Raw genomic sequence first — 143889 nt, forward strand, 5'->3', positions numbered from 1 at the left:
CGGCCCAGTGGTTAAGACTCTGTGCTCCCAATGCAGGGGTCGCGGGTTCGATCCCTGGTCTGTGAACTAAGATCCTGCAAGCCACGTGACATGCCAAAAAAAAAAAAAAAAAAAAAAAACAAAGAAGAAGAAAATCAGTCACTTGTAATCCACCTCCCAGAACAAACACGTGATTTTTCATATCTGTAGCTTAGCAGTCAACTGAGAACCAGAACTGGTGTGAGAACGCACTGGTGTAAAGGCTGAAGTGCCACACAGCTAATGCTGGTGTGCCCCATTCTATCCGCTAAGACGGTCTTGATGCTCACCCAGCGCCCAGATCTGGGCGCTCCAAATGTCATTCTCCACTGAAAGGAACCAGAGCTCCACAGAGAAATGGCCAGTTTCACGGTTCAGGTAGGAAAGATACAAGATGTGCCCCAAACATATTATTCTGCCAGACAGTGAGGAAGTGCTCAAAGAGTCATCGGAACATATCAAAGGGACAAAAGATACTTAGCTTGAGCAGGCTCCCACTGGACAAACCTAAGATGATGATATTATTGAATTATAACTACTCTTACTTTATTCTATTATAATCATAGCCTAAAGTAAGAATCCACAAGTGCTTACGGATATAATTATGTAAATTAAAAAAATAAATACATAGGGAGAAGGGAAGGCTCTTCCTTATAGATAGAATATCGACTAATGAATGTAGAAGGGATAATGGAATTAGAAAGTACCATTTGGAGCCACCATAGTAATAATCGTGTCAGGGAGAATCATCAATGGATGCTAAAACAGTGGGTGAAAGTTTAATGAGACGCAGGATTTGTATATGGTCTCAAGCTCTTTCCCCACAGGATACTACAAAAGGGAAAACAGTAACTTCACAGTGGAGAAACCTGGCCACCATCTTAACCGAGTGATCAAAGTTAATGTGACCGCTAATGGACAAATTGACAACAGGTGGCTCTGATATGATGCAACACAAGGGCACAACACGCCCAAAATGCATAACCTGAATTTCACTGTGAGGAAATATCAAACAAATCAAATCGAGAGACGTTTTACAAAACAACTGGCCTGCACCCTACAAAAATGTCCACATCATGAACAACAAAGAAAGACTAAGGCATTGTTCCTTATTAAAGGGGACTAAAGAGGCATGACAACTGAATGCAATATGGACTCTGGATTGGATCCCGCCCAGGAAGAAACATTTTTTCCTTATAAAGGACATTAGTCATGCTACGGCATGGATTAACCTTGAGGACATTATGCTTAGTGAAATAATCCAGTCAAAAAAAGACAAATATTGTGGGATTCCACTTTTATGAAGTACTTAGAGTGGTCAAATTCATAGAGACAGAACAGATAGTGGTTACCAGGGGCTGGGTGGCAGGGCGGATGGGGAGTTATTGTTCAATAAGTACAGAGTGTCAGTTTGGGATGATGAGCAAGTACTAGAAATGGATAGTGGTTGCTATAGACTGTTGTGTCCCCCCAGATTCACATATTAAAGCCTAATCCCCAATTTGATGGTATTGGGAGATGGGGCCTTTGAGAAGTGATTAGGTTATGAGAGGGATTAGTGTTCTTATAAAAGGGACCCCAGAGAGCTCCCTTGCCTCTTCTGTCCTGTGAGGACACGGTGAGAAGATGGCGGTCTGTGAAACAGGAAGCAGGTTCTCACCAGACACCCAATCTGCCAGCTCCCTGATCATGGACTTCCAGCCTCTAGATCTGTGAGAAGTAATTTCTGTTTCTAGCCACCCAACCAGCCTATGGTATTTTTATTGTAGCATCCCAAACAGGCTAAGACAGTGTGATGGTTGCATAACGTTGTGAATGTACTTAATGCCGCAAATTTAATGTTATATATATTTTACCACAATAAAAATAATTTAAAAAAACGGCAACTTAAAAAAAAGAACATTTGTAAATGATTGGCAAAATGTGCGTAAGGTCTGTACATTATATAACAATGGTGTGCCAATGTTAATTTTCTCATTTTGATGAATGTTCTGTGGTTATGTACGAAAGTGTCCCTTTTTCCAAAAAAAAGAAATATATGGTGAAGTATTTAGGGGCAAAGAGGCAACATGTTTACAATCTACTCTCAAACAGTTTAGAAACATTAATATATACAAATTACCCATGTCTGGATAGAGAGAATGGCAAAGCAAATGTTAACATTTGGGGAATGTGGGTGTAATGTGTATGAGAATTTGTACTATTATTGCAACTTTTCTGTAAGTCTAAAATTATTTCAGAATACGCAGTTTTTAAAATTAGAAGAGGAAATTAATGGGAAAGAAGTGAAATACTGTCTGGGGGAAACAGAATTCTAATGCCTGAGGCGGAGATGCAGTGACTGTCTGAGCCTCCCCGCTCTGGGATGCCCTAACTCTCAGGCTTAGGATCAAGGGATGCAGCGTTTCGGTGGCACTGACTGGTGGAGAAGAAATAAGGCAGATGGAGAAAGACAAATACTGTATGATTTCATTCATATGTGGAATCTTAAAAAAAACACAACCAAACAAACGAAACAAAAACAAGCCCATAGATACAGAATCAGATTAGTGGTAGCCAGAGCGGAAGTGGGTTGGGGGTGGGAGAAATGGGTGACAGGGGTCAACTGTATGGTGATGGATGGTAACTAGACTCGTAGTGGTGACCACCTCGTAGTGTATACAAGTTATAAAATGTCGAATTGAAATGCCGTGCACCTGAAACATAGAAGAAGAAGAAGAAGAAAAGGAGGAGAAGGGGAAGAAGAAGACAACAGGCAGAACAAATCGATGGTGATGGCAATCACACCCAGGTACGGGGGAGTGGGTCTTGATTATCGGGAGCGCAGGAGGGAATTCTGTGCGGTCCTGAAAATATTCTATGTCTTGATCTGAGTGCTAGTTACAAGTTTCCAAGACGTGCACTTAAGCTCTGTGCCCTTTTTGCTGTATGTGTTAATCCTCCACTTGAAAAGGGTTAGACCGTCTCCACCCCCAGGTTGACGCTGCGCACTGAGATTGCGTCCATGCAAACGAGGCGTTCACTGAGACTTGAGGGAGACTCGATTTACGTTGTTTGTTCTTTCGTTGCTAAGCAACACAGGCTAAGCGGCACAACCAAGGGACGCCAACCTTTAACAGCCAACCCAGGGGATGTGCTAAGCCAAGGCTCCAAGAAGGATCCACACGGACAGTCCCCACTCCCAGCCCTTTTGTGTTCGGGGGTGGGGGCGGGGAGGAGGTGAGAATGGGAGTTGAGCAGCTCAGACGCCGCGGAAGGCCTGGCCCCTCCCGGCGTGGGCTGGCTGCAGTGAGCCACTCTCCCGCCCGCCCGCTGCATCTATCGCTATGGCAACTGCTTCCTCAGGTCTGGGGCTAAAATGAGGCTCTGTGGGTGTCAATCCGTGCTTGAGGTCTCACCTGCCATGGAAATCGTGTGGCCCGATGAGGAAATTGATGAGTCACTGCAGGAAAAGCCTGACGCTTGTTAGACTGGTTCATTCTTGCAGAAATGGGGCAGGTTCGAGACTGGGGGACAGGCCTGAGAGAGAGAGAGGGGTGAAGGTTATCTGAAGGGCAGAGGTGGTCAGGGCATCAAGAGAAAGAGGTAAGGGCCAGTTAAAACTAAAGAGAGGTGGAAATAAGCAAAGATCACCCACATGAAGAAAAACAAAGGCTGTTTACGCAGAGCTTGCTGTTCAAAGAGTCAGCAGCCCTCCTGCGTTTGGCAGAGACTCAAAGACCGGGGAGGCGTGGGAAAGCTGCTAACAGAAAAAGGGAAGGCTGCAGGTGTGCACTGATCCGAGGCTGTTGTCCTGGGGAAGCTGGAGGCGGGCGGGAGGCGGGGTCGTCCTGTGTGATTGGCGAGGGTGGCTTATTTGGCTTTCTCTGATTGGTCCTGAATTGGAAGCAGGGCCAAAAATTAGGGAAGCTGACAGTTATTGATGTGCTGACCGTTCTGGGTTGCTTGCTGCAGTGGTTGTGGTTTGGCTTCCTGGGCTGGTTGCAGCAGATTGTGGGTCAGAGTTCTATTGTCATATATGGCCTGGCTGTTGTCCGTTCGTATATTCAGTCTCTCAATGAATACCCAGAAGTTAAGACAGTCAAGAGAGTAGTCCTCATGGTCCTATTAGCTACTAAGTGAGGCACTGAGCGGTGTAGAGAGGCAGCTGTGAGGACCACCCCAGGGGAGGTGGGCCGTGGAGCATCACAGGGAGGAAAGTGAGGGAGGTGGGTGAGGTTAAACACCCATCTGATCTCAGAAATACAGGGTGCAGGGGCACCTCTGATGGAGACTCTCAGAGTCCCTTGTGAGTTGGGGATGTGTTCCTGGCACAGGCCCTAGACGCGGAGTGAGGCCCCTTCGGAGGTGTGGGATGTGGGCAACTCACTGAACCTGAGTGCTCCCTTCAGCTCCGGCCTCATCAAACTGCTGAGAATTATTGAGTTAATGTGCGTCAAGTTCACTGGACTGTGCCCAGCACTTGGCAAGTGCTCAATGTTAGATATTATTTTGCTTCAGAATAATTGGTCAGAAACTGAAATTAAATATATTGTTAGGATTGATGTCAAATTGTGTTAATGTAACTGTCAGCTGAAGTGTCGGAAACCTGGCCTCAGAGTAGGGTAGAGAAGGGTGGTGAGTGGATTGAAGGGGCCAGTAGGAGAAACACATCATTCGTGGGCACCAAGAGGGTATATGTTTGGTCCAGCCTAGACTGCATGCCCTTCCCAGGGATGGAGGAGCAAGAGAGGCAGAGGCCAGTGGAAAGCCTGGCAGGTCCCCTAAAATTCTGTGTTTGGAGGGAGGGAGGATCCATTCTCTGAAAGAGAGGCAGATCTTGTTGCCAAGAGAAGGGGGGATGGAGAGATTTACAAACAGAAATAACATGTATGTGTAGTCATATGCTTAAAGTTTGTGCAAAAAGAAGACTTCAACCTAAGAAATCTAGAAATTCTAGTTAGGCTCCAGAGTTACACCTAAACAGTCAGAATGCTAATCATTACATGGGTTCTCCAAGTGAGGTTGTAAAAATGATTCTTTCCCAATAAAACTAGATAGTCATCCCTAATTCAGTGGTAACCTTTGAAGACAGGAATCAGGTCTTAGACATACCTGACCTGCTTATCTTTGGGGTCTAACAGCATATTCCACAAAATAAGTGCTCAGTAACTGTTTAAAGATAATGAAGGCATACAAGAAGGTAACAAAAGAAATTCAGCTTCAGAGCTTAATGGTTTCCATAGGTACAGGAGTGAGGGTGCCAGATAATCCCTAAAGGTTCCTCTGGGTTCCACAAGATAAAATTTCTAGGAAGAACTTCGCTTAAGGGCAACTACACAATTTCAGGTTAGAATCCGAAATATCGGATGAAAATGTTTATCTCAACAGACTCATTGGTTAAAGAGATCCTCCCTTGGGGCCCCGGGAGCTGCCTCTGGACACTGCATGTAACCATGTGTGGCAGAGGGGGTTGACACTTGCTGGCTCTACAGCCTCTGGAGCCAGCAAGTCAATATTGAGGTTCAGATTGGTGGGGAAGCATGAGTATTAGTTTGACTGCTGTAACAAATTGCCACAGACTGGGTGGCTTAAAACAACAGAAATTTCTCTCTCACAGTTCTGGAGTCGAGAAGTCTGAAATCAATGTGTTAGCAGGGCAACATTTCCTACAGAGGCTCTGAGGAGAATACATTCCTTGCTTCTTTCAACTTCTGGTGGTTGCTGGCGTTCCTTGACCTGTGACTGCATCACTCCAATCATTGCTTTCACCTTCACATGGTCTTCTCCTCTGTGTGTCTCAAATCTCCCTCTGCCTCACTCTTATAAGGACACCTGTCATTGGATTTATGGTCCACCTGGATAATCCAAGATGACCTCATCACAAAATCCTTAATTACATCTGTAAGGACTGTTTTTCTAAATAAGGTAACATCCACAGGTTCCAGGGATTAGGGCGTGGATGTGTTTTGGAGGGCCACCATCTGGCCCATGACACTGATCTCCCAAGGCAAGAACATTAAAAAGTTCATAGTTCACTCCTGAAAATGCTTGTTGATGGCCACGGAGCTCCCAAGACGTTCTGGAGCTGAGCCAATGAGCTCACGTGGGACAGCCCATCATCCATCCACCCTTGGAGACGTCATTTATTACCAGCCTGCAGCAATCTGACATAGCTGGGATAGCCAACAGAGCTTAAAGAAATTCCTGGGCTAAAGGATCCTCTGCATGTGGAAGTTTTCATGGCCAACGTAGATACTTTTCTAATCGCAAGGGTGGACCTCTTGGTCCATTTATCCTTGGGGTCCTTGGGGCTTGTATAGTTTAGCATTTTTCAGAGTGCGTGCCCAGGCACTCCAGCTGTGTGAGATGGCCTCTGAGAAAAGAGTTCAGTGACCAAGGACATGCGAACAACACTGGGGACCATATTCCCTCTTGTGGATGCTCAACACATTTTAATAGATTAAAGGCACCCAGAAATCCTATGGTAGAGAAGCCCAGTATTTCCCAACTTGCCTGCAACTCTTTACAACTCATAAATCATACTTGGCTTTGGAAGGGAAATCTATTGGAAAGTAAATGTATGAGCGTGTGTTTGCACTGTGTCTTCTATGTTGGCAGAATGAGGGAATGTCAGATTATGCCTCCTTTCTGACCTTATTTGCAATCTCAGAGCTTGTGCCAACCACTGACTCTAATGGGCTCTGGTCTCTGCTCAGCACCAGCTCCCCTGCTGACACGTTGCTTCATCCCAGGATTCAGCTGTGTTTGCCCAGGACTTACTGACTTGCTTGATGTTACAGCAGAGAGCACAGAACTCTCTGTTATGCCAAGTCCTCTGAGGCCCTCCTCACATTCTGCTCCTTTACCATAGTTGAGGGACATGTGAGTGAGCTTTGTGTACATGGCACCGAATAAAGCATCTTCTTTATCTGCTTCATTGAGTAATAAGTTCAGATGTGGCAACTCCATCTAAATTTGTGTGGCTTAAGCCCAACTTCTCTTTTTCTTCCTTTGGTCTCTTCAGAAGGAACTCTCAAGGCCCAGTTATATCACATGGACAGACAGTCAGAACGCTGTCACTTGGGAAGAAACAGCAGGCATCAACCGTGATTTGCCTTTCTCTTTCTCCTTTCTTTCCTTCCTTCCTTCCTCCCTCTCTCCCTCCCTCTTCTTTCCTTCCCTCCCTCCTTTCTTCCTTCCTTTCTCTTCTTTCCTTCTCTTTCTCTTTTCTTTTCTCTCTTTTCTTTCTTTCCTTCCTTCCTCCCTCTCTCCCTCCCTCTTCTTTCCTTCCCTCCCTTCCTTCCTTCCTTCCTTCCTTTCCCCTTCCTTCCTTCCTTTCTTCTTTTTCTTTCCTCTCTTTCTTTCTTTCCAAGAATTAGGAAATTGACACAAACAGAACAAGGTTTTATTTCATTGGAAAAATTACAGGAGACTTTTCCTTTTCTTAATGGCCATACCACACGGCATGTGGGATCTTAGTTCCCTGACCAGGGATCAAACCTGCACCCCCTGCATTGGAAGCGTGGAGTCTTAACCACTGGACTGCCAGGAAAGTCCAAAAATTACAGAAGTTTTTAATAAAGAGCTTAGAAGGTTTTGTAAAATACACTTGTCATTACGAATATCAACAAGAATGTTTTTAATGATAGCATGCACTTTCAAATTTAAGAATAATTTAAAATTTTGGCTGTCCTACTTTGTGAAAAAGATATAAATGAAAGAATATGAAGGACTGTGGCTTTCATGTTTTACTCCACAGATTTTTTTTTTTTTTTTACTTAAAAAAAAGGTTTTTTTTGGCCATGCCACAGGAATCTTAGTTCCCTGACCAGAGATCAGACCCAGGTCCCCTGCAATGGAAGCATGGAGTCTTAACCACTGGACCACCAGGAAAGTCTCTACTCCATGTGTGATTAATGAATGGTGAGACTCAGTAGCCAACACTTTAACCAAGTGATCAAACTCGGCATCAGTAATCATGGTCCAACCTGACATTTTGGCCTCCTGATTTGCTACCATATGAAAAACACATCATCTATGAAATATTCTTGCTAAAAAATGTTTAATTTGAGTCATATCAAGCCTCTAGGCTAACTTCCAGTTTATAGGAAATATAGGGGTTAAAGGAACAGTTAAATGACTCCAGGACAAATCAATCAGACAAATCTAGAATGAAGGACATTGTATAAAACAACTGTCCTGTGATTTTCCAACAGGGATAGTCATTGAAAAATGAAACGTACAAGGACTGTTTTAGATTAAGGGAGACTATGTAGGCTTAAACCAGTGGCAATGCATGAAGGTCAATTGGAACGCTTGTTCAAAAAAAATTCAAAACAAAACTATAAAAGAGGGGCTTCCCTGGTGGCGCAGTGGTTGAGAATCTGCCTGCCAATGCAGGGGACGCGGGTTCGAGCCCTGGTCTGGGAAGATCCCACATGCCGCGGAGCAACTCGGCCCGTGAGCCACAATTACTGAGCCTGCGCATCTGGAGCCTGTGCTCGGCAACGAGAGACCGCGATAGTGAGAGGCCCACGCACCGCGATGAAGAGTGGCCCCCGCTTGCCACAACTAGAGAAAGCCCTCGCACAGAAACGAAGACCCAGGATGAGTATAATTTTTGTGACTTTCTGTCTGAATTAAAAAAAAAAAAAAAATCCCACAAGGACTCAGAGGAAAAGAATATACAAATCAATTTTCACTGCAAAGTAAAGGAGCTGTTACAGTGGAGGATTACTGGACTGAATGTCAATGTTATGACATAGTATAAGTGTGTTTCATGTTTGGTAATTGCAATCATTGTTGCTTTTGTTGTGGTCATCCATGTACAATGCTTGGTGTCAGTCTATCTATCTCTTGTAAAAATAAAATACAGTGTGTGTGTGTGGAAAAAAAAAAAAAAAAAGAAACGAAGACCCAACACAGCCATACATACATACATACATACATAAAAAGAATGTAAGCAGACAAGAATAGCATTAAAAAAGTAAATAAAAAATTAAAAAAAAAAAAACTATAAAAGACATTCTTGGGACAATTATAGAAACTTTAGATTCTAGATATTGTTATGGTGTGGCAATGGGTTTAAAGGACATTATTCTAACTGTAGGAGATACATGCTAAAATGCTTAGAGGGAAAGTTGTTCAGACACGTACTTCCAAATGACACAGAAAAAAAACTATAGTTAAAATACATATGGCTAAATCTTAATATGTCGAATGTAGGTTGAGGGCATATAGGTGTTCATTGTACTATTCCTTCAACTTTTCTGTATATTTGAAAATGTTCATAATAAAATGTGCAGAAAAAAACTGGTCTTGAAGGCCTTCATCTCAGTAACATTTTGGCTTAAATTGCAAGTAATTTTTGTTTGAATATTGTATCTGAATATGTTAGGGATAAGAAACACTTGGTACTTTGTTTTGATGATTTGATTTGATTCAATGTAGCTCCTTGTTGAGACTATCTGCCTGAAGCATTGAAATTGAATTCATTATAACTGAGAAGTGCAGATGTAGAAGTACAGACACACCAAACCTTATATATCACTGTTGCTCAATTGATATTTCAGCTACCTTATGAATGTGTCTCTTGCTAAGAAAGGCATTCATACACATGTTGCTATTTCAGCAACAAAAAGTATCTCCTGGAAAATTTTGCTTTGTTTATTCAGCCAATATTTATTGACTTACTACTACATGTCCAGGCCTGTGTTGGCCTAAGGGAAACATCAGTAAATGAAAGGGGGCCACGGCCGTTGAAGATCCACAGTCACTGACTTCCAAGTGCACAAGGACAGATGTAGCCTCATTCATGCTAATGCAGAATTCTCTAAAGATTTTGCTTGTGTACACCCTAAAAAATTATTACCTTCATTTCTTTTTTTTTTTTTTATATTTCACTGCCTGCAGTGTTGGTTTTTGTTTTTTGTTTTTTTTTTTAAATTTATTTATTTAAATTTTATTCATTTATTTATTTATGGCTGTGTTGGGTCTTCGTTTCTGTGCGAGGGCTTTCTCCAGTTGCGGCGATCGGGGGCCACTCTTCATTGCGGTGCACGGGCCTCTCACTGTCGCGGCCTCTCTTGTTGCGGGGCACAGGCTCCAGACGCGCAGGCTCAGCAACTGTGGCTCACGGGCCCAGTCGCTCCGCAGCATGTGGGATCTTCCCAGACCAGAGCTCGAACCCATGTCCCCTGCATTGGCAGGCAGACTCTCAACCACTGCGCCACCAGGGAAGCCCTACCTTCATTTCTTGATAAAAATTTTTCATTGTATGTTTAAATGGCAGCAGTAACTCTGGCATAAAATTGATATTTTAAAATTGTTTCATCACTTTTTTTAAAAAAAGGTCCTAGTAAGTATAATTTCTTTATAATCTTTGTCTGGTAATCCCATATATGAAGTCTTTGTAGGATGGTTTCTGTTATCTGTTGTCTGTAAGTTCTTGTTTATATACATATATATATATATATCCCAGATATGGGATTACCATATTGTATCTGCCAGGTACTTAGGGGTCCCAGTAGTTCAGGATCATTCTGAACTAAATTTATTGCTTGAGATTATTTGGTTACTGGAGTGTCATGAGTTTGAGGTGCAATCCATGCCAGGGTTGGTTCCTGGGTAAAATTTAATAAGGCTCAGCAAAACCAAATTTTCCTAAAAGTTTCAGAGAGGGGTCTACTTTTGGTTCACATTTGGTTCACTATTCCTCCCGAGATCGCAGTTCTGGAGGCCCTGGGGGAGAATCCTGGTAGAAGGTCTCTTAATAGATGTTTCACCGTGGGCAGGCTCGCAGGCTCTGGGCTTTGATAGTTATTATTCTTGCCCCTGGAAGCCGTCAAAATTCAGGTTCAAAGTTTGCCTGTAATCAGCAGAGCAAAAGCAACTGCCATGTTCCATTTATATCCCGTCCTTAGATTCTGGCCTGCTAGTTGCTTTACTATTTTTGTCAACTCTTCAGTGGTTTTACAAATATGTTTTTAATATTTTATCACGTATTTTCAACTGTTGGTCTAAATAACCTAGCCTGCTATATTCTTGGAAAGGGAAGTAAACATCATCATTTTTCTCAATACTTTAAATGAGAAGCTCTTTTAACCTGAGGTTTCTGCCTGGACTTGAAGGCAACCATGAACTCCTGGAAATTGTATGCAACATTTTGTGTTTATGCAGTTTTTCTAGGAAAAAAGCCCACAGATTTTATCAGATAGTCAAAGGTGCTAATGACTGAGACTCCCCAGATCTGAGAACCACTGCTTTATAGTTCCATTAGCACGCAGCAATTTTAATTTTAAAAAATGATTTCAGAATAATTTCAGACTCACAGAAGAGTTGCAAGTACAGTCCAAAAAAACTCCGATATTGCCTTCACCCAGATTCACCAACTTTTAACTTCTCTCTCTCACTCTCTCACACACACACACACTTAGTCTTTTTCTGAACCATTTCACTACAAGCTTCCGACCTGATTCTACATCACCTCTAAATACTCTAATGTGCATTTCCCTAAACAAGGACCTCCCAAGAAGTCAGGAAATCAACACCGATACAACACTACCATTCAAAGAACCTATTCAAATTTTAATTTTGCCAACTGTCGCACAAATGTCTTAGTTTTCAGGTCTAGGATTCCTTCATACATTGCATTTAGTTGTCACGTCTCTTTGGCCTCCTCCAATCTGGAACAGTTCCTCAGTCATTCTGTCTATCATGTCCTTGAGAGTTTAAGAGAATACAGCCCTTATATTCTGTAGGCTGACACTCAACTTGATTCCACTGGATGTTTCCTCATGCCCAGACTCAGGCATGCATTCCTGACAGACTTCAATTTTCTCGTTATGTCAATCTGTCCCATCACTGGTGATGTTGACCTTGATTATCTACTCATGTTGATGTCTTCACTGTAAAACTACTATTTTTCTTTTTAACTGTTGGAAAATGTTCCAATAATATGCTAAAATCCTGTTCCTCATTGAAACTTCACCCATTCTTAGCCTCCATTGACAACTCCAGTCTGAACCACTGTCAGGTTGGTAAGTGATTTTCTGTTTATATCATTCCTTTTACATTTATTGGTTGGAATTATACTGCAAAGTGATTTTCTGTTTTTATCATTCCTTTTACATTTATCAGTTGGCATTATACTGCAAAGGAAGAGCTTTTTTCTCTCCCTACTGATTTATATCATGGTGAGCTCATGAATTCCTATTTTACTTAATAGGTTATAATCTGTTACTGTAATATTTATTTTCATGCTCAAATTGTCCTCAGCATGGCCAACGGGAGCCTCTTTGAGCCAGTTTCTTTATCCTTTTAGCATGGCCCTATCAGTTTTTGAGCCTTTCCTTAATTTCTGCACAAGATGTTCTAGACTTATCTTGTAGTTTTCCTGCTCCAGCCCTAAAATCTGACATTTCTTCAGAGAGTCTTGGTTCCTCTTTTTTTCCCAGATAAATATTTTTTGAAAATTTTGAACTTTATTTTGTTTTAGAGCAGTTTAAGGTTCACAGCAAAAGTGAGAGGGAGGTACAGAGATTTCCATATACCCCTACCTAGGCTCCCCCATTATTAACATCCCCCATGGTATATTTGCTACAATTGATAGAATTGACACATCATGATCACCCAAAGTCCATAGTTTGCATTACAGTTCACTCTTGGTCTTGCACATTCTATGGGTTTGGACAAATGTCTGATGACATGTGTCTATCATTATGGATCATACAGTCTTGGTTCCTTTTAGTGGAGCATGGTATTAGAAACCAAAATCTGTATACTCAGTGTGCTCATAGCTACTGAGATATCACTGCATGTCCATCCTCTCAGAGGACAGAACTAGGAAATGTATATAACGTACACATAATATTAAATAATATGTATTTCCTAGCGTATATATTTAATATCTGATATATATTATATATGATATCTACAGACATACATATATAGTTGAGCCTTGAACAACACTGGTTTGAACTGCATGGGTCCACTTATACTCAGATATTTTTTCAATAAATACGTACTACAGTACTACACCTTCTGAGGTTGGTTCAATCCAAGGATGTGGGACCACAGATATGACGGCTGACTATAATGTTATACTCAGCTTTTCAACTGAGCAGTGGGTCAGTGCCTCTAATCCCCACATTTTCCAAGGGTCAACTATATATATTTCAATATTTGTTTACATTTTTAAAAATGAGTTCCTAATGATACCTATATTTCCAATCCAACACCTCAGGGTTTTTTCTAGCCTTCCCCTTTTCCATGTTAGTATTTTCTCCAACAGTGGGAAATCTGGTCATCATTATTCAACATAATCAATTGTCCAACCACACCAGTCTTCTCTCTCTGCCACCTGCATGTCTCTCCCTTCAGCATCCATGTTCTTGCCCACATTACTGTTGTGTCTCATAGCAGGAAGGGAGGAGAAATGGAATAGAAAAATGGAAGGGAAGGGAAGATGAGATGAGAGGGAAAGGAAGATAGGAAGGAAGGAAAGAGTTTAATGTTAAGATAATGCCATAAACTGCCTTCAATAATTTATAGACGTTAACGTTAAGCTTATAGTAAGGCACTTTACTTAATTATCATATGTATACTTGGTAAGCAGCAATTCTGTTCAACTTCTGTGCAACTGTTGTAAACTCTTGGGCTTCTATCTAAACATGGGCTCATGGTAAAAAGTTGAGAGTTTAGTGGCAGTGTTAAGAGTGTGGCTGCTGAGGCTTCCCTGGTAGCACAGTGGTTGGGAGTCTGCCTGCCAATGCAGGGGACACGGGTTCGAGCCCTGGTCTTGGAAGATCCCACATGCCGCGGAGCAACTGGGCCCGTGAGCCACAATTACTGAGCCTGCGCGTCTGGAGCCTGTGCTCCGCAACAAGAGAGGCCGCGACAGTGAGAGGCCCGCGCACCGCGATGAAGAGTGGTCTCTGCTTGCCGCAACTGGAGAAAGCCCTCGCACAGGAACAAAGACCCAACACAGCCAAAAATAAATAAATAAATTAATTAATTAAAAAAAAAAAAGAGAATAAGGGTAGGAATTAAAAAAAAAAAAAAAAGAGGGTGGCTGCAAATGGTAAACAGGTGAGGTTTAAAAATTAGAGGTCTGGAGTCAGATGGACCTTTGCTTTAATTTTGGTTCCTCTTCTACATATGGCCAAAAGCAAGTTACTTATCAGCTGTCTCAGATTCCTCATCTGTGAAATGGCTACAATATTTGCTTTGCAAGATTGCTATTAACATTCATTGAACATAATAGGGAGTTAGGTTAATTATTGTTGTTAGTTTGTTACAGCTGGTGCTCAAAAAATTATACTGTTGTCTTCCCACACATCCCCTGTTGCTCCTTTGATTGCTATATGGAAACCCAGAATTACTAAGCTATAGTACCCTCGTGGCACAGTGCGCGCGCACACACACACACACACACACACACACAGAGGCTGGAACCACGTGTATGCTATACCTTTAAGTGTCTCTTTTGATCAAAATAACTTTTTCTCAGGTTGAAATTCTGTATGAATTCTAACTGGTTTCCTTGGATAAGTTCGGCAAATAAAAATATTTCTATACAATCTTGGTGTCCTTGTTTGAAAACAATGAGAATTCTAATTATAATGCATATCTATTGTTTTGTCCTCCCTTTTCTTGTGGGACATGTTCTTTCTGCACTTCAGTAATGTAGTTCAATGGCGGTGTACATGTTATGTTCTTACAGACCTTCATCATTTGGTTCAGGGATGGGCACCTAGCTGGACCAATGAACTGTCCTTCCCTAGGAATTGTTGACTTGAGACCAGAGATCGTCACCCTTGGCCTGTCTGATGGTGAGGCTGAAGATATGACCTTGAGAGCTATCAGGGGCCTTGTCCCCAGCCATGTGGAGGAAACTGGTGTGACAACAAGAAGCTGATGTGCAGAGAGAAGCAGAGCAGAGGGATGGGGCCAGAGAGGGGACTCTGGTTCCAGTAATTCCTGAGGCCCACTGGACCACTACCCTTGTCACAGTTTGTTCATGTCGACAGTCCATTCCTCCCTTTTGTCTACTAGCTTAGTTGGTAACCAAGAGAGGTCTGACTGCCTTATGTATCTCAAAGGGTTTGTTGTGAGGACCAATGCCTGGCACATAGTAGGGACTCAACAAATATTGGTTGATTACTCTTAGGTTTAACCTCCAAAGGCTGAATGAAAAAAGGTTGGGGCAATTCTCAACTCTAGAAGTAACCTTCCTTTGAGCATCACAAAGGAAGACACAGAAAGACAAAAGGAGGGAGCCCTCCACCCACACCGCATACACCCACATCCCTCCAATCCTAACCCAGGTCTACCGCCTGGAGGTTCACATACCTGCCCGGAAAAACCACTGGCACTTCCTTCAGTAAATCTCGAAGTCTACCTCTCAGAATCCTTCCCGCTTTTGCTGTACAACCCGAGGCTGGGTCTGGTGGTCCTGAACTGTGACCCTGGTCTGAGTTGAGTGCTCTGCCACAGGCCTTACAGGGGATGTGAGTGCTTGTCCGGTTGGGCGGGAGGGGTGGGGACAGGGGTATGAGCCTCCTTCAGATTCCATTTCTTGGGAGATAATATAGTCTAAACATATTTAAGAAAAAGCTTAAATATGCTCAGTTCTCAAGGTCAGCCCTTGAAATCAGCGGGCCTCCATTATCGTGTCAAGACTTTGAATTCTCTCCTACCTTGGGTAACATGAGTGACACTGGTCAAATCGGTGACATTAGTCTTCAAGGGCTGCTCTCTCTACAGAGGATTCCACTTCATTATTTTTTTTTCTTTTTTTTTCATTTTAACAGTTTTTAATGAAAGTTGTATACAAGATTACTTCATTCCTGCATCTTCTCAATTGTTTCTTCCTTATATTTGCCCTTTTCCTTTCCTACTTGGCGAGATTTGGCTTTACGTTCGAGGATCTTTTTGTGGTCTTTGTCCAGTTTTAGTCTGGTGATAACCACCTTGCTGGGGTGAATGCCCACATGGACAGTCGTGCCATTAGCCTTCTCCTGCTGCACTCGTTCAATGTAGACGACATACTTCTTCCTGTAAACCTGGACTACTTTGCCAATTTGCTGCCCTTTGTAGTGCCCTCGTACAACCTGAACTTCATCGTCCATCCGGATGGGCATGGATCGGACATTGTACTTCTGTCTCAGCTCTTTAGAAAGAGGGGAAGACATAATCTTCCTGCGAATGTAGGAAGGCGCATTGAAATGCCTTTTCGGGTTCTTGCTTCGGTCAGAAGTCACAAAGGGATTGAACTTCATTTCGGCCGCTGGCGCTTCAGCGACGGCCACAAAAGGGAAAAGGGCCCACTTCGTTATTTTTATTCTAAGTCTCATTCTGATTGATGAGGCTTGGGGGAGGGCGTCTTCCCAACTCCTTCACTCACACAGATGGAAAAGAGATTGCTAGCATTCCTGAATGTATCATATATCTAATCTATATGCAAGTCATTTGCATATTCTTTAAAATAGATTTCCTTCGGATTAGAGACACCTTTAGTTCTACTCAGGCGATTCTAAAAGTGGTGACCTTTCTAACTTGTTATTTTCTACATAGTTCTTCTTTGAGACAACAAGCCAGGGATTACGGTGAGGAAAGGTGCTGTACTGATGGAAGCAGAGCTCAGTCCGAAGCAATTTAGCTCCGGCCAGGTAAGCGTCCGACACGCAGTGTTATCAAGCCCTGTCCGTATCTGAACCGATTTCCCTTACAGGAGGGTGTTGCAGCCTCCAGCCTAAGCAGGTTATTGAAGCAGTCCTTCCAGGCAAATGAAGTTTCCCTGGGAGGGATTGTGGTAGAGTTAGAGCTTGCCTTTTTAATTTAAGTGACATTTCAGTACTTCCTCAAAACGTGCATCAGAAGTGCCCGCGTGCGGAACAAAAATGCATATCCCTGGGCCGACTCCAAACACGCGCACCAGAATCTCGGCGCGGGAGGGAGGGGGGCGCCGAACTTGTGTTTTCACAGGCGCCCAGGTAACTCTTCAGCTCTGAGACCCGCCTTAGTCTGCACAGCGCCCGGGCCGGCGCTGGGCTCGCCACCTCGCCGTCAGGCGCTCGCTCCCGCTGCTCTCCTCCCTCAGCTCCGCGCCTTCTTTGTCGCCTCCCTCGGGGTCATTAGAACTCAGCTCCTTCTAAGGTTTCAGCCCCATTGCCCCGCGCAGCCCTGGGGACCAACCCCGTGTGGTCCGCCGCCCCACGAGAGTAACCACCCGATGTCCGCGAAGGGCGCCGCAACGCCCCCGCGCCCGCCGCCGGAAGTGACGGCACTTGTCGTTGACGCGCCCCGCCCCTTCCGCCTCCGCGCCCCGCCCAGGCCTCTCCCCTCCGCTTTCCCCGCCCCTCCCCCTCCCCTCTCTCGCCCGTTTTATGTTAGCCTTTCTCCCTCTCCCTGTCCCCCCTCTCTCCTTCCTCTAGCTTCCTCTTTCGCACCTGAGCAACGCACCTGCCCGGGCCCGGCTCCGCTCCCTCCTCCCCTTCCCTTCCCTCCGCCCCGGCCGGAAGGCTCCGGCCTCCGCCGCGGGAGCTTGGCGGCTGCGTCACCGCCGCCCCCCCGCCCCAGACAAGATGGACACCGCCGAGGAAGGTAAGTCGGCGGCGCCCGCGTCCTTGCTCTGGCGCCCGGGTGCGGGCCGGGCCCGCGCCCGGTCCGCGGCGCTCGGGGCGGGCGGCGAGGCCCGGGCGGAGCGGCGGGGGCGCCTCGGCTCGGGGCGGGGGCGCGCGGTGACGGCGGCGGGACCCGGCGGGCGGGATCGCGGCTGGGCCGGCGCCGGGGCCGTTTGCCCGCCGAGCGGCGGGCTCGAGGGGCGGCAGGGAGCAGGAGGTGACCCCTCGGCGCCCCCCGCTGTTTCCCGCGCGCCCGCGGAGGGCAGGACCCCTGCCCGGGCCGGGGGCGTCGGGCTGCGGCGGCCGCGGCCGGCGTGGCTCCCCGCCCCCTCTGTCCCACCAGTCCTGGGTTGGGGGTGACGGCGCCGTGGTCGCTGCACGAAGTTTGGGGGCGTTTTCCACGCCCTTCCCCCACTCGGTTTTGTCTTTCTTTATGTCGCTTTGCCCCTCGCTCTCCGGGCCCGACCCTTTCACGATAAAACTTCTTTGTTGACTGAAACTTCGCGAAAAATACCCCGCCAGGTGACGGCCTGGTGGAGTGAACTGACCTCGTATTTAAAAACCTTGCCCTCTGCTTGCGTGGCCCCTAGTAGTTTGTTTACTAAGCGAGGCAGAGGCAGGGCCACCGAGGTTATTCGAAGCAGGAAGGCTCTTTGTTTCGGTGTAGTTTATTTTGTGCTTAGTCTCTGGCACCAATAAGCAGAGTTTTGTGTGTGTGTTTTGCTTTGTGAGTGCGTGTGTTTTGGATGTGGCTGTTCTGGAACAAGCTGACTCTTGTGAACTGAATACAGAAGTGAAGACATGACTGAACATCTGTGACTAGTGAAACGCATTTGCTAATCCGTAGAAGGTAGTTAGGTTGTTTTTAAGCAGTTTTATCTTTTTAGAGTTTATCGAATAATTTCGTGAGTCTGTAGAGGAAATTCCTAATCGCTTTCCTGTTGTTGCGGTTATCGGTGAAGATACATTTATGCTTTGGGTTTATTATGTGGGGATATAAGCGTCTTGCAACCTTACGGGTTGCGATTTTGATGATTTTAAATGAAGATCGTTAGGGACTGTCGTGGTGTGCAGTAATGGGTGATGAAAAGTTTGATGTTGTCTGTATATGTGATGCGTGGAGGGGATCAATTTATCATTTTTTTTAAAGAAGTCTTTCGATAGGAAAACCTCAACTGTAATGATATTTGCATGTTATACTTGACAGTTTACAAAGCATAGTTACATGCCTTCACATTTGATCTAAGATCCCTATGGAGTAGGTAGGTATTATTATCTTTTATAGGTGTGGAAGTTAGTTATTTTAATAGCTTGTCCAAGTTTCACACCCTAGTAAGAGAAAGATTTGAACCTAGGTATCCTGATTACACAGTTTTCCTTTCATTATGCCTGAGTTGTTTTTATTATATGCCGTGAGTGAAAGGTAATCACCACAGGAGACTCCTTTGGAAAAAATAGTAAAGTGAAACTGCTGAGGAGGTTAGGAATTACTTTCTTTTGACAGGTGGTCCTAGTGTGTAAATTTCCATCTACATCCATACATCCTTTTGGATTCAGATTTTAATGACTCACTCTAGTAATGAATGTGTTTATTGATTTATCAATTGATATATACTGGCATGTTTTATTAAATTCCCATTCTTTGAGCTTAAGCACTTAGTACTTGCATACACTTACCGTATGATAGTGGTGATTCAGGAATTGCAGAATCGCAAAGGTGGAATCATGAAAGAAATATTTTCCGAGTGCTTCTAATGCACTGCCCACCCCCCTCAGTCGGGGTGAAGTACAAATGATATTTATCTACTGACTTGAACACTGTTCTCTATTGAAATAACTGACATTTACTGAGGACTTGATGGATGGCATGTACTTCACTAAGCATTTTATACACATCTCATTTAACGCTCTTAAGACTTTTAGGTAGGCACCATTCCCTTTTTACAGATGAGGAAACTGAGGGTTAGTATGATTAAGTAACTTGCCCAAGGTCATACAGGTAACAGATGTCAGAGGCAAGATTCCAACTCAGGTCTGACAGACTCCGTGGTTAAATTTATAAGTGTATACCCAGTGTCCAGTGTTGAGATGACTGTATTTTTGTCACTCCCTTTATAAGATGAATTATCTACATAATTTGACAAAGCTTTACTTTGCATTTGTTTTATGACACTGTTAGTCATGAAATGAAAGTGAATCTTAATACTGCTCATGCCTAATTTTGCATAATTCCAAATTGGAAGTCTTCTGAAATTTTCAAAGTTAGTGTAAATTTAACTTGAAAAAATGCTGGAAGGAAAAGGAGGATTACCGAAGATTTCAGGATAAAAATGACAAAGTGAAGACACCGAAAAGCTTGGAGACAACTTCTGTTTGCTGAATGAGTTATTACAGGTTATTTCTTAAATTAAAAAAATGCAATTGGGTTTTTATTTGATTATAAAAGAAACTTTTTTTTTCTTGGTAGGAGACTTGGAAAATATGGCTAAACATAAAGAAAATAAAAATTTTTTAAATCTTTAAATTTTATCACTCGTTAAAAACACTGTTGATGTTCTTCACTTATCTATTTTTTAATATGTTAATCTGAGCAAACAGAAATCTGAAATACCAACCTGCAAAGAGATTGTTAAGCTCTTCCATCTCTTTTAAAAGTTGCATGTTGCTTTCCTTCTCATGGTACCATATATGATGTTATAATGCTCAGAATGTTTCATATTTGTAGTAAACAAGACTGAATTCTATTAGAAAAAGGGTTGTTTGCCAGATGGATTTTGACCCTTCATATTATGTGTTTGCTAGGTATTAAAGATCTCTAAAGTGTTCAGTGTATTAAGTTTTATTTTTGTAAAATCAACAGTTTTATAATCCATTCTCATAATACAGCCATGCCTTGTTTTATTGTGTTCACTTTATTGAGCTTTGCAGATATTAATTTTTTTTACAAATTGAGAGTTTGTGGCAACCCTGCATTAAGTCTATAGGTGCCATTTTTCCTGAAGCATTTGCCCACTTCATGTCTCTGTGTCACATCTTAGTAATTCTGTCAAATATTTCAAATTTTTTCATTATTATTATATTTGTTATGGTGATCTATGATTTACTGTTGTAATTGTTTTGGGACACCATGAACTGTGCCCACAAAGACAGTGAACTTAATAGGTAAATGTGTGTATTCTCACTGCTCCACCAACTGCTGTTCCCGTTTCTTTTTTTCTCCTTGGGGCCTCCCTATTCCCTGAGGCCCAACAATATTGAAATTAGGCCATTTAATAACTCTGTAATGATCTCTAAGTATTCAAGTGAAAGGAAGAGTGCATGTCTCTCACTTTAAATCAAAAGTTAGAGATAGGTAAGATTAGTGAGGAAAGCATGTTGAAATCCGAGATAGGCTGAAAGCTAGGCCTCTTGTACCAGTTAGCCAAGTTGTGAATGTAAAGGAAAAGTTCTTGAAGAAAGTTAAAAGTGTTCCTGCAGTGAACACATGGATGATAAGAAACATCCATATTGCTTATGTAGAGAAAGTTTTAGTTGTCTGGAGAGAAGATCAAACCAGCTACAACAGTCCCTAAAGCCAAAGCCTAATCTAGAGCAAGGCTCTAACTCTCTTCAATTCTGTGAAGGCTGAGAAAGTTGAGGAAGCTGCAGAAGAAAAGTTTAAAGCTAGCAGAGTTTGGTTCATGAGGTTTAAGGAAAGAAGTTGTCTCCATAACACCAAAGTGCAAAGTGAAGCAGCAAGTACTGACGTAGAAGCTGCAGCAAGTTATCCAGAAGATCCAGCTGAGATAATTCTTGAAGGTGGTCACACTGAAAAACAGATTTTCAGTGTAGATGAAACAACCTTATATTTGAAGCAGATGCCACCTAGGACTTTCATAGCTAGAGGGGAGACGTCAATGCCTGGCTTCAGAGCTTCAAAGGACAGGCTGATTCTTGCTGGGGCTAATGTAGCTGGTGACTTGAAGCTGAAGCCATTGCTCATTTACCATTCCAAAAATCCTAGGGCGCTTAAGAATTATGCTTAATCTACTCTGCCTGTGTTCTGTAGATGGAACAACAAAGGCTAGATGACAGCACATCTGTTTACAACATGGTTTACTGAATATCTTAAACCCACTGTTGAGACCTACTGCTCAGAAAAAAAGAAGGTTCCTTTCAAAATATCGCTTATTGACAATGTACCTGGTCACCCAAGAGCTCTGATGGAGATGTACAACAATATGAGTGTTGTTTTCATGCCTGCAAACACAACACCCATTCTGTAGCCCATGGATCAGGAAGTAATTTCAACTCTCAAGTCTTATTATTTAGGAAATACATTTCATAAGGCTATAGCTGCCATAGATAATGATTCCTCTGATGGATCTGGACAAAGTAAATTGAAAACATTCTGGAAAGGATTCACTATGCTAGATGCCATTAAGAACATTTGTGGGGGCTTCCCTGGTGGCGTAGTGGTTGAGAATCTGCCTGCCAATGCAGGGGACACGGGTTCGAGCCCTGGTCTGGGAAGATCCCGTATGCCGCGGATCACCTAGGCCCGTGAGCCACAATTACTGAGCCTGCGCGTCCGGAGCCTGTGCTCCGCAACAAGAGAGGCCGCGATAGAGAGAGGCCCGCGCACTGCGATGAAGAGTGGCCCCCGCTCGCCGCAACTAGAGAAAGCCCTCACACAGAAACGAAGACCCAACACAGCCAAAAATAAATAAATAAATAAATAAAAAAGTTAAAGAATATCAGTTTCTTAAAAAAAAAAAAACATTTGTGATTCTAACACAACATTGTAAATCAACTATACTTCAATAAAAAAAAAAATTTAAAAAAAGAACATTTGTGATTCATGGGAAGAGGCAAAAATATCAACACTAATAGGGGTTTGGAAGAAGTTGATTCCAACCCTCATGGATGATTTTGAGGGGTTCAGGACTTCAGTGGAGGAAGTAACTGCAGATGTGGTACAAATAGCAAGAAAAATAGAATTAGAAGTGGAGTCTGAAGATGTGACTGAATTCTGTAATCTCATGATAAAATTTTAACAGATGAGGAGTTGCTTTTTATGGTTGAGCAAAGAAAGTGGTTTCTTGAGACAGAATCTACTAGTGAAGGTGAAATGAAAAGTTGTTGAAATGACAACAAAGCATTTAGAATATTATGTAAACTTAGTTGGTAAGGCAGGGGCAGGGTGTAAGAGGATTGACTCCTATTTTGAAAGAAGTTCTGTTAGGTAAACTGCTCTCTATCATCAAATATTTGAACTTCAGAGCTTGAGGAGATCTTAGATCTACCTCATTTTATCGATTAGGAGTCTGATCCTGCAAAGCACTGATATTTTTCAGTTTCAAAAAAAAAATCTGTTCTTTGCTCAAGGATATACATATTTTAAAAGTAAAAGCACTGCAACATTGGAATAAATGTTGCAAGTATTGATGTATGAAACTCATTAAGATATTAAACGTTTTGCCATAGTAGTGTGCTCTCAGTTCAGCCCAGTGATATATAGAGCTGACGTTTTTCTTTTTCATTTTTCTAAGTTACTGCTCACACTAGCAGAATGTAATATAAAATCTCATCAGCCTATTTTTATGGACTGCCAAAACAATTGTTTTTTATGCTTTATGAATTATATTCATTGGGAAGGGATGAAGCTGAACTTTATCATAATTGATCATGTTCTGTATCTATTATGGTAAAACCTTGAGGTGACTTAGATTTGGAAGTAATGGGTTAAAAGGATAGGAAGTTGTCAGAACCAGACAGCTAGTTACTGTCTTTCTAGAACCACATGGTCTTTCACCTCTGCTTCCAGTAATGCCTGCTTCATTCTTCTTGCCACAGATCAGCTTTCACTGCTTTGGCATGCTTATGGGCAAGCATACATGCACTTATTTGACAAGTGTTTATTGAGCACCTGTTACGAGCCAGGCACTATTTTATGCACTTGGGCTAGGCTGGTAACAAAATAGACAAAATCCCTTCTTTCATAGAGCCTATGTTCTTGTTTTTGGCTTGGTAGAGGAGCAGGGGAGGACAGAAAATAAACATGTAATAAATTATATGGCATGACTAGATGGTTATACGTGCTGCGGAGAACAGTTAGTTGGGAGGGAACAAGATGGGTGAGAGAAGGATGAGATGAAGCTGGATTACAAAGGAGCATGAGTTAATTTTGGTGGTGATGAATATGTTCATTATCTTCATTGTGGTGACAGTTTTACCAGTGTCAAGCATTGTCAAGTGATATCCTCTAAGTAAGCGTATTTTATTGGCTGTCTGTTATTCCTCAGTAAAACTTTTTAAAAATCCATTGTTTTTTACTCATGCATGGCTTTGTAACCTCATGTATTGATCATTTGGTAGCTGTTGGATCAAGTTATGCAAATCTTCCAAAGCTTGACACATTTTCCTGTGTAACATAAAAGTCACATTCATTAACGTCACCACTTATCTCAGAAGGGCTTTAGGTATTGGAGAAGCTGTCGTTCTTATTGTGGTGGATATAGGTTTTCTAAAATCCTAATATTTGCTTGGAAGTTTTATTTTTGTCATTGGCAGCAAATATTGTCAGTGTTTTCCTCGGTTCTTAGGCTCCCTTCATTCTTTTGTGACACAATGCCTGCCGAATACCCAAATCTGTCTGAATAATTGTCATTTTGTTGTTGTTGTTTTGTTTTGTTTTTTTAATAGTAAAAATGGTGTTTCGTGGGAGGTGGAGGTGGGGAAGCAGTTCAGCTGGTAACTCCAAAGAATAATACAAGTGCTTTTTCTTGAGACAACCACTGCTGTTGAGCCTGAGTCCAGGAGTGAGTTCACACTCTCTGTATTTTTCACTTCTAAAATTTCCACTTGGTTCTTCTTTAAATCTTCTTTTTCCTTTGCACTTTGGATCCAGTGAGGAGGCAGAAAACACAGTAACTTAACTAGAGAAAGTTGAAAGAATTATTAACCTATGATAAGAGAATAATTATAAAGATGTAAGGACTACGGTAAAAGGTACCCTGGGCCTGAGGGAAAATGTCCAAGTAGGGACAGACTGGGGAGGGGTGAGGGCCCCTCCTCACAGCTGTGGTTCAGACCTCATTGGAGGAGTATGGAGTTGTCCAAGCCAGAGCTAGTCCACAGTTTCTGGGTGAGCAGGAAACAACCCTCCAGGGTGCATGCAGGAGACTCAAGGTTGATGGGGAGGCATGCAGACAGAGTTAGGGTACCACTGTGGGCGCAAGGCCTGGAGTGTGTTGAGCTGATATCAGTAGGGCTGTGAGAAGTTGGTTACTAAAGCAAACCTGACAGTGCAGCGGGAGCAAGGAGTGCTCCAGTCCTCCTGTGTTGTTCCTCCAGCACCCTCTACCGACAAATTTATTTTTAAAAACTGTTTAAAAGAGTCCAGTTTCTTATCACTGAACAGGTGGTACTGAAGGATAAATTTGGAGCTGAGAGGAAATATTCAATACATTGATACTTGGCACACTCCTGCTAAAACTTGGGAGTTATTGCCTGTGCTGCTGAATTTGCATTTGTCCACTGCTGGCAAAATCCTTACCACGAACTCTGTAACTACTGCAGGAGTCCACAGTACCTGCAGTTAGCTGCCACTGCTGTTTTTAGAGCCAGAAGTAGGAAATGGCTTTACTCCTTCCCTCCATCTTATGGTCCCACAGAAGAGCTTCTCATTGACAGCATGTAACTCAAGCCTAGTCAGCAAGGCAGATGTAGTTTTCAGGCTTCCAGGAGCAATAGTATAGGTGAATGTTAGTTTTGTAATGATCAGTAATCTGGAGAGATAAGAAATAACTAAGCTTTGGGATATATGGAGAATTGGAATTTAAATGTATGCTTTCAAAGCCTAATTACCAAATCCACATTTAAAAAAAATAGGTATACTTTCACAGTCAGAAAGGAAGTGTTTTTCACAGAATTTTAGCAGTTAAAAATTTCTTTTTCTTATAATTGTAGAAGTAGCAATGAAACAGTAGAAACCGGGAAAATGGGAAGAAAATCACCCGTGTTCTCATCTAACCAATATAATGGCTATCATTTTTTTGTATTTTCTCTTTTAGGCTGTTTTGGGTTTTTTCCCTAGTTGTAAGAACAGTGTGTATTCATTTTTTTATTCCTGCTTTGTTTACTTAACATTATGCATACTTCCATATTGTCATATAACTGCTAATTTAAGGGGCTATAGACATTCGTGTAGTGAATGTACCACAATTTATATAGTCACACTTCTGGTTTTAGCTATATAGGTTATCCACAGATATTTTGAATACTGTTTTTTAATGTATTTTTAATATTTGTTTACTGTAATCATAGCTACTAATTATAAAATTTTTGTTGATAATTAGCTATTAAAAATCCTTTGTTACTACAACCAGGTGAATCAAGGTCAACATTAACAGTCATAAAAATCATGTTGATAATGTACCGTTCATATTCTGTGATGAGATGGCACTTTGCCTATGTGATTTTCCTCCCCAGAACCCACAGCCCCACTCTAATCATGAGCAAAAACATCAGACCAATTCTGGGGACTTCCCTGATGGTGCAGTTGTTAAGAATCTGCCTGCCAGTGCAGGGGACAGGGGTTCGAGCCCTGGTCTGGAAGGATCCCACATGCCGCGGAGCAACTAAGCCTGTGCGCCACAACTACTGAGCCCGCGTGCCACAACTACTGAAGCCTGCGCCCCTAGAGCCCGTGCTCTGCAACAAAGATAAACCACCGCAATGAGAAGCCTGCACACCGCAACAAAGAGTAACCCGTGCTCACCGCAACTAGAGAAAGCCCGCGTGCAGCAACGAAGATGCAATGCACACAAAAAATAAATTAATTAGTTTAAAAAAAATCGAAGTCATCAAAAACAAGGGAAGTGTGAGAAACTGCCAGAGCCAAGAGACGCCTAAGGAGACATGACAATTAAATGTAATGTGGATTCTGGGATAGAAAATGACGTTAGGTAAAGATCAAGGAAATCTGAATAAACTGTTGACTTTAGTTAATGATAATGTGTCAATATGGGTTCATTAAGTGTAATAGAACTACCATCCTAATGTAGGATGCTAATAAGAGGGGATACTGGGTACTGTGTACGGGGGAGCATTGTCCTGTCTCCTTATATTTTATGTAAATGTAATCTGTTCTAAAAAAGTGTATTAAACCCTTTGTTTATTAAATTATCACTAGTTTATCACCAGAAGGAAAGTGGAAACATTTTGAAATCTTATGTGAAAGAACTTTCAGGGTAGAGAATGGCTTAAGAGTTAAGATGTACCCAAAACTTTAAGAGTTGTTCTGCATTTTTTCTCATAGTAGATACTTAGAATATGTTTGGATTGTTGGCTAAAAAAACTAATGGGATGGGCTAGCCTTGAATGGGTGTTGACTTCCACAGCTGCCACCAACTTGATAACCTCGCACACTATTGGGTGTTCCCCCTCCCTTTCATCTCATGGGCTGTCTCCATATTCAGTCACTATGGACTTGAAGGTTTTGTTCAAAAAAAACTTTACTGAGCTAGGTTCTGTGCTAGGAACTTCTAAAAGGTATGCTTTGTGAAGATATTAAGTATTCAAATAAAGCAACAAAAGTTGCCATAGGATTTAACAGAAGAAATTTGCTCTTTAAAACCAGGAAGAGCTTTGTTTTATTGTTCTAGGTAAGTTTGCATTCATAACCAGCAGAGTGCATTGATTTTACTTTGGCCTGAGCAAGATTTGTAATTTTACTGCATGTTAACTTGGTGGAGCCTTACTCCACCACAGAACATTATTTCATTTTTAGTGAAGGGCCTCAGGCTGCACCTTTTGTAGACTGCACTCTCCTTTTGTACCCTTGGCCTTGTTATTCTCTCGAGGTTTTGGGTGGTAGGATTGATCCTAGTAAACAAAACAGATAATTTTTTCTTTGACTCCTCCCCCCCCCTTTATTTGCACATTGTTACATACTCCTAGGAAAAAAATTCCAGGATTTCTCTCCTATGTGTTTTTGTCTTGTTTCTTCATGGTCCTCATGCCAGCTGAGGTTGTCAGTACAGTGAAACCAAGCTAGCAGAATGGAAGTAGGTTATTTTGACATTTTTCTAGATTTTTGAGTTGCACTTCAAATCTGGGCCTGATCACTCCATGCTTGTTTAACTTGCCTGTGAGGTTCACAATAATTTTCCCAGCTCTGTGATCATCTGTGATTTGAAATTTGCCAATGTAAGCATGCTTCATCATTACAGTTAGAAACCAGATGATTTTGGAGCATGGCCTGACAAGAACCTGGCATTTGTCTCTCTTTTCAGCATTGTTAATGCTCTTGAGAGCATCAGCCAGGTCATTCATGCACACCATTGCGGTAGCACGGAAAGATGGTGAAAAGAGTTTTCTTTGACTTTCTGTGTTGGTGGTGGTTGTGCTTGTTTTAGTTTTAGTTTTATGAAGCAGCTAAGATCCTTTATAAAACAGGATGGACTGATTTATGTCTTAGTCACAAACTTCCCCCAAACCTGAGCAACAGAGGGTTGCGTTAAGTTTCTCACTGACATCACGTCCAGTGTGGCTGGGGAGAGATTCTCCTGCTAATAATGCTGGTCACTTGGAGATCTAGATTGGAGACCATGGCTTAGCACATGATTCCACAGTCGTTGAGGCAAGAAAATGCAGTGTGATGGATTGTGTTCATTGGTGCCCAAAGACTTCTATGCAGAAGTGATGCACATCACTATAACTCACATTTCATTGACTAAAGCAAGTCACATGTTCAGGTATAATTTCAGAGGTGACAGGGAAGTGCAGTACTGCCACATACCCAGAAAGTAGAATGCCAGAAATATTTGATGACCAATGCTGATGATTTCCACAGCCCCTAGCAACATTAATTCCTACCTGGTCGGATGAAATAAATGTGCTCATTGGGATACATTTCAATCTACAACTTCATTAGAACACGTTTTAGAGAGGGAACTAATTTTTTTTCATGTCGTTACCTTTTCTCATTTGCTCTTTTTTCCTGCATCCGTTTAGACACCAGTACTGTAGAAAACTTTTTGATTTTATTAAAATTAAAGTGTATTTAAAGTTTTCGTTACTTAATGTCTGTGAGTTTTTGACAAATGCAGATAGTCATGTAGCCACCACAATCAAGATATAGTTCTGTCACTCCCTAGAATAACTTCGTGTCTTTTTATGGTCAGCTCCACCCCCAGACCCTGGCAACCACTGATCTGTTTTTGTCTGTATAGTTTTGTCTTTTCCAGAACGTCATAAGTGGAATTAAACAGTATGTAGCTGTTTGAGTCTGGCTTCTTTCAGCTTAACATAGTGCATTTAAGATGTAGTCACATTGTCGCCTGTATCAGCAGTTTGCCCCTTTTTATTGCTGAGTAGTATTCTGTTGTAGGGATGGGCCACAGTTACCCATTCCCCAGTTGTGGAGTGCTTGGGTTGGTCGTTTCCAGTCTGGGAGAATTATGAATGAAATTCACATAGGTTTTTGTGCAAACATAAGTTTTCATTTTACTAGGTTAAATACCTAGGAATAGGATTGCTGGATGTATGGTAAGAGTATATATGTTTTTATTTTTATTTTAATAGGTATGTAGTGGTAATCTTACTGTGGTTTAAACTTCATTGTTAATGTAAAAAATACATAACAAAATTTACTATTCTAACCATCTTTAAGTGTCTAATTCAGTGGCATTAAATATAAGCACATTGTACAGTCATTAGCATCTTAACTGTGTTTTTAATTTGTATTCCTTAATGAGTCAGCATTGTTTTCATTTGTAGACCTTCTTTGCTGAAGTATCTGTTCAAATCCTTTGCTGAATTTTTTTGGACTCTTCTTATTGTTAAGACCCTAATTAGTAAGCTGGACGAAGAATTTGAATAGATAGTTCACAAAGAGAACGTGGCAAAATGTGGAAATATCCAGCTTCACTAGTAATAAAACTACTTCTTAAAATTAGCTGTTGTACTAGTTATTTTTACCCTTATATTTCAGTAATGTGTTTCATTAGAGGGAGCAAATCTACTGTTCAAAAGGAAGAAAATTATAAATTTGGAGCGGTAGATATATGTAGGATATTGACATTAAATTATGAAAAAATAAAACATTCAAGAAAACTTGATCACATAACCAGGGTGTGTATGATAAAGTCAAAAAGTTGTCTTTTGGAATTGGGGGTTAGGTTTTAAATCCTCATTTCCTCATTAACTTGCTTGATAATATAGTTGGGCTAGGATTAGAAATAGAGTTTGCTAATCTTAAATCTACTCCCCACTTGTTCTTGACTGTCAGAGGTGGTGGTAGGGTCGAATTTTTTTCTTGTACTGTTTGGCTGGGGTACAGCAGCAGTTACTGTCTATAAAGTTTTCTGTCTTGCTGAGTTGCCCTTTCCTGGTCCTTTGGCTAGAGAGAGCAAGCTTTGGGGGGAATTTTTTTGTCTGTTCTCATTGGTGTTTCTAGCTTGCCAGCTTCTCCACCTCAGGCTCCAGTCCAGGATACTTGAGGCAGAACACAAATCCAGAGAACTCACTGCCTTGTGGTTCCTTGGCATCCCAGCTTCTTTTGCTGATCTGCCTTCTCTTCACCTTTTCGAGTTTTCTTATGTTTGTTTTGTATATAATATCCTGGGTTTTTAGCTGTCCTTGGCAGGAGGAGTAGGCAGAAAACTACTATTTCATCTTGATCTAAAATCTTCATTCGTTTTCTAGTCTTTATTGCTGCCTTTCTCTAGAGCGAACCTTTATCCTTATTTTCTAGATGATATGTGTTTTACATGTTTTTGAATTTTTTTTACATGTGGAATTGTATAGGAGTAGGTACTCTTTGTGTCTGGGGTTCTTTATCACTCAACATCATTTTGTGAGATAAATCCAAATTGTGGTTTGTGGTTTTGGTTGGTTTATTCTTTTTGCCATGAAGTATTATATTAAATTATATGAATATACCAAAATTTATCCAAATTTATTTGCCAAATTTAGGCAATTTGGGTAGTTTCCATTTTGGAGGCATTATTACGAATAGAGCTGCTATGAACATTCTTGTACATGCTTTTGGACATAAGTATATAGGGAACTATTAATTTTAAGTAAGATACTAGCAAAATACTACACAAATATATACAGTTGATACTTGAACAACACTGGTTTGAGCTACTTGGGTCCACTTATATGCGGATTTTTTCCAGTACTTATATAGTGTTGGCCCCTGCCCCATTCGTGGGTGTCACATCTGTAAATTCAACCAACTGCAGATCAGAATTTTCATCTGAATTTGCTTGAATCCGTGGATGTGGACAGAACCTGCAGATGTGGAGGGCCAACTATGGGACTTGAGTGCCCTGGAGTTTTGGGATACATGGGGGCTCTTGGAAGCAATCCATCCATGGATGCCGAGGTACACCTGCACTATAGGCAACATACACTTATAAAATAAGGAAAGAACTTATTTCCCCCAACCCTGATCCCCCCAAAGTAGCAACTGTTAATAGTTTCTTACGTATTCTTCCAGAATGAATGTTTAACTATGACCTTTATATACCTGTGCCTTGTGTCAGATTTTTCTCCTGGAATATAGATTAGCAGGGAAGAACCTTTCATTGCTTCTACTCCATGCACACGGACTAGCTAAGGAAATTGAGTTGAGGATATAGAGCAATGGCAGCTGCAGCCTATCTCTTAGGTAGCTTTTCCTGGCCTCCATTTCCCTGATAAGGGGTGGGTAAGCCACTGCGAATCAGGTGTGGCTCGGGGCCTGCTAAACAGCTAAGTGTTTGCCTTGAAGAGTTTTATAGCTGAGGCTTATTGCCATTCTGGTTGATGTATAGCAACAATCTTTGTCTTTCCATTTAGGGAAATATTTATTCATAAAGTACTCTTGAGCAAAACTCAGTCACAACTTCATCATGTGGGGAAAAACAAGAGTCAGTACTGCAAAAGAGATTTGTGATGTTGTTTCTTGGACCAAATTCTGTATTAGAGTCATTTAGATGATATGGTTTTAAGTTAGAAATGGGTTGTTGGTTGCATAGTAGTAGGCTTTTAGGAATGTTGAGACAGATTATTTAGATTTTATTTTGCCTTCTTTCCCTGATGAAGATAATAGCCAGTGAAAGTTTTAATTACCACATTTTAAAAAACATGGTCAGTGAAATAGGAAAATTGCTAACATGAGTTTTCACATTTGTGTGTGTATGTTAAATAAACCACATGCAAAGACCTCCTGCTAAAGAACTTCACTGATAAAATTGGACTTGGTGGGCTTCCCTGGTGGCGCAGTGGTTAAGAATCCGCCTGCCAGTGCAGGGGACACAGGTTCGAGCCCTGGTCTGGGAAGATCCCACATGCCGCTGAGCAACTAAGCCCGTGCGCCACAACTACTGAGGCTGCGCTCTAGAGCCCGTGCTCCACAGCAAGAGAAGCCACCGCAGTGAGAAGTCCGTGCACTGCAACGAAGAGTAGCCCCCACTCGCCGCAGCTAGAGAAAGACGGCGTGCAGCAACGAAGACCCAGCGCAGCCATAAATAAATAAATAGATAGATAGATAGACAGATAGGACTTGGTAGTGTTAGTAAAGTTCAGCTATTATATTTACAAATTGCATGTTAACCTTTGATTGTTTTTTTTAAAGTTTCATTATACAAAATTTCAAACTCACAAATAGATTAATGTAATAAACTTCCGTATAACCAGCATCTAGATTCAACAGATACAAGCATATGGTTGATAATTCTTTTATCTCAACCCTTTCCCTCTTGCCTCCCCACACTTCTGCTGGATTGTTTTAAAGGAAATCCCAGATACGATATCTCTTCATCCATGAATACTTACGTATTCTAAGAGATAATTTTTTTAAAACAAATAACCGCAGTACCAGTATCATACTTACTGTCTTTATTCTCCAAGTTTTAAAGTAACTATCAATGTTATTACTATTAACATGATGATTATTGAATTCTCTTTAGGATTTCTTTATAGTTCCTTCTGTCTTTGGATATAGGCTACTTGGGGATATATGATCATGTTTTAAAGTCTAAAGTAATTATTTTCTGTGATTAAGCTTGATATACACAGGTTTATTTGTTTGATTTGTTTTTGGTTTATTTTGCACTTGGATTATTATATGATTTCCACTTTTATTATTATGTAAAAGATTTCTGTGGTTCTAAAACAAAGTGATTCAGAAGTCTAATGTTCCCTTCCCTTTCCTTGTTCTTATATAATCAGTGGAGCTTGTGAAGTCCCTGATACAATAATGATAATTTTATGCATATGTGTATTTTGAGAGAGCCATAGTTATTCTCTGATTTTTTTCAGATGTTCCATGAGCAAAATCTATGTCTATCTATCTATCAGCATACCTAAACATACCACTACGATAGAGCAGTGGTTCTCAAACTTTTTTGGTCTCAGGATCCCTGTAAATTCTTCTAAAAGGTTCAGAAGAGCTTTTATTTGCCGTATAAGAGAATAAAAAAATTTAGAAATATTTATTCGTTTAACACACCCATTATGTGTTAATATAAAATTTTTTTAATGAAAATAACTATATATTCCAAATCCAAAATACTGGTGAGAAGAGTGGATTTGTTTTATATTTACGTACCTTTTAAATGTCTGGTTTAATGGGAGGCAGTTGCATTCAAACAGGTGTCTCATGTAGCCTCTGGAAAACTCCACTGTACAATGGCAAGACAATGAGAGTAAAACACTCTTAGTGTTACGGCAAAAATAGTTTTGACCTTGCAGGGCAAGATGAGTCCAGTCCTGTACTTTAGACTGTCGAGCAGAGCTCCGGGCCTTGATTTAGATTTGTTATGTTTGCTTAGTTTTCTGTTTATTGGTTCATCCTTCAGAAGGATGGAGTCTACTGAAGATCGGTGTCTGGTCGTATTCACGTGTTTCTCTGTCCTGCTAGTGGAGGTGCTGTCTCTCCAGTCCCACCCCACTCAACCCCACCCGCCCCTCGCGGTCGTGCTGTGGGCGTGTGGGGAGACATGGTGCCTCCTGCGGGTGGGCACACCCCTCGGTCTCCTGCTGTGACGTCCTTGCCGCGGCTCCCTGCGCCACACAGGTCGCCTTGTGGGGCTGGTCCCTGTCTAGGAGGCGCCCGGCTGGCGATCAGCCGTTCACACCCGTGTTGATACTGTTTCCGGTGTTTGTCCCTGCGTCCCGCTAGCCGAGGTGTGCCCACAAAGGCTGTCCCTGCCCCACCCCAGTCCATCCCCGTATAACTGGTGGCTGACCAGCCGCCATGTTGGTGGAGGGTGACGTGGCGACCCTCGTTCGTGTCAGCCCAGCGGCGTCTCTTGCTGCTTCCCTCTGCGCCGTGTCTTGCTTACGGGACACCCCTTGCCGCGCTCTGGCTACCGCGCCCTACTCTCGACTCTCGCAGCTGCCTGAGAGCTGGCCGGGGAGGCAGGGTGAGGTGGGACCACTTTGCCCCGTGACTGCACCTGTCTCCTCACACTCGCACTCAAACCCACCCTGAGTGGTTGATCCTGCAGTAGCCCTTGCCCGTCACTAAGGTTAATTCACGGGCGTCTAAGCGCCTCTGGCTTCGATACCCTGATGTTGAGAATGACTTTGAGTGCTTGTTTGGCTCCTACCTACAGAACTGTGGTAATTCTAGAACTAATCCATGCTCATGGGCATCAGCGGCTCTGCTCTGATGATTCTAGATGACCAGGATTGCACGTTCTATGGCCCTATTAAGGAGTCGTTTTGCGTACCATGGCAACCACCGTGACTGGGAATTCGGGTGATGGGAAATCCGGATTCGATTCCATAGAGTAGCCTGGTAATCTGCTACTCCAGCCTAGGAAGGTAGCAGATTTGCCACTCACGACCCGAGGGTGGGGAGGCAGTGATGAAAAACAACACTGGATACTTTCGAGGTCCAGTAATTGGAATGAGTCCACTTAAAATCCTTTAAGGCAGATTCATTGTGTGGCAAATCTGGTACCGGCAGCTGAGGTAATCCCCAGCTTCAGTGGCAGGGTATTGAATTCGGTGCAGTTAAAATGCTGTATGATCTGCCGCGCGGGTTTGTGGATGGGGAGCCTCCGTCCCTATCCCTACCCCCTGCTTCTCGGCACCCTCCTGGCTCCTAGTCGAGTTTCTGTGGGCTGAAGTGTGCACTTGAAGAAACTGAAGTACTCAAAGCAGGCGCGAGCTGCCTGCACACTGCTGCTGGAAATCCTGGAATGGGAGCGTGGTTCTATTTTGTTTGTGTTGGAGGTTGATTGTGGAGGCCGATTAGACGGGATGGCTGGGAAGCTCGTACTGCACCGCTAGAGCTCAGTCTTAGATTGATGCAAGACCGACCAAAGTGAAAGCTTTTGCCGTGGATGTTTTCATTACTTAAGGAAGAAGGTGAAAATGGGAGGTTTGAAGAGATTCTGATTCCATGTTGTTCTGACCATAAACAATGCCGACTGCCCTCGTTATTTCCGGTAATGTGCCGGTAGCTTATTGCTGGCAGCTTATGGGAAACCAAAGTCCTTCGGATGGTGGTAGCTGGAGTGTCTGGTTCCATAGCTGAAATTTGAAGGCACAGTGGTGTGATCTGTGCTTAATTTGACTCAACCTGGACAACCCTACGCGACTCCATCACAGACAGGATTGGCACTTTGATAGCTCTTACGTGGGTGGTGGTGCGCGGCCTTTCTGTGTTGCTGGAGCGATTTGTCTGGCTTATTGATAACTGGGGAGACTAGTGTGCTCACCACTTAGGTTACCCCCAGTGCTTGATATCCCTAACTTCGACAAATATTGCTTAGCCACCCAGGATTGAGCATTCACAAGTCTGTGATGCTCTTAAGGGGCCGTAACTGCGCCACACGTCTCAACATGTGCGTATCCCAGTCTGACGGGTGCTGGGGATTCATTATTAAATCCATTAGTGCTGGGCTCTGGGTTGCAATTATTCCTCATTAATAAGGAATTCCCTGTAAGAGAGTAGATCAGAAGCTTGCATTAAGTCCCTGCCCGTTGTTCATACTGCCCATTGCCCCTCAGATTGCCCACTTGGGGTTGGCATTTGGTCTTGGTGGATCACCGAGAAGATGGTCTAAATGAAAATCACAACCAGGTTTCGGTAGGTGGTCCTGCGGAAAGACCGCGTTAAGGACCGAGCAAGCGAGCTTGAGGGATAGCTTTCGGCCATCTGTATGTCACCCGCCACCCCAGGCAAGACTGACAGCAGTGCCATGAGAATCACTTGGGGCGGGGGCGGAGGGAGTGAAGGAAGAGCTGCTGCCCTTTGGTGGCCGACCTGTAGCCCTGAGCTTCCGTAGTTTCTGCTTAAGGTGGCCTCTGGCTCGCCTTTCTCTGGCCTTCGTGGTCTTGGGACGCCCCCTCCACACTCTATTGTGTGTGTGTCTGTTCCTGTCTGTCTCTCCCTTTAGGGCCGCCCTGCTGTTTCGATGTGTTTTTGTGAAGTTTAAACTTAGGACCGGACTTAGGACTTTAGACTTTAAACTGTTAGGACAGGAATGGTGAAGTGATTTTGCATATTTCTATCTATAATCTGTTAGTTATGAGGAAGTACAGTTTCAAAGAAAACCACGGTTTCTGTTATTTTCAATTTTGATTTATTTACAGAGCTCTCATACAAAGGAACAATTGACCTTTTTACATAAAAGAAAATTTTAAAGTTTCAGATATACTAGATTATCATCCTGATCACACTTTTTAGTTCTCCATGATGTTGATTAATGTTTTACCTAGTGATAGAGTCTTGCTTTAACATGCAATATTTTAGTTTTTGGTGGCCTGTTATTTTTTTAAAAGTTATAACCAAAGATAATTCAATTTTTTTTCATTAATAGATATATGTAGAGTGTGTCGGTCAGAAGGAACACCTGAGAAACCTCTCTATCATCCTTGTGTGTGTACTGGCAGTATTAAGTTTATCCATCAAGAATGGTGAGTCATCCTTTTAGAAAACTTTTATGTCTGAGCTTTACTGTCATCTGTATAATGAGGGAGACTGTTTCAATGAACTTTCTCTGTAACTAGTTATTTCTTTAAAATTTTTATTGTGAAAATTTGGAAATTACCCATATTTCTTATTACCATGCCGTGTCATTTTGGTATATTGTCTTTCAGATGCACGTGAGTACCCATTTGTTTATTTCTACCATGGAGAGCTAATGTTCATGGGAAGTGTTATGGTGTTCTAGTTTTGCTTGGCATGATTATAGTTTACATTTAGGAAATGCTTTGTGTAAGGTAGTAACTCATTGCTTGTATACATTTTAACTCATTTAATCCTTAAAACTGCAAGGTGGAGTATAATTATGATTTTATGATTATTCAGATGAGGGAACTGAAGCATTGAAAGGTTAAGTAACTTGTTCTAGGTCACACAGCCAGCCAATTAGTGATAGATCTAGCCACCAGGTAGCAGTATCATTAGACCAATATTAGAACTGATGTTGATGCTTGGAGATTCTTCTATATTCAGTTCTCTTTGAGGAGGTTACAATTTACTTTGATTAGTTAATTGTTCAGTTAATTGAAACTGAAACTGCTTTTTAATAGAGGAAACACATGTCGTTTTTATCTTTATCTGTTATAATTCTGTACTCAGAGGGCATCAATGATAAAAAGTTAATTGTAAAAGTTCTGTGATTTGTAAAATTTTAGTAAAGCAATATTAGTTTTCAATGAAACCTTAAAAGTTTTTTTTGTTATAAACACTATACTTACGAATGTATTTGTAATTGCAGCTTAGTTCAGTGGCTGAAACACAGTCGAAAAGAATACTGTGAATTATGCAAGCACAGATTTGCTTTCACACCAAGTAAGTTCTTTCGAAGTTTTCACTGCATTTCTAGGTTATAACTGGCCACACAGAGGTGTTTAAACAGTTTTAAAGCAACTGTGTTCAGCTTAATTTGTTTTTATGGTAATAGAAAGTATTGCTATAACATTTTGGAAAATATTTTTAAAAACTACACGTCAGGGCTTCCCTGGTGGCGCAGTGGTTGAGAATCTGCCTGCTAATGCAGGGGACACGGGTTCGAGCCCTGGTCTGGGAAGATCCCACATGCCATGGAGCAGCTGGGCCCGTGAGCCACAACTACTGAGCCTGCGCGTCTGGAGCCTGTGCCCTGCAACGGGAGGGGCCGCGATAGTGAAAGGCCCGCGCACCGCGATGAAGAGTGGTCCCCGCACCGCGATGAAGAGTGGCCCCCACTTGCCGTAGCTGGAGAAAGCCCTCGCACGAACCGAAGACCCAACACAGCCAAAAATAAATAAATAAATAAATAAAGTAGCTATTAAAAAAAAAAAAAACAAAAACTACACGTCAGGGCTTCCCTGGTGGCGCAGTGGTTGAGAATCTGCCTGCCAATGCAGGGGACACGGGTTCGAGCCCTGGTCTGGGAAGATCCCACATGCCGCGGAACAGCTGGGCCCGTGAGCCACAATTACTGAGCCTGCGCGTCTGGAGCCTGTGCTCCGCAACAAGAGAGGCCACGATAGTGAGAGGCCCGCACACCATGATGAAGAGTGGCCTCCGCTTGCCACAACTAGAGAAAGCCCTTGCACAGAAACGAAGACCCAACACAGCCATAAATAAATAAATTAATTAATTAATTAAAAAAAATACATCAATGTAATTTAAAAGTAAGTACATTTAAAAAAAAAAAAACTACACGTCAGCTTTTAACACACCACACGTCAGCTTTTAACACACCACACACACGTGATTTAATTTGTGGGATATTTTTTCTTCTGGACAAGTTCAAACGTGTGCAAAGTTATAATGAGCCTGTATGTATCCATCACTCAGTTTCATCCATTTTCAACTCATAGCCTTTACATGTCATTCCCTTTGCTCTTGTTCGCACCTCTCCATCCTTATTAAAGCAAATCCCATCATTTATGATTTCCTGTACATATTTTAGCATGTATCTCTAAAGAGTAATGATTTTTTAAAAAAAAAATATAGCTATAATACCATTATTTTATTTTATTTTTTTTAAATGATTATTCTATGTTTATTTTATTTATGGCTGTGTTGGGTCTTCGTTTCTGTGCGAGGGCTTTCTCTGGTTGTGGCAAGTGGGGTCACTCCTCATCACGGTGCGCGGGCCTCTCAACTATCGCGGCGGCCTCTCTTGTAGCGGAGCACAGGCTCCAGACGCGCAGGCTCAGTAATTGTGGCTCATGGGCCCAGCCGCCCCGCGGCATGTGGGATCTTCCCAGACCAGGGCTCGAACCCGTGTCCCCTGCATTGGCAGGTAGATTCTCAACCACTGCGCCACCAGGGAAGCCCCTATAGTACCATTATTTACCCAGAAAAATGATTGATGCCTTGAATTTGTCGAATATCCCATCCCTGTTCAAATTTGGGATATCTTTTGAGTTTAAATTATGTTGGTTGGAATAATAATAAAGACAAATACTTAATTCACTTTTTTAGCTCAGTATTTTGTAGGCTTATGGTAAATATTTTGCAGATCTTTAAAATTCTAATTATAACTCCTTTATCTATTGATTGATATTTAATATTGTTCATCTTAAATAAGTAGAGGTTTATACTGGCAAGTTATCAAGAATTTGAAGCACATTTTCATTCTGGGATCCTAGTATATTGCTCTCCCCTTCCCCCAAAGATTTTTTTATGCTTCAGTTTTTGTTTGTTTTAAGCATCTTGAGCTGCTGAGTGTAAATTCTATAAATTAGTGTTAGTTTTACTTTGTCTTTATGTGATGAGTGTATATAATTAAAATCATTACAGTTTCACTTTTGAAGCTTTGTATTCATTGTGCTCAAAAAATATCAATTCTGTTATTTTGTAGTCTTTATTTTCTGTAGGGCATAAAAACTGTACAGCTTAAGGTTTATTGCAAACTGCAAGACTAAGTAATTGAATATCATCATGAAGTTTGATTGATAAGAAATGCTCATGTGAGCTTCTTTATTCTGAGGCCAGTAAAAGCTTGTGTTTGTACCTTTTAGTTTTCATTTGACAGTCATGTGCTCTGTTTATCTTTTTCAAAAACTCTGTTTACTGGTTTAATGACTTGCTCCTGTGTATCAAATATCCTCTTAAAGTACCGATCTTTGTAGGTGTGTTGTAAAAAGTTGCTGTTTGTTACTTGTTCGTTCACTCCTTTGTGTCTATAGCTGTGAACAGTTTTGTAATAGTGCTCTCATAAATTTCAGATCACTGATTTTAAAACTTTATTTATCATAGCTCTTTGTTTTGGCCTTACTGGAGAAAGAGGCCTTTGTTCCTTCTGTATGTTCTTTCTGAGAAACCTGTGGTAGAGCAGTGGTTTTCACTGGAACCATTTACAAAGGAAATCTTTCTAAAACGTGTGTACATAGGTTCTGGTACCAATTCCAACATGTGTGTGGGGTGGTTTTCCCTACACCGTAAGCAGTTCTGCAGGACACCAGCTGGGTGTCCTACAATTTAACTCAATTCTGATACTGTCTACTCCAAGGTAACATTCGATTCCACAGGTTGAGGGCTCAGTCCTTAAAGGACTGGGGTCCCTCAACCCCCTGCATATGCTAGTCGCAAACCCAGGCTGTTAGTTTTGCTTTTGACTTTCTGACCAACTGACTTAAAATCAGGGGTTCCCAATGACCCCTTCCTTGATTTGATTAATTTGCTAGAGTGGCTCATAGAACTCAGAGAAACATTTTACTTATTAGATCATCAGTTTATTATAAAAGGATATAATTCAGGAACAGCCAGATTGAAGAGATGCATAAAGTAGGGTATGTGGGAAGGGAAACTGCACCATTTTCCCCAGATCTACTTGTTTTCACCAGCTGGGAAGCTTTCCGAACCTGAGGCCTTTCGGGTTTTTATGAAGGCCTCATTATATAGGCGTGATTGATTAAATCATTGATTGTTGGCGATTGGTTCTACCTTCAGTCCCTCGCTCCTCCCCAGAGGTCTGAAGGGTGGAGCTGAAAGTTCCAACCCTCTAATTACTTGGTTGGCTCCCTTGGAAAACCCGTGCCATACTCTTTCTCCCCACCCCCGCCCCCGCCCCAGACAGGTTCAAAAGTCATCTCATTAACATAACAAAAGACACCTTTATGGCTTACGTTGCTTAGAAAATTCCTAGGGTTTCGGGAGCTGTGAGCCAGGAACTGTGGACGAAGACCAAATGTATATGAGAAATATATTTTGGTCATCTGAACGACCAGATATGTATTTTTTATAAATCACAGTATATTACCTGTGGCAGAACCTCTTTTTCTGAGTATTGAACCACACTTTGCAGAGAGGTGGGAAGACCTTAATTTACCATTTGGAATATTGATTATTGTGCTAAAATGGGGTGGGGAGTGGCTAACAGACGTCAGTGGGCTGTTTGCTCTTACAGCAAGTGGCTCTGCTGCAGATTGTTGTGCATTTTGAGTGCTATTTCTGAGGCTGGCATGGGGGGAGGGTTCTTTCTTGATGACATCTGTCAGCTTCACCTTTTGCTCCTGTTTGCTTTATGTGATCTTTTATAATTTGAGAAACCAGATAATTATATTGTTTGAATGCTGAAATATGTGTAAATTAGCCTTACATAAAGTTCCTGGCTATGAGTGAGGGATGTGTACTTCTCTTGAATCTTTTTTCCTGCTCAGGGGCCTGTTTCGTTGGCTTCTACATTTCTTATGTGATTTGCTCTCATAAATGACTTTTGGGTAAATGTAGTATTTTATTGTGATTATTTGATTCATTTTTCTTATAGGAAAAAATATTTAAGTACAGTTGCAAATGTTGAAAGTTAAGATAGTGCTACCTGCCTAGAAAATAACCTGTTTGAATCTTCATGAAATTATGTGAACTTTTTCCCCCTTATAGTTTATTCCCCAGATATGCCTTCGCGGCTTCCAATCCAAGACATATTTGCTGGACTGGTTACAAGTATTGGCACTGCAATACGATATTGGTTTCATTATACACTTGTGGCCTTTGCATGGTTGGGAGTTGTTCCTCTTACAGCATGTGAGTATTCATTCTTCTGTGGCTGGAGTTATTTAAACATTGCGCAACTATTTAATATTATAAAGTAATATGGCATCATAGTTTTGTTCGAATGATATTTAATTATTTGATATTATAATGTCATGTATTAGGAAAACTTCATTTAGGAAACATTATTCACCTGAATTAAAAACCATTTTTTAACAGGTCACTTTCTTGAATGAATATGGGAAAGAAAAACACAGCATACAGAGGCTAATAATGAAAGTTCATGAAAGAATTGAAAAAGCAAAATCAAACCATAATTAGAAGGAAATTATATTTTATTCCTTGAAGTTTATTAGAGCTCTCAAGGATGACAAAAGATGGGTTCTTTTGAGTTTTGTTTTTTTAAACCCCTTTTAAAAAACACATATCTAATGGTGCTGAATAATTGGGAAGCATGTCTTTCAAATATAGGAGGCTCTTTGGGAGATTGGTATACTAACTCTTAGTTGATTCTCTTTAGGTTCTTTGTGTTCTTAAAGACATGGAGAGGGGTCGATAGTATATGGTGCCAGAGTATATAGATAGGATTCTTTAGAGTTAACCGCAAACAAGATTTTTAAATAAGTATAATAATATCCTCATGTCTCCTTAAAATAAAGTAAAATAAACTTGATCAGTTATAAAAATGAAAATATTATGGAAGCAGAATAGGTACTATTCACTTGAAGAGTGAATTAGTGAGCTAGAAGATTGAGCAACGAGTTCTCCAGGATGTAACTCAGAGACAAGAAGTTGCAAGTATGAGGGAAAAAATTTGAGAGATGGAGGCTACATCCGATTGTTTCAGTATCTGTCTAGTAAGTAGTTCCAGAGGGTAAGAGATTGAAAGAGAGAGAGCTGACTGTGATAAAGGAAAAAGACAATCCTAGACACATTCTGAAGTTTTCCAGTGCTGAATAGGGTGGTGTATAGATGTTATGCTTTCAGATTATCCTACAAAATCATGAAAATCAGACTGGCATCAGACTTAAAATCAGCAACATTGAATGTTAGAAGACAGCAGAATAGTCAACATGTGGCAAAATTTTTGAACCCAAAATCTTATTATTCTCAGATAGAAGGACAAAATACAGACATTTCAATAGATGCAAGGACGTGGAAAGCTTACTACCTTAAATTATTTATGAAAAAAGTGTTTGAGAATATATTTTACTGAAACGAGCAAGGAAACAAAGACAGGGAAAGGTGTGAGCTCCAGAGAAAAAGGAACAAGTGCTTCTTATAGCTAAGTCATAATTGTTGTTAGTCTACAATAATTAATAATTTTTTAGGTATCAACTGGAAACTAAAATTCTAGATGATCTTAACGAGAGAAATTGTGAGGGGAGTATAGAATTGAGAGCTTTTTAGGTTGTCTTATTTGTGGTGAAATTTTAGATGCTTTAGATAAAACAGGAAAATACAGTGTAATTATGCATTAAAAATACAGGAGTAACCAAGTAGAGTCCAGAACTAGCAAAGGTGATTAACAGCAAAGGTGCCACTGCTGTTCAGGGGAGGAAAGATGGTCTTTTCAATAAATGGTACAGCATCACCTGGACGGGCATGTGGAGCTAATGACCCACACCATTACCTCCCACCTGACACAAGTTAATTTTAGACGGTCATAAACCTGAATGTGAACGTTAAAACCAAAACACTTCTAAAATAAAGTATAGGAGAACAACCATAAAAGAAAATACTGAGAAATTTGACTTAATTAAAATTAAGAACTTTAATTCATGCTCAGATACCTTTGAGAGAGAAAGGCAGGCTACAGAGTGGGAGACAGTATTTGCAATACACATATCCAGCAAAGGACTTGTATCCAGGATATATAAAGAACTATATAAATCAGTAAGAAAAAGGAAGACAAGCCAATTAAAAAGTGAACAGCAGATTTGAACAGGTGTTTCTGGAAAGAAGATTAAATAGCCAATAAACATGTGAAAAGGTGCTCAGTATCATTAGTCATCAGGGAAATGCACAAGAAGATGCTGCTCCGTACTCAGAAGAATGGCTGAAATTAAAAGAAAAGACAGTGCCAAATCCTTCTTAGGATGTGGAGCATCTGCAACATGCATGCATTGATAGTAAGAGTATATAAAGTATAGCCACTTTGGAAAGCTGTTTGATGTTATCTATCAGTGGTAAATATTATAAATACCTTATGATCCAGTAGTTCTGTCTCTGGGAATGTTGCTAACAGGTGTAAGAGCCTTGTGTCCACTAAAAGACGTGTGTAAGAGTGTCGTCACTGCAGCTTTGATAATAGTAGTCTAAAACTGGAACCAACCAAACAACTATCAACAGTAGAATGGTTACAGTGTGGCTTATCCCTATAATGGAATACTACATAGTGGTGAAAAAGGAGCTGGCTGACGCGACATAGAATAACATGGATAAACTTCACTTCTTTGAGAAAAGGAAGCCAGGCACAAAAGAGTATGGACTGTAGGATTGCATTTATGTGAAATTTTAAAATAGGCCAAATTGGTCTATGGTGATAGAGATCAGAATAGTGGTTACCTTTTGCTGGAGATATTGACTGAAAAGGGGCTTTGAAGGAGCCTTCTGGGGAGCTAGAAATGTTGAGACTCTTATCTGGGTGGCAGTTACTTGGATATATACTAATATAAAAACTCACCCAGACACACTTAATATTTATATAAATTTTATCTTAATAAAAAAGTAACAAAACTTAAATTTAAGTAACTGTTAGGAGAATAGAAATAGGATGATGAGTTTTCATCCTAGGGAGCGGGAATAGGAAACAGTAAAATTTGTAAAGTCTGACAAAAGACAGGAAAGACAAGAAGGGAGGGCTGAGGAAGGGGAGTAAAAGAGAAGAAAAGATAAGATTGCAATATCTGTGATCATAGGGTTTAGATAGAGCCTCATAATTGTGTATGTATGAAAGTGTTCCACTACAAGAGATAAGTACGAAACAGCCCAGGTTAATGCTAGAGGGATTTGTTAACAAAGGCTGACAAAACGCAGGAACAGTATTCACCAGCCAGATATTATTCAAGATGAAACACTTTAAATGAGGAGCAGCATTTTATTTCATATTAATAAAAGGCATAGTCCACTAAGAAAACTTAAGAATTTCTATGCACCAGCAAACAGGACTTAGAAATATGTAAAACATTCATAGTTGTAGTGGAAGACTAACACTTCTCTGAAATCAGTAGATCAAGTAGTCAAAAATTAAGTAAGGACTTTGAGGATTTAAGTAACAGGTAACAAGCTTGATTTCTGTTCTGACTTGTATACACACACTCACACACAATTAAAATCTAAATTATGTCACACATTACACATTCTGTAACTTCTTCCTTTAAGTTAGCAATGTACCCATGGCTGTCTTTTCCTGTAGGAATGTGTTGAGCTACCTTATTTTTAAGCACGCTAGTAAGGAGGCCTTTAATTAATGAGTCTGTTTTCTTATCTACAGACAATTGGCTCTTTGTCACTTTTACTTGTTACAAGCATACTTGCTTTGAATGTTTTATACATATATGTAAGTAATTTCTGTTACAGAAAATCTTTTCCTGTCTTTCCATTTTGACTTGGCATTTGAAAACAGCCATTGAAGTCACTAAATTTTTGGTACAAGGCTATAGGAAATGCTTAAACTGATACACAAGTACTGGTTTGAAAGGAAACCTCAGCTTTTGGGCCTCATTTCCAAATCTGTTTCTGCCTTTTCTGACTAAGAGGATAAGGGGATGGCTGTGTATTTGCCCTTACTTCATCTTTTCCCTTCATGGCCAGATTTAAGATTTTGTCCTTTTGAGGACCCTTGGATCTGTTTGTCAAAAATTGGTTGTTAGTTTGCTATTCATAGCATTGAAGCATGTACTCTACTGAAAAGTCCTCTTAATGTCAAAAATGTGTACCCCCAAAACTATTTTCATGAGCAGACTCAATGAATTTTAGAATTCTAGGTTCAAGAAAATACTCTGTATTATCATTTTGGAGATCTTTTCTTGAGATTGGTTCCCTCCCCGCCTTCAAACATCTAAGCTCATTTAATAAAAACAAGTAAATCTAGAGAGAATCAAAACTTTAAACATTATTGTGTAACATTTATTCTTTACTGTCACTATTTTTAATGCTTGACATTTTTTTTCTTAACTTTAGTATTATGAGGCTCAACCTTGCAAAGACTAAATGTTTATTTCAGTGGCATTCGCAGTGTTCCACTTTACCTCTGTTTAGTTGAGCGACTGTATGAGTTATGATGAGAGTTGTGACTATATGCCATCATGCCCTTTCTTGGTAGGCCGCATCTACAAGTGCTTGTTTACTGGCTCTGTGAGCTCCCTACTGACACTGCCACTAGACATGCTGTCCACGTAAGTATTGAACCTCGTGGTGGTAGAAGGCTGCACATTGTGAATGGTGCTCATTTTTTCTTCTGCATACTTGTGTTTGTTGTAATTTGAAAAGTCCTCCTATTCCAAGGACAAATAATACCTTATGTTACCTATTCTAACGTTACAGCTACAGTGGAAATAGCTGACATATATAAATGTTTTAAAACATACCCATCTTAAAGGACTGTTTGGTAACGGTGGGACAGCTAGTTAAATAACTGTCATGTAGTGCAAGAAATGTACTGTTCCATATAGTGATATGCTGGGGGTTCATTTAAACATGTGTTTTTAACAACACAGACATTTGAAGTCAAATTTCTTTTTAAATGTTTTTTGTGATTGTTAGGAGGTGGACTGTAAAAACTTGTTCACTGTGGTGGTTTTACTGTATTTTAATTTGACATAAAGCTTTGTAATTGCAGTTTCTTGGGAAAGACATATATGTGTTTTCAAAATTATTTATGTTAGAAATGCTGTAAATCATTAACTGTATCAAGATCATTAGAATATTAAGTTTGCAAAAGATTGCACCTCTGTTTGCTAAAATCTTCTTTTGTACCCAGTTGACCTTAGGTTTCTGATCCCTATGTCAGTAAAGGCAAAGAACAATATAAGACTGTCTTTTAGAACAGAAGCATGCGGAATATATTATAAAAATAAGCCAAATGGCAATAGAAGAGAGCAGGAGAGCATGTTACATTTCTGATAGAAAAGAAATCGAGGAGGTCTTTTAAGTCGCTTGTGTCTGCATCATTGTTTTGAATCGTGGCTGAAAATACTTAGAAATATTAGATGTGTTTGCAACTTGGTTTTCCTACTTGCTAGTTTTACCTTTTTTGGATAGAACAGGCAAGTTATTTAATTTATGTGTTTCTTTGGCAGTATAGGGAATAGATAAGATAAAAGGCTTTGAACTTGAACTTCCTTTACATTACAACAGCCTTCGAAGTAATGTTTATAAGTAGACAAGGATCTTGAAAATAGGGCACTAATAGCTGTGGCCCTCATAAAAAGGAGAAGCAGTAATTTGACGCACTTGAGAATTTAGAAATAGTATAATAAGGTAACCCTTTGTATGAAAATATTGACCTTCTGTGAAGTGATTCAGTGAAACAAATAGGACAGCGTTACTATTTCTGGACATCAGATTTTTATATCAGCCATCCAGAACACAGTCTTAGTATAGAGACAAGAAAAATCAGTCTTGGCTGAAGTGTCATTCATATGTCTCCACGTGTATGATGTAGCTCACCTCCGGCTTTCATTTAGGAATCGTATACAAAATAAAGGCACATATTAGAAGTAGCGAGGGAGGTCAGAAAAAAGCAAGGGGTGACTGCTAAGAGTGATGGAAGTTATATTTTAATATCTATGAACTAATAAAAGAACCGTCTCAAACAGGGCAGTCTTGTTCCATTTAGCGTGAGGCTAGAGTTGTATTTATCATTGTAATTTTTGAGAGAACAGTGTAGCGGCCAGTCATATCTCAGTTGTTTAGAAGAGGTGACTTGAGGTCCCATCTGTGCTGTTCAGTAAAGTGGGGGTGTGTTACTTCTTTAATGGTTTCTGTTTTATGTGGCTAAATATGTTAATATTTACCAAAGCTTAAATTGGTAGGCTTTGGCTTTGTGAAAAACAGGTGTTTATGGAAGCCGTGTCAGTGAAAATTTAGTATTTTAGTCTCAAATAAGGCAGTATTTTACTTGCCTGCCACCTTTACTTCTTGTTGGCGGAACCATTAAACATCTGGTTGTTTGGCAAGTGTGATCACTTAGGTGATGCAAAGATGTAGCTGGTTGTAACAGAAGGAACCCTGACATTGGAATTAAAACGTTGCCGCATCTGCAACTTTTTGGTGACCTTGGGCAAATCATTGGACAGTTCTGAGCCCCTGTTTCCTCATCTGTAAAATGAGGAAGATCATGCCTCAGGGATTTGGGTGGGCTATTCAAAGATTAAATTCACAAACACATGTAAAAACTGTATGTGAATTTTGAGCACTGTGTTAATACATAGCAAAATTATCACCCAAACTCAGAGCTGTTGCTTGCCTTCTGTTGGCAGGCTCTCCTTTTCTCTGTGACCTGATTGGTTAGTGGGCCACACCTGAGTTGCCTTCCATGAGCTTCCTCATTGACATGGGAAGAATGCTGAAAGCTTGGTGGGGATAGTGGAAAGAAATTGTAAGCGTGGTTTGCTTTTATAATCTCATGCTGCCTTTTAGATTTGAAGAATTGAGCCAGTTTTTCTGAAAGCACTTTATAAGTAAATCACTTATTTTTTCTGAGTAATGTTTCATTTTTCTCTATAGAATCCATTTTCTGAAATTTTACTTAAAATTTCTTAATATCTTAGCAGCTGCTACATATTCTGTAGCTCAGTTCCTCAGCTTCTCTAGGCGCAGCCTATCAGTTAACTATTGCTGCAAAACATGCTGTCCCTAAAACTTAGTGGCTTAAAACAACAAACATTTTATTTGCTCATAATTCTGGGGGGTTAGCAGTTTGGGCTGGGCTCAGCTGATCCGTTTATCTGTTGGGCTTGCCTCCGTTACGCATGTGTGTCACTGGGGTGGGGTGGTCTCAGATGGGGTACCTTGGTTCTTCCATATGGCCTCTCGTCTTCAGAAGGCTAGTGGGGCTTCTTTACACGGTGGTCTCAGGGCAGCATTCTAAGGGGGTGAGAGTGGAAGCCCGAAAGCTCTCTTCTAGGCTTCAGAACTCAGGACATTGGCTTCCGGTTCAGACAGTTCACAAATCAGCTCAGGTTCAAGGTGCAAGGGAAAAGAAAAGGGTTCTGCAAAGAGTTTGTCACCATTTAAAAATCTACAATAAAATCTGCAATGAGAAGTTGCTGTTCTTATTGCTGATGACAAGGAAGGAGTAGAAAAGGGGGTATTTTAGTCCCAACCTATCAAAATTTTAATGGTCTGGAGGGGTCCTTAGCAAGGGGGTGATCAGTATTCCTCTTTTGATTAAGGTATATTCCAGATAACATCTGAGGGCCACATTAGTTCAGTTTGGAGCTACCAGGCCGAGGTCTCCCAAATTGACCCTTCCTTAAGTTCTCCATGGAGGGAAAAACGTCCATTATGGTAGTGAATTTTCCAAAGGCTACCAAGATTCTTGAGTTACCTTTGAATTACTCTGAAATCAGACATAGACCAGGGAAGGATATGCTCCTTCAGAGAGGAAAAGAACAAAGAGGTGTTCAGTATTATTATACTCTATGTATTTTCACGTGAACCATACTTGATCTGTCTGGATTTGTTGAGAAACGAATATACTTTTGGTATATTTGCAGTTGGCGTCAAAATTTAATCTGCGTTCTAAATGAGGCATTTGTAAAGTGTACCACAGGCTTCTTTGCCTCACGCATTGTGTACTGTGTATCTCTCAGCCTTCCTTTATGTTGTCTTTAGGCCTTTCTAGAGGCCCTTCTCCGCCTTGCTCATTTGCTGATTCTGTTCATTTTCATGGGTTTTTAAGTATCAGCTAAGTTGGTTAAACTTGTGTATAAAATAAGGATAAGGATATTCTTAGTAAGGGTTGGACAGAGTCATGTATCCTTAGGAAATTACATATATTTAATATTTGACCTTTGTCAAGTATTTGGCTACTTTCGGTTTTTTGCTTGCTGCCTTCCTTTTTCTCAGCTATGTTCAAAGAGAGGCTGGATAGCCGACTTATGTAGTTGTGATGTTATTCTTTGCTTTCTAAAATATAAACACATAGTAATACAAATATATAAATAAACATATTTGGCCAGCTTGTAAGATAGATAAATTGCCACCATCCTCAGAAATAATTTTTTTGAGAGACTGATTTTTCACCAGAAAGTTATGACTGACTTTTCTTGTTCTTTTTGAGATTTTTATGTAAAGTGAATGTCGTTACCTTTGGTTTCTTAATTTTAAGTGTTGTTTGGAGTAATTCTGTGTACTTTTTTTTTTTTTCTAATAGGGACAATTTGTTGGCGGATTGTTTGCAGGGTTGTTTTGTGGTGACGTGCACCTTGTGTGCGTTCATCAGCCTGGTGTGGCTGCGAGAGCAGATAGTCCACGGGGGCGCCCCGATCTGGCTGGAGCACGCTGCTCCGCCCTTCAACGCTGCTGGGCACCACCAAAATGAGGTAACGCCCTCTGTCCCCAAATTCATCGTATTTGGGTAGGACATAAGAACTATTGTCACTCTCTAAGACCCAAACCCTTGACTCCCATGTCCCTCGTTGCAAAGCAGGACAGTGACAACATTTGGGGGAAGATGGAAGGAGATCTGAGAAATCAGGAGAGTGCTGTTGTTACCCGGGAACAACACTGGGGGTATACTTCATGCGCTTTCATTCCCTTGGCCTGGGTTAACAGGTTCCCGCCGGCCTGGTGGTTAATATACAGACTTCCCGCATGGGCTTCTGACGTGCTGCATAACATTAAGGAAGCCCCCTTAGGCTCTTTGTTCATTAGTTTCTTCATGTGTAAAATGCCTCACCTTTGTTGCTTTTAGTAGAAACATTACCAAAAGTAGAAAAATTGGAGTACTGTTGATAACAGTCTTGTACACTTTTACTTTTTATTTATGAGATGACATGCTTAGATACAAGAGCGTCTGCTAGAGGCATTAAGAAGAGGAAGATATGATAAATGATTTTTAGTATCTTGTTTACTGAGAAATTATAGGGCTGAAAATGTAAAAAAAAAAACTGGCTACTTACAATACAAAAACAATTTGCCCTTTGTAAAATTTTATAATGAAAAAATTGACTATAAAATTAACTCAAAGTAATACTTAACGATACTTAACGACTTAATTTTTCATTTAAGGCCCTTTGGCTTTTTTTAGTGTGAAGATTGATTTCATCAAATTCTGCCATACCCTTTTTTCTACAGAATTAAGAGTACAACTTCTCCTTTGAAAACCACACGTATGAAAAATGGGACTATTAAGCAAGGGCGCTGTTTTTAACCTAGTGTTAATACTTTCATCATCGTACCTCATATTTTGAAGCATTTTAATACAGTTCTTTTAGAATCTTCATTAACTCCATAGGAGTTCAGTGTTTTAATTAACTACAACTAGATCTTTGCATTTGGTGGGTAGCAGAATTCAGGAACAGCCAGAGAAGCGTGCTTGTGGAAACTGATAAAGTTCATATGGACAGGCTTACCCTCCTCAGCAGAAATGAGAAACCTTTCCTCAAGTGTGAACTGATAACTGAGAATTAAGTTATATATCAGTATGTGTGTAAACAGATACATAAATATATTTTCATCCCTGAAGTGGTCAGTAAAGATAAGAGATGCCTTATAAAGAAGGATTATGGAATGATATATTCAAGATTGCCAGATTTATTAACCTGTTTTCTGTAATGCTTTGTGAAATGTTAATCTCTAAATTATATTGAATGAATATATACACTTAAATGAGTTTATGTTCTTATATACCAAGTTGATCCAAATTCAGATACATTTAGAAGAAATGCCCTTGAGAGGTGGGTTGTTTTTGGAATTTTAATGGAGTTTGTGTCTGTTTTCTGGTTTTGTTTTTTTTAGAAGGGAGGGTGCTATTTGAAAATAGAGCAAAACTGAGACAAGTTAGCCAAATTTCTGGTCTCCTCTGTCATTTTAGGCTCCAGCAGGAGGAAATGGTGCTGAAAATGTTGCCCCCGACCAGCCTGCTAACCCACCAGCTGAGAACGCAGTGGTGGGGGAAAACCCTGCAGCCCAGGATGACCAGGCAGAAGAGGAGGAGGAGGAGAATGAGGAGGAAGATGACGCGGGCGGGGAAGATGCAGCTGATGCCAACAATGGGGCGCAGGGTAATGGCCGCCGGCCTGTGCTCACCCTTCCTCCGTGACCATGAGTCCACTCCCAGCTCACCTTGGGGAGGACGGGGGTTTTCAAAATTTAATGGGTTTGAAGTTCTATTTCTAACCTGCTTTTACTTTATTTTGGCAGACTTACATTTATGGATATACATATGCATACTTTTTTTTTCTATGAAGCAGGGCACATTTTGTGTTTTACAGTTGTACTTTAGGGACTTCCCTGGCTGTCCAGTGGTTAAGACTCCGAGCTTCCACTGCAGGGGGCACGGGTTCAATCCCTGTTTGGGGAACTGAGATCCCACAGTGCCACGCGGTGCGGCCATAAAATAAAATAAGATTAGATGAGATAAAAGTAAAATAAAATTCTGCTTTACACAGGACTTTTTATAGGATGGATAGGAAGAAATTATGTGTAAGTTAGAATAGATCATGTTTTTTTAAAATGGAACTTGATACAGTTTTATCTTATTCCTTTGCCATTTTTATTGAGTCAGTGCAACTTTTATTATCAAAGAAGAATTGTTGAAGTGTACTCTGCAGGCCAGATAGCACCCAAAGAAACCAGTTTCTCATTTTCTGGCGGTATAACTCCAGAGGGGTAAAGAACTTCTGAGACCAGCCTGCCAGTCAGCTGTCAGTAGGTCACCACCTTCTTTTCTTTCCTCTGGCCCCAGAGTTTTCCTGTCAAGCGCTGCGCTGTCTCTGGGTCCACTTACCACTGCTGATACCTGAGTGTTTCTTGTGTGCCAGGCACTCAAACACCAGGTCCCTGCCTTCATGGAGTTTCTGGTCTAGTGACGAAGCAGAAATATCCAAGTGAACAAGTTTGTTATGACACATTGTGGTACATGTGCACGTTGCTCTGAGGGTGCTACTGAGGAGAGACCTATATTAAATAAGGTTCCCCAGGTAGCTCAGATTCAGTGATACTCGAGCTGAGACGTGAAGGATGAGGAGAAGCCAGTTGTGTAATGGGAGCAAGGGGCCTTTGCAGGGAGAGGTGGGTATATGTTCAAAGGCTCTGAGAACGCGGCTCCTGTACCCTAGTGCTGGCCCTTGTTTCCTTCTGTTTGTCTAATGCAGTAGGTCCTGCCTGGTCTTCCTTCTTCCATTCTTGCTCCACTGTATTAGTGTTTGTACTGCTCTCTGCCCTTCAGATCTGTCAGTGATTTCCCCATTGTGTTAAAGAACAAAATAAAATTCGGCTTCACATTCCTCTTGTATGATCTGACCCCTGTCTGTCTGTCATACTGCATCTTCTGCCACCCTCCTCCTCACCCAGAGAATTCTGGTCCCCTGGCTTCTTCGCTTTTCTCAAATCCACCGTATTCATTCTTGATTCAGAGCTGTGGAATTCCTCTGTTTCACGTAACCCTGCTTATTTCCTTTCTAGCACTTACCACAATCTAGAATCATCTTATTTTGTATGTTGTATTTATTTATGTTTTTTAAAAATTGCCTAATAAGCAAATACTCAGTTTGGAAAACTTATAAGTGGTTTACCTTCTCAACAACAGTTATAAAACACCAAATTAAAAGAGTATATTTATTATTTATAATTAAGTTCTATCAGTAATCTTTAAACTACAATTATATTTCCAGACGACATGAACTGGAATGCTTTAGAGTGGGACCGAGCTGCAGAAGAGCTTACATGGGAAAGAGTGAGTAAGACTTCTTTCTATCAAGTATCCTAGTGTTTTAATCCTAACATATCTTAAAGTTGGCCATATTTAGATGTATACACTAATTTTCCAGTTACATTTAGTGAAAACAATTACCAGAACTTTAATTTCTAGGGAAAATTAAGTAATGTATAATTTGTGATGAAAATATTAAAAATATTATGATAAAAGGGAAAATTAAGTAATGTATAATTTGTGATGAAAATATTAAAAATATTATGATAAAGGTCTGTTGATACCTTTTTCTATCTTCTGGCCTTTAATACAAACCTTGCTCCACTTACAAAATCTTTAACTTGAAATTGTGGACTTTTGAAAATGAAGTAACAATTTAAATTTAAGTATTATTCTGATGCTTCAGTTGACAAAGTAATACTGTTGTATCGTGAAATCTTGACTGGCTCCATATCTAATGAGTTGAAACCCAAGATGGAAAATTTTACCTTTATAATCATGATTTGGATTAAAAGAAGATCCAAAATATAAAACTCCCATGAACAGAAGTTTTTCCTTCTCTGAAAATGATAGGCTGTATTGGAAAGTAGTGGGTAAATATTATGTTTAAAAATACTGAAAGGAAAATGACCTTTTTTCATAAATAGAATAAAAAATCCTGTTGCATCTTGAATTAATGCATATTATTTATTTTAGATGCTAGGACTTGATGGATCACTCGTTTTTCTAGTAAGTAAAGCTAATTTTTTTTTAATATATTTTTTATTTATTTTTGGCTGCGTTGGATCTTCATTGCTGTGCGTGGGCTTTCTCTAGTTGCAACGAGCAGGGGCTGCTCTTCGTTGCAGTGTGTGGGCTGCTCACTGCGGTGGCTTCTCTGGTTGCGGAGCATGGGGTCTAGGCATGAGGGCTTCAGTAGTTGTGGCACGCGGGCTCTAGAGCGCAGGCTCAGTAGCAGTGCACGGGCTTAGTCGCTCTGCGGCATGTGGGATCTTCCCGGACCAGGGCTCAAACCTGTGTCCCCTGCATTGGCAGGCAGATTCTTAACCACTGCGCCACCAGGGAAGTCCAAGCTAATCTTTTTTAATAACAGAATTGCGACTTAATTATTTGTCTTAGTGATTCAGTGATTTCAGATTTACAATATGTTCTGGCTTTTTATATTAAAGGTCAAAATGCCCTGTGATTTTTGATGACTTGATATGTTGAAGAAAGTCTGTTTTGTGCATTAAAAATAACTGGCAAAGCATAAAAGTAATATTATTTACAAAGGAAATTATTAAACATATTTGATTTTTAGAAAATGAAATTCATAGTTGATGGTAGTTAAGAATACTTGGCCTTCTTTTGAAGTCCCACCTTGTGGGACTTCCCTGGTGGCACCGTGGTTAAGAATCCACCTGCCATTGCAGGGGACACAGGTTCAATCCCTGGTCCGGGAAGATCTCACATGCCGTGGAGCAGCTAAGCCCGTGTGCCACAACTACTGAGCCTGCATTCTAGAGTCCATGAGCCACAACTACTGAGCCCGTGTGCCACAACTACTGAAGCCTGCACGCCTAGAGCCCATGCTCTGCAACAAGAGAAGCCTACACACCGCAACGAAGAGTAGCCCCCGCTTGCCACAACTAGAGAAAGCCCTCACACAGCAAAGAAGACCCAATGCAGCCAAAAATAAATAAATAAAATAAATAATAAAAAATTTTAAAAAATGATTTAAAAAAAAGTCCCACCTTGCAGTGTTTAATGCCTGAACTGGTGACAGGTAGCCAAACCCCAGCCGACCAAACCAATAACACAGGAGGAAGTCCAGAGGAAGGATGGGCTTCAGGTGTGCTTGATCCAGGGGCTCAGCAATGTCATTGAAGAGTCAGATAATTTCCATCTGTCTCCTCTGCTGTCCACAGTGTTGGCTTCCTCTTCAAGGCCAGAATAGGAAGTTGAGGTTAGTAGTGTGAGGATTTTGAGGAATGTATCTGATGATAATTCACAGATTAGTAAGAAGGTGATATTAGTGAGCTCCTATTCAAGGCTTGAGTATGGTCAGTATAGAAGGTATTATGTGGCTATATACTCATTTCTGTCCTTTACTTTATCAGTCCCTCATAGATGAGTGATAGAAGTCGTTGAGGCAGTGGTGTTAACTCAAGTCCATTCTAATTTTTAGAAAAAAACCAGAGGACGACTTCATGCATTTGTTGAAAATTATTTAATATGTACCATGTGCCAGCTGTGATAGTTATTGGATGATTCAGAAATGAATGAAATAGGGTACCTGTTCTCAGACTCTTTATAGTTTAGTAGAGAGAAATGAACATGTAAACAAGGAACTTTAGGTAAAGACTCTGACAAATGGTGTGTATAGGACACGAGAGGCATAGAAGAGGGCTTAGTCAGGCCTTCTTAGCAGAGGGGAGTTGTCAGCCGGGAGTTCTTATAGAAGATAACTAGAGGTTGAGGCACAAAAGATGTTGAGGATAAGGACAGTTTGGGAGCCCTGAAGGCAGAGAAGCTGAAACATTCAAGTGATATGAGCCCACATGCTAAGTAGGAATGTACAGTAGTAGTCCTCTCTTAAACAAACTTATCGTCCTCTTGCCACTTGGATTTGTGGCAAGTTGGGAACTGATTAGAATCATCTTTCTAAAAAGAAAATCTTACCATGTTAAGATTCGTGAAAATCTCTCCATGGCCCCCTTGGAAGGATCATTTAACTTGATGGTGGGGGGACGTAGTGGGCCTGGGCAAACGGGCTTGGGTGTCCCGATCGTCAGCGTGGTGCGTGACTGAGCACACGCGGCGGAATGGGTGGGCCTCATCTTGGACACGGTTAGTACATAAGCGTGGAGTGTGTCAGTGGCCAGGTGAGAGCGCATATTCTGAGACTTGAACAAAGAAAGCCATGGGGACAGAAGGGACCAGGGAAGATCAAGTGACCTTAAAGAAGGCAGGAGAACACACTGGACACTGAAAGAAGTGCTGTGCAGTTTACATTGATACGTTGTTCAGAAATAATGTGGTTTTCAAATTTTTCTTTATTTAGAATTTTTTAGTGTCATATGACTTAAATGAAACCTGGCGATTATTTATGAGAATCTGTGTAGTTTGTGGTAGATTATTAATTTCTGAAGAGGAAATGTTTATGGATTGATTTCTTTGATTTTTTTTTCATGTAGACATTATGAACTTTAAGTTTCATTAGGTTTAGTTTTATGAGCTATCTAATGAAAAATGAAAAGTTACACATAATTTCTGAACAAAATCTCAAAATTATAGTAAAAATTTCAGTCTTCTGACTAAATAAATGGATTAAACATAAATCAAAAAGGATATGAATATGTTTTATTAATGCTCTTTTCCTTTAGGAACATGTCTTCTGGGTGGTGTCTTTAAACACACTGTTCATTCTTGTTTTTGGTAAGTGGCGTTTATGCTTTTATTTATGGTATTATGGTAGGAGTTTAATTTTCTAGGAGTCTTGTTACAAGTTTTGTTTTGTTTTTAAACTTAGGAATATATGAAACAGTTTTAGACAGTCATCTGGTATAGGAAGACCCCAGGTATACAGTTACTTTCTTTCCTAAGCAACATTGACTACAGTTATTTACCAGCTTTGCTTCTGTTGGGCACTTCTGTCTCTCTTTGTAGAAGCCAGTTTTAGACTGACTTGAGGATTTATAATATTCCACATCTGGAATTAATTTTGTGCTGATTATCTGTGTGTTCTTCCCTATGGCAGAAGATCTTGTTTTCATCTGTTAAAATCCTGACCAAGGCCTTACCAGAAAGAAACCTTGGCTCGGGATCTGTCGCAGAGATGGATATAGGCTTGAGGAAAGTGTAATTCCCTTCAGAACCAGATTCCAGCAAAGTTTACTTCCAAACACTTTTAACAACTGTAGCTATGCGGATTCTGTGACAACACTAAGAGTCCCTCCCATTGGGAGTCATGAGAGTAAGGAAGGCAGGGTTGAGATATAGCTGACAGGTTTTTCTGCTTTGGGGAAAGGTAAGGGAAACAGTTGAGTAAACCAAGGTTTTAGAATTCAGTTCCTCAAGGTGGAGTCTGATAGAATTGGGTTATTGTTAGACTGTACTATTGGTGTCTCATAGGGAGACCTCAGGCTGCAGATCTCTGTATAGGGAATATCTTTGAGAAATTCCTTCCTTAGTGCATATGAGTTACTCCTAAGAAGGAGGAATATTTTCCAAGTTTCTTCCACTAAATTCCAAGTTATTTGCTCTGTGTTAGGGACTAGAAAGCAGTGTTTTCATCAGGAAACGGTTGTCTTCAATAGGAAGCCATATGGTCAAAAAAGACACTGAATAAGTAGATCAAGGATGAGACAAAAAAATTGTTTTCTGAATATTATCTGTAAAAAAGCAAAAGAAATTTATCTGTATCTTGTTGAAACATAGTATCTTTTTTTTTTTTTTTTTTTTTTTTAATGAGGATCTTGAATCAGATGCGTATGTTTGATTGATTGATTGATTGATTGATTTTGGCTGTGTTGGGTCTTCGTTTCTGTGCGAGGGCTTTCTCCAGTTGTGGCAAGCGGGGGCCACTCTTCATCGCGATGCGCGGGCCTCTCTCCTTGCGGAGCACAGGCTCCAGACGCGCAGGCTCAGCAGTTGTGGCTCACGGGCCCAGCCGCTCTGCGGCATGTGGGATCTTCCCAGGCCAGGGCTCGAACCCGTGTCCCCTGCATTAGCAGGCAGACTCTCAACCACTGCGCCACCAGGGAAGCCCGAAACATAGTATCTTTTAAAAGTTCCATTCATTCTTAATTTTTAGTAGATATTTAAGATGGTGCAAATTAACAGGAAGCCCATTCTTTGTTGTTTTCCCTTGCATATGGGGGTGAAAATGTGTCTGCAGATTATTCTGCATTTATTTCTCATTATGTAAAATAATTGATATATAGAGAGTGTGAAACTCTTTTGATCTTGACCAAATTTTCTTTGAGAGGAAAAAATCTATATAGACTTTAGTCTTTGTTCTTGCAAGAAAAGCTTAGTGCTAAATTAATGTTTAAAGGAACAAGTCACCTTTAAAGCATGAATTATAGAAATAAGAACTCTTGTTTATATAAAGCAAATCTCAACTAAGTAAATGTTTTTCTAATCCAACTTCCTAAGCTTATATTGTGAAAAAAATTTTTTTTGTCTTAGTATACACATTATACTTAAGATCTTTTGAAATGAAACAAGAAGTTTTCCTCTATTTAGGAATATGCTTTTCCTTTTCGATGAGCATAGTCATTGTGATTAAGCAACACTCTTGTTTCTTTCTGACTTGGGTTGCTTTACTGCAGTTCCCACTGGCATTTTTGGACCTTTGTGGTCATGTATTATATACTTTGCAGAAATAAAACCTTGCAGTGCCGCTGTCTCAGTAGAAGGGAACAGTCCTAAGAAACTGATCTTAATTTCAGGGTACCTATCTAGTAGTTTCTGCGTAATGGGGTAGAAATTGATTGTTAAAATTGGTGCTTTAGGTTAATATTTATATATATAAATAGAGTTGAAATTTGAAAGTTTGCCTTTCCCAGGGGCCTGCTTGAGTTGTCCTCAGAGTTGGGTGTGAGAATAAAATAGGAAAAATTCTGCATATAGTTATTTCGCACGCTTTAAAATTTTCTTGTGCTTTATAATACACATAATATATTAATAAAATAGTATATGTGTGTAATTTATAAAGAAATTTAAGTGTATTGGGAATACCTGTTAAAATTTCTACTTACTAATACTTGGTCAAAAAGGTTTGGCAGCCAGATCCCTATAGATTCACTCTGACTTTTGTCTTTATGATTGAGTCTCCCTCTCCCCTTTCCTAATAATCTATACTGTTCAATTATTTTTGCCATAAAAAAAAGATAATTAAATTTTATTACTGAGAATGAATTACAGTTATATTAACATGGCAAGAAAGACTTGAGGAAAAGAGACTATCAAAATTCTTAATATGAAAATTTTAAGGCTATTTTCTTTTTTTTAAAAACATCTTTATTGGAGTATAATTGGTTTACATTGCTGTGTTAGTTTCTGCTGTATAACAAAGTGAATCAGCTATACATATACATATATCCCCATATCCCCTCCCTCTTGCGTCTGCCTCCCACCCTCCCTATCCCACCCCTCTAGGTGGTCACAAAGCACCGAGCTGATCTCCCTGTGCTATGTGGCTGCTTCCCACTAGCTATCTGTTTTACATTTGGTAGTGTATTTATGTCCATGCCACTCTCTCACTTCGTTCCAGCTTACCCTTCCCCCTCCCTGTGTCCTCAAGTCTATTCTCTACATCTGCGTCTTTATTCCTGTCTTAAGGCTATTTTCTTATTTAACCAGAATATCATCACACTTTACAAAATTACCAGAATTTAATATTACCTAATAATAGATCATATTAAAAATTTTAGATTGTCTCCTTAAATATCATTTTATAGTTGCTTTATTTGAATGAGAATTCAAATAAGGTCTACCTGTTACCTTTTTTTTTCAGTTTTGGACAAAAAAAAATTCATTAAATTGCGCTAAAGTTCATCTATTTTTAAGACATAGCTGAGAATAGTCAAGGAGATTTTGAAAGAAGTATATTGAGGGAGGTTTACCTTACCCAGATATTGAAATTTTTTTAAACCTACAGTAATTAAAAAAATTTTTTTATTGTTTTACAATTTTTAAAGGTTACTTTCCATTTACAGTTATTACAAAATATTGGTTGTATTCCCCTTGTTGTACAGTACATCCGTGAGCCTGTCTTACACCCGGTAGTTTACTGTTACTTTTGGTTGTTAAATCTTAAGTTTTTCTGATCTAGAATATTTTTTATTTGCTCCCCTCATCTACCCCCACCCTATTTTGCCATTGATTTGTTGATGACACTAGGTCAGCTGTCTTCTACATGTCTCACTTTCTACTATCTTCCGATGACTTCCTGTTGATTCTGCTACCTCGTTCCTTTGTCTCCATATTTCCTTTAAACTGGAAGTTAAATCTGAGGCCTGATTAGATTCAGGTTCAGTAGTTCTGGGACAAAATTTTCACTGGTCATGCTATGCCTATTACTATGACATATCAGGAGGTACATGATGTCTGGTTATCCACCTTTGTCTGTGGTTCAAGTGATAGTATCTTGAAGCCTCTATTGTTAGGTTTCATTTTTCCTTTAAACATCAGAAAGTAATCTGTGGGAGGTGGTATTTTAGTATTATGCAAATATCTAGTGTTCCATCAACATTTTACCAAATATGTTTATTATCCATTGATACTTGCCTGAATTAATTTATTTTTATTAGGCATTACAGAATGGTGATTTTCAAATTCTGTCATTTTTATGCATTTATTGGCTGGCTTTTCTGTAAAGAAGAGCTTGATCTTATCAGCTAGAACTATTTAGTTAACCTGAATTTGTTTGTTTGGAAGAAGCAGGACAGATGTGCAGTTCTTTTCCTTTAATTATTAGTTTTCAGGATAAGGAATTGATGTTATAACTACTTCCCTTAGTGATAAGTGTTTTCTATTATGTTGCTCTTTTCCTTTTGTGGTTTTTGTTTCTGGCTTTCCCTTTTTTGAGTATTATGAACTCATGAATTTGTATGTATTCAGTGTGTTTTCATCAGTTTTGGCTTTTTTTGTTTTTTGGATGCTCATATCATCTTCACTGTATGTATTCAGTGTGTTTTCATCAGTTTTGGTTTTGTTTTTTTTTGGATGCTCATATCGTCTTCTCTTCTCACAGGCCTGTGAGTCTGTTTTCACAATAGTTCTTGTGTCCTTTCACCATGAGTGTATTAGGAGCTTGGTAACTTTTTTGTTCTCTGGTTGTAGAGAATGTCACAGACAGTACATTTTTGGTTCTGGGATCTTCCATTTCTCCAAGAAGCCTTTGTTCCTTTTAGTGGGGTTGGTAGTAGGACTGCTCATTGTTTTGATTTTGAAGTTTTCATTGAGTTTTCCCCCCCTTTTAGCATTTTGCCCTTACCACATTGGCCACTTCTCCCTTGTTGGTTTGGGATTTGAAGAACACGTGAGTATGATACTTTTGCAAACTTAATTTTATTAATTACCCCAAATTTGATATATGTTGACTAAGTAATAATATTGTAAAGAGTTACTTCATTTCTCAGTCTGCCTTATACGAAGGAATAGTTTTCCAACACCATCTCGTTCACCTCTTCTAAGCCAGAAGTGGCCTAAGACGTAGTAGGACATGTTGCCAGCTGTGGAAGATGTTCTGTGAGCCCCATGATGCACTGTCTTCCTTCCCGTTGGGCAGGCCAGAGACATACTGTGGGAAAGTTTTCTTACAGGCTGATTTTTGACCTGCTCCGTTAGCCTGTGTGCTCCTTTCTCTCCCTTTTCCCTAGTTGCCCCATAGTGAATTCAGAAAGGTAATGATATATTAATCAGTTTTTTAAAATGTTGATCTGTGTTGGAATGATGGACTGTGGTACTTTCTAAAGAAATTTGCTTTAATTTTGACATTTTTTTGCTGTTTTTCAGAATTAGATAAATATTTGGATGGACAACTACTACTATTTTGGGGGGTCCCCAGAAAGATTTAGTCTTTTAAGAAAAGCTGACATAGCTGGAATATTCTGGGCAATTTGTATATGTGAATCCTGAGAGATCACATTCTGAAGTTTCTGAAATGGCAAAGAGACATGTTCTGATATTGAATACAGGTCTCCAAATTCTCACTAGTTGAATGCAAGAACTTGGGCAGTTCAGATAAATGCTTTGATAAATTTTGACTTTGTAAACTATCACCACTTGCTACCTGAAATTCAGGAACCAAAAGGTGATGGTATCTTGGGCAGTATATGTCACTATCCAAACTCTTAACTCTTTGTAAGTTGATAATGAAACAGATTTGGCGAGCAAGGGAACCTGAAACATTGTGGTTAGGAGATAGGGTGGCTAAGATGTACCTGGCCAGAGGACGGCTTGGACACTGTGCTGCTGTTCTCAGCGCTCAGCCTTTAGCAGGTCCACTTCAGAATGGACTGGAGTGCAGACGATTACAACTTTTTTCTTATTTTTGTAAAATTTAATTCACTCTACTCTTATTATTTTGTCTGCTTGAGTAAAGTGTTATTCTTTAATTATTCCTCATCTTTTCGTAATAAATAGCAGTCCATGGGAGAATCTGGTTTGCAGAGGTGTCATCCAGAGGCGATTTTATAGTTGTTTTTTAGTTACAAATTCCTGAGATAGTTCACATTTAGTCTACTTGGATTGTTTAATAAACTGGGGTGTAGGCCATGTGGTGAAATTACATTTTGTTTATTTATTTTCTTATTTCTAGGTCCAAGCGTCCCATTTTGAAGGCCTAATCACGACCATAGTTGGGTATATACTTCTAGCAATAACACTGATAATTTGTCATGTATCCTTTAATGAACCAACTTAGTGTTCAGTAATGTTATTATGCTTACCCAAAGGTTGTTCTTATTAATGACAAAACTATTTCTCTCCACTTGTCCTTTTAGTAGAAGTTGTAGGTATTTGTAGTGAGGATGAGAGCTGAAAAAATATGGAATAAATAAGTTCTGTCTGTCAAATAATATTAACTGTTACCTAAATAGTTACCTGTTTCACTGTATCTTTTTTTAATTAAAAAAAATTTTTTATTGAAGTATAGTTGATTTACAATGTTGTGTTCATTTCTGCTGTACAGCAGAGTGATTCAGTTATACATATATATACATTCTTTTTTTAATATTCTTTTCCATTATGGTTTATCATAGGATATTGAATATGTTTCTCTGTGCTATATACAGTAGGACCTTGTTGTTTTTCTGTATCTTTCTTTAAATGTTCAGGTTTTCCTTGACTACATGCTGTAGGGCTTGGCAACTCTTGTTAAATTTCATAGGTCTCGTCGCTTGCTGGGAGTCTGCTATATTGTTGTGAAGGTAATTCCTGTTATAACTTAAGACTGGAAACGATTTCTCCCCATTTGGGTGATATTGATGACCTTTGTTTTTACTTAAGGTCTCTTTGTTAGTGGTGGTAGAAATTGGAGTGTTCCCTCTCATTTGCGGCTGGTGGCTGGATATCTGTTCCCTGGTGAGTTTATTATTCATTGTCATACAGTCTAATAATTTAAAGGCTTTTTAAAAAGTGGTCTTTAGGGTGGGTTCCTTTAATGTAAAGTCAATATTTGATAATAGTTTGTTTTTTCTGAGAATGTATCATTGTAGAGTCTTAATGTTGCAAATTTTTCCTGAGTACCTGATTTTTGTGAGGCTCTGTGCACATTTCTGATGTTAGAGTATTTTGACTGGAACCTTCCTGATAACCAGTGGAGAGTTCTCTTCCTCGTTTAACTTTTTTGAGTTTTATGAAGATGCCAAGACGTTGTGTATAAAAAGAGTAATTCGAGGGAGGTCCTGGTGGTCTACTGGTTAGGACTGGGTGCTTTCACTGTTGTGGCCTGAGTTCAGTCCTTGGTCGGGGAACTCCCGCAGGCAGCACCATGCGGTGCAAAAAAAACTGAAAAAGAGTAATCTGAAAAGAAGACTGCCTTTGTAGTAATTAATTCAACCTAACCATTTGTTTTAACTATGGTGTTCAGTCTTGATTAAAATCTTTAATGACTGTCAGTGATCATCAGTTTTTTCTTTTCTTTTTTAATTTATTTATTTTATTTATTTATTTTTGGCTGCATTGGGTCTTCATTGCTGCGTGTGGGCTTTTCTCTCGTTGCAGAGAGTGATGCTACTCTTGGTTGTGGTGCACGGGTTTCTCATTGTGGTGGCTTCTCTTGTTGCGCAGCACGGGCTCTAGGCCCGTGGGCTTCAGTAGTTGTGGCACGCGGGCTCAGTAGTTGCAGAGCGCAGGCTCCGTCCTTGGTTGCGGCGCACGGGTTTAGTTACTCCGTGGCATGTGGGATCTTCCCAGACCAGGGATCGAACCTGTGTCCCCTGCATTGGCAGGCGGATTCTTAACCACTGTGCCACCAGGGAAGTCCAGTTTTTTACTTTTCAAAAAAATTTGAATGTAGAAAAGCTGCCTTTGGTTCTGAGATAACATTTTCTCCCATACCTTTCTATTAAAACTTGTCATGAATTCAGACCTGTAACCAAGAAAGGAAAGTATTATGTTAACCAAAAATGGTTCTTTCACAATAGCAATATTGGTAAAGTTCTTATTCACCAACTGGTTTATCAGTATTGCCTCTGTAAAATTTCTGAAGTGTCATATACATCTTTGAAATGGTATCCAACCTATATCATTTGTATTTCTGTGATACCATGAAATGGCTTTAAGAGAACTGTAATTCTAGAAACATCAGAACCTACATGCATAGTGATTCATTCACTTCCTAGAATATGAAGATATTAATTCAGCAGATGTAAGCAGTCTCTCACGTGTACTGTTTTGATTTAGGAAATGTTTGATGCTACTCTGAAAGATCGAGAACTGAGCTTTCAGTCGGCTCCAGGTACTACCATGTTTCTGCATTGGCTGGTGGGAATGGTATATGTGTTCTACTTTGCCTCCTTCATTCTGTTACTGAGAGAGGTAAGTTCTACAGGGAAGTTGCAACACTGTACATTTATGAAAAGGACTTTTGCCTTAAGCACAAGTCATGCCTTAAAGGCTATGATGATTTCCTAGCTAAATCATTTTCTCTGTTATTTTATTCTAAGAGGGAACAGCTAATAGCCTAGTTTGGCTCAATTGCTTTAAAATGTTTTTTAGTAATTTGTCTCAAAAATTGACAAGTTTTATTACTTCTGTCTAATTAGTTTTGAGTTTGAAAGATGAATAGACTGAGGGATAAAAATTAAATAAAAACACTTGTTTTACTTGGTATATATTTTCACCATCCTCAAATACTTATTCTTGGAACTTTATGTGATGTGAGCCTGTCTTGGACTTCATTCAGGGACATTTAATGCTGTAAATACCCAAAGGGTATGGTTTTGCAGGATCAAATATGTAAAATGGTCTTGAAGCAGACACCTAAAGTATAGAATTATAGTGAGGGTCCTTTATGATTCTGGTTCACTCACCAGATGGGTACTTTTACTAATCCTGTTTTCAGAATATAGTCCTTACTGATTTGGGGGCAGTGAAAACAGGGTCAGTATTTGACTAGTATACATCTCATGCTTAGTCATCTGGTGCAAAATGAAGTATAAAACTTGAGTAATTCTGATAAGTGTACTTTCCTCTGTGCATTCTTTCCCCAAATAGTACTGCATGCTCACTCTATGCCAAACACTGTGCTGTATGCTGGGGTGATAGTGAGAAACAGAGACACAATCTCCACTGTCCTTGATTTTTGCATCCTGGGAAGGGATACAGCCATGGAACAAGGCAGCTTACTCCATTGAGAGTGGTGATGGAGATGTGCAGGGCCTAAAGGAGCAGGCTGACGACTAATCCAGTGTGAATGGAATACAGAAGCACAAAGGCTTAATGCAGTTCTTGGTTACTTTGCTCTTTGAGAGATTTGAGGAGTTGGGGATGAGCCTGGGGGCCAGAATATTCTCCTGAATCATATAGTATAAGTTCAGTAAATTCTGTTTGCAAACAAAGCTTATATCCTTGTTTTGAAATTAGTGATTGAGACTACATTAATAATGTGTTTTTTAAATTGTAATTATACCTGACCTCTAAATTGTATTGTTCAGTGATTAAGTATTTTATACTGAATGTTTTCATTTTATCAGTGTGGTGGTTTTTTGTTGATACAGAATCCTAGTATTTTAGAGTTAGATTGAACCTTAAAGGTCACATAATAACCCCTTTGTTTGGAAGGTGAAGAAATAGAATTTGGGCAGATGAGATGCTTTATACAGGGTGGCTCAGTGAGTGTGAGCCACCCAGAACTAATCCCCAGACCCATTCATTGCCCATTACCCATAGCCTCTAGGATTGATGATTCCTACTGAGCAAGGGGAAAAGATGTAGATGGTAAAATGAAGATACTGAGAAACTGAAGGTTTTTTAATTAATATAACTCTTTTCAGGAAGTGTGAGACTGAAATCACATCTTCTGTTTAGTACACTTATAAATTGTAACCTAATCCTTTCCAGATTATACAATATAGTGATAATTTTTATAAAAATACTTATTTTTCGAGACTTCCCTGGCGGTCCAGTGGTTAAGACTCTGTGCTGCCACTGCAGGAGGCATAGGTTCGATCCCTGATGAGGGAACTAAGATCCCTCTTGCCACGTGGCGAGGCCAAAAAACCAACAAACAAACAAACAAAACTTATTTTTCATCTTGGAGATCTAGATTTCTTGACAAATTGTACTTAAATTTTTCCACTGAATGATTAAAAGCATCAAAGGACATCAAACACAGGATAGTTTTAATAAAGATTCTGATTTAGGAACTTCTTTTCCCAGGAAAACTATATGAATTTTCTAGGGCCCATTTTATAAGATGCCAAAATAATTTTTTTTTAAAATTTTATTTATTTATTTTATTTATGGCTGTGTTGGGTCTTCGTTTCTGTGCGAGGGCTTTCTCCAGTTGTGGCAAGCGGGGGCCACTCTTCATCGCGGTGCGCGGGCCTCTCACTATCGCGGCCTCTCTTGTTGCGGAGCACAGGCTCCAGACGCGCAGGCTCAGTAGCTGTGGCTCACGGGCCCAGTTGCTCCGCGGCATGTGGGATCTTCCCAGACCAGGGCTCGAACCCGTGTCCCCTGCATTGGCAGGCAGATTCTCAACCACTCCGCCACCAGGGAAGCCCCGAAATAATTTTAAGAGCTTATTTCTCTATTAATGTTTTAGCTCATATACAGAGCTTGAAGACATTGGTAAGTATTTATAGCATTTAAAATATATTTGCAGGTACTTCGACCTGGTGTCTTATGGTTTTTAAGGAATTTGAATGATCCAGATTTTAATCCAGTACAAGAAATGATTCACTTGCCTATTTATAGGCATCTCCGAAGATTTATTTTGTCAGTGGTAAGCATACTTTTTTATTGTTTTTGAAGTAAAATGGGCTACCCTTTAGATTTTTTTTTTTTTTTGGTCAGGAGGACTGGTAGAGTGGATTGAATTAAGTTTATCTAAGCCTGTGGAAGTTGGTTATCAAATAGCTGTTTTATTGGTTACTTTGATAAAAATAAAATGTTAGTAGACAAAAATGCCTTTTGGTTCTTTAGTAGTATAATTGATTGCCAAATTATGGGTCTCTGAATTACATTTAATTTGCATTGAAGCAATGGAGACTTGTTAATAGCTTCTAAATTAAACTCTTAACAGAAGCCTGGAAGAAGAAATTACCTAGTCTAAGTTTTTCCAAGATAAAATTCTAAAAGCAATGATGTGTGTCCTTTGGAAACTTTTGTAGCCATTAGTATGGGTCATGTCTTATTGTTCCAGGTGGTTTATTAAGATGCAGGCAATTTTGATCCTTCATTATGAGTTTCTAGCTCTCTTTTCACATACCATGCAGTGATTATCCTTTGTGGCTCCTGTCTGAGCCTTCGTGTCCTAGAGAGAGAGAGGAGCAGCTGTCCCAGGAATGCAGTCTCCGCATAGAGTGAGCCAAGTATAGTGTGCTGAACGAGAGCACTCAGCGGCCTGGGCGCATGTAGCCTTGGATTGTGTGTTGGATGAGCGCGTTCAGAAGTCTGCCTGTCTCTCAGGCTGACAGTGATTGCAGTGGCGCCTGCCCTTTTTCTTGCTGCAGATTGTCTTCGGCTCCATTGTACTCCTGATGCTTTGGCTGCCTATACGGATAATTAAGAGTCTGCTGCCTAATTTTCTTCCGTACAATGTCATGCTCTATAGGTAAGTTGTTGCAATTCAGAAACTTTACTAATTTAGCTCTGGTAGGGATTTGATATTCAGAGTACATTTATTTAAAACATTCATTTCTTATAGACATTAGAAATCATCTGATAACTAAATTTTGCCATGTTCTAAATCACATAAATGTTAGTTTAGCAGTTCCATGTTCCAAAGAAGGACTGACTTTTCTGCAACTGAAGTGTGCCTTTGTTTAGCATTGAAATGTTTAACATTCCTAATGAGAGATACCTAGTAGCATCATCTTTGTATGAAAAGCACATCATAAGTAATGTAGCCATAGATATACATCTAATTATAGATTAAAATAGGCTATATGGCTTATAAATGGAAAATCTTTTTTTTTTTTTTTTTTTTTTTTTAAATTTTATTTATTTATTTATTTATGGCTGCTTTGGGTCTTCGTTTCCGTGTGAGGACTTTCTCTAGTTGCGGCAAGCAGGGGCCACTCTTCATCGCGGTGCGCGGGCCTCTCACTGTCGCGGCCTCTCTTGTCGCGGAGCACAGGCTCCAGACGCGCAGGCTCAGTAGTTGTGGCTCACGGGCCTAGTTGCTCCGCGGCATGTGGGATCCTCCCAGACCAGGGCTCGAACCCGTGTCCCCTGCATTGGCAGGCAGATTCTCAACCACTGCGCCACCAGGGAAGCCCGAAAATCTTTTTTTTATTTAAAGACTTAAGTAACCTGGAAACCTAGTCTCCACCATTCCTCCTATAATCCCTTTTTCAGTGATTTGCCTCATCCCTTCCATCACCTAAATATGCCAGGCAAATTGGATTTCTTCCTCAAATTTACTTGTAATTAGTCTTTAAATCTTGTCAGTTCTAATTCTGTACAGTCTCTTATCTAATTCAACATGATTTACCACTTAATACCTTAGTTTAGGCCTTCCTGTTTTTTTCCCATTTAGAATCCATCCTTAACACACCTGTCTCTTCCTCCATAATGTACACGATAATATCTGGGTCATTTACAATGACATCCAAGGCTCAGCATCTCACACTGCCTTTCGAGCATCTTGTCCAGCATTATCTGACTTGAATTCTCCTCTCCAGCCACGCTCAGCCTCCATTGAGTCTCCCCATAAATGCCTAGCTGCTCCTGGTCTTTCCCTCTCTGTTTGGAATGACCTTCTTCCCCATGTTTGCCTGGCATGCTTCTGCTGTCTTTCGTCAAAATCCAAATCGAGGTTTTATTTTCTGAGTTTTTCCCTACCTAGAGAAAGTCGGTTCTCCCTCCTTATGTATTTGGGTTGTCACAGTGAGAACCAGGAAGCACAGTTTCTGGCTTTATATATTGTTGGAGTAGACCCATTTTTTGGTAGTTCTTTATACCTAGAATTTTAGCTAAGTTTTTGTAGCAGTGTTTAGTCTGTTCTTCCATTTGGCAAAATTGAGGGCCCATTATATAACAGGTTCTTTTCTGTGTACAAGGGATTAACAGTGAACAAAACAGAATCAAGAAAAATCTGTGCCCTTGTGGAGCTTATACTTCAGCTGGGGAGACAGCCAATAAAATAGATAAAATACATAATATGTCAAAGAGTCATAAGTGCTATGGGAAAAAAATGAAGCAAGGAAGTAACTAGTGAGGACCTGAGGAGGTGACAGGTGAGGAAGGCCCTGAAGGAGGAGGGGATGAGGGAGTGAGCCGTGTAAATCCCTGAAGGCAGAGTGTCCTTGCAGGGGAGGCGGGCACGTGCAGTGGCCTGAGGTCCATTGAGGAGCAGCAGGGAGACCAGTTTGGCTGCAGTAAATGAAGGAGGAAAGTAGTTGGCTGTGAGGTCAGAGAGGTCATGGAAAGCCAGGTCCTAGAGAGCCTTGTAAGCCATTGTAAGTAAGCACTTTGGCTTTAACTTGAGTGATTTGGGGGGTTCTTGGAAAGGTTGAGCAGAGGAGTGGTCTGACAGAGGTTTCACAGGGATCGCTCTGGAGGCTGTGACAAGAGCCAGGGTTGGGATGGCCAGGGCTGGAGCAGGAGGGCAGCTAGGGGTAATGCCGTGATCCCCGTGGGAGGCGAGGGTGGCTGAGATGGAGGAAGTGGCAGTGGAGGTCATGAGAAGTGGTTAGATTCAGGGTATTAGGGTACAGTCAGTAGGATTCTCTGGCTTGTTTGAATGTGGGGTGAAGAAAGGCAGTCAAGGATCTAGTATCTGTCCTGAGCACCTGGAAGGATGGTGTTGCCATTTACTAGGATGAGGAAGATTGTGGAACAGCAGGATTTAAGGGGAAGAGTGGGAATTTGATATTGAACATGATCGATTTAAGATGTGTGTACTGTGAAATGTTGAGTTGTTACTTTGGATGTATAAGTTAGGAATTAGAGAATATGTCTGAGCAGTATATAGAAATTTACAGAAAGGTGCTATACAAAGCTACAGGAGGTCGCATTCAGCGACCTTGGAAAGGTGTTGGAAAGGTGTTCATGGAGAAAGTGTTTTGAGGAGCAATGAGCGACCAGTTGTGTAATACGCTACTAATACAGCACATGAGGTGAGGACCAAGACCTGACCGTCACTTTAACAACACGAAGGTCATTGGCAACCCTTGTCGGGAACAGTTTTGGTGATGTTTGAGGGATGTTCCTTGTTCTTCAGGGAAGAATGGATATGAGGTGATAAAGACAGTGAGTTCATTTGACTCTTCAAGGAGTTTTGCTGTCATTCCATTAAATGTCTAATATGATACAGTTATAAGGGAAAATCGAATTCACATTGTAAATTATGGCTTTTCGTAACTCTCAGTGATGCTCCAGTGAGTGAACTGTCCCTTGAGCTGCTTCTGCTTCAAGTTGTCTTACCAGCGTTACTTGAACAGGGACACACGCGGCAGTGGCTGAAGGGACTGGTGCGAGCGTGGACTGTTACTGCTGGATACTTGCTGTAAGTACAGGCAGGTGAATCGTACGTGTGTCATTTGTGTCAGTTTAATAACCTTTCTGAAAAAGTATGCCCCACTCAGGAAAAGTTAGTTTTAATAAGAGACAAATTTAGTGTTATCTGCAGGTGTATTGTTTAACGCTTATTAAAGTTTTAAATTTTTCTTATTTTTCTAATCATTGTGTATCCTTTTATGGAGAAATGTGTACATGTTTTTACCCTCTCACAGAGGGTTGCTGCTGGCCCAGCTTCTTTCATTTCATTACACAGGTAAAAATAAAATACTTTTCAGTGCATTAAAAACAAACCAAGTTACCCTTATTTTAGAAGTCCTAGCCTGATAAGTGAGCTCTTCTCAGATTTGGTTTCTCAGTCATTTAGTCAGCATGATGCATTTATGTTTTTTCAAGCTTCATATACTATATACTTATTTAGAAGTTTAATCTCGGTAGTTTAAACATTTTTTCAGAAAATATGTGGCATCCTGTAGATACCTTAATGTGAAATATAGGCATACTTTCTTTTATTGTGCTTCACAGATACTGTATTTTTTACAAATTGAAGGTTTGTGGCAACCCTGCATTGTCAGATAAGTGTTAGCATTTTTTAGCAATAAAGTATTTTTAAATTAAGGCATATACATTGTTTTTAAAGACATAATGCCACTGCACACTGACAGTATAGTATAAACATAACTCTTGTATGCACTCAGAAACCACAAAACTTGATTGCTTTACTGCAATACTCGCTTTATTGCAGTGGTCTGGAACTAGACCCACAGTATCTCCAAGGGATGCCTATATGCATCTGGTTGTATTTGAACGTTTATCCTTCTCTAACCGCTCAGTGCCCTACCGTGAGCCCCCTCCTTCCCCCATCTCATTTGTGCCTTAACTGATTTGTGGCTTGATGTTTTAGTTGAGCTGCATGTCACAGCAGACACAGTAGTCATCTACAGAGAAACAACGAAGTTGATAGTTTTTTCCCTAAAATTCTTCACATAGAGTATCTTGGACATTGCACACTTTTTTTTTTTTTCAGTTACTGATTTCTTCTCAGATACTGGCTGAAGAAAACATAAAATAGATTGAATGGGTATTCTTGTATGTTAATTAAGTTTAGGAAGGTCTAATTTAAAGCACACAGCAACATTTAGAGCTGATTGAGATAATAGTAGTGCTGTGCATAGATTCTACTCGTACATTTTCTCCCCTGAGTAATAATTACCAAGAAAGTAAGTCTCGCGTCTGCTGTTTTATTCTGATCTGAGGTGAGCATTTTCACTGATGCAATTTTTACACAGGGATCTTCATTCCTATTTGTTGGGAGACCAGGAAGAAAATGAGAACAGTGCAAACCAACAAGCTAACAATAACCAGCACGCTCGAAATAACAACGCCCTCCCCGTGGTGGGGGAAGGCCTGCATGCAGCCCACCAAGCCATCCTCCAGCAGGGCGGGCCTGTTGGCTTCCAGCCTTACCGCCGGCCCCCGCATTTCCCGCTCAGGGTAGGTGCTGCCCCGACTTAGCAGGGGTCGAGCTTTCCAACTTCTGTTGAGGAGTTTTGCTGCTGTTATCGGCGCTGTTAGTATATGGTCCTCTGTGTAGATGCATCTTGCAGTCTCCTGACAAGAACCCACATTTCAGGCCTCTCATTCTGCAGCACATAATATATGTAAATGTCGGATAAGCTGATCGAATTTTAGATGTAAGCCGTGGAGTCGGGAGTCCATGTGCTCTTGGTCCCTGCTGTTGGAAAGGAACAAGATAGAAGACCCTAGATCAAATAGGAGTTGCCATTCCTGATTCATTTCACCTGTGTGTCAGGACGTGGAGTGGGCATTTTAGTGTTTTCCTCTCTCTAATCCTTGTAGTATTAATCCCAGTGCTGCAAGGTATGAGTAGTAATCTCTTGTTTACATCTGATAAAACTGAAGACCAGACTGGTTAAGGAAGTACCTGGCTCAGCAAGATTTACCCCCAAACTCCACAAAACTGTTCCTGTCAGGGGTCACTAGTGACCTTCATGGGGTTAAATTCAATGGTCAGGTGTTAGTCCTCACCTCACTTGCTATATTAGTAGCATGTCATATGATTGCTCACTTCTTGCTCCGCAAAACACTTTTTTGAAAGTTGTTCAGGAAGCTTCATGGAGGAGTTGATAGCTTTAAGTCTTTAAAGTTTGGGGTCAGGCAGATTAAAAAATGGGAAGTGGCAAGGGCATTCCAGGCCTGTGTCAGGACAAGAGGCAGGTTAGCCATGGTAGGTATGGAACTGCAGGGAGGTGAATGTGTGGAGTGGGGGGTGGGAGGTGCAGGCGAGCTGCAAGAGCTGGGGAGGGAGCTCTCAGAGATGGGGGTGGAGCTGTGAGACTTGAGGCTTTCGGACTGACAAAAGGTATTTTCTAAGCAGAAGGTACTTCTGGCCTACATTAGAGAGAGAATCACTAAGGGGTTTCTCAGGCGGCGAAAGCTGACCAAGGCTCCAGCCCCCTCTTGGAGTGCTGTCGTCAGTGATTTCCAGTCTTCCTGCTGGAGCTCTGCCCTTTGGGCTTAGTCAGGTCGAGGCAAGCAGCACTCTGTCTTTCTGTCCAGGGTAGCCACTTCCCTCTTGTCTCAGTGTATTTCCTTTTTATCTGCACTTCTCAGTATAGGAGCCACCAGCTATAGCTACAACGGCTGTTTACTTTTAAACTTAATTAAAAATAAATAGTTTGTAAATATGTGGGGTGATGGATGTGTTAATTACCTTGATGGTGGGAATCCCTTCACGGTGTATACATATATCAAATCACATTGAACACTTCAAATATGTTACAGTTTTATTTGTCATTTATACCTCAATGAAACTGAAAAAAGAAAAGGTACATTTCTTGTAGACGACACACACACTCAAAGTAAATAGAATTTAAAATTCCTTTACTCATTCACGGTGACCCCAAGTCAAGTGCTTAGTGGCCACTCGTGCCAGTGGCTCCTGTGTCGGGCAGTGCGGGAGTAGACATGTCCATTATCACAGAAAGTTCTAATTGGATAGCACTGTTAGGAAATAAGCTTTCCTTTCATGAGAAGTTGTTTTTGAGAATTTGATAAAAATAAGCAAATATTGTTAGTTTTAATTAATAGGGAAAATTTAAGCTGATCATGTTTTATTTTTGTGCTCTCTGATTCAAAATATATTGGTACTTGCTGATGTATCTGATTATATGAAAGTGGGCACAGTTTCCTTTCAGCCAAAATTATAGTTAATATTACCTAAAATGAAAATTTCCTTTTTATGTGAAATGGAAGGAATCCTGGAAATACAAATATAGGCAGATTGTTTTTACTGGGAGAATTGTGTTGATTCTTTGAGGGATGTCATAAAATGCATTGAGCACAGATGAATCCTGTTTATGCACTGCTGTGTTTTGCCTTGCAGATATTTTTTTTGATTGTCTTCATGTGTATAACCTTACTGATCGCCAGCCTCATCTGCCTTACTCTACCAGGTATGAGGTTATCCTAGCTCTCCGCTAATGACATCATGAAAAGATGCTTTGTTTTAAAAGGGTATGTCTTGCTGACATGTGATCTTTCATCACATATAAACTTGAAGAAGTTATCCCCTCGTTTTTATTGAATATGGGATACTGTCCTATATAGGGCTCTACATTTCATTGGAGCAGAGGGGGACAGAGTCAATATATAATTTATGATTCATTTTTGGAAGTAAAGTACTTGTGGTCACTCATTTTATATGGACATTTTCTTATTGCAGTATGGGTTCTCAAAAAGTCATCTGTGTGGCTTAAGTCATTTATTTCAAGCCAGTGTTTTGATGTTAATTATGCTTGCCTTCATTGTGTAATTATCTTTCCAATCCGCTGCATGCTGTTGCTGGAGACCTTTATGAAGCCAGGCTGTTTCCCTTTATCACCTGGTGATCATAAATACTAATCACTAGATTTCAGCTAAACAGAGTTTCTTCATCTAACAAGTAAGAAGCTGTCGATGAATATAGTAGTTTGTCATCTTCTGCAGAGGTCAGGGGTAATTGGGGGTGGAGTCCAAAGCCAGTGACAAAGTGTCAGAAACAGCTTGCTGCCCCCCCGGCCTCCTTAGTTAGTGTTTCTAGCAAGCCAGAAAATTCTGAATCATACTGATATGTTAGCCACTTAAATAATCATTAAGTGGAAGATAATTTTCAGGTCTTATCAAGCCTGTACATGTTATTGAGTTAGTGTCTTGATTATAGCACTAACTCAGTATAACTTTATAAATCAAATTTGTATTAAATACTTGAGTTTTCCCATGAGGGCTAAGGCTGGGGAAGAGCAACTAGTTAATTTAATTTCAAGTGAGGTTTCTTAAAAAAAAAAAAGAATATTTTCTAATTTGTTGTGATTCACCTTAAACTGGTAAAAATAAAGTTGTTTTGTTTTGTTTTTCACTGTTTCTGCACAATGATTTTTGACCGTTAGAACTTTGCTCTTAAGTTCACTACTCAGACCTCAGCTGTTAAAATGACAAAGTCTAGTTAACCATTGGGTGCAGTGTAGTAAACATATTGTTGAGAAACTTAGTTTTTGAACTTTGGACAGCTTTACATTTGTGGTTTTTATGTTCCATTTTCATGTTTTTATCAGAAATATTAAAAAGTTAACAAAAGAAGGAAACTTAGTTTTAGTGCTTGAATTTGGCAATACAAGTACTTTAATTTCATTAAAGATCGTTAAGTAAGTATTTCCCTGTTAATCCAGTCCCAGCATCTAGTGGAAGGAAGGAATGCAGTTATGTTTAATCAAAGAAATGCTTTTGTCATAGTACACATTTAAGGTGGTGAGGATGCTGTTTTCCCCATAGGTTACTTTCTTGTAGCTGCATTTTAGCTAACATTAAGTTACTGCAAACTAGAAACTAACCCTGACCTCTCAAAAACACTTTAGAAGTATGTGAAGTATGGAATGAAAAGCAGCCTTTAAATTTTCTTTTTTTCTATTTTATTTTTGGCTGCGTTGCGTCTTCATTGCTGCGCACAGGCTTTTCTCTGGTTGTGGCGAGGGGGGGGGCTTCTCTTCGTTGCGATGCGCGGGCTGCTAATTGCAGTGGCCTCTCTTGTTGCAAAGCACGGGCTCCAGTAGTTGTGGTGCACGGGCTTAGTTGCTCCACGGCATGTGGGATCTTCCCGGACCAGGGCTCGAACCCATGTCCCCTGCATTAGCAGGCGGATTCCCAACCACTGCGCCACCAGGGAAGCCCTAAATTTTTTTTTTTTTTTCTTTCCTAAATTTTTTAAAACCAACCAAAAAAGAACAACAAAAAACCTTGGAGTAGAAATATGTATATATAGAATGCTAGACATTTTTACCGAATTATCAGTGATATTTTGATATCTTTAACATGCACGTGTGTTTATTTCATGTAGATAAATACTTACATGTATTTGTCTTCAGAAAATGAGTTATCTTCATATCCAAGCTGTTTGTGAGATTGCAAAGAAGTCTGTAACGTTATCAGCATTGTGGCTTGTAAACGTGACTGTTGAGGTGGTTTAGTTTGACTGGAGGCAATGTGGGTCAGTGGTCAAGAGCATGAGCTCTGTCATGTAGACATGAGTTCACATTTCAGCCTCCACCCTTGTGTGACCTTGGTTGGGCAAGGTTCTGTTGCTGAGCCTTGGTTTCTTAGTCTTCAGAGTGGAGGCTATTGCTGCTTGCAGGGTTGTTGGGAGGATTAATGAGAAAATGTATGGAACACGTTCAGCACAGCCACTAGCTCCTTTTAGACATTCAAAGATAACAGATAAGTACTGTATTAAGGAGAAAAAGACACCGGAAATGGGGTCTTCCTCTTTTCTCCAGCCTTATTAAGATAAGTAACCATGTAAAGAAAGTTACTATATAAATGATCTTGCCTGATAGTTAGATTTTTGTGGGTACATTGTGGAGTTTATTTGTAATAACTCTTTGTGTGAGGCAGTCCCTTAGACAACTTTCACATGTTTCCTAAGTTTTATTATATTTAGATCTTAATTTTTTTCCTAAGAAAATTAGTGTGGTATTCTTTGTTAATGTGCCCACTTCTGATTAAAATAAACTTAGTTTTCTATCTTAATGAATGACCCAATTGAAAGAAAGTTACTCTAAATTATTTGTAATATTCCTAAATGTTAAAAGTATTGACAGCACAAATAATAGAAAGTAAATTTTCCATTTTTGCCCTGTTATGTGCATAATGATTTCATTTGATGATACAGACAATAAAAATAACACCCCCCTCAAGTCATTTCAGTCCCCAAAGAACAAGTAATTGGCCTGGCAAGTCAGAATGCATGTCACAGGAGAGCTCATCCCCAGTGACTTACTGTGGTCTGGTTGTATCTTAGTCAAATAATTACATTCTTTTGAATTTGGGGGGTTTTGTTTTTATTTTGTTTGTTTGCTTTTTACAAAGACACTGATATATCAAAATGTGATGTCTTTTTAATAATCACTTAAAATGACTGAAATTTTTGAAAATACTAGTAGTATGACATTGACATCAAGATTAGAGTTCTCTTTACATGACTGCATGTCTCATATATCAGCTTTTCTATTTTCAGTATTTGCTGGCCGTTGGTTAATGTCATTTTGGACGGGGACTGCCAAAATCCATGAGCTCTACACAGCTGCTTGTGGTCTCTATGTTTGCTGGCTAACCATCAGGGCGGTGACAGTGCTGGTGGCATGGATGCCACAGGGACGCAGAGTGATCTTCCAGAAGGTTAAGGAGTGGTCCCTTATGGTAGGTTTTTCTAATAAAGACTGATCTTGTCTGACAGGAGTAGTGAATATTTTTCCAGTAATTTCTTTTAATCTTTTCACTTTTGTTTCTTCACTGTGTTGATAGGGTCAAGAGAGTTGATTTTTTTGAATTAGAAAAGAGTATTCATTTAAGACAGTAGTTTTCTGGTTCATTCTGAGAAACCTAGTCAGATGTATTTGAGGGTTAAAAGAAACTCATGCTATTAAATGATCCAGTAAGACCCTTGAGTAATAAGATATTCTGTAGAATTTAGAATCAATTTGTTTAAGTAGAAATTTCCTATAATGCTATTTTTTCTAAAATCTGATTGAAAAAAAAATTTTTAATACATAAACTCTTGACTTCAGGGTTAAGTCAGTGTTTTTCATATAAATGGGATTCCTTTAATTATAGTCTATTGTTATTCAAGAATGTCCTGGCTAGTGTGAAAGTATAGTAAGTAATGGGAATTATTACTCTCAATAAAGAACTTAATTGTCACAAAGGTGGGGAAAAAATGTCACTGTAAGATGATTGTCCAGGTGTGGTAATTTACTGATTGATCATAACGTTGGCTATGACTGGTAAATATGTTTAGCTCACTGCTTTATGCCTTTTCATTTGTATAGTCAACTCTGGTTTTGTATCTGAATTTATATCTTGATTTCACTGAAAGTTTAATAGCTGTTTAATATTAGTGTTGAAAGAAAAACATAGGAGATTCATTGTATATTAAGAATGGAGGGATTTGATTGCTGTGTGATCCATAAGGTGAGACACTTACCTATATTTAAAATACAGAAACTAACTAGTACCACTTTTCATTTGATATTCTTCCATATCATATTGCCATGTAAAGAAGTAGGTACTGCGTCTTAATGCACACCATTTTAATCTCTTGCTGTTGAAATGGATGTACTCACTGAGGCTACCTTAAGAAAAAGGGACATCAAGGCCACTTTAAAAACTGATTTCTTTGTCAGGATTTCGTAGTGGCTCTTGCATGGTATCTCTTCTCTTTGTGTCTACTTTATTTTCATTTTGCCACTTTGTCCAAATTCTAGAGCTGTGTTAATAGAGCAGCCCTGTGGCTAATGGCTACCATATTGCACAACACAGATACAGGGCATTTCTGTCATCATAGTAAGTTCTGTTGGACTGAGCTGTTCTCAGGGGAGCTAATTTGATCAGCTTGGTTAATTACCTTAACTGGGGTTATGCAGAGCCCTTCAACTATACCAGTCCACCTCAGGGGTTACAGGTCAGCCGTGGGTGGACCACCACCGGGTCAGGGGCCTGGGACAACCAGTAGCTTTTCATGGACAAACAAAGGCCTACTCGTGAGACTGAGACTGAGAAAAACAGCAAAGCCACCTGATTAATATATGTAATAAAACCAATTTCTATAATTTTGTAGCAACAATGCATAGTAATCTCATGTTTTTGTTATAGCTTGAGTTTTTATAGTTACACATTCAAATTTCATTTAAACATGTAACATAAAATATAAGCTGTTTAAGGTATATATTCGTTCTGTTAGGCATCAGGTCAAAGAAGAAGAGTAAATTTCCACGTGAGATAAAGAGCTTGGCTTAAAAGTCATAGAGTCTCTACTGACAAGGCTTTTCATTTCCTGATAGATAATGAAGACCGTGATAGTTGCAGTGCTGCTGGCTGGAGTCGTCCCGCTTCTTCTGGGGCTTCTGTTTGAGCTGGTTATTGTTGCCCCCCTGAGGGTTCCTTTGGATCAGACTCCTCTTTTTTACCCATGGCAGGTGAGTGTGTGTCTTCTGCTCATGATATTTCTTTATGTATTTGGAATCAGAAAAGTTCTTAATTGTTTAAAGTGATTTTAAGCAGTTTGTTTAGGAAGACTCCTTAATTTTTTCTATTGTAGGAACTCTTATAAAATCGATTAGATAATGCATTTTAGCTTCTGAAATATGCAGGTCATGCAACACCTTTAAAATACCTTGCTTTATAGGTTTAAAATGTCACTGTAGGCTTCACCAGTATTTAAAGATACAAACTAACGTGTTGAACTTTTCACTTTTAGTTAGGGTGAGATATCTTGCTCCTTTTGGCTTTGAGACTTGAAGCAATAACTTACCCTTTTGAAAAATTACAGCATTTTTTCCTACAAAGTCACAGGCTTATTAAAAAGAGCATTCTGAGGGAACCTATGCAGGTCACACCAAAGGCCTTAAAATGCTCATGGAAAAAGAAATTTAACTTTTCTGTCATACTTAGATCCTGAAGTTAATGTCATAGACCTCAAGTTTTTAAGAGGTATTAGGGGAAAGAGCTAGGTATTGACTTCAGTCATTCAAAGGCTTTTCTGCCTTGTTTTAAAAATCTCCTTTTAGTAGATTATGATGAATTTTTCAGAAGTGAAAATTATCCTCTACTTTCCAGATGAAGAACCCCCATAAACTTCATCTAACAGCAAATATTTACTTGAATGCTTTAATGTACATCCAAACCCTGTACTGTATAACTGAGATGGAAATGAGGCTAATGTAGGAACTTCTCAGGGACCTTAAAGGCTGGTGGGAAAGATGGTAGACTGTGCTGTGATTGGGGCAAGCACGAGGAGTGCAGCATCATGTGGGAGAGGTATTTACCCAGCTTAGGGGGCTTCAGGTACGGTCTTCTGTAGGAGATAATGTCTAGGACAGCATAATAGAGTGCAGAGGAGTGGGTGAGAAAGGAAGAAGTGTACTCCAGGAGGGAGCGAGTGGGCAGACCTTGAAGTGAGACAGAGCATACGATATAGGGGACCTCCTCTCATCCGGTGTGCTCATAGATTAGAATCAGAGTGAAAGGGAGCAAGAAAGGGAAATGGTTAAGCATATATGATGCCTTTCTGTAGGAGCTGCATTGCAGTGTAGTCTAATAGCATCAGTGATTGAAGTAAGGCTAATTTTTCACAGAATAATGCCAGCAATAAAGGTAGAAGAATTAACAGAATTAATTAGGAAAGTTACTGTTTTGCAATAATTAACAAAATAATTGATTCTAAGGATTGTCAGTGGATTCTGAACCCATCAGGTGAAAGTTGATGGGTCTTTAGCTACTGTGCTGCGATAGCAAGTTACCTTGCAGCTCCAGCTTACTGGCATAAAACAACCATTTATTTTGTCCACAGAGTCTGTGGATCAGATATTAAGACAGGGTATATTGGCTTGTGTCTGTTTCATGTTATCTGGGGTCTCATCTGGGAAGGCTCAGTGGCTGAGTGTGATTTGACAGCCTTATTAGCTGGCATCATTTGGAGATGTCATCAGTCATGTGTGAGGGTTGGTGCTGGTTATTGGTTGCACCTTATCTGGGCTATTGGCTGGAGCCCCTGGATGTACTTGAGCTTTTTTACAGCTTGGTAGCCTCAAGGCACTTGGGCTTCTTAGAAATAAGGCAGACGCTGCATCACTTTTTATGACCTCTTCTCAGAAGTCCTGCAGCATTGCTCTTCACTACGTTCTGCTGGGTATGAGCAAGTCACAGTTTGGCCTGGATTTAAGGGAAGGGGATGTAGACCCCTACCACTCCATGGGAGAGGGATTTGCAGTCATGTTTTGATGCCACTACAATGCAGAAGTGGTTGTTTGCATGGTGACAAATTGTCACCTTACAGATTACTTGCTACCTCAAAGGGAAACACAACTTGATAGGGGAGGGGTCAGGCAGATGCTACCGTAACCCAAGTGATCACTGCAGATGTGGCAAACAGATGGTATATGCCTCCTGAGGTTGTGCAGTACGCGGCACTGAAAAAGAGCAAAACAGCCCCTGAGGTCCAGGAGCTAGGCCTCCTGCTGAATGTGAACAATTGACGGAACGTCAGCATCACACAAGGCCACACTCTGTGACCATGATGGATCAAGACAAACTCAAGACCCCTCTATAATCATGTCTGAACGCAGGCAAAACATGAGTATTGACCAAACCACAAAAATGCCCAAACATGCCAGTACCCTGGCTGACATGATTGGCTGCTCCTTTGTTTCCAACTACAGTTTGATCAGCCTCAGCCTGTCCCTTCTTCTGGATAAGATTTATTAAGATACCCAAATATAGATTACCTGTACTTTCTAAATAGCATCTGGAATAGAGCAAAGCCCTGCTTCCTTAAATCCTCCCCAAATCACCGCACACAAGCCAGGAAACTGTAATAAGCCTTTTCTAACACTTGTACTGAGGGCTCCAACTTCCCCATGCTGTTTGTTCTCCCTCACTGCATTGAGTGTTGATGCAGCTTGTTCACTTACACTTGTGTTCCTGGTGGTCTTGACGGTGCCCAACATTGTGACCTTGGAGAATTATTTGAAATTATTCAGTTTTAAGAGTGCTTATATGTTATGACCCATCAGCTTTCACTTTTCAGAATATCCTGCAAAGAAACATTTACATGTGTGCAGGAGACATGAACAGGGTTGTTCTGCTATTATATAATTTTTTACCATGTCAGAAAAGTTAGAAGCAACCCAGATGTCCATCAATAGAGAATGACTAAATAAAATGTGATATCTTTGCTTTTGAATCCAGTGCAGCAATTAAAAAGAAGGAAGTAGAGCTGTGTGTTTCTTTGCTTGTTTGTATTTTTGTTTTGCTATATGTTTTGATACAGATAGCTCTCAGACGTGTTTTTGAGTAGGGGAAAAACACAAGTTGCAAACAGAGTGTGCAGCATGGTATCCTTAATATTCTGGATAAAATCCCAAAGTTTGAGAGAACAACTTGCTTTTTGTCCATCCCTGACTCTAAGCTGCTTGCCTTTCCTGCGTCAAGTGACTACAGACCTCTGGGAGGCTGGGCTCTTCTTTAATTCTAGCAGAGGAGCTAGTGTGGCATGTCTTTTTTTGTGGGAAAGGACTGGAAAGCAGTGGATCTTGAACGAGCTGGAACCTCAGTGATCTGTGGACCTCCTCAGGCGAACATTAACCTCACTTGGTGCCTTCTGGACTCCCAAAGGCCAAGAGAAAGCTGAGTTGGTGGGTTGAATCTTCCCTGCTTGTGAGCCTGGAAGGATAGAGAAAAAGCAAGGAGGCTTTCTCCATGTTCTTATTTGGGAATTGTTGGCTTGCTATAAACAGAGGTCTAACAGGCTAAAAGATCCTTTTGCAGCCCTTTAGGATATTCTCAATCTGAGCCTCAAACCACATTGAGCCAACAGAGAAAAATAACACATGTTTTATGTAAGGGGGCCCAGCAGCCACAGAAAGGAAGGCCAGGCAGAACCATCAGAACACGTGCCCGGTGACGGAGAACGGCTTGCAGAGCCGTGAGCATCCAAATAGAAGAATAAAAACACAGGGGTATGTGGGCATGCACGCACAACAGCAGCCATAAAACAGAGTGAAATCGTCGGGATGTTACATAGCGTGGATTTCAGACAAATTCAGTAAATGAATTACAAGATGTGGCTAGTTAGATTGGAGGCCCGGAAGACTGATGCACAGAGCAAAACTGAAGAATAGGAAATTGAGGGGAAAGGAAGAGTCTTGGAAAACATGAGGCAACACTGAAACAAAAGTAGTCAGAGACAACATTGAAACAAAAATAGGAGACATTTTTAACTGAATTGAAGAAAGAACTGATCTGTAGGTTGAAGGACCTCATCAGGTTTGGTGAAAAGAAAACTGATGAGAAAAACACATATTTGGGCACATCTTGGTAAAATTTCTGAATTAAATCACAAGCTTCAAAAAAAAGCATACTGGCAGTGGACTTTGTAGCACTGAAACCATAAGGTAGAAGGACATTTAGAGACCACTGAGATAAAAGGGACAAAACCCAACCTTCTTATACCTAGAAAAAAATGTCATTCAGCCATTCGTCTGTCAGGATGAAGAGTGATGTTTGAGGTTATGCAAGAATTCAGTGCATGCATCAGCCTCCCACCCTATTTGAAGATGTTTTGGAAGACCAACCAACCAAACCAGAAAATCGGAACAGAACAGTATGAGCAAAATCCATATAAAACTGATACTACATATTTCCTATGGGACATACATGTATAGACATAGATCGGTGCATAAGGAAACAAACGTGGAAGGTACATACCAAATGTTAGCAGTGGTTATTGCTGGGAAGGGATCAGGATTTGGGCTGGTGGTCACAGAGGACTCCGGCCTTCTCTGGAAAGGTTTCAGTTTAATGTAAGAATAGATACAAATGTCACTTGATACTTTTAAAACATACATGTATATATATTTTTTAAGATAAACAGAACAGGTTATGAAGGACCTTGTTTGCCGTGTTCAGGGTTGTAAGCAGGGAGGTCTCCTTAAATGATCTGACTTGCACTTTAAGAGATTACTTGGGCAGTGGGAGTGGTGATCCCTTCGGCCGCCTGGTGGGTAGCAGGGTGGGCAGGCCAGAGGCACGGTGAGGAGCTTGGTGTGACTGGGGAGGTCCTAGTAACAGCTCAGCAGAACTGCGAATGCATCCGGCTAGAAGCGCTCTGAACCTTCAGGAGCCCAAACCAGTAACAGCCCAAGGACGGTTTGATGAAATAAAATCAAGGCACTATTTTATTTATTTGCTTGTTGAGATCTCCATTAAACATTTTTCTTAGTTCTCTTGGGAAAATAATGTAGATTTTTTTTTTTGGAAAGACACAAGAATGAGTTTTGATAGAAACATTGAACTTGAGATGTTGGGGGAGAAATTCCCTGGATTTTCCAGCGTATTTACTCTTCTGTAAAATTGTTACTAATCCAACAGAACTTTTGTTTTGAAGTTAATAATGCAAGAAAATTGTATAGCCTCTGTGCTGGGTTTATTGCTAAAAACAAACAAAAATCTGTTAAATGATTTTTATTACCCTAGGACTGGGCACTTGGAGTCCTGCATGCCAAAATCATTGCAGCTATAACATTGATGGGTCCTCAGTGGTGGCTGAAAACTGTAATTGAGCAGGTAAGCAAGTTCGGCTTATGGGACTCTTATTTTCCACGTTCCCACTTTTCTAAGTTTTATACGTTTTCTTTAATGAGCATATGTAACTTTTTTTTTTTTTTAAGGAGAAAGGCAGTTTACTCTTATCACCATGAATTTTCATCACCTACTCTTAAAACTTCCCTTATCTGAAAGTTAACCAGTAGCTTAAAGTACCTAGAACCCTGACTAAAGTAAAGGCAAAATTTAGCATATGTGCTTTTTTTTAGAGGAGTTCTGATGAAGGCTTGGTAGTTGGTTTTGTAAGCCTGTAGTAAGGAAAAGAGTTTGTTGTTCAAGGCAATAAATAAAGAAAATGGCAGGAAAAAATAGATTTAAAAAAGCAGAGCTCTTTGGGAATATTTTTAGCTACGTACACCTAAGACAGTTTTGTGTTATGGAGCTATCACAAAATTTGGTCATTGAGGTGATAACCTTGAAAAAGATAGATGGTGCTTCTGTACTTTGATAATAAGGCTAGGAAGTAGGATAATTCATTTTAGGAAGATTTCTTCCAAAGTAACCAACATAGTAGATTTTGGTACTTTTAAGTTTTAGTTACCTAGAGAATGGACTTATGGACAGCCCTCTTGTCCTTAGGGCAGCATCAAATTAATAAGGTGTTACAGTTTTGTAGCACTGAAGGTATACCTCCTTTTGATGTACAGGAAATAAAGACAGTAGTTCTCAGCCCAGTATGCACAAGAAGCTCATCCAAAAATTTCTGTACCTGGAGATTTGTGAGGGTGGGGAGAGCCAGGGAATTGGTGTGTGTTTGCATGCATCTCTCAAGTGCGGGCTGCGTGGCAGCATGTGCGTTCACGATAGGAGTACAGACCAGTCCAGCCTGGAGTTTCCAGGTGAGACTCTGACCCTTGTGGAGAATCAGCATGTAGTTACAGCTGGGGGCTGTGAAACACTGTTGATCTCTATAATATTTTGCTCTCTGATGCATTCTTTCTCATACACTTGTCTAAGTTTAAGTAAAATGATTGAGAAACACCAGGATGCCTTGCTGCATTAATTTAAATGCATTTGGGTTAAAAGGATTTTGGGGGGTCAGAAGGGGACCTGTGGAGCAGTAAGCCTGTTTGTCATTCACATTGAAATGCTCTGGCCCACTTCCGAGGGACCCAGGGATTGGAGTTGCACCACACTGTGTGACTGTGGGCCAGGAGAGGTTGAAGTGCTGGGGGAAAAACACAAACAACGCTCTGCTGTTTTGTCTCCTTCTGTATACCATCTTTATTTTCCATTATTCCCAAGATTTCCCCACTTCCATCAATTCTTTCCTCTGCAATACTATCCCGTAGAACTTTGTAGATGAGATGAAATATTTTAGAAATTCTTGAATTAAAAAAAAAAAATTCACTGTAGAATTCTTTCATACTAAATTGTTCCATAAAATACCTTTCGATTTGTTGAAATTTGATTTATACAGGCTTTTTAGAAACATGCTTCCTGTTTATAATGTATTCTTTTTTTTTTTTTTTTTTTTTTTTTTTTAAAGATTTATTTATTTTTATTGATTAATTGATTGATTGATTGCTATGTTGGGTCTTCGTTTCTGTGCTAGGGCTTTCTCTAGTTGTGGCAAGCGGGGGCCACTCTTCATCACGGTGCGCGGGCCTCTCACTGTCACGGCCTCTCTTGTTGCGGAGCACAGGCTCCAGACGCGCAGGCTCAGTAATTGTGGCTCACGGGCCCAGCCGCTCCGCGGCATGTGGGATCTTCCCAGACCAGGGCTCGAACCCGTGTCCCCTGCATTAGCAGGCAGATTCTCAACCACTGCGCCACCAGGGAAGCCCTATAATGTATTCTTATATTCAGATAAAATGAATGCAATCTTGAGTAGTAACACAGGTCACTCTTACACAATTTATGAATGAAGTTACTTCAAGTTATGTAGTCTTCAACTAATATTATTGGATGCCATCTGGTATCGTATAGCACAAGGCCAGTGTAATTATTATTCTAGATTAGCATCTTATTATTTTATCTCTTAGCAGAGTTAACTGCAAAGTGTAAGGAACACCATACTTATGTTTGTGTTCCAGAATTTGCCTTGACTTCTGAAAAAATAACAAGTTTGAACCTTTTGGGCTGGTAGATCCAGCTCCCTGTGCTTGAATTCAGCAGAGATTGCTCTATTAACCTGGAGAAATTTGTCTTGTATCCTTATTCTCATTTTTTACCCCTATGTTTCAGGTTTACGCAAATGGCATCCGGAACATTGACCTTCAGTATATCATTCGGAAACTGGCAGCGCCAGTGATCTCTGTGCTCTTGCTTTCCCTGTGTGTACCTTATGTCATCGCGTCCGGCGTCGTTCCTTTACTTGGTGGGTAATGCTGGCTGAGAGCTTGAGAGAGCACCTTTATTCACATCATTACATTCTTGTCACTTACGGTATCAGAGGTTGCCTGGCTCCAAATGCTTTATTGTAAATATAAATGCAGCTAAAACAATGATTTTAAAAGACTGTTTTTCTTAGATTTCACTAGTTAGGGCAAGATGAGGATCATAAAACGCTTTGGTACAGTATTTTTCCCTAGGCAGGTGAGAAAGTATTGACATTTAAAAAATGTCCTTTAGCGTAAAAGAAAAACCAAAGAGGAGATGCTAATTTGTGACACTTTAACATCTAGACATTATCAGCTATGTACTGAAGAATTCTCACACGACCTTAAAGCCAGCAATATGTTCAGAATTATAAGCACAGAGTTTTCCCCTCCAAATCTTTTGCTTCTGTTGAATTCCTTCTGTCAGTTACCAGCATTATCATCCAACAAGTTGTATAAGTCAGAAGCCTTGAAGGTCATCCGTGTCACCTGAGGCTCTCTGCTTTTCATACTCAGCTGGGTTCCAGGTCCCTCTTATCTGACCTCTGGAACCCATTCTCTCATCTTGGGAGCCCTTGCCCGCAGCTCACGTTGAGATGAACCTCAGCTCTCACCTTAACCTCAACCTCAGCAGCCTCTTGTCTGGTTTCCTTGTTTTGAACTCTCCACCGCTAATGCATTCTCCACACTGCGGCCACAGTGACCTTTCGGAAGAATAAATCTCGCTGTTCTCACCTTTGTGGTGAACATCCTTTTGTTGGTTCCTGTGTGCCTTGAGAACACAGTCCAGCTCCTGGGGTAGCTCGCAAGGCTCCTCCTCTAGCTGGGACTGGCTCCAGCTTGACTGCACTCCTCGCCTCACTCCATTCGTACAGGATGAGTTTCCGTTAAGCGCCCCTCCCCTCTTCTTAGGAAAAGGACATACTTTCACTTCACTGTCATCCTTTATACACTTAGAGTTTTTCTTTTTTGGTTTTCCAGGTGTTACTGCGGAAATGCAAAATTTGGTCCACCGGCGGATTTATCCATTTTTACTGATGGTCGTGGTGTTGATGGGAATCTTGTCCTTCCAGGTCCGCCAGTTTAAGCGCCTTTATGAACATATTAAAAATGACAAGTAAGTCTAGCTTCATTTGTCTAGCTGCTTTTTGTTAAGATGTTTCATTTCTTAATTGTTGTGTCTAATGTGATAAATCACAGGAGGGAAAAGTGCTCAGATTCTGGATGTATTTTGAGGTAGAATTGACAGGATTTGCTAACAGATTGGATGTAGAATGTGAAAAAGGGGGTTATCAGGACTTGGTTGGGTCAAGCAACTGGAAATATGGAGTTGTCATTTATGGAGATGAAAAAGACTGGGAGAAACCGGTTTGGGGAGGAAGAGTTTTTAATGTCCATTTGACATAATTTTCAGTCTGTTTTCAAATGTTTTGGTCTGACAATATATTAAATAGTTTTAGATAAAAATAAGAAGCCTGCTTTAGGAATTAGCAGTGCCTGCCTAAGCCCTTCTTGCAGCCAAGGGCCATTGGGTTACTCTGACCATTGCTGAGAGGAGCTGTGAGGTTACTGCAGAAGCGTTGTGGTGCCCTCTGTTTTGAGGAAAGTCTGCGACCTGACCTCTGAGAGACTGAGAACAGCCAAGGGAAGCACCTTCTGGGGTAGCAGCCCCTTGACGCTCCTCCATGTCCTCATGGAAGGCTGAGTCCTCTTCCGCTTTAATGGCGCCTCGCAGAGGAAGTAAGTTTGTAACTACCCATCCTGGTTTGCCCGGGAGAGTCCCAGTTTACACAGGCTGCCTGCGTGTCGTTGCTAACAGTGCCCCCTTTTACTCGTGAGTGCCGGCTTTGGGCGACAGATTATACAGTCACCTCGTTTACTCTGAGGGCTCTGGAAGAGTAATATTTTTAAGAATGAAATTTACAGAGTGTTCAGTCAGGGCTTCTCCAAAGCACTTACTGATGGTAATAAACACTAGAATGCTTAGGCAGGCAGAGTATTAAGTTCTGTCAACCACGAAAGAATGGGGAGGGGCTTTCAGCGATGAAAGTCAGTTTCCCTCACTTTGCTTGTTTTGGCGGCGCAGTCAGTCCGGCAACAGCGCAAAAGAGACACACCCTCGGGAGCTGCCTGCAGCCCAGTGCACGCTATTGTCTTTCCCCACCGTTGCTTCGTGCAGAAAACCCTTGAACTTGGGCTCGACAGGGGGCATGTCTTGTTCACCGTTATACATCCACAGCATATCTGCCATGGGGCTTGATCCCGAGGAGGTGCCGAGTGTGCGTGTGTGCGTGTGCGCTGGGGGCACGAGAGGCTGCTGGGGTACTAGAACTGGCTATGGGTTCAGAGTCTCGTTTTTCTGCCCCTGAGTTACTTTTCAGTCTGGGGCAAGTTTACCTTGCTTTTCTCTCTGTGCTTGATATCTTGATGTGGTTTGTGATTACGTGTGTGTCAGGTAGTGCCATGTGTATTATCATGTCAGGTATTGCTCAGTTGTCATTGTTCAAAGCGTTTACAGAATCCTCACAAGTTGAAAAAACACCGGTTGGTTGGGGGACAGTGGGATAAGGAATGATTAACTTCAGGAGGAGAATCAGGAAGACAGAAAGACAAGGGATGAAACTGAGAGCTCGTGATGAAGAAGCAGTAGGGTTAGTGGAATGTTTTAAGAAGTGAAATGTTAAGCTACTTGGCGTAAACTGCCAGAGTACCTCATGAGACCTGTATGTCGACAGAAAAGTGATAGATGGAAGTCAGGGTGGAGGAAATCACGGTGAAAAATAAAAGTTGCCACACGGAGCCCTCCACACATGCCAGGCCTTTGTTACCGAGACTTTTGCCTGCTTTCTGTTTCTTACAGCAATCATAGGACTGTTGTTCTCATTTTATTGAAGAGCAAACTGGGCCTCAGAGACCCCAGCTCCCTGGCAGCCCTGTCACATGCTGGCCTCACTCTCCTCCTCTTACTCAGATGTGTAAAGTCCTGCTGGGCACGTCTTGGTCTGCACTGCTGCCCCAAGTGGGTCCCCATGCCCGCTTGAAACCGTCGCCCACACCGCCCCCGCCCCCCGCAGCTTGTTGCCGGCAGCGTTGTCGCCCACTGTTCCCCCGGGTCAGCCTCCGGGCCCTTCCCCCGCGGTCAGCGCGGCCCAGCACTGCTGCTCCCCCAGCTCCTGCTGGCGTCACGGGGACGCCGTGTCCTGGTGGAGGACCTCCCGCGCTGTTGTCCCATCCACAGGCACTTCTGTCTCCATTTCTGCAGTTCTGCTCCCTTTACCATCACCTCTCATAGGTTAGGAACACTTAATACTCTTTCTTGGACCATAACCTCCTACCTTCTGTCAGTCACTTGCATACAGACATTTCTGTGCCATCTCCCTTTGACCTCCTTGAAATCTTTGTCCTTTGATTTCTCCTTTTCTTTAGAACTAGAGCTTTTCAGGTTTTACTCTCCTCCCTACCCAGCTTTCTGATTATCATATTTCCAGTCCATTTCTTCAGATCTGTCCGCTTACCTGATTTGTAAAATATGATCCATAACAGATAAATCCCCTGAATAAGTTTACTCTACCTTACCTGCCTCTGGCCTCCAAGAGTCAGTTTACGAGGGCCCCTCACCTGTGGACCAGAGCCTGTACTCCACTGCACAGCATCTGAGGCCTTCTGACCTGTGCTGCTCTCATGTCTTCCCATAAACCCGTACCTTTGCTATGAGATGCCTGCTTTTGTGCTGTTTGCCGGTATTCATTCTAGACTCCCGTTCCACCTACCTACCTATTGAAGGGTTTTAAGTGGGAGTGAAGTGATCTGATTTACATTTTTAAAAATGTATCACTGGCTGCTCTAAGGAAGAATGTTTTAGTAAGTAAGATCACATAAGAGAGTAACCACCCTGTTTTTAACAACCTAGGTACCTTGTGGGCCAACGCCTCGTGAACTATGAACGGAAATCTGGCAAACAAGGCACGTCGCCGCCGCCTCCACAGTCGTCCCAAGAATAAAGTGGTTGTCTCAACTGCCTTGACCTTCCCCTGCCTTTACGTGTCCTTTTTTGTGGACTTCTCTCTTTGGAGATTTTCCCCAGTGATCTCTCAGCGTTGTTTTTAAGTTAAGGGTGTTTGACTTGGGTTTTCAGCATTCAACAAGCAGCAGTGCGAGGCTCTGCTGCCCTTCCTGCATCTTCTGACACCATTGCTGTCTGAGGTCTGTGTATGTGTAAATAGAAGCTCCTGGATACCCTGAAACCTTGGATTAAACAGAATGTGCATTGTACATCTTCAAACAAAATGTATATTAATTTATTAAATCTAGTTGTCACTTTATTTTGGACCTGCTGTGATCCTGACGAGAAATGTGCCACAGAGCCGTAGTGCAGAGGCAAGACTTTCTAATGACGTCTTCTGGAAGGCACTGTCCTGGTGTTCCTAGCAGTCCTTTTTAAGTGAACTGTACATTCTGTCTTGGCTGTTCAGACCTTACCAAGAACGTAAAAGGAAACAAGTAGAAATCAACAGTGGAGTGTCTGTTGTAAGAAAACATGAACTTGTGCTTCACTGTCAATCGTTTTTGGAAGTTATTTTGTATAACACCAAAGCTGTTGTACATTTTCTACTGCTTGATTTTTTTTCATGTGTCTGTGTTTGTAATATTGTATAGTATCTTGTGCTAGGTCAGGAAATTATTTTTAATTTTGATAATTTAATATTCCTAGTGATCAGCATTGGGAGTTGGGTTTTTGTGCTTGTTAGGGGCATGTCTATACTTAGAGAAAAGAAAAAGTCCAAAAGAAGATTTTTCCTCCAGCCCCCTTTTCCCACACACAGCTGTCTTTTCGTCAGCAGTGGCCAAAAGTCATGCAAGATCATAAATCTTAGAGAATAACATCACCAGTGATACTGCATCTTCCCGGAATAAGGACATACTGAAATGTTTGTCAAATGTAGATGGGGTTTGTGGTCTTAGATTGACAGCATTAGAGAAGACGGGTTAGAACCCCTGGTCCTGCTGGTTAGTGCATCATTGGGTGAGGATTAGGGGCAGTGCATTTCTCCAGAGTTTCCAAAGCTTTTTGTTTACAGAATAAAACTATAAATAAAACCAACTTGATTTTATTTCACCAGAAGGAAGCTGGCTGAGCTGGCCTTTTAACATAGGAGTACAGAATGTATTTCATTGGAAACATGCTGTAAAATCTCAGAAAGCAGAACACTTAGAAACTTGGTTTTCTTTTATAACCAAAGCTTCAAGTTAGAAGTTTAGAGAAATAGAATGGTTGGGCACGTGATCCAAGTGTTTAATGGTGATGGTATATTGTAAGGGTAGTGTTTGTTTTTGAATGATAACTTAGTTCTCAGAGAAAATGGACAGCATAGATCTTAAGAAACCATAAAAGAATTTCCATATAGTATTAAAACCCATAGGCTTAAATCTGAGGATTTTTAAAATATGAGAGTCAGCCAAACATAAGTTACCAAAATCAAAAGCAACACGTTCTGGTTGTTTTATATTTCAACAGTTTTTCCTGAAGTGGTAAGTAAGTACTTTAAAACATCAGTATCAAAAAAAAAAAAAAAAGCTCGACATAGGATTCAGTGTTAACAGTTTTTGGCACTTTGTAGTAGCCCTTTCTCATATTTGAAATAAGGTCTTTGCTAGCCCTACCTTTACTTAGAAATTTAGTCCTACTGTAAAAATTAGCATTTTAAACATAATGCCACCTGTCATGGTGTATGTCTATATCAATTGTTCTCTTTGGGAGAAAAATATTATGAAATTGGGCATATAACTTGATCGTGTTAATTTAAGTTTCTTTTTTAATTTTTCAGATAATTTGTAGATCTTGATATAAAATTACTGGAACACATTTATCTGTTTTACCAGAAAGAGATCTAGGCAGGTATCACAAAAGATTAAAATTGTTACTCTACAAAATTTTAAGTGAACCTTATCAGATATTTTGTAAAAAAAACAAAACAAAAAACAACATATAATATACGTGTGTGTGTGTGTGTATATATATATATATGAATGGCCAAAAAGTTGCCCTCCATTTCACTGGCAGATAACTTTATCTTGTCTTACTTAAGGATTTCCCCTGGTTTTTCAGTTGTGCTTTGTCCTGTTTTTTTCAATAAGGTGAATACTTTCATAAGGAAAGCATTTGCTGGCATACTATTTACTTGGGTAGCATCAAGATTTTATTATTAACCAACAGTCTTATAAATATTTAAAACTTCTAGTTCAGAAAGTGCTAGTATTGCTGCCCTTCTTCATGTAGAATTAAAAAATAGTGTAGTTTTGCTTCATTTTACATTGGGCTAAGACTGTCTTCAAGGAAGTTAATTAGGAAAGAAGACCTTTTTGCTTTATTTTTACTATTTATAAATTGAAGACAAATCAACATTTGGGGTTAGTTTTACATGACCAGTTATCAAATGGTCATAGTATGAAGTATGCAGTTGTTCATTATTAGCAAATTCTGTTTGATTTTTAAACTATTAAGTACTAATAGTTGAGATGAAAACTGAAGAAAAATGCCAATGTGAAGTTTGTGTATAGCTAGCCTTAAAGAAGCTCCATGTTTTTAGGTGATTTTTTTTCCTGTTAGTTCTCTGGAGAAACAGTGGAGATTGGACATCTCAATTCCAGATGTAAATGAAAAGTAATTTTTATTTCAACATTTAATATAACTGTTATTACTGTGGATTCTTGTCTTGTGTTTTTTCTTTCCCTTATTCAAGTAATAGAGAAGAACTTTTTCTCAAATGATCTTAGATGATATGTCCTTTCTGTATTGGCAAAATGCTACTATTAAAGTGTAATTCTTGAATTTAGGTTGAATTGATGACTTTTAAGACAAAACAGTGAAGCACTGGACATTTCTACATTGTATTGCGTTTGGAAACACACACACACACACACTCAACTCACCCACTCACTCACTCTGAAGAATGTTGTACCAGTATAAGAACACTGGCACTTTTTTAAACGTTGCAAGTGAGCTGCTTACTCTCATTTTCAGGATTGAGTATTTTAAGCTCTCTACTTACTGTGATAAGTTTTTTATATTGTAAAATTAAATGATTAAAATACTCCTTTAGAATGTTACCTATCAGTTGCCATCAAGAAGAAAACAAATGTCTTACCACAAAGGTATTACTGGAAGCCTCACTTGTGGAGATGCTCTAACTTCCTTGTATCTACTTAATTAACGTGCCCCTCAGTCACATGTTTTCCTTTCAGTCCATTACTGCCCTGTGTCATTTTTTTAATCAATACAACAGCCATCACGAGTAAGGGCTTCTTTCAGGTAATCCCCAACAATATCTTTAGCATTTAATACAACATAAAGATAAGACAGGATACATCTGTTTTCATTCCCATCTATTTTGTATGAGTGCCTCATTTTGTAGTCATGAAATTAATATAGTAACTTAAATGAAAATGTAATGACCATAAGGCCTAGAAATGACTGTTGTAGAAGCTCAATAAATAGAACATTTACTTAGTTGGGATGTTAGTTTTCTATTAAACACCTTAGATCCCCAGACCAACTTTATGTGTATATATTCTAAAGTGCTCCCTTTTTTATGTGGTTGGTTGTTGCCTTCTGAGTTGAGAGAAAAAATGAATAAAAACGTTAGTTGTAGCCTAGTTTTTTTGGTTTGTTTATTTTTGCTTTGTTGCAAGATTGCTTCAGAATTATGAAATGTGCATTATTAGTTGGCATAGGCAGATAATCCAGATTGTTAAAAGTATAATTATGGAAGAAAAAACTCAAGTTACATATGATTATAGCCCCTCCATTCTAAGTAGGAACTTGAAAGTATAGTTGCAGAAGACGCACCTTCCCCCTCTCTCCCTCCATTGTGGTTACAGCCCATCCTCACTGGGAAGAGCGAAGCCCTTCTTGTGCCACAGGCAGTATGCCACCCAGCTCTGCGCCTCCACTGCAAGATCTGAGCATAAAGTTTCACCAGGTTGTCTTTTAGATGGAGATTTGGATAGAGTAAAAGTCCACTTCACATACTGATCATATGTATCAGAGAAGAAGGAAAGGATTGCTTGAGGTTTTTAAAGTGCCCTTTGTGAAGAGATCCTTTTGTTTCTAATTTTTGTTTATAGGTTCAACGCTTTTTCTGTGATTTTTTAAAAGTCAAGTGCATTTTTATTTATTTCAAATGCAGTGGTGGTAGGTGAAATGCTATTTGATCCATAGGGCATGTGTAACCTGTGAAGTTGAACTTTATAGCAAAGGAAATTGTACGGTGAATCTCAGAAAGTGGCCATGAATTCCCTCCTCCCACCGTGCAGTTTGCAGCCAGTCTTGTTGGGAACAGAGCCAACATCACGAGTGAAATGAGGGTCTGAGGAGGTGATTTCCCCCCAGCCCCATCCTCATTTTTTTTGGTGTCTCTTTTGTTTCCAGCACTGTACTTGGTACTGTAGTAGAATGAGGTATGGGGTTTGCCTTCAGGGAGCCCAGGTGGAATGGAAAAGAACAGAAAAATGAGCAAAAGCTTCCACTGTAGGTATGAGTAAAATGCCACAAGGAACACAGAGAAAGGACCCACTTTGGGCGAGTCTGTGATGACCTGGTGGTGCTCAAGTCCTGTTCTGTGTATCCAGGCACCCCTCGCACACACCCACACCACAGTTCCTCTTTCACCCTCTTGCAGTCTACTTCTGCTCAGTCCCACACGGCACTACAACTGTCCGTATGTCAACAGCAGTAACCCACTTTACGTTGTCAAATCATCTTTTTGAAATTTCTTCCTTTACATATATAACTGCCACGTCTTTCTGCTCCTCCATGTTTGTTCAGTAACTTTTCTCTAGGACGAGAAGCTTCATACCCGAGAACCCCACTCATTCACTCCTTTCTTTGCTTAAATGGAGCAGTCCCTTCTGCTAGCTGCACAAATCCAAAGGTGTGATGGAGCAGAATAGAGAGTCCAGAAATAGACCTACACATATACAGATGGCTGCTTTTTGACAAAGGTGCAAAAGTCAAATAGTGCTGGAGTAATTGGACCTCCAGGTATAAGATTAAAAACTGATCCATATCTCAACAGTTGTAAAAATTAACTCATGGATTACAGTCCTAAATGTTAAAACCGCAAACTATATAACTTCTAGAAGAAGAAAAAGGGGGAAATACTCAACCTTGGGTTATAACCCCAAAAGCACAGTCCATAGAAGAAAATTTTGATGAATTGGGCTTTATCAAAATTGAGACCGTCTGCTCTTTGAAATACAATGTTTAGAGAACAAAAAAGACAAGCCATGGAGTTGCAGAAAATATTTACAAAACATTTCTGATAAAGAAAATGCATTCGGAATTAAAAAGTCTCTAAACTCAGTAGTGAGAAAACCTATTTGCCCATTTTAAAAATGGGCAAAATATTTAACATACTTCACTGAAGAGGATATATGTGTGTATATATATATATATATATATATATATATATATATATATGGCAAATTACATGAGAAGATGTTCAACAGAATTAGCCATAAGTAAAATGCAAATTAAAACCACAATGAGATACCCGTTCATACCCATTAGAATGGCTAAAACTAAAAATACCATAGCACGTGGTGGTGAGGATGTGGAGGAACTGGACCTCGCATACCCCGCTGGAGGGAATGTAAAATGGTACAACTACTTTGGGAAACAACTGGGCAGTTCTTAAAAGGTTAAAATCTGTTTACTTACCACTCCTAGTTCTTTACCGAAAGAAAACGTGTAAGTCCGTATGAAGACTTAAACACGTGCGTGTTCATAGTAGCTTTATTTGTACTAACCCAAAGCTGGAAACAATCCTCGTGCCCGTCAACTGATGAATGGATAAATGATTATCCATATAATGAGATACTGCTCAGCAACAGAAAGCAATTCACTATCCGTATATACAGCTTGGACAAATCTCAAAATGATGCCGAGTGGAAGTAAACTGAAAGTGTACTGTGTGCTTTTCATTTATATAGAATTCTAGAAAATACAAAGTAACCTACAGCAATCTAGAAAGCATATCAGTGCGGGTAGGGGTTGGCAAGGAGGGACGTGGGGGGATTTCACAGGCATGTGAAGAGATGGGGCGGGGAGGACGCATGTGTGTGACGGATGTGTTCACTATCTTGATGGAGCTCTGGTTTGAAGTGTCAGGGTTTACCAAACTGTACAGTTTAAATTTGTGCAATTTACTGAATGTTAATTACACCTCAATTTTAAAAAGTAATATGTTCATACATTGTCTTTAACTGACCGTTTCACACCTTCTCTTCCTCAAAGTGCCACCTTCTCCACCTTCCTGACTTTTGGCTGATGATTTTTATTCCTATTTCACTTAGAAGATAGAAGCAATCAGAACAGAACTTTTCACAAGTTCACACCCTCTGCCCCATCACCCCCTGTGTTTATTGTGCTCCAGGCAGCCTCCCCTTTTCCACAACAGGTCAAACCTCAGGGCCTTTGCATATGCTGTTTGCCATGCCTTAATATTCTTCCTCCAAGCTCTCCCCAACCTCCTCGTTTCTATACTAAAATGTCTTTCTTAGGGAGGCTTACCTGAAATTGTAGCTACTTGGGCATTCCTGTCTCCTGCTATATTTTTCTCTTTCATATTAACGTACTGTACAGTTTACCTATCTTGTTTATATTTGCATGTTTTTCCCTCACTTGAATGTAAGCTCCAGAGATTGAAAAAAAAAAAAAAAACGATTTGGGGATTACTACTGTATTCCAAGACAGTCCTGGGACATATTGGGCGTTCTATAAATATTGTTGGGTAAGTAAATGAATGAATCAGAATCAAAATAATGTATATATGGTTAAAATAAAACCTGAAAGCCATCCTCCAGAGGTGAGCACTGTCAGCTTGGTGTTTGCGTCCAGACTGTGCTCTGCATAAGCATTCGTTCACTGATGCTCTTATCAACACGGGTGGTACGTGCCCTGGGCTGCTCTGCAGGGGGCTTCTTTGACTTTATATTTCTGAGCATCTTTTTATGTCAGTACATAAGTAGCTATCCCATTTAAAACTTTTAGCTGTATTGTATTCCATTGTGTGGATAAGATTATGATTTAAGTTTTCTGAAAGGCAATTGGTTAACCCATTTTATTACATGCTATAGTAAACATTTTTGTCCATATTACTTTACTAGTATTTCTGTAGGATAAATTCCTAGAAGTAAGACTGCTAAATCATCAAACATATTTAAACTGCCAAATTGCCCCCAAATGTAATAATTAACACTCCTCTCATCAGTGTATGAGATTCCTCGTTTTCCCATATCGTCATCAACATTAAATAGTGCCCATTTTCAGTTTTGCTAATGCTGTTAATTTGGAAACGTGTGTGTCTTCATTTGGTAGGCAAGTTGCCCACTAGAGAAGTTGTGTTTGGGGCTTGATACCTCTAGGGAAGGAAGGAGGGCTTGTCACTGGCCCCTCCTGGAGACAGCTCATTCTAGTACTTCACCTTCGTGTCTAGAGGTGAGCAAGGGGAGGTGGGCCTCAGGGCCTGTTTCATTCAGTGTGGGTGAGAAGGGCAGCTGCGGCAGCCAGCCAGGAGACCCCTAAACCAGGTAGGATTCACACGTACGCTGCCCTGGTCAGCATCCACCAGAATGGAACAGTTTCTCCTACCCTTGGACCCAAAACTATTGTATCGGAAAAGGTAGCTTATTTTCTCCTAGACCCAATTAGATTGGCTCAACCGTCCTATCTTACTTTGGAAAACAAGTTAAACAGAATCTTCTTTTAGCTGGAAACTGCCCACTGTCTAAACTCTTAAGTGGCTTTTGAACTGCCAACTGAAGAATGAGTTCACTAAGTGGTGCCGATTGGGCCACGGGAACAGCGCGTGCGAAGGCGTCGAGGTCAGACACGCCTAGGACAGACGGACAGGGGCGTGTGCAGGATGAAGGAAGCAGTCTGGGAAGGCAGGGCCCAGATTCCTTCAGGGAGGCCCGTGTTGCGCGCACAGACCAGCCTCCAGGACTTTAACGGCTTCCTACCTTGGAGGACACGAGGCATCTCGTTCCAGAGCTTCACGGAGGCCGTGCAAAGGAAAGGGGGGGGGGGTCCTTTGTGAATTCGCCGCTCACATTTGGCAGTCGATCAAAAGGCCCTTTCCTAAGGGAAATGTTCCGCTTGTGCAGCTGTGAGCTATCTGTTAATGCAAAGGGGGCGCCGAAGCCACACTGCTCAGGCGCGTTCGGCCCCCTCCTCCAGCACCGTCCAGAGGCCGGCTTCGGCTCGGGGCCTGTGCGCGTGCGCGACGCCAGAGGGGCGGGGCCCGCGCGTGTCTCGGTTGCCTGGATACCGCCGCGAAGCAGTAGCGGCGGCTTACGCGCCAGTTGCCGGGTCGCGGCCGTTGCTAGAACTGGCGGTCGGTCCTCATTTTCCGAGGAGCCCGAGGAGGAGCGGGTAAGAGCCCTCGTCGGCCATCCGCGCCTCACGAAGCCGGCCTCTCGGGCCAACCCCAAACCTAAGCTTCCGGCCGGGCCCTGGCCCCGGCCCCACCCCAAACCCGGGGAGAGGCGGGCGGCCCGGCCTGGCCCCGTTTAAACCCGGAACCCCGACCTGGTTCGGGATCCCGGACCTCGGTCCCGCCCCAGACCCCTGTCCCCGGCCAGGCTCCAAACTCGGGACCCGGGACCCCGGCCCCTGAGCCCCGTGGCCGCCGCGTCTCCCCCGCGCCCCAGGCTGACCAACCCGCCCTTTCTCGCTCCGCAGCACACCTTGATTCTTCCCAGCTTGGTCCTGGTCTGCGGAGAGCGATGCCGCTTCCCGACACCATGTTCTGCGCGCAGCAGATCCACATTCCCCCGGAACTGCCGGACATCCTGAAGCAGTTCACCAAGGCTGCGATCCGCACCCAGCCCGCCGACGTGCTGCAGTGGTCCGCGGGGTAAGCGCCCCAGGGACAGCGCCTGGGAGAGCCGGCCCGTCCCCGTGCCCAGTCGTGCCTAGTGAATCGTCCTTCCTGGACCAGTGGTCCAACGCTCGGGACACTCAGGGTACCGGCAAGACTTTCACTTTAGCATTGGTGGTATCTACCCCGAAGTATCTATCTAGGAAACATCATGGTTTATTGACCACGAGACCAGAAATTACTGCAAAATGCTCATTTATCTACAAAGCAATGACAGCTCCATTGTTGGAGAGTGGTATTTATGCAGGTAGACTAAAATTTATAAAGCAGTTACCCTGGGTAAAAGTTTCTGCATTGTGTTATAAAGTCAAACTATCACAGTTTCTTTATTTGTGAAATGATTTTTTACAAGGAGGAATCTTATGATTATGTTCCTTGTCTTCAGAGAATCCTCCAGGATTAGGTACCTGTTGAGTTTATTGGAACCAGAAGGACCGGTTCATGTTGGGGTAACCATCCCAAGGCTGCTATAAGGTTAAACTCTGCCCAGCTTAGTTCACAACACATGAGCCTTCGCAGTTTCTTGCAGCAAACATTCTAACCATTTCCAGGAACAGACATTAATACTTTAAAAGTCACAACTCAACAGACCTTAGAACCATTAAAATAAACCCTGTTGATTTTATAGGAAGGCTCTTTGTCCTTTTTCAGTAAACAGATTCAGACTCGGAAACTCAATTTTGTGGTGCCAAGAATCAGTATAAATTTAACTTAATTTTTTTTAGTAACTAGCGTGTCAAATTTTGCTGACCTTCCCTAAACCGTATGATCAAAGTGAATTCGTTTCCTATGACTGCTGTTAACAGATAACCACCAAACATGTTGGCTTAAAACAAGAAACGTTTATTCTCTTACAGTTCTGGAAGCCAGAAGTCCAAAATCAGTTTCCCCAGGCTACAGTCAAGATATTGGTGGGACTTTGCTCTCTCTGGAGGCTCTAGGGAGAGTCTGATCCCTCCCCTTGCCTTTTCCAGCTTCTAGAGCTGCATTCCTTGCATTGTTTGGCTCATGGCATACCTCCATCGCCAGTACTGTGGCATCCTCACATCTACCTCTGCCTCCCTCTACTAGGGACACTTGTGATTGCATTTAGGAACCATCCAGATAATCCAGGATGATTTTCCCATCTCAAAATCCTCACTCACATCTGCAAACTCCCTGTTACCCTGTAAAAGAAGATCCACAGCTTCCAGGATTAGGACCAGGATATCTTTGGGGCCCTTATTGCACCTACCACAAGAGGCTACTGGTTAATCCAGCACTTTGCCTTCTGACAAATGCTTCTGTCTATTGCTTCTGAAAGACTCTCTCAAGGTTCTTGCCCAAAATTGTGGCCTCTAGTATTAACCATTATTCAAGCCTAAATAAGAGATATAACTGATTCATAAGAGTTTATTTGTTCTCTATCAAACATTCCTAGATTTAATCTTTTTTTTTTTCTTGGAACATTATGTTTGGTAACACTTTAGAGACAACTATTTTAAGCTTCACTTTAATTTAAAAGGCTTAATCAAGAAATTTCTGAATGTTCCATGCTCTTAATTTCTCTTAAGAGCAGTTTTGGAGTTTAGGAGAAAAAGCAAGCATTAGCCATGTGTCCCAACTCTCTCAGAACAGAATCTGTTAGGGAGAGATGTCGTTCAGAAGAGGGTGAATTGGTCTTTGAAAGATTTTGTAGCGATTGGTGTTAAGACAAGGCAGAAGAGGAAACAGCATATAACACGAGGGCCACGACAGGAAGGGAAAAGCAGCAGAAAGCAAAGCAGAAAGCCAGGGTGCATCTGGAAGTGACTGCTGTGGAAGGTTCCAGCAGGCATTCAGGGGAGGGTTCTTCTCAAACGAGCCTCACCCCCAGCCTCTGCCACGACGCGGCGGCTAATTGGCTGTACATGATTATGTCATTGAGTCCTGAAGGCTTGGGCTCACGTGAGCCTTATACTCGAGGGCATGTGACACAAGTTGGCCTGGCCACTCAGGCAGGCTTCCTCCGCCTCGGCTCTATTGCTGCTTTGGAGCGACAGCTCTTTGGGGGCTGTGGGGCTGTCCTGTGGATTAGAGGCTCCTTAGCGGCCTGCTGGCCTGCACCCACCAGGTGCCACAAGCACCCATCCGCCCCAGCTTGTGGCAACCAGAAGTGCCTCTAGACGCTGCCAGTGCCTTCCTGGGGAGGGGGCGCTGCTCTAGAGGCTGGGCCGAGCCTGGTGATTGGCTTGACGGGTGATGAGGAGTAAAGACCACGAAATCGTTGAAAATCCTGATTAGGAACAACATGGCAAAGTGAAGCACCCCCCGCAGCCTGGCCCTTTAGGTCTTCAGGTCCACGTTTGTCTAATTGCCTGCCTTGTAGCTTTCTCTCAGACTGTTAAATTCACGAAATATGACTGGACTTGTCCTAAAAGCATGAAAACAAAGTCGAATTTGAGGGGTGGAGAGAGAAGAAGGGGATGAGATATAAAATTTCTGTTAGCCTAACAAATACCTATTTATCTACATTTTGTTACATCAGAGATGTTTCTATTTACTCATATCTTTTTAAAAAATTTTATTGGAGTAGGACTGATTTACAGTGTTGTGTTAGTTTCTGCTGTACAGCAAAGTGATTCAGTTCTACATATACATCTATCCATTCTTTTTCAGATTTGTTACCCATATAGGTTATTACAGAATACTGAGCAGAGTTCCCTGTGCTCTACAGTAGGTCCTTGTTGGTTATCTGTTTTACATAGAGTAGTGTGTATGTTCATCCCAAGCTCCTAGTTTATCTCCCCCCTCCGCCATTTCCCCTTTGGTAACCATCATTACTCATATCTTTTAAATTATTACCTGTGGCCCTGGATGATTTAGTGTTTTGTTTTCCTGGATATGTCATTTCTTTGATGGAGGTAAAGTCATGGGGGCAGCAAACAATGTGGCCTCAGCCGCCGGCCCCGGCTGACACGTGGCCGAGGGGAGTGAGTCTCGCAGAAGGACCCTGCCCGGCACCCTGCCCCCCTCCAGCCAGAGCCCAGGTGTACACCCCCTCCTGACTTGTTGCCCCAAACTGTCTCTGTGCCCCAGCTTATTCCCAATTTAAGCAGTAATATCCGTGTCCCAGAAAGGAACAATTAAGGGAGAAAATACTAAAAAACAAAACAAACAAAAAAAACCAGACAGGAAAAGTGAAGGGTAGGGGGAGGTCGGCACCTGACTTAGCCAAACAGTGATTTCCCTGCTCCGGGCGCCTTAGAGCTGAATAGGCGCAGAGATGCTTGAAATCAAGCCCCTCAAAAAGCAGGGCCAAGCCCCCCAACTGTCAAAGTGGCATGATGGACCATGACCTTGCACTCGGGTCATGCGGGGCCCTGACCTCCACCTCCTCCGGCAGTCTCAGGACTCTGATGGCGTTTGCTGAATAAGTGTAGCACCTGTTACAGGAGCCCCAGGAGCGCCGGTGGTGGTGGGGGGGGCCCTGAGACCGGGGCTGCCATCGTCCACGCTGTGCAGACAGAGAAACTGAGGCACGGGTGGAGGTGAAGTCGGAGAGCTGAGTGTTGGGGCCGGGACAGGAGCTGGGCCAGGGGACCCAGCTCTGTCCTCCCTCATCACTGTCGCCCTCTGGGTTCATTGACAGAAGGGCATGAATTCAGGGGCTGGTTGTGTGCTGATGAGCCTTCAGAGATGTCTGTCGTTGTTAGGTATTTTTCAGCTTTGTCAAGAGGAGATCCACTTCCTGTAAAAGACAGAATCGAAATGCCCATGGCCACTCAGAAAACAGACACAGGCCTGACTCAAGGACTCCTTAAAGTTTTGCACAAGCAGGTATAAGAGTTTGCTATCAGTCAGCTGAACTTGAGATAAAGCGCCGCAGAAAGCTCCACGATCGTCCATGCAAGCCCTGCCTCCCCTGCAGTAAACCTTCAAGGTTTATTCCAAGAAGGAATCTTGGATTCAGGGCCTTTCTCTGGTTTAAAGAACCCAAGATAGCTATTCATGATTATATAGAAATATAATTTCTTTTAAATACCGAATTAAGATGCAAGAGGCTGCTAGACTAAAAAAAAGATCTGAAAATACGAAATTTTAGACATGGGAGTTGCAAGATCCTTCTTGAAATATGTGTTTATAAAAACGATGCTAACGTGATAATCCGCCACCTTCTTCATCTGAAAGACAGATTGCCCTCGGGCGTCTGGCTTCCAGCCCTCCTGAGAGCCCTTGAGACCCACCATCTCACTTGGAAAGTTCATAGAAAGTGTATTTTATCTGAATGATTGGCTGTGTTGCTAAAAACAACATCAGTGGTATAACCCTGAGTTTTAAAGCGACTCGTCCCCATTATACATCTCGAAGTCCTGTGTTCCTGTTCCGCGTGCGGTGACTTTTGGAGACGAGATTTTCCCATGTCTAGTTTAAGGGAAAACGAATAACCACGGCAAGGGGTAGTTTGGGAAAAGAGACGCTAAAGTTGCTCAAACCTCTTTCACGCAGAATATTGCTAGCAGATCACAGGAGTTACCAATTTTCATAAAGTTGTCTAAAAGTAGAAGGAATAAATTTATTTTCAGTGTTGAGATTTACCCCATTTAACTGTTAGCATGTTTCAGGGTTGGATTTTATTTGATTTATTGAAGTTTTATTTATATTGTGAAGTATTTCAGGCAGACAATAGAGAATCATGCACCCCATGTCTATGTGCCTATTTTATTGTCATAACATTATGCCATGTTTGTTTCCCAGTCCTTTTTTCTCTTGAGAAGTAACTTGTTGCCAGTCTCTAGTTCCCAGCCCCCTTCTCTGCCTGTGCACCCCCTGTCCCCAAACACACACATCCCCCCCTCCCCTCCCCAGGGCTAATGGTGCAGTGAATTCAGAGTTCATCTTTGAAAGGGGATGGGTGCTCTGTTTAAGTCTTCAACAGCGTTATATTACTTCTTGGGGCTTTTAAACTTATGTAGATTGTGTCATGCTGTGTTTTCTAAACAGTGTAGCCACAAGGAATATGTGGAATTAGCAGATCTTGAGCAGAAATGGAAAAATCTGTGCCTGCCAGTAGAAAAATTCAGAGCTCTCTTGCAGTTGGATCCTTGTGAAAACAAAATCGAGGGGATAAAATTTTTAGCGCTTGGATGCAGCATGCTTGGTGGGGTACGTACCTATAAATAGCATATTAATAATTCTGTGTGATCATAGGCCTGGCTTAAAAATAATTTAGGTGTTTCAGTAACTGAAGGAACACTTTCATTACTTTAGTAATAATTTTGTCTTAGAAAGGCAATTTTTTTCAGATGTTTATTGTATTTTAGGCTTATAGTTACTTTACAGAAGTTAAGTACTTATGAATGCCTCAATTTAAAAGATGTTAACAGTAGACAAACCATATAGATACTGTTAAGATGTGTTTAGTTTTTAGAAGAGAATGCATCAGTGACTTTTATTAAACTACATGTCACTTGGTAAATGATAATATCTGTTTCCCTCATCTGTGCAAAGAGGCATAAAATTACTTTCTATTTTAGTTAAAATCTGTTATTAGTAACTAATACTGTAGATACCTTGCTGATGTTAAAAAGTATAACTCATACAACTTAGGAGTGAAGACACAGGGAATTCCCTGGTGGTCCGGTGGTTAAGACTGCGCACTTCCACTGCAGGGTGCATGGGTTTGATCCCTGGTTGGGGAACCATGATCATCCCACAAGCCAGGTGGCTCGGCCAAAAAAAAGAAGACGAAGAGGAAAAAGGAATGAAGACACAGACGTTCCTCAAGTTTGTGAACTAAGGGAGGTGGGTGTGGTAGGAAGGGGGTAGAAGTCTAGAATCTCTCTTTAGCCCTAGTATTTGAGTCACCCTGTGAGACACAGGGGTCAAGTGCAGGGAAAGTTACCACTCTAAGTTTGTGAAGAAAGGGGTTGAGAAAAGAGAGCTAGCTCCCTTTACTGCAGAGACGAGCAAAGTTTGCTACCGTCTCCCTTCCGTCTTTGGACCCCAGAGCACGTAACTGGCGAACTCTTAGTCCTCACTTCATGGGTGCCCTCATCTCGGGTCCACGCGTCAGCCTCCTCAATTCTGTTTTAACTTCTAAGAATTACTTTGTGTAACACTACCTCGCATGACCACTAACACAACTAACCACCTGCAGCTAACCTCCAACCCGTCCCCCTGCCGCCCACACCTGAAGCATCAGCTCCCCTGATCTCACGCTTCCCATTGATCCCATATGGACCCCAAGAAATACATCATTTAATTTTAGTTGGTTTTAACTTTCAATTGTTACTAATCTTATGGAACTTTTTTTCATTCCCAAGTAGATTTCTCTTTATTCATCTGTATCATTACAGACGCTGTGGTTCATTCATCTCCTCTGCTGTGTGAATATAGTGCAATTTACTGGTTCTGTTAATGGTCCCAGCAAGAACCTCTGAAACCCCAGTAAAGTGGGTATTAGGCTGGTCGCTCCCTTTTGCTGTGTACCTGCCCACAGGTGGTGTTTCTGATCAGCCATAGAGAGCGGTCAGCCCTGGGCTGGACACCTCAGACCAAGTTCCCTTCTCTAGGCTCAGAGGCCACCGGGGAGAATCCCAGCTGGGTTTTAATGGAGGAAATTTTTAAAAAAATAAATTTATTTATTTTTAATTTTTTTTGGCTGAGTTTGGTCTTCGTTGCTGTGCGCGGGCTTTCTCTAGTTGCAGCGATCGGGGGCTACTCTTCGTTGTGGTGCACGGACTTCTCATGGCGGTGGCTTCTCTTGTTGTGAAGCACGGGCTCTAGGTGTGCGGGCTTCAGTAGTTGTAGCAAGCAGACTCAGTAGTTATGGCTCACGGGCTCAGTAGTTGTGACGCACGGGCTTAGTTGCTCTGCAGCATGTGGGATGTTCCCGGACCAGGGCTCGAACCCATGTCCCCTGCACTGGCAGGCAGATTCTCAACCACTGTGCCACCAGGGAAGCCCTATTGGAGGAAATTTTATGTTGCTTTGTTCATCTGGAACTCTGGAAGCAAGATTTTTTTTTTTTTTTTTTTTTTTTTTTTTATCTTCAAATACTATATGCTTTAATAGTGTTACATTTCTTAGTGACTTCAGATTACAGAGAGAATTATATTACAGTAGGTATGGAGTTTTCTAGAATTTACCTAACCATATTGTAGTATTCATTTTTGTAATTATTTCTGAGTTGCAGTTTTACATATATAAGACATTATCTGCAATTTATTACTCCAGTTACATAAATTGGTCCTTTTTACTCGCTTGCAGTAAATACATGGAAATGTTATGAATAAGATCTTAGAGGAACTTTTATGTCATTTTAATGGGTTCGTGTTTGTATTGAATAACTGAATTGCAACTTTTTTTTTTTTTTTTTCAAACTGCAGATATTTAATAGGTCAATATAAATGTGAGATTATTTTGAATATTTTACCAGATTAGACATAGTAAACAAAACAACCATAGTTCAAATTGTATATACATATATACTTAGGTGGGTTAAGCAGTTTGATGGAAAGAATAAAGTTGAAATATATAAAGTTGTTTAGAGCCTTCCTACGATCAAAAAAGCCCTCATACAAAGAGGCATACAAATTGTGTTGCAAAACACGAGCTTGCTAATCTTTGCATAGTTTTGCATTTGCTATGCTATATATCAAAGAAAATTAAAGTACTCTCAAGTGAGAACGCAGAGTGCTCTTTACAAACTTGTGTTTAGGCTCTGGTCCAAAAGAAATTACATTTCCTTTTATGTAGATTACTTCAGTAACGATTGCAAATATATTGTTGGTAATCTTTGACAATACATAGAGAATAAAGTTTTGAGAAGTTAGTTGTCTTGAATTTCATAGAGAGAAGCTTTTGATTTCGGAAGGTGCAGATGGGCTAAGATTTTAATAATATAAAATTAATAACTAATATTTGATTTTATGGTTTGCTCCTCTAAACTTAGTTGTGAAATTTAGATTTTTATAATGATGAGAAATTAGACCATTTCATATTTGGGGATCCATCTTTGTAATTTCTACCTCCCTAATCAGGAGGATCAGCCACTAGATTTCAAACCAAACCAAGCCTGTTTTGCAAGATAAGACCTCTTACCGTGTGTGGGGTGTGACACTAGATGGAGACATTTGTTAAGGATGGAGCTTCCTTTCTGAAGTGACTACTGGGGAAGGGACAGGGAAACAGCACACACGCTTCTCTATTTTTCCTATAACGTGTCACTTATCCCCGTCAGCCAGCGTGGGGCCCTGCCCTGTCCCCTGAGTAAGCCACCTCTGCCGGGAGTCTTTGCTGTTGGCCTTTGACTCTCTCCTGGTGCCAGTGGCCCCCTTCTCACTGTGGAAAGCGGGGAACCTTTCATACTTTCATATCCAGGCGAAGTTCACAGCCTGAGGTGCCAGCTCTGCCCTGGCCTGCCCACCGCCCCCCCCACCCCAAGTGCAGGGCTAACAGCCGTGCTCTGGGTCCACGGGGGCCAGGAGGAGCCAGGCCCAAGGCGACACTTGCTTTGTTGATGCACCGAGTGCCCGCATTGGCGGGGTAGCTTGGAGATGCCCCCAGAGCACAGTGCCGTGACTTCTGGGAGACGCTTCTTCATGTAGTTTGGCATCTTAGCATTTGTCTTTATGCTTAAAAAAGAAAACCTTCAAAAAGGAGCAGATGAAGAAGTGAAGCGAGATGAGGAGGAGGAGTTTCTCGTGGATCACGGCTGTCCACCTCGTCGCACATAGGATTGCTGTGAAATTGGACTCTGGTCGCTGTGCCTGGACGTGTCGTCGCGACTCCTGCTGCCCCGTCCACTCCACGGCGTCTCACGGCTTGTGGCTCTTCCGTTGGTCTTCAGAGCCACTCTACTCAGATGAACCGAGTTCTCTGCAAAGACTGGAACCCCAGATGTCTGAGCCACACGCGTCGTTCGCCCTTCGTTCCTTCCACGGACGTTTGTCGGTGTGGCTTCGTGGGGGCCTCGCCCTGAGTGCTGAGCATCCCGACACCCCCTGCCCGTGGAGGGACGTCTGGTACATCCTCGAAGCCCCGAGCGCTGCTCTGGGTCTCACATCGAAGCTTCAAACGGGGTGGGGGAGCGTCGGGGGCTGGCCGTGTCAGTGGGCGCCTCTCCCAGGGTGCTAGTGCTTGCCGGGCGAAGCGAAAACAAGTCTGTGTTGTGACCTTCACCTTAGGTTTCCGCAGCCCCATCAGTGATCCTAAGCGGTACAGAGGTGGATCAACATTTTTCGTCTGTTTTTTCAAGTATGGAGATCTGTTTTGTAATGTAAAAACGTTGTGGCCCGAGTCCCCCTTGCACCCACACACGACTGACAAAGCCCGTAACGACAGACTACCCACCTGCCTCTGGTTCGGGTTTGAAAAGCCTTTGCACTTCTTCATTCACGAGAGCGTCCCTCCGTGTGTACAGCTGCAGACATACGCGCGTGTCATGTAATTTCCCATCAGAACGTACTGCTTACGAACGGCCAGCGTTGCCAGGGTTCTCACCACGTGCGGGAATGTTCGGAGCCCTTTGTTTGTTTTCTCTTTAGTCCTCCCAGCGGCCCTTGGAGGAGAGTCCTGTTCTCCGAATCGCAGGGTGGCGAGCTGTGGGGAGAGGCTCGGCGCCGCAGGTGGAGGTGGTCGGGCAGGATTCGGACTCAGACCACGGGCTCCGGAGATGCCGCTACCGGTAGACGCGGGGGACGGAGGGGCCCCTGAGGACGCCCCTGTCGCCCGGGGAGTGCGCCGCCCTCAGGCTGGGACACCACGTCAGAGTAACAACTCCTAGGCCTTCCCACTGATACCGTTTTATATCCTCACGTGATCCGCACCCCAAAAATCTTTGTGTCAGCCTCCCAACAGCTCCGGCTCTGGAGATCTCAGACCCGCACCCGCGCCCAACTGGAGTCTGGTCGCTCTGCCTGCACGTGCCGGAGCGACTTCTGCTGCCCCGTCCACAGCACGGCGTCCACTCCGCCCATTGGGTCTGGTGTCTGTGACCCGTCGAGATGCCCTGTGCGCTGCAGGCAGCACCTGGCTCGCTCCCGGCCGCTCTCCCTGGGGCCCCCCCGTTCAGGTTCCCGCTGGGCCTCTCGAGCCCATTCTGAGACGCCCACCCCTGCGGCCAGTGCAGAGATGTGGCCCTGACGTGAGTGCAGGCGTCCAGCCGCAGGCATGTTTAGTAACTACCTCTGCTGACGAGGCAGCTGATCGTGGGCCCCCGGGCTCACTGCCCCCCAGGCTGAGCGTCTCCTCTGTGGGGAATGGGGGAGTGGGGTCGGCGGATGCTGGGCCTCGTAGCCCCTCCGTCCCTTCAGCCTGATGGACTGGCTTCACTCCAGCACCATGTCCGGCCAACCAGAGAATGTGTGTCTCCCTCCCACACCGGCCATAAGCCCCAGGACCACGTTGTGAATTAGGAAAGCTGCGAGGATAAGGAAACGAAAAGGGTCGCAGGCGTTTTATTCTCTGGTTTTTTTTTTACATCTTCATTGGAGTATAATTGCTTTACAATGGTGTGTTAGTTTCTGCTTTATAACAAAGTGAATCAGCTATACATATACATATATCCCCATGTCCCCTCCCTCTTGCGTCTCCCTCCCACCCTCCGTATCCCACCCTCCCTATCCCACCCCTCAAGGTGGTCTCAAAGCACCGAGCTGATCTCCCTGTGCTATGCAGCTGCTTCCCACTAGCTATCTATTTTACATTTGGTAGTGTATATGTGTCCATGCCACTCTCTCACTTCGTCCCAGCTTACCCTTCGCACTCCCCGTGTCCTCAAGTCCATTCTCTACGTCTGCGTCTTTATTCCTGTCCTGCCCCTAGGTTCTTCAGAACCATTTTTTTTTTCAGATTCCATATATATATGTGTTAGCATATGGTATTTGTTTTTCTCTTTCTGACTTACTTCACTCTGTATGACAGACTCTTGATCCATCCACCTCACTACAAATAATCCAATTTCGTTTCTTTTTGTGGCCGAGTAATATTCCATTGTATATATGTGCCACATCTTCTTTATCCATTCATCTGTAGATGGACACTTAGGTTGCTTCCATGTCCTGGCTATTGTAAATAGGGCTGCAATGAATATTGTGGTACATGACTCTTTTTGAATTATGGTTTTCTCAGGGTATATGCCCAGTAGTGGGATTGCTGGGTCATATGGCAGTTCTATTTTTAGTTTTTTAAGGAACCTCCATACTGTTTTCCATAGTGGCTGTATCAATTTACATTCCCACCAACAGTGCAAGAGGGTTCCCTTTTCTCCACACCCTCTCCAGCATTTATTGTTTGTAGATTTTTTGATGATGTGGCCATTCCGACAGGTGTGAGATGATGTCTCATTGTAGTTTTGATTTGCATTTGTCTAATGATTAGTGATGTTGAGCATCCTTTCATGTGTTTGTTGGCAATCTGTCTATCTTCTTTAGAGAAACGTCTATTTAGGTCTTCTGCCCATTTTTGGATTGGGTTGTTTGTTTTTTTGATATTGAGCTCATGAGCTGCTTGTATATTTTAGAGATTAATCCTTTGTCAGTTGCTTCATTTGCAAATATTTTCTCCCATTCTGAGGGTTGTCTTTTCCTCTCGTTTATGGTTTCCTTTGCTGTGCAAAAGCTTTTAAGTTTCCTTAGGTCCCATTTGTTTATTTTTCTTTTTATTTCCATTTCTCTAGGAGGTGGGTCAAAAAGGATCTTGCTGTGATTTATGTCATAGTGTTCTGCCTATGTTTTCCTCTAAGAGCTTTATAGTGTCTAGCCTTACATTTAGGTCTTTAATCCATTTTGAGTTTATTTTTGTGTATGGTGTTAGGGAGTGTTCTAATTTCATTCTTTTACATGTAGCTGTCCGGTTTTCCCAGCACCACTTATTGAAGAGGCTGTCTTTTCTCCACTGTATATTCTTGCCTCCTTTATCAAAGGTAAGGTGACCATATGTGTGTGGGTTTATCTCTGGGCTTTCTATCCTGCTCCATTGATCTATATTTCTGTTTTTGTGCCAGTACCATACTGTCTTGATTACTGTAGATTTGTAGTATAGTCTGAAGTCAGGGAGCCTGATTCCTCCAGCTCTGTTTTTCTTTCTCAAGATTGCTTTGGCTATTTGGGGTCTTTTGTGTTTCCATACAAATTGTGCAATTTTTTGTTCTAGTTCTGTGAAAAATGCCATTGGTAGTTTGATAGGGATTGCATTGAATCTGTAGATTGCTTTGGGTAGTATAGTCATTTTCACAATGTTGATTCTTCCAATCCAAGAATATGGTATATCTCTCCATCTGTTTGTATTGTCTTTAATTTCTTTCATCAGTGTCTTATAGTTTTCTGCATACAGTTCTTTTGTCTCCCTAGGTAGGTTTATTCCTAGGTATTTTATTCTTTTTGTTGCAATGATAAATGTGAGTGTTTCCTTAATTTCTCTTTCAGATTTTTCATCATTAGTGTATAGGAATGCAGGAGATTTCTGTGCATTAATTTTGTATCCTGCTACTTTACCAAATTCATTGATTAGCTCTAGTAGTTTTCTGGTGGCATCTTTAGGGTTCTCTACGTATAGTATCAAGTCATCTGCAAAGAGTGACAGCTTTACTTCTTCTTTTCTGATTTGGATTCCTTTTATTTCTTTTTCATCTCTGATTGCTGTGGCTAACACTTCCAAAACTATGTTGAATAATAGTGGTGAGAGTGGGCAACCTTGTCTTGTTCCCGATCTTAGTGGAAATGGTTTCAGTTTTTCACCATTGAGAATGATGTTGGCTGTGGGTTTGTCATATATGGCCTTTATAATGTTGAGGTAAGTTCCCTCTATGCCTCCTTTCTGGAGAGTTTTTATCATAAATGGGTGTTGAATTTTGTTGAAAGCTTTTTCTGCATCTATTGAGATGATCATATGGTTTTTATCCTTCAATTTGTTAATATGGTGTATCACATTGATTGATTTACATATACTGAAGAATCCTTGCATTCCTGGGGTAAACGCCACTTGATCATGGTGTATGATCCTTTTAATGTGCTGCTGGATTCTGTTTGCTAGTATTTTGTTGAGGATTTTTGCATCTATGTTCATCAGTGATATTGGCCTGTGGTTTTCTTTTTTTGTAACATCTTTGTCTGGTTTTGGTATCAGGGTGATGGTGGCCTCGTAGAATGAGTTTGGGAGTGTCTCTCCCTCTGCTATATTTTGGAAGATTTTGAGAAGGATAGGTGTTAGCTCTTCTCTAAATGTTTGATAGAATTCACCTGTGAGGCCATCTGGCCCTGGGCTTTTGTTTGTTGGAAGATTTTTTTTTTTTTTAATAAATTTATTTATTTATTTATTTATTCTTATTTTTGGCTGTGTTGGGTTTTCGTTTCTGTGCGAGGGCTTTCTCCAGTTTCGGCGAGCGGGGGCCACTCTTCATCGCGGTGCCCGGGCCTCTCACTATCGCGGCCTCTCTTGTTGCAGAGCACAGGCTCCAGACGTGCAGGCTCAGTAGTTGTGGCTCACGGGCCCAGTTGCTCCGCAGCATGTGGGATCTTCCCAGACTAGGGCTCGAACCCGTGTCCCCTGCATTGGCAGGCAGATTCTCAACCACTGCGCCACCAGGGAAGCCCTGTTGGAAGATTTTTAATCACAGTTTCAATTTCAGTGTTGTGATTTGTCTGTTTATATTTTCTATTTCTTCCTGGTTCAATCTCAGAAGGTTGTGCTTTTCTAAGAATGTGTCCATTTCTTCCAGGTTGTCCATTTTATTGGCATAGAGTTGCTTGTGGTAATCTCTCATGATCCTCTGTATTTCTGCAGTGTCAGTCGTTACTTCTCCTTTTTCATTTTAATTCTGTGTCGCAGGCTTTTTAAAACTGAGATTTGGAGTCAGTGCCGCTGTGCGACCCTGAGCTCAGGCCACAGGGCGGGAGAGAGACCCCCACGGTCCTGACTCTATTCAAAGGGTCAGTCAGGATATTGTCCACATTGCTATTTTCCTGCAGCTAAAAGGGACGTGGTGGGAGCTGTGAGGTGGCTCATGGTGTCGTCACGAGAGCAGCTGTAATTCTGAAATTGGAAAAACCCACGGAACTGGTGCTGGAGATGTTCAGGAGGCCGCAGCGCCCGTGTTTCTCACGCGTCTCCACTTGGATTTGAGATCTGGCTCAGGCGTGCACGCTGGGCTGCGGACACTGTAGCCACCTCCTCCTGGACGAATTTCCAACCAGAGAATAATGGGCAGGCGGTTGGAGAAGGGGGCGCTGGCCAGGGAGGGGTCCGTCCTTGTGGCTGGTGAGCAAGTAGCCTTGACAACCCACCACCCTTGGAAGTGAGAAATCTGTTGTAGGAAACAGAGTCTCCAAACCAGGCAAGGTGCCTCATGAATCCTTTTGGGTGTAAAAATTGCTGCAAATCTTTTTGTCAGAAACGTCAACACTGGTAATGTCATCTCGCCTTTGCAGAGGGAAGTGATGGCAGAACACTTTGATGTGTTTTTTCCTTAAATAGCTCTTCCTCGGAAGCGCTGGAACGTCCGTCACCCAGCGCTCCTGTGCAGGCTCCTCGCCAGCTGCCTCCCCCCACCGCCCCAGGCTCCGCGGTCCCACCCTCGTGACGACTGCCCCCCACCGTGTGGGCTAAAACAGCAGCATCTAATGTAGCAACACGTCCCTGAGACGTTTCAAGCAAGGAGCCAGTAAAATACACAATTTTGTTTTCACCAAGTCCTCCCTCGGGACAGCCTTTTGGGGGCCCGGCGTGGGCAGTGGTCCTTGGAGAAATGAATGCCATCATTTTTCTAACTAGAGCATCGTTCTGCCCGCAGAGCTGGGCTAATGTCAGGACTGCACCATTGCCCCACCCCCACCCCGGTGCATTCTGTCTCAGCAGGGCCATCGGTCAGGGTGGGGCATGGCTGGTAGCTTTGCAGATGCCCCGAGTGTCAGCTGATGGCAATGGGGGAGATGTGCTCCTATGGTCCAGCTGAACACCTGGAATCCAGGCACATGTAAGCCCTGTCACTCGCTCCCAGAGCCAGCCCAGTGACTGTTGGCGGTGGTGGAATGTGGTGGTCACAGCCGAGCCCAGGAGGTCGGCTGCCTGCGTCCCGTCCCAGCTGGCTTACCTGGGACAAGTTACTCAGCCTCTCTGGGCCCCCTTGGCCTCATCTCACGAGGTTACCGTGACGAGTAAATGAGATGCCAAGTCAGGCTCTCAGAGGGTCCCTGGAACATGAAGGGTGCCAGCCATTCGCAACTTCTGTGCGAGAACCTCATTTCGGTCCCCCTGCCTTTCCCCTCCCGCTGCCGGAAGCACACGTGATTTTTCTCTGATATTGACCATGAGAACCTGGTCCAGCTCCTGGCGCTCGAAGAAGCAAGCTGCCGTGTTGTAAGAGGACCTCAGGGAGACCCCCGTGTCAGGAACTGCAGGCAGCCTTTCAGAGCTCAGGGGGGTCTCCGGCCAACAGCCGGCAAGAGGCCAGCCCCCTTCCAGTCCTACAGCCCCAGAGAGTGAGATCTGCCCTTCCCTAAGGGCGGCCGCAAGTGGATCCCTCACCAGTCGAGCCTCTGGACGAGAACCAAACCCTGGCTGCCACCTGATTGGAGCCTCACAGAGGGCCCGGCGAAGCAGTGCCGAGGCTCCTGACCCGCAGAAACTGAGAGAGAATGAATGTGTTGTTTAAAATTTACACAGAGCTGGCTCCAGCCCTTTGCGTGTACTTCCCCCACAGTCACTGTTCTGGTCAAGCAGGTCTGCGTGTGACTTTCCCTAAACCTGCACCTTTCCCCTGGGGACTGTCCTCTGTGGCCATCCCACTGGTTTTTTCTTGCTCTTTCTCCTTGTGAGCGCAGCCCAGATTCATTCCCACAGGAGCTTCTCTGGAGGGTTCTAGTCTGTCTCCTAGGCTTGCTGTCTGAGCTCTGTCCTCCCGACAGGGGCAGCCGCTCGAAGTTAGCGCCACCAGGGACGTCCCAAGTCATTCACATTTTTTAAAAAAATTTTAAAATTCTTTTATTTTTTTTCCCATTAGATTTTTTTCTATGAAGGTATAGTTGATTCACAGTGTTGTGTTAATTTCTGCTGTAAGAGTCATTCCCATTTAACATAAAGTAAAATCTGGGGGATTCCCTGGTGGCGCAGTGGTTGAGAATCCGCCTGCCAATGCAGGAGACATGGGTTCAATCCTTGGTCCGGGAAGATCCCACATGATGCAGAGCAACTAAGCCCGTGCACCGCAAGTACTGAGCCTGCGCTCTAGAGCCCGTGAGCCACAACTACTGAGCCCACATGCCGCAACTACTGAAGCCTGCGTGCCAAGAGCCCATGCTCTGCAATGAGAGAAGCCACCGCAATGAGAAGCCCGCGCACTGCAATGAAGAGTAGCCCCCGCTCGCCGCAACTAGAGGAGGCCTGCGTGCAGCAACGAAGACCCAACGCAGCCAAAAATAAACAAATAAAATAAATAACTCTATTTAAAAAATAAATAAATAAAATAAAATCTGGGAATCAAATTTTTTTCAGGCCAATTACAATACATCCCAATCAACCTTTTCTTTTTCTTTCTTAAGGCAATTATAAATTCCCCTAGTTCTTAATTCAGACCAAGAACGTACTTTTGAGAGAGCTTCTGTAAAATGTACTCAGGTGTTTATTCTGCTGCTGTCTTTCCTTTCAGTTTAGTGAATCCCGGTAGTAACCTTTTCTCCACCTGGTTTGTGGTGTTTCTAGTCATTGAACACTGCGATGAAGCACCTGTGTGAGATCCTGACCGCTGACCCCGAGGGGGGGCCTGCGCGCATCCCCTTTGAGACTTTCTCCTACGTCTACCGTTACCTGTCGGGACTCGACTCGGATATACCTGCATCGGACACGGAGTCCTACCTCTCCTCTCTGAAGGACAGCGTGTAAGTGCTCGCGGGCCCAGGAACGCAGGTGTCTCGGTGGCGGAACGACTTCCTTCTTCCCATTCTTCTCTGCTCTCAGATAACGTGGTACCCGCGAATCCGGCCTTTTGTAGAAGGGAAGGCAGCACACGCTGTGCCCCGAGGTGTCACTTAGTGAAGCCGAGGATACCCGGGCCTCGGGAGGCTGTGCCGGTCTCTGCAGACTTCAGAGGGAGACAGCTTATCCCGTCCTTAAGAAACATGTATCCAAAACGCATCTTGATTCTTAAACACGGGATGTCACATGGTTTAAAACCGGGGCATGTTCAAAAGTAATTCATTTCTCAACAGTGAAACACCGAATGGGTCCCTGCAGGTGGAGGGCGTGAGTGAGGAGCGACCCCGTGCCCCCTGCCCTCCCCCGCCCTGTGCTGTGCTGCCTGTGTGTGGGGGGGGGACGCGGGGGGGAGGGCCGCCCCTCTAAGGGTGGTGACGGTGCTGCTCCGGGCAAGCCTCTCGGCCCTCCCTGTCCCTCCCTCCAAACCCCTTCCTCCCCTCCCCCCTTCAGAAGCGCACCCCCTTGAGGACCCCGCCACCGGACTGGGCCTCCAGACCCCGTCCTCCCATTTTTCTTCCGTCGTGTCCGTCATCCACCGACTTGGCAACCTCTCCCCTCCTCCTTGAAGCTGCGGCGCCTCGGTCTCTCTCCTCCTCTCCACGCACCCTCGGCCGGCCCCGCACTCTGGCCTCTCGGACCTCCATCTGGAGGCCGCGTTCCTTCATCCTCCTGGGCCTCCCCGTCTCCCCAGACACCACGACTCCCTGGCCCGCTCCTCGCCCGTCCCAGGGGAATCTGCCCGCCGCCAGCGGTCGCCCCTCCCTGAGCCTCCTCTTTCCTGAGCCCTCCTCCTCCCCCCCGCCCCGCACCGTGCCGCCCGCTCACCGATGACAGGCCCGAGGAGGGGGCCTGGCGTCCTGCTAAAGCCGTCTAACCTGGGGACCGTCCCCTGCTCCTGCTCCTTCCCCATCAGGCCCCAGAGCGGTTCCCACTCACACACTGACCAGAGCGCTCCTGTCCCCCTCCCTCTGGCCAGCCTCCGAGCCCAGCCCTCCGTTCCCCTCTCCTGTCCCCTTCCCGCGGGGACCCCAGCCCCTCCTGGCACGCGGCCTCTATCTGGCCTCTGACCTCCACACTCGGATGTCACAGCGCCCGCTCGCCCTCTCCTCGGCTGTGTAGGTGGGTCCGCTGCACACGTCAGGCTTATTAACACGTCCCAAGAGAACTCCACGTCCCCCCGGACCTTCCCCTCCGCAGTTCCGCTCCCCCGCTCGTGGACCGCGTCACCGTCCCCCCACTAGGTCAGGACTAGACGTGGGTGACCCTCGCCGGAAGCCCCTTCCCCCGACCCCTCCCCCCGGGACCCGCTGCTGCCCCTGGTTCTGGCCCCACCGGCCCTCCCGCCTGCACCCCCCCAGCTCGGCCGTTCCCCAGACGGCGGCCACCGTCCTCGGGAATGATGACTCGAGTCACGTCCCCGCCACGCCTTCCCGGCCTCTCGCCCGCCCGCAGGGGCTGATCCCTGCCCGCCCCGCCCCGCGTTTGCCTGCTGAGCGCTGCCTGTGCGTCGCTCCCGCCCGCGGCACTTCAGCCACGCGCCGCCCTGGGTTTGGAGAAGACAAAGCTCGCCCGACTCCAGGCCTTTGCCCTGGTCTCAGACGCCCCGCCCATCTGCACGGCTGCCGAGGGTCCTCAGCTCGGCGAGGCCTCCCCTAAGGGGCTCTGCCCATAAGGCAGCACCTTCCGCCGCCGGTCCCTCCGTGAAGCCGTCTTCCGTGCTGTGCGTGGAGCACAGCCGTGCGGCGGGTTCAGCAGCCTGGGGTGGCATCTGCACGCGGAGCGGTGCTGGGGGGGCATGGGTGGATGCACCCCACGGGTGGTGATGGAGGGACACGGGGGCCTCTAAGGAGTTCGGGTTATGGCTGGTGGCACTAGGGAGCCATAGAAGGTCTTAGGGAGCGTGGTGGTGAATTTTGGTTAGAAGACCCCTTGAGTAGCAGATGTAAGGAGACTAGCTAGGAGGCTTCTGCGAAGGTCCGGAAAAGAGCTGACAAAGAAGGGAGAGGCTTTTTAGTGCTGCTTGGATTTGGTGGCTGACTGGAGGTGAGGAGTGAGGGGAGAGAGCCTTCCAGGACTGCCCAAGTGGCTCCCGCCCGAGTGGATGCTTGTGTCTCTCCCAGGAAGGACCGGGGGCGGCAGGACTTGTGAGCTGATGGGCCTGTGGCGGGGTCGGGGCGGGGGGCCGCAGGGCGTGTCAGGGAGCTCAGACCCGGGCTGGCGTCCTCCCAGGGGGACGCCGGGAGTCCCAGTGTGAGGAGAGCACCAAGCGTGGGGCAGCGGGAGTCCGGCCTTTTGGAGGCGGGGGCAGTGAGTAAGGGGGACCTGAAGCAGGAAGAGTGACGCGGGGGAAGTGATGCCAGGAAAGGCTTGGGGGGGGGGCGGGCAGTGAGGGGCCTTGTCCAGAGCGGCAGACCCCAAAGCTGTCCCTTACGCTGGCCACAGAGGTCACTGTGCCCCTGGCACCGGTGCTTTCCGAAGAGTGATGGGGACAGAGGAGCTGAAGTGTGGCTGGGGTACAGCTCACACTCCCAGGAACGGGGAGGTAGGCTCGACCTCCACAGGGAGGGGCTGAAGGTAAAAAGAAGGGCATTTAACTGCCGGCTGGGAGGTCGGGGTTTATAACCTGGTGTTTGAAATACAAAGACAGTAACCGGATTCCCCTGCTGCGGAGCAGAGGTTCGGCTCCCGGCAGCGGGGGTGGGGGGACACCCGCCCCCAGGAGGGCAGGTGCTCAGGGAGATGGTCCACTCCCCATCCTCCCCGTCGCCAAGCGGCCACAGTGGGAGGCTCTCCCACACGTGTGGTTCCCCTGGGCCCGTAAGAGGTTGTTCCTTTTTACGGTAAAACATGTTTTAGAAGCACTAACTTGTGTTCCTTTTACTTTAAAATATGAGCCCTCAAGACAGCTCTCATTTTCCCACTGAGGTCGGAAATCAACATTGTTACAGTTCAGTGTTTTTACATCTACTAAGTTGCTAGTAGAAATTTACTAATGTTCACCATCTTTTATTTATAGATAAAAAGTCAAAAGATACACTGTTATCAGTGCCAAAGTTTCATAGACTTAAGACAGTCCTTTGAGTTTTACTGGACCAACGCTTAAAATAGAAAGATACTTTTGTAATACAAGTGACTAAAATTTGAGTTGTCAATAAAGAAAAAACTGCAAACATAGTACTGAGTTTTTCACCTAGAAAGATATGTGCGTTTTTTGTAAAAGAGAATAGAGTGATTAATTTTTAGAGGTAAGAATTACTGATTTGAGACCATAAATGATCAATTTTTTAAGGTAAAACTTATAAATTATACTGTATTCCATAAAAATTGTATTGTGTGCAGTAAGAAATTACTAATAAGTGTCTTTATCTGTTTCCAATTTAGAGTCTCTAGAAAGAATGGCATGATAGGACTTTCAGATTTTCTTCATCCTAAAGAGGAAAATTTAGAAAACCTCGAAAAGAAAACTCAGAAGACATAGGCCATTAATACAGAGAAGAACACATTTTAATGTCAAAATAGTGCTTTTTAAAACCTTGGCATCAAATACAACTTGTCATTAACCACATGCATATGTAGTGTGAGTTTTTCTTGTAATGGAATGTGACCAATGCATCATGGGGCCCTATTTAATGATTATTCTTCACTGTGTTCTCCTAAGAACCTTAAATGCAAAACATTCATAGCAGTGAAATGATCTGAGGAAAACAGTGTTTGGATGCTGCAGAGTAGGGAGGGGAATGGGCAGTTTAAAATCAGCGGTATCTCTTCTTCTTTCAAAACTCCTCAGCATCCGGAAGGCAGATGCCCTCTGCTCCCTGGCGGCCACACCTAAGGCTCCCTGGGAGGAGAGCCTTCCGCTGAAGCTGGGTCTTCTCTGTGACAGGAGGGCCTGGAGGACTCACCGGCTGGAAGAGCATCCATGACTGGGAAGCAAACTGGACCATCAACTTGGACCAGCACTTGGTCCACTGGACAGAGAGAAGCATTGAGATCCTTTATTTGCTTTCTTGATATAAAGTCTTCAAAATGACAGTGTCAATGAATACATCTCAGATTGTTTTTCTGAGAACTTGGGAATGGTTTGGCTTGTTGGCTCTCTGCAGATTTGTTACCATGCTAGTAAATTTCATCGGTGTTCAAAGACTTGTGAAAACCCAAAGTTAGGAGATGCAGTTGTTATCTAAAGAAGTGTGTCATTTTTTGCACTGAAAGGTGTGAAGCATATTTTTCATCTGGACACTAAGCTACTGTATGTGAGATGATCTTTTTCCTGGACTTACAGTCACCCTTGCAGTGAACAGACGATATAGAGAGACTATTCGTAAAATTACAAGAAACTTTTCAGAGTTGGCATTTTAAGAGCTTTTGCAATTTTTGAGTTGCTTTAAACCTTCTCAAAGTTTGATTTCCCCAAAGAATTTAAGTATTTTTCTCCTTCTAATCATAAAGCCTCCATGCACGGGGTTAAGTGGAAAGATACCTTAGGTTTTGTATGAGTGCAGTGGTAAGTCGTGTGGAGTGACCAGATGTGTGCAGGGGAAGTACTGCAGCAGGAAGGGGCATGCAAAGGAAGCGGTGTGCAAAGGAAGACACACAAACGGTGCTTGGACATCCCGTGCACCTGACACAGACCCGACAAAGGCGCAGAGGGTTTTGTGTTTTTTTAAGCCAGACAATCAGCCACCTCAGGAGGCACACGTGAGGCAAGAGAGCACAGGACATTTGCATGTGACAAAGAGAAGAGATGTTGGCCTGCTATCAGGGGACAGAAAAGGGACAACTTAATACGATGCATTCATAGCCGCTCCTCAGAGGGCACCACGAACGGATGGAGGACTTGGGAGAGGCTCCCCGCCCGAACTGGGGTGGGGGCAGCTCTGGAGAGTGACCTGCCTGCGGGGTTTGCAGGGACTGAGCTGCCTGGAGTGTCACTGGACCCACTGGAGGTCGGCAGGGTACCTGGGTGAACAAACTGCTAGACTGCTGTCCAAGTTGGGCGTGGGACTGACAAGGAACGTTGAGGTATAAAGGCCGCAAAGTAGCATCCTCAGGCAATATTGTTCCAATGAACCCTTCCTGAGGAAGCTGCTAGAGAGTTTCAGACAAAGAGATTGGGGAGGTCAACGTAAGGACCAGTGTATACGGAATGTATATTTCTCCACAGAACTGAGACTAAATGATGGTGATAAAGGATGTGCTATCGTGTATAATGGCTGTGCGTGCTGACAACATAGGGACATATCATCTATCGAATATCGGAGACTGGGGGGTCTATATGAAAAGAATCAGCTGATTGATTGTCATATAATTATTAACCAGAAGTAAACCAACATTCATATCAGTTATCTGGGGGATGGAGAGGGAAGAAGAGTTTTCTAGCCAATTTCAATACTGATCATTGTAGAGAACCAACACACATAGCCTGAAAAGAAAAGACCAAGGATATTATCTAGAGATACCTACGGTAATCATTACAGCAGAAATACAAGCCTTCCTAAATACCAATATAAATAGACAGGTAGGTAGGTAAAAAGAGAGAACCTCTGAAAGCTGAACCAAAAAATGTTTACATATAGGAGGGAGGCCGGGAGGGAACAGATGGAGGAGGCTTGAAGCTGGTCTTCTCTGAAAGTCCCTTTTTGTTGATTTTGGAATCCTGTAAGTATTTTACATAATTATAAAACAAAATTACATTTTAAAAAATCCCTGAAACTTGAAAGTAAAATGAAACCAATGAACTTGACTGTGTATCAAGTCGGTGGTATAACCACAGGAACTATTCCAAGTGACTTTACAACAAGTCACTTGAACATTCCTAGTGGAATATACAGTAACAAACAAAAGTTACAAAACAGTTAAAAATCCCAAATTGTTTTCAGTGATCAGTGTTGGCAGTAATGGGATAAGTGAGTATTTCGGTGGCAGTAAGAACCTGGATTTTTGTCCAGGAATGGAGGAATGAAGAAAGAAAGATAAGGTTAAGTCAAAATCCTGTGGTCCTGAGTTAGAACTGGAGCATCTGCATGAAATCATCATCCCTGTGCAATGGAAAGGCCTAGAAGCAGCGATGCATCCAGTCATCGGGGAGTACACCCAACAGCCAGCTGTGGTCCTTAAACCCCTCTATCCACGGAAAGGAGCTGGGGCTCCTTGAAGCAGAACTGATCCGGGTCTTGGGTAGGGAATGTTCGAGGTGAAGCCCAGGACAAAGTGTCGTACTAGCGACAAGCTGTAATGGACTTTCGGGTTCGTGTCCAAAGTCAAGTTGAATGAACTTCCGCTTGCCCTGCTCTTCAGGGATCCTTCCCTATGACCGTCCTCCAGCAATACAGAAGATTCCTTGCCACTTGCCAATGGTTACACCATTTTCTCCATTTCCCTCTAAAAATGTGCTCTCTGGAGTGGACCATGAGTCTCTAAACAGACCCCACGTCAGAGAGGAGAGGGCCCCTCCCGTGCGGTCGCTCCCCAGGAGCCAGGCCTGCTGCTTCCCGGAGGACCCTGCCGCCTGGCCCAGCGGGAAGGCAGGTGTTCAGCCATCAGAATGTCACCAAGTTGGCCTCAGAGCTGCTTAAACAAGGTGCCCTTCTAGGGGCCTGAGGACCGAGAGTGGGCCCCTCCCAAGCCTACAGGGGCTGCGCCCATGACTACTTTGGGGCCTGTTTGCTAACAAGTGTCTGTCCATTGGGCAGAATTTGGGGTGAGACTTGCTTTCACTGTAACTGTCTAGTGAGGGGGGCTACGGGGGGATGTAGAGCCAGCACCTCCTCTTGTCGCTGGAGGCCACCCCCTTTCACCAAGAGAGCCTCATCAGATTGCTGACCAGCCAAACTGGCTTAGGTCAAGAAGATACATTTGGGTGGAATTTTATAAGACTGAGAATAGATGAATATTGCCATAAATAAACTTGCTAATGGGGACATCTGAACTCAAAAAACATAAATCAGGGGATACTGTTTCACTTTACAAAAAATCATGTGTTAACACAACACTGTAAAGCAATTATACTCCAATAAAGATGTTAAAAAAAAATCATGTGTGTCAGTAATGAAAGAGAATGAAGTGGGTAAACGGATAAATAAACTATGGTACATCCAGACGATGGAATATTATTCAGCTCTAAAAAGAAATGAGCTATTAGGCCATGAAAAGACATGAAGGAACATTAAGTGCATATCACTAAGTGAAAGAAGCCTATCTGCAAAGGCTACATGCTGTATGTGGGACATTCTGGAAAAGGCAAACTATGGAGACACTAAAAAAACATCAGTGGCTGCCGGCGGGGCGGGGAGGAGGGGGGCGGCGATGAATCGGTGGCGCACAGAGGATTTTTAGGGCAGTGAGAATCCTCTGTATGATACTATAATGATGGCTACACGTCCAAACCCATAGACTGTACACCACCAAGACTGACTCTAAGGTAAGCTATAGCCTCTGGGTGATAAGGATGTGTCAGTGGAACAAACGGACCTTGGTGGGGATATGGATGGTGCAGGAGGCTCTGTGTGCGTCTGTGCAGGGGGTACACGGAATGAAGTACTGACTCCTGCTGCGGCGTGGGTGCCCATAAACCGTCCTGCTGGCGAACAGGCTCTGGGGTTTGTCCCTGGTCTTAAAAAGCAGATCTTTCTTAAGAATGACTTTGTCGTGGAACTGGAAATGGCATTCCCTCAAAAACTTTTCAGTCCCCGAAATCGTTTTGGTCAGAGTTAAGGCTCTGTCAGGGCCCTAAAGTTCAAACAAAAAGAACTTGACCCAGAAATATGAACTTGCCTTTGTCTTGTTGATGCCACCTGAACACATAGGTTATCTGCTGGGGGCGGTGGGGGGAAAGGGGGTGCCGGGAGGGGAGTTTTGAGACCAAAATGAAAGTTCTGTTTCTGAGGGTAAAGGCACATCTCAATAGTCAGACCCAAGCTGGGTTTCCAGAATGTTCTTTAGAGTTGACTCTGGATCAGCAGAGTTGAAGGTGGATATCCCTCTATTGATGGTCCATAGGATGTCCCAGCAAAGGATACTGAAGCCGATCCCACAACCGGACGATGGTGCTGTGCCCCTGTCCCTCCGCCATCAGGCTGTAGGGTCTTCCTCCGGGTCACTCTCAGTTCGGCTCCAGCCCCTCAGAGGCTGGGCCCCTCGGTTGCCTGCTGCCGCTGGGGTCCCAAGTGCCCAGAAAGGCTGGGCCCCATCAAGGTGGAGGGTGAACTAACTTTGCAATTAACAAAGCATAAGGGGAAGCCACTTTTCTGTCCCATTTTTGCCGAGAGCCTCAAGTATCATGTTCCAGCACCTAATCCAGCCACGTGCTGCTGGGCTTCCACTCCGGATGGTCTGCTCCTCGGCGCCCAGCTTCCTGGCGTCCAGACAGCCCGCCTCAGCTCATTTCCTGTCCTCGGGCTGATGTGGACTCTTAACTATGACACAGCTGAATCATCGTTATTCTCCTTCATGCCGTGCAGTTATTTCTTTTTTAAAATAGCCGTAGGAAGATTAGCTTTCAATCAGATTGTCTTTGGAGGGCTCACTCAGATGGTTTAATTAATAACTACAAGCTTTGTTGCAAGTACCGTTACGTGTTGGATAAAATAAACTCTTCAAGCGACTGGAATTTTTGAACTAAGGAGCTCTAGACAGAGAAGGATCCTGGGCTGCGGTCCAGGAGGGCCCAGACTGTGAGGGGCTGAGGGATGAGGAGGCAGATGGCCCCGTCTGGATTCAGCCCCTCGAGAGACAGAGAAGATGTTTCCAATTAAAGTCACTTAGAAAAGAGACTTTGACAATGATGGAGATGCAGCATTCAGAAAAAAACAACAATCCCTGGCATTTGTGAGCTGTGGGTTTGCAAAAAACCTGCTCTCCCTTGATTTCAAGGGAGTGGCTTGGGGGAAAACAGGATTGGAAAAGCCTCAGATTCAAATCAGCCAAAGGTGACTCTGGCCTTAGGACTTCCAAACTGTCTGTCCCATTGAAATGCATGTCCCTGTAGTGCAACCGGCGAACTACTTGGTTTTCAACCTGTTTGTCGGCTTCTGTATTTTTGACCTTTAAAGAAACTGGGTTTGGTTTGCTTTGATTTTCTTTCGGGTGGTATTCATGATGTATAAGAAAGAGAAAAGGTGGAAGTAGAGATGATTCTGGAAATAGGCAGTCACCTGGCAGGATGGAGTTCCCAGGCCATTGGGCAGGACCAGTGATTTTGTTCTTAAAATGATTTAGCTTCAGGAGATCCCTGGTGGCCTAGTGGTTAGGACTCTGGGCTTTCACTGCCATGGCCTGGGTTCAATCCCTGGTCTCAGAACTGAGATTCTGCAAGCTGTGCAGCGTGGCCGAAAAAAAAAAAAGATTTAACTACAAATCACTCATTTAACTTACGATTAGCTGTTTATTTCCTGGCAGTCACTGACATACTTGTGAATTCTTGTAACGTGAGAAAATCTAGCTTTACAAATGGTTTTCAAATGTAGCGAGAATTTGATGTATACTCAATTTAACAATTAATGAAGAGTGAATATATAAATTAATCATTTGTTGAATTTGATTTTTCAATTTCCATAATTTGCAGCCTCTAACTTTTTTCAAGACTTAAACGTTTTCAAAGGTCCTTGAAACCCTGGTTACCTGAGGCTCTGTGCCTCAGCGTCTGGAATGAAAGCTGTTCAGACACTCCCTAAGGAAAATCCCAACTCCATTATGTCACTTTGCAGAATTCATTCTCCTTGGTTATGAAGCCCATGAGGTGGGCTGCAAAAATATAAGTAACCCCTTTTCTAGGGGACTGAACCCTAGAACTAAGAGGCCAGGGTCATCCCAGGTCCTCCCCCTGCCCCCCTCTCTCAGGCCCACCCACCTAACCTCACACTTCTGTCTCTCTCGACTTTTCCCACATCAACCAGCATTTCTAATATCTGCCCCATTTCCCTGGTGCTGGCTTTCCATGAGGTCAGAAGACTCAACAGGAAAAGTAAACTGAAAAGTTTTCCCCAGCATGGCTGGGTCCTTCCAGAAGCCTCGTGGATGGCTGGTATGTAAGCCCATTGAGATGGGGCAGGGGTCCCTTACTTTCCTGCGTGGAGATGGAGGCACTGACCCGGGATGGAGAATGTCTCCCCTCTGGGCACACGTTCCACTCAGTTACCATCCCAAACCCAGCCCGAGTTTGAATCAACGTGACCAGGATGGCCAGACAGGACATGAAGAACCCTGGCAAAGGCTGTCCAGTGGGGCCTCAGGGACATTTGGGTTGGGGTAAAACCTGGCTTAGATGAGAAAGCATTTAACCAGCACCTACTAAGTGCTGGACCCTGTGCTAACGGGTTTTTTTCACAGCTCAGTGAATTCTCACACCAACTGCAGGAAGTGGGTACTTACCATTGCCCGTGTTTCACAGGTGAGAACAGTACCTTGCCCAGGGTGACTCAGGTAGAAAGTGGCAGAGCTGTGACTAAACCCTGGCAGTCTGACTTCAGAGTCTGGGGAGCCCCTACTCTAAATAAAAGGTGAAGGGGAATGTGGCTCTTGGGGAGGGGACAGTAATGGGGGGAGAATTCGTTTCTTGATTTTCTGTTGGAAAAGTGTGTAGAGCATGCCATCTGATAGGGACACGCAAAGAGGGTTGGAGAGGAAGGCTTCACAGAAGACTGTTTACCAGTGCGGGGAGGGTTTAGGGGAACCCACAGGGGAGGGTGCAGGGCCCTGGGCCAGCCATGGTGGCGGCTTTATGTGGTAGAGGGGCAGCTGCCTCTGGGGCGCAGAGAGATGGCTGGAGCTGGGGAGAGGGCTCCTGGCAGGAGCTGTGGATTTAGTAGAGGGGTAGCCATGCCTTGGGACCCCACAGGGTGGCAGCTGGGGGAATAAATATCCCCTTCTCTATATGCCTCCCACCCTCTGATCTTCTGCCAGGGCCTTAAGTTGGCCAAGCACAACCAGAAGCAGGGGCAAGGAAGGCCCCAGGCCACAGAAATCAGTGTCTCTGGCTCCGGAAAAGGGCAAAGTGAGGAGAGGAATGCTCAGGGTCAAAGAGGTGGAAAACATCCAGCACACAATCATTCGTGTGAAAAACAGATGTGAGAGCTTTGTATCTATATCTCTATGCATTCATATGCTTGCTTATAGATGCATGAATTAATTTTGGAATGTTAACACACACAAAAGGCATTGGTAGAAACTTCTGAGAAGAAGTGGCCTACTTTCCATGGTGTAACTTTATCTACTGTTTGGTTTTTATCCTGTGTATTTATTATATATTCAATCCATCCATCCACCAATCATTAACAAGAATTGATGTTTTGGGGCTTGGGATGCAGCCAACAGGGGCATGCCTGTGACCTATGCTAGACCAATCATAACACCCCACCAAGGCCACGGTGATTCATGGAAGGAGTTGGCACATGACCCGAGCTCAGCCAATCAGAGCCTCCCATGAGTTTTTCATCCTGGAGCTGGGCGGGAGAGGTCCTTTTCCTTTCCTGTGGTTGCAGAGTCATCAGCAGGTGGGTCTAGAACTGTAGGTGGTAATAGTAGCTAACAGTTACATGATACTTATATTCCATTGAAACCTGCAAGTTACAGATGATAGACTCCATTTTTCATCCCCGAATGGCAGTTTCAGCTAGTTTAACCTAGTACACGCCAGGCCCTCCAGGAGAGGGGGCTCTGCAGGGCAGGTTCACCAGCATAGTGGGAATTTTGGAGCCGATTAGAATTCTGCCTACTCTACCTACACTGACTCATTTAATCTTCATAACAACACGCCCATAAAGTGGGTGTTACCGTTATTAACCTCATCCTATGGGTGTGACGGCTGAGGAGGAGAGAAGCTGGGCATTTCATGTGAGGCTGCAGAGGACGCTGGTGCTTCCCTGCCTTCCCTCTGCTGGGGCCCCAGTGTGGACGAGCCTCTCTGCACTGCGGGCTGGGGTGCAGAGGACAGGCAGAGCGGGAGCGTCCCAAGCGGCTAGGATCCTGGCCCTATGCCTCTCCAGGGGCACACCACCTCGGCTAGGCTCTTAATTCCATTAAACTCACCAATCAAGGCACCTGCCACGCTCCAGCAAGACCAAGGGGAATATCTGGTCCTTGCAATTGACATAACCGGACTTCTAAATCAGTTTCCCCGTGCAATTGGTTGAATCGTGGCCCTCCAAAAAGATATGTCCATGTCTTAACCCTGGAAGGTGTGAATGTGGCCTTGTTTGGCAAAAGGGCCTTTGCACATGTAGCTAAGAATCTTGAGATGAGATCATCCCTGGTTTAGGGTGGGCCCTAAATCCAATGACTGGGGTTTTTATAAGAGAAAGACAGAGGGAGATTTGAGACACAGGAAAGACCTGTGAAGGTGGAGGCAGAGATTGGAGTGATGCAGCCACAAGCCAAGAATGCCTGGGGCCACCAGGAGCTGGGAGAGGTGAGGAAGGAACTCCCCCAGAGGCTTTAGTGGGAGCACGGTCCTGCCAGCACCTTGATTTTTAGACCTCCAGCTTCCAGAACTGTGAGAGAATAAATTATTGTTGTTTTGAGCCCCCCAGGGTATGGTTATTTGATACAACAGCCTTGGGAAGCTAATACGCCCCATGACCTCTTTTCTTGCCAACTGTGTCCAGAGGGGGTGTCAGAAATGGAGCAGAGCTCTGGGATGGTCCAAAGCGAGATCTGGATTTGGTTTTCTACTGACCCCTGAAGAAAGCGGTCAGTAGATCCCTTTTTTTCTGCTGAAGAAAGCCCTTTAAGGATTCCAGAGGTGGGGAGGGGTTGAGGATAGGGGAAGTTGAAGAGTAGTGAGGGAATCTTGGCTCATTTAGAAGATCAGAGAGATTTCTAGAATGCGGAGAAACTAGATTTGCTCTAGATAATTTTCTGATTTTCTCAGACTTTCTATGAGTCTCCATGGCAGGCAGAATTCTGAGACGGCTTCCAAGATTCCCACACCCACCGTATGTACTCGCCGTATAATCTATAATCTCTGTATAGTCTCATGTCCTTGAGTGTGGGTAGACCTGTGAATACAATCGGATAGTTATTCCCTTGGTTCTGTTACATTATATAAGACTCAGAGGTAGCTGACTAGAGAGAGATTCCCCTGCTGGCTTTCAGATGTTAGCTGTCATTACGAGAGGGCCAGGTGTTCAGGACCTGAGGGTGGCCTCTGGGAGTTGAGAGCAACCTCCTGCTGACAGCCAGTAAAGAACTGGGGACCTCAGCCCTATGACTGCAAGGAACTGAATTCTGTCAATGACCCTGATGGTTTGGAAGTGAGCCCCAAAGTGAGCCCCGCGCGTCAGACAAGACAGTGGCCTCAGCCCACACCTCGACGAGGTGTCTCTGCCAGGTGAGCAGAGACTCAGCCAGCCTGTGCTGGGACTCCCAACCCTTGAAACCAGCACGATAATGAACGTGGACCGATTGAAGCCACTAACTTTGCGACCATGGGTGATGCGCAATAGAAAACGAACGCGGTTTCTGACCAAAGTTCCTCCCAAATTGTAAATGAATGAACGCTGCTGAGCCTTGATTTTGTGGGTTTTTAAAATGATCCCATATTAAAAATGGATGTATATTTTTAAGCTGTATTTTTAGATGAATCACACATTCGTTAAAAAAAAAAAAATTGAGGGCTTCCCTGGTGGCACAGTGGTTCAGAGTCCGCCTGCCAATGCAGGGGACACGGGTTCGGACCCTGGTCCGGGAAGATCCCACGTGCCGTGGAGCAACTGGGCCCGTGTGCCACAACTAATGAGCCTACACTCTAGAGCCCGCGAGCCACAACTGCTGAGCCCGTGTGCCGCAACTACTGAGGCCTGTGCGCCTAGAGCGTGTGCTCCACGGCGGGAGGCCACCGCAATGAGGGGCCCGCGCACCGCAATGAGGGGCCCGCGCACCTCAACGGGGAGTGCCCCCGCTCGACGCCACTAGAGGGAGCCCGCGTGCAGCAACGGGGACCCAGCGCAGCGAAAGACAGATAGGTAAATTACAAAAAAAAAAAAAAAAAAAAGTCTCTAAAGAAAATAGAAAAAAGATGAGCAACAGCTGATCATTGCTTATTCATAAATGTGCTCTAAATGTCCATGGCAGTTGCCTCTCATCAGCCTCTGTGTGGCCGGCAGATTCCCCCAAAGCCCCTCGGGTGGTTTCAGAGCAGGGAGGTGTCTCCCATGAACAGCTTTCCCCGATTCCCCAGAGGGCTCGTTTCTGGCAGGTTCTTCCAGCACAGAACCACAGCCACTTTTCTGCCATTCCATCAGCCACAGCCGATGAGACCTGGACCTCAGCCCTGGCGGTGGGAAGGGGAACGCTTTTCCTTGAGGGCCCCATCCCAGTCCTGGGGCTCACGAACGCTCCTTACACTTGCTATTCATATATTCTTTAGAGTTCTCTTTACTTCTTTCCAGCCAGTTCCTCATAGCCACCCCTGTCATAGTGCCTGATTCTTATATTGCACTTTACCTGTAGTTTGTAGATTCTTACATTGATGGACCCTGTCGTTTCTCTCTCTTGATTGGACCCAGACTGACGCACCGTTCCCCAGCAGCACATGGGCACCATGTGCCAACAACTGGGTGGATTCATTCAGAGGCCTGAGGTGACATGGTCCTGTCTCTGAAGAGCAAACATAATGCCCGTGTTAAGTGGACAGAGCACAGGGCTGCAGATTAAGAGGTTGGTTCCAGACCTGGTTCTGCAGCTAAGTGTGGGGCTGGAGAAGGTGGGGGGATCATCCAGTCACTCAGTTTCCTCCTCTGTCTCTGTAGCCTGAAGGTAGTGGGCTGCAGGGCCTTTGTGTTAGGGTAAAAGCTAAGCTGCTGTGACAAAGTGGCTTAAAGAACACAGACATTTATTCTCTCTCAAATAAGTCCTTCCATGAGGCGTCCAAGGTGGTAGGGCTGCTCTGCCCCACGTGATCACTCAGGGACCTGGCTTCTGTCCATCTCCTTGCTTCATCATCACTTAGGGAACCATCCTCATCTGCATGCGTGCAATTCTCGGGATGGTGGAGAGCGTGGAGGAGCAGACTCAGAAGTGTGCTGTCACCTCCATCTGCATCCCAGTGGGGTGCACTTGGTCACATGACCATGCGGACCTGCACAGGAGGTTGGGAAATGGAGCTTCCAATGGAGCGGCCGTGGGTCCAGCCACAACCCGATTACATGGAAGATGGGGGATGACCATCAATGCCCACCTCCTCTGTTCCAGCTGTTCCAGACTTCTCCACGTGTCACCCAGCCACTGACAGTGAAAGAGGGAAAACATCCTGTCCACACGGGAAATCCATGCCTCATCATTCTGTGTTGCTAATAAAGTCAAGATTTGTAGAGCTTGCAAGAATGTCCTTTATTACTGAAGAGTAAGGAAGTGGCAGGTGTGCCTAACAAAACACTCCTGTGCATCTGCTGGGGAATACTGATTTTCCTCCTCCAATGTAACAAATTAGAACCCAGCTGGTATTGAGAAGTCTGAGCTAAGGTTTCCTGGATCTGTTTGCCTATGGAGCAATAATGAAAAGTGAAGGAAATGAAGAAAAGGGAAGAAAATGATGAGTTTACAGAACCCCCGTGTGTCAAGTTAAACGAAGGCTTGGGAATTTTTATTCATTCATTTACTCTGGTGTAGGATGGTATAGGATTTAGGGAGAGGGAGGATTAAAATGGAGACCTGAAAGTAACTTAACCCTTCTATAGCACTTCTCTGTGCCAGGCACTGTTCTAAGACCTTAGAGTGATAATTCATCTAATCCTCACAATAATATTTTGAAATAAGAACTTGTTGCCCATCTTAGAGATGTGGAAATGAGAGCAGAGAGAGGAGAAATAACTTGCCCCAAATCACACAGCTAGGAAACAGTGGAACTAGGATTTAAAGTTAGATAATTTGGCTCCAGAGTCCACGCCAGGAACCAGCAAACTTCTTCTGTAAAGCATCAGCTAGTAAATATTTAAACACTGCCAGTCACACAGTCTCTGTCACAACTACTCAAGTCTGCTGCTGACGAGTGAAGGCTGCCACAGACATGTAGAGACAAATCAGCATGGCCGTGTTCCAATAAGACTTCACCTATGAACACTGTTGAATTTCATGTAATTTTCACATGTCACGAAATATTCTTCTTCTCTAATTTGCTTTCAGCTGTTTATAAATGTAACAACGATTCTTAGCTCAGGCCCTGTTTTGCCCCCCACTGGCCTGTGCAATTGACCTTGACCTACTGAATCTTAACGATGTGAAGCATTTCCCGAGTGCTGGCAGCACCAGGCACTGTGCAAAGGGCTTTCCGTGCCCTGTTCCCTGTTCCAGGAACTTGCTGCCTTCAAGGCAGCAGTGAGGAAGGACCCATTACCGTCTTTCACACTTTATAGCTGAAGAAAGCGAAGAGTCCCTAGATAAGGCGGAGGAGGATGTCCAGCCAATGAGGACCGGTGTGGAGACCTGATCACGGCGCGGCAGGAAGGGCTCGGACTGGCAATCAAGGCACTCACAGGATCTGAAAACAATGGTGAACAGTTCTCTTGATCAGTCTTGTTGGAATGAGAGGAAAGGGAGAGCATACATGCAGAAGAATGGGCAGAAGGGACACGTGCCTAATCATCTCGATCATCTCCTGTGGGAAGAAGGCGCAGCTGAAGGAGGCGGTGGTCCGAAGTGAGCGCTGGAGAACACACGGGCCTTTCGCTGATTGGTCAGATGAAGCTCCTCCTCCCACTGGTACAAGCAGAGGTGTGTGTGTGCGAGAGGTGGGGCTGGCCGGTCGGGATGGGCCGGCAGAGAGGATTGGCATCAAGCTGGCTTCGTGGCTGCATTTTCTTGGTCCCCATAACATTTGTTTCCTAGATGGATCAGCGGGGACCAGAGGGGCCCTGAGCCTCCTCCAGGTGCCTGAGTGGCAGCCCCAGAGCATTCTCGAAGCCTCCATGAGCTCCCTTCTGGGCTTTCTGGCTCCCAGGTCCTGGTCCCCCTTCCTTGTTAGTTTCCTAGGGCTGACGTAACGCAGTACCACAGTCTGGAGGGCTTAAAACAAATACAAGCAAATGTACAAATACAAACAAAATGTGTTTTCTCACAGTTCTGGAGGCAGGAAGTTCTAATCAAGGTATTTGCAGGGCTGTGCTCCCAAGACTCTAGGGAAGAATCTTTCTTTGTCTCTTCCAGGGTCTGGTGGCTGCGGGCAGTCCTTAGGGTTCACTGGCTTTGCGGCTGCATCACTCCAGCCTCTGCATCCCTCTGCACATGGCCTTCTCCTCTGTGTGTATTAGTGTGTCTCCTTCTGTTCTCATTAGGACAGCAGTCATTGATCACTCTACTCAAGGATGACCTCATCTTAACTAATCATCTCTGCACAGACCCTATTTCCAAATAAGGTCACATTCAGAGGTTCTGGCTGGACATGCATTTTGGGAGGGGACATTATTCAATTCACTACAGTTCCTTACCCCAATATTGCTGGATTCTCATGTCTAAAAAAAGTATTAGTTGGAGAAAATAAGAATAGTTTTCCCCCTTCTCGCAGGAGTGAGAAAAGATGGTAAAATGACTGTCAATTTTGGAAAGAATACGCAGTGCACTGGAAAGGCGTGTGATGATACAATGACGATGTTTTCATATATTAGCCGCCTGCCGTCCTCGCAGAGGCATTAAGAAGATTAATGCCTTGGAAATCTCCTAGGTTCCAGTGCTGTATTATTACTGTTATTATTATGATTATCCCACTGGTCCCATTTTTGAGGCGGCTGCTGTAATTACGGTAACCGGTTTGGGTATTTTAGAAAGATACCACGAATGATTAAGCTATGCATTAGTCACTTGGACTGTGCAGTAGCTCTTCCAAGTTCCACGAGTATAACCGGGTGGTGAGGGAGCTATAATTGTTATTCCCACGTCATCACAGAGAAACGGAGACCCACAGAGTTCAAAGACTTGCCCAAGTCCTTGGCGTGGTCAGCGTTAGACAACTCTGGAGCCCAGCACCCCCGCTGCAATGACTATCCTCTTTCAAATACTTTTACAGGCTTAGAATGGGGGTTCAGGGACTTCCCTGGTGGTCCAGTGGTTAAGACTTCACGCTCCCAATGCAGGGGGCATTGGTCGGGGAACTAAGATCCCGCATGCTGCACGGCGTGGCCAAAAAAATAAATAAATAGAAGAAAATAAACAGGAGAAAAGTTTTTTTTTAAAAAAAAGGAATTAAAAAAGTATTAGAAAAAGAACGGGGGTTCATCGCGGCTCACACGCCCCAAATTTTTCAGTGAGTGGTTTATAAACAGGCATTTGGTCCAGTGTGCTTGGCCGAGATGCAAATGCAGGGAGGAAGCTCCAGAATTAACACCTTCTCTCTGGAAGTGGAAAGAGAACAGGCGGAGCGGAGGAGGGCCCTTCATACCTGACTCCCTGGAAGCTTCAGAGAGCAGAGGGTCCACAAAGGCCGGAGGAGCTGGCACTTTTGCTGGAAGACTGCTTTGGGGACAGCCCTGTGACACTTCCCGACCACTTCTGTCTGCCTTTCTTGCCTTGTGAATGTTTAAAAATTTTTTTTTTATTGAATGAAAGCTTCTTTAAATTCTACAGTGCTTTACAATTTTCAGATGCCTTGTGAATATTTCCTGGGGGCTGGGTGGACCTCATCCTGAGCTGCTGCCCCACTGTTTCCCCCTGTTGAATGCAGGACATGACTCTGCAGTTTACAGGCTGAGAGCTGTCAACTTTTTAAGAGAGCTCCAGAGAAAAAGAAAAATCCACGCTTGTGCCCGGGAGGTGCTAAAAATAGGAAATTTCTAGCTTCCTGAAGAGCAGATCAATGAATAAATAGGCCATAAACAAATGTGGTTATTTCTGCCGGAAGTTTTCTTTTCTTTCAATTGTTCCCAGGAGCTACACAAACAGATTGATAGGTTTGTTTTCATTAATTCAAAGAACATTTCTTGGACCCCATCTATGTGCAGGGTGACGCAGCAGCCGGATTTCTGAGAGGTTGGAGGTTGCCTGAGGCGAATCCTCTTGGGGATGTTAGGAGAGGATGGAGGTCAGGGCCATGCTGAGAACCCCCTCTTCTGTTCCAGAAATTCCTAAGATCATCTGGGAGTCGCAGCCTCCAGCGCCCCACTGTGGTTGCTGAATTAATCCACATGTTGGAATTGAGGCTGTGTGTGCCGGGGTGGGCTGGGGGACAGCCCAACGGGGTGGGCTGGGGGACAGCAGGACTCAACGTGGGACGGTGGTGCAGGCGGTGGGCCTGAGAAAGTCCTCCGCGCTGAATCCTCCAGGCGTACCTGTAAACGCGGCCTTCGTGTTGGGTGTGTCCGTACGGCCCTGCCTCCAAGTGTGCTCCCAGCATTGGCATCCCTGGGAGCTTGCAGAATCTCACGCCCTTGCCCAGACCTCTGGGACCAGAGCTGCATTGTCACAAGTCCCCTGGGGGATTAGAGCCTCAGAGGACTTGCTCTGGAACTCCACAGCTGGGACTGGCAAATCCCCTCTGGCCTCAAACCTCCCTCCACCTTCTGGAGGAGCTGGAGAAGCCGTCTCCTTTGCCTCCAGATCTTCTAGTTCTTCCTTCCAACACCACAGCTCTTAGGAAACCCATCGCACGCAGTGCAGGCCTGGGTCTTGTCAGGACTGTGAAGGGCCTGAGATTTTGCCTACTTCCAGGCTCACAAGGCAGCCTGTCAGGTTCATGGAGGCTGCCAGATGACAGATGCCAGATGACACAAGATTCCTGGGTCGGGGACAGAGGGCTTTATTACTCGTAGCATAGCAAGGAGCACAAGATTGTAAAATATAGTGTATTAATAGAATATCTGAGACAGAGCAAGGCTCACAGATTGGGAAACCACGGCCACTGAAAAGACAGTTTGTTACTCACAGTTCCCAAGAGGAGGGGGCACACACCACACCTTGGGGGCCACACGGGGAGGCACCAGGGTTGATCGGGGCAGAGGGAGTGAGGGGAACATGGGCAGAAGGCTTTGCTCCACAGGAAGGAACGAGTGAGGCAGGGTAGCAGCTTGGGATTCGCTGGTTTGAATAACTTCCATGGGCTCTGGGTGTAGGGGTGACCCTAGTGGTCTGGTACCTGGCCCTGGGTGATTAGGGCAGGGGACAGTGGCCTGGTGCGCGAGGGCCCCATAAAAGAGGCGGTCAGGGTGTGGATTCTGGATTGGTTGGTTTGTATTTGAAAACCACACTCACAGGACAGTCACCACATGTAGGAACTGGTTCTGCCTGGGAGGGCACAGTCCCTCCAGGGTCAGCAAGGCCCCAGATGTCAAAGCATCAGAATCCTGAAAATATAAGACACGGTTAATACAAGCTTAGTGTTGGCACTGGTTCTTCGTGGGTCCCACAGGGGCGACATGGAGGGCTCAGGGGGGTGCTGCCATGCGGTGGGTCTGCACCACAGCTGGGGGCCCTGTGCTCAGGGAACGTGCATGTTTTATAATCGGCAGTAAAGAAACACACCCAGCCTGCGCCCCAGGGGTGACGTTATTTTACTGGACAATAACCAAGCCACCCTTCCCTCTGAAGGGAGACGCCTCCTCCCCCTCCCCCTCCCCCTCCCCTCCCCCTCCCCCTCCCCTCCCCCTCCCCCTCCCCCTCCTCCAAGGCCGTTGGCTGTACAAACATCCTTGACAGATGGCCTGCAACGAAAAAGCAGTCCGTGCCTCTGCTCACAGGATGCAGGTACGTGAGAAATACCCCCTACCAATCAGCTTATGCTCTCACCCTCCTTCAGTTCATTTCTTGTCAAGAAATACCCACTGAGTGCCTGCGGTACGCGGTGCACTTTCTTACCGTTGGAAACACTGCTGTTAACAAGACAGATGAGGTCTCTGCTCTCAGGGGTTTACGTGAAGGAGGTGAAGGAAGGTGAGGAGGGAAACAAGTGAACCGGAGACACAGCGCATTCGGAGAGTGATGTGTGCTGTGAAGGAAACGTGACAGGTGATGTGATGGAGTGGTAGGGGGTACAGTCTAGATTGGTGGTGGGGAAGGCCTCGCTGGGGACTGCGAGCTTTCCTGAAGTCCAGTGATCCTCAGAGAGTGGTCCCTGGACCCGCAGCGTCGGCATCACCTGGAAATACTCTCAAAACGTAGATTCCTGGGCTGCCCCAGACCTGCTGAATCAGAGGCTCTGGGGGGTGAGGCCAGCGCTCTGTGTTTACATGCCCTCCAGGGATTCTGGTTCGCACTCAAGTTGAGAACCACTGGTATAAGCCTTTCTCCACGCACTGGCCTGGTGATGGTTTAAAGGCCTCCTTAAGCCCGCGGCCAGGCCTGACCCGCTCTGGCTCTTGCCCACCCTTCAGGCCTCTTTCCTGCTGGGCTGGCCCTTCCTGTGCTCCAGGAAGCATGCCTCAGCCTCTGCCGTCACTCTCCCCCCAGGGATGCTCCCTGTCTGCAGCCAGACCTCTCCGACCCTTTGGGCTTCAGCTCAAATGTCTCTCCCAGAGAGGCCCACCCCGACCCCATCTACCTTGGACCCCACTGCCCCCCAGGCACTGTCCGCATCACTGTCCTGCCTGTTCCCTGTGCATCAGCTGCCAGGCTTCACGCTTGCCTTGTTTACTTCCCAAGTACTGTCTTATTGGCCATCTCTGAGAGGGTGTGTCAGATGTTTCCAGCACGGAAGTCAGCCCCTGAGATTTGATACAGGAACAAATGAATGATGTTTCATCCTCCCTGGGACGCCCACATCCTTCACCCGTGAGCAATTCAGACGCTCTGAGTCTCCAGGTGAACACAACGAACGTGGGTGAATTGAGGGCCGACTACCAACCCCTGCTCTCTGGGGCAGGAGGGCCAACTCCTGCCCACCATCTGCTGTTATGAATAAAGTTTTATTGACACACAGTCACAGCCACTCATTCACATCGTCCTCTGGCGGCTTTCCTACAGTGGCTGTGACAGAAATGGTATGGTTCCGGCAGCCAAAAACATGTGCTATCTTTACAGAAAAAGTTTGCTGTCCCCTGTCCTGGGCCTTGGAGTCCTCTAGGGAAGCGAGAGTAGGGATGGAAGAGCAGGGATACCCACTTCCTCCCTGAGGGGGGACTACGTCACTTCCGCTCGCATTCCACAGGCCCCACCCCTCCGCACGGGTTGCTGGGAAATGCAGCCCCTGGCCGGAAAGCGCCGTCTGGCAGCGTCTCTGCTCCGCGGACGAGGAAGTGTATTGGGAGCCACTCCTCTTCATCACGCTTCTGGTCCCTCCTTCCGAGACGAAAGGAACCGTCCCTCCGTCCTGAGCCCTCAGAGTAGACCTCACCCCGGCAGAGCCAGCTGGGTGGGTTTCAGTGAAATCCAGCGCCCCCTCGGTCTTTAGAGATGCAGAAGCAGAGAGTCAGAGCACGGAGGGGGGTCCCCGAGGCCCCCCCGGGAGCGCGGGTCGGAGGGCGCTGGGGGAGGCGAACAGAAACGCCAGTGATGAAAGTTGTGTTATTCATCCTTGTGGTAAACTGACACAAAACTGAGATTTTGCTCAACGTTTGCACAGTTCCGGAAAGACTTGGTTGCCAAAAATGTTCTGTCTGCTCATTCAGCAGTTCTTGGGCTCTGCCTGGGGGAGATGGGGCCTCCCTTTCCTCCAGAAATCTGGGCTTCACCGGTAGCGCGGGGGCGTGGGTGGCTGGACTGTCCAGCTTGCTGTGGTTCTGGCCGGGGACCCGCCAGGGCCACGCGGCATCCGGACTCCTCCTGTGCGCGACAGCCTCCCGTGGAAACAAGCACTGCTTACAATTGTCGGCTCTTCTGCACCGAAGAAGGCTTAAGAGCTCTTCCAGTGAGCTTCCCGTTACCCCTGAAGTCAGTCGAAGTTTTGTGTTTCAACGTCTCCTTGATTGCTTTTGCCAGTAATTCTGCAAATTGCACATTTGCTATGTGTAGGGGTTGTTTTTTTTTTCCTTTTGTAAGATTCGAAACTGATGCTTCACCTTTCCTTTAGTAAGATATTAAAAAAAAAGTTCTAGAATTCCCTGCCCACGGAGGTCAGCCTGGCATGGTAGTCAAGAGCACAGGTTTTAGAAGGTTAGAGCTGGATGTGAATCCAGGCTCTTGGCGATAATTCACGGTTTAATTCTCTGAATGCTGTTCCTATGTCTACAAAATAGAGAAATAGGAATACCTGCTACAGGGTTGTTGTGAGGACTGACTAGATAATGGGGGCTCCGCAGAACCTGCCACCCAGCAGCGGCCAGTGAAGAGTGGCTGTGGTTCCCCGCCCCCATCATCATGTCCTCCTCCCAGGCGCTGGTCTCCTGGCTCCACAACTGGGCAGCCCTGACTTCCTGGGGTTGTCTGTTACTTAAGCCCCTGCCCAGGGGGACCATCCTCTCATGTCTCCACATGTCCAAACGCTCAGTTCCCTGTGGGTTCTGTGAAATGCCACCTTCTTGGATCCTGGTGAGAGGTCCCTGCCAGCTCCTCAGGGCACCCAGAAACCAGTTTGTTCTCAGTGCAGGCTGCCCCATGCGGACCTGGAGCTTGGGATGCAGGACTCACCATGCGGGCATCCCCGGAGCTCGAGGCACACAGAAGAAGTGGGTGCCCCTCACACCTGTGAAGATGGCCACTGTGAAAAAAGCAGAAAATAAGTGATGACGAGGGTGCAGAGAAATTGGAACCCTTGGGCACTATTGGTGGGAATGTAAAATGGTGCAACCACTGTGGAAAATAGTTTTGTTGTTTCTCAAAAAAACAAACATAGAATTACTATATGATCCAGCAGTCCCACATCTGGGTATATACCCAGAAGTACAGAAAGCAGGATCTCAAAGAGATCTTTATACACCCACGTTCTTTGCAGCGTTATTCACAACAGCCAGCAGGTGGAAGCAATCCAAGTGTCCATCAGTGGATGAATGGTTAAACAAAATGTGGTCTCGCCATACAATGGAATGTCAGCCTTAAAAAAAAAAAGGACATTTTGACACAGGGTACAATATGGATGAACCTTGAGGACATTATACTAAGTGAAATAAGCCAGTCACAAAAGGGCAAATGAGATATGGTTCCACTTACATAAGGCCCCCTCGAGGAGTTCATAGAAACAGAAAGTAGAAGGTGGTTGCCAGGGGTTGGGGGGATGGGAAGTTATTGTTTAATGGGTATAGAATTTCGGTTTGGGATGATGAAAAAAAATTTCGGTTTTGGATAGTGGTGATGGCTGTAAAGCAGTGTGAATAGACTTAATGCTACTGCATAAACTGGACACTTAAAAATGGTTAAAATGGTAAATTTTATGTGTATTTTACCACAATTAAAAATCAAAACAAAACAAAATCCCTAAAAGGCAGACCTTTTCAAATGCCTCTTTTCTTTGCTATAAACAGTTGCTCTTTCTGCTGTATTAAAGACCCACTTCAAAGGGGAAAAAAAAAAAGCAGCAGGTGTCACTTCCTGGACCTTTGGATAACATCAGTATTACGTACACTTCTTTCCCATAAATTCTTGGAATTTTTAAGTAGTTTATAGGAGCCCTTGGAATAGAAGATCAGATTTTTGAGGCACAGTGACCCTGGACCTTACCGACTTGACTGCTGGGGCCCTCGGGGCATGAAGACAAAGGCTGGGGATGGTGGGACCAGGTTCCTGGGGGCACAGGAAGGAATGGGGCATTGTAGTGGTTTGAATTGTTTCCCCTCAGAGTTCAGGTTCACCTGGAAGCTGTGAATGTGACATTATTTGGAAATAGGGTCTTTGCAGATAGAATTAGTGAAGGATCTGGATTTGAGATCATGTTCCTATAAGAAGAGGAGAGAACACAGAGAGACAACAGGGGAGAAGGTGATGTGAAGACAGACACAGAGATTGGAGGGATGCGGCCACAAGCCAAGGAACGCCTGGAGCCTCCAGGAAGAGGCAGGAAGGATTCTCCCTGGAGCCTTCAGAGGGAGTGAGGCCCTGCCGACACTTGGATTTTGCACTTCTGGCCTCCAGAACTGTGAGAGAATAGATTCCTGCTGTTTTAAGCCATCGGTCTGTGGTAATTTGCTACGGCAGCCCTAGGAGGCTAACACAGACATGCAGGCAGGCTGGGATCCTGGGGGAATAGGAAGGAATGAAGAGGGGAAGGGATGTAGTTAGGGTCTCCTTGTTAGGAAATTCCAGCCTAACCCGTTGTGCAAAAACAAGAATTTATTGGTTCCTGTACTTGAAACAACCAGCAGGTGTCAGCTTCAGAAGCGGCTGGATCGGATCATTCAGAAAAAGTCACCTAGAACCTTCCTTTCTCCATCTCTTGACTTGGCTGGAGATTTTGGCAAGCTCAGGGGACCTGCCCATCCAGGCTGATCACAGCAGCGGGGAGGTGGGCCTTCTGAGTGCCCAGGCCTGGGTCCCACTCAACCCTTGGACTCACACAGGGACAGGGGGCCTCCCCAAGGAAATTGGGTTGCAGACAGGGATACAGACAGGCAAAAATAACAGAAACATGCGACCCAGAGGTCCTCTGCATCTCTGCTGCTATGTCCCTCCTGATGGCAGCTCTTTCATCCACGAGTGACAGCACAGAGTGTGGTTTTGAGTGCTCAGTGTGGCGGGATTCAGCTGAATGAGCCAGCTGTGAAGAAGCAACATTCTAGATGTGCTGTCTGTTGCTGACTTCGGGGGTCCACCAGGGAAGGCCCCCTCCCTGCCTGATGCCCTGATTCTGGGGTCCAGGGCTGTCCACTCAGATGACAATTTAATGATCTGCCTGGCCTCTCAGAGAGTAAATCCAGATGGTCGGCACTGACTACTCAAATGTTAAATTTACTAAGTGACTCTGGCTTGGGGGATACAATCATCGGAGAGGAAAGTTATTGTGCAGAAGAAAATGCATCTTTTCACTTTTCAAGGGATCTTCCTCTGCGGCCGGGAGAGCATCCTGGAGCCAGTGCCGATGGCTTCGGACATCGCGCCTGCCGCAGGTCTTAGGCCTGCTGAGCCCAGGAGATAAACCGAGGATTATGTCTGGAGGATGAGGACTTCGGCGCCCTGGGTCACCTGGCCGGAAGTAGGCTCTAAATTGGGGGTGGTGAGGGGGGATGGAATGAAGCAAGCAGAATGGAGTCAGAGGGGTACTTTTTTCTATTTAGGGGACATCTCAGCAGATCTCAGCTGCTGGACAGCCAGCCCCAAGCATTTCCCATGTCAGGGGCGGGTGCCAGTGGTACCCAGTAACCCCTCTGCTGAGAGACAGGGAACAGGGGGTGAAGAAATGACAGGAGAAGACGAGGAGAAGGTGAGAGAAAGGAAGAGGAAGTGGATGGGGAGAAGATGTAAATAATACAATTTAATCCTCTGAGATGCTTCCTGGAGGCCAGACACCATCCTAAATGCTTCATGGGCACCAGGATATAGGAGCTCCTGACAGGCCCATGATGTAGGAGCCATGATTTCCCCCTTTTTACAGGTGCGGAGTCTGCAGCACAGAGGGAGTTTGTGGCCTTTCTGACTGTACGGTTGTCCCCCCTTATCCACCGGGGTAAGGTCCAAGACCTCCAGTGGATGCCTGAAACTGTGGACAATCCCAAATCCTATAGGTACTAAGTTTTTTCCTATACATATGTATCTATGATAGAGTTTAATTTGTAAATTAGGCACAATAAGAGATTAACAATAACAACTAATAATAAAATAGAACAATTAAAATAATATGCTATAGTGAAAGTTACGTGAATATGGTTTTTCTTTCTCACCCTCTCTCTCAAAATACCATATCATACAGATTTAATGCTTTTTCCATATTAACTAAGCATTTATGATGCACCGTGGCAGTAACTTTTGTAGCTTGAGATTCCACAGCAAAACTAGCAGGAATTTTTTTTTTTTCCTTCACAATTTCACAGATGGAAGATAGGCTCTTATCATAGATCTCAGCAACCTCAGCATACGATATTTTTTCTTTCCTAAT

The 143889-nt window shown here is 43.2% G+C and overlaps 3 protein-coding genes and 1 pseudogene across 4 annotated transcripts; 2 read left to right on the plus strand and 2 right to left on the minus strand.

Moving 5' to 3' along the window:
• Window positions 1-15351: 15351 nt before the first annotated feature.
• LOC103006528 (60S ribosomal protein L26-like) lies at window positions 15352-17152 on the minus strand. Its single transcript, XM_057540289.1, has one exon. The coding sequence runs from the start codon at window positions 16353-16355 to the stop codon at window positions 15843-15845; it is 513 nt and encodes a 170-aa protein (XP_057396272.1). The 5' UTR covers window positions 16356-17152; the 3' UTR covers window positions 15352-15842.
• Window positions 17153-17360: 208 nt separating this feature from the next.
• Window positions 17361-93847, plus strand: MARCHF6 (membrane associated ring-CH-type finger 6). The gene is made up of 26 exons (XM_057539722.1): window positions 17361-17604; window positions 36434-36530; window positions 37337-37410; window positions 41437-41580; window positions 45875-45947; window positions 49931-50099; window positions 51593-51782; window positions 53394-53455; window positions 54128-54160; window positions 56797-56848; window positions 61402-61460; window positions 62742-62822; window positions 63283-63351; window positions 63431-63505; window positions 64829-64963; window positions 67254-67373; window positions 68104-68204; window positions 70965-71102; window positions 72403-72607; window positions 74520-74589; window positions 77682-77863; window positions 79504-79638; window positions 84695-84784; window positions 87011-87143; window positions 88126-88261; window positions 91055-93847. Exons 1-26 carry the CDS (start codon window positions 17586-17588, stop codon window positions 91143-91145), a joined length of 2733 nt encoding a protein of 910 aa, XP_057395705.1. The 5' UTR covers window positions 17361-17585; the 3' UTR covers window positions 91146-93847.
• LOC130707273 (40S ribosomal protein S15a-like) lies at window positions 27553-27950 on the minus strand (annotated as a pseudogene).
• Window positions 93848-99442: 5595 nt separating the features above from the next.
• On the plus strand, window positions 99443-124009 carry ROPN1L (rhophilin associated tail protein 1 like). 2 transcript variants are annotated; one of them, XM_028168034.2, is made up of 6 exons: window positions 99443-99577; window positions 99887-100061; window positions 103760-103883; window positions 105048-105209; window positions 116745-116920; window positions 120901-124009. In XM_028168034.2, the coding sequence occupies exons 2-6, from the start codon at window positions 99931-99933 to the stop codon at window positions 120938-120940; spliced, it is 633 nt and encodes a 210-aa protein (XP_028023835.2). In that variant the 5' UTR covers window positions 99443-99577; window positions 99887-99930; the 3' UTR covers window positions 120941-124009. The 2 variants fall into 2 exon arrangements, with proteins under 2 accessions (XP_028023835.2, XP_007188317.3); XM_007188255.3 differs by lacking the exon at window positions 120901-124009 and adding an exon at window positions 120399-120575.
• Window positions 124010-143889: the final 19880 nt, after the last annotated feature.

This window comes from Balaenoptera acutorostrata, chromosome 2 (assembly GCF_949987535.1).
Source record: "Balaenoptera acutorostrata chromosome 2, mBalAcu1.1, whole genome shotgun sequence".
NCBI lineage: Eukaryota > Metazoa > Chordata > Mammalia > Artiodactyla > Balaenopteridae > Balaenoptera > Balaenoptera acutorostrata.

Coding starts and splice junctions, on each gene's coding strand:
- LOC103006528 (XM_057540289.1), bottom strand. CDS start 16,355: ATGAGACTTAGAATAAAAATAACGAAGTGGGCCCTTTTCCCTTTTGTG.
- MARCHF6 (XM_057539722.1), top strand. Junction 54,161..56,796: donor ATGGATCACTCGTTTTTCTA/GTAAGTAAAGCT, acceptor CTTTTCCTTTAG/GAACATGTCTTCTGGGTGGT. Junction 67,374..68,103: donor GAAGATTTATTTTGTCAGTG/GTAAGCATACTT, acceptor TTCTTGCTGCAG/ATTGTCTTCGGCTCCATTGT.
- ROPN1L (XM_007188255.3), top strand. CDS start 99,931: ATGCCGCTTCCCGACACCATGTTCTGCGCGCAGCAGATCCACATTCCC. Junction 103,884..105,047: donor TTAAAGTTTTGCACAAGCAG/GTATAAGAGTTT, acceptor TTTTCTAAACAG/TGTAGCCACAAGGAATATGT. Junction 105,210..116,744: donor GATGCAGCATGCTTGGTGGG/GTACGTACCTAT, acceptor TGGTGTTTCTAG/TCATTGAACACTGCGATGAA.